This window comes from Pholis gunnellus, assembly GCF_910591455.1.
Source record: "Pholis gunnellus genome assembly, chromosome: 20".
Taxonomy (NCBI): domain Eukaryota; kingdom Metazoa; phylum Chordata; class Actinopteri; order Perciformes; family Pholidae; genus Pholis; species Pholis gunnellus.
Window position 1 is genome coordinate 4,345,674 of NC_136547.1, and position 125,173 is coordinate 4,470,846.

The following is a 125,173-nucleotide window of genomic DNA, read 5'->3' on the forward strand; positions in this document are numbered from 1 at the left end:
TGCACTGCAGTACAATCCAAGCTTTTCTGACATCCAAAATTATACCCATTAGAGTACCTTATTTACCTTGCATAACGTCTCATTTAGCTATTCTGGGCACCCACTGTAATTAAAACAGAAGATATAGATTACAGTGGATTAGGATTCTCTTGCACTTGAATGGGACATTGTTGACAACTCTGCAATTTTCAGCAGGCAGATTCTTTCTCGCAGGTCATTTCCTGCTCTGAGGCCGATGGAGTCCATCATTAGGCGTGTGGGTGATGAAGAGCGTTCTTCTGTTTCTCTCACAGGGCCAGTATGAGCACTTGCTGGCACGCACAGCATCTTTCTCATCAGCAGGAACAAAAGAGAACGCTGCTCACGATCAATACCGATAATACAAAATGCAATTAAAGGCTCCGCAGAAACAAACAAGGTTACAAGGTCTGGTCTGTCCTGAGATATGAAGAACAATGGGATAAAAGAGGGCTTGTTAGTGTACGCAGAGCTGCCAGAGTCCGCTGCTAGTTTGACCTCATTACTTGGGCTCATGACGAGGGGCGGAGCGGCACAGTTTAATGCGCTCGACAGACACGACAACCCCATGCCAAGAATGGCATGCAGCAATGAGACAGACCCACGCAAACGTTTTCGCCTGAATCCTCAAAAATGTTCATGAAAGAAATGAAATATTACTTAATATTATGCAAGACAATAGCAGTGAGCTAGTATCTGCATTTCAGCAATGTTCAACTTGCTTGTTATAACTTTGTGTTTGACCATATTCCCTACCCGTAGCATGGTGTTGATTTGTGCACATGAAATAGAGACCTTCTGAAAAAGAGAGGCTTTACACAGGGTTGATGTAACCTCTGCAACACGTGATATTAGTTTTTGCATAACAGGGTTCATTTCAAATGTTGCGTAAAAGTTATGACATTACTTTTTCTTTCCAGCATTTTTGTCAAATGAGTCAGATATGTTAAAAGCCAGAGATGTTGGAGACACTGGGTGGAAAATGAAACTTTGGAAATAAAGCACATTGTGAACTTTTTAAATGCCACCAAATAGTTTGGACGTTGACATGTTTCTTGGAGGACTTTCAGTGCACCTTACGTAAGAACTGAATGAAATAGTTTATGTAACTGAAATAATCTAAACTGAAGCTCCGGCTACTGGCTTAAAACTCTCTTGGTCTTCATTCAGCAAAGGGCGTTGGCTAAGGTGTCATCAGGTGACCTAAGTGTGGAATGTTGGTAACATGATAAAAGGAGATCTGCAGTATGTGCAGCTCAGTATTAAGTCCTTGTTGGACGATTCCACACCTCACAATTTATGTCCAATGCCAATGTTCATAGCCAATGCAGTGCCCTTTAAGTAGCAAGGCATAAAGTAAGGGGTCTACAGCACGTCTGACTTTTGTCAACAATCAGCTTTTTATTAACTGTAACGGCAGTCTTTCGCCAACCTAAATCCAATGTTTTAGTTGACTTACTTTAACCATATCTTAGCCATAGTTTATTTCCCATAACCACAATATTCCATTAACCTGAACCGTACCACAATTTACATTAACAGATACTATAGTACAGAGGTCTTCAACAGGGGGTCCGCAACATTTTTGGTTGATTAGACAATTTTTAAAATATATATATATATTTTTTTCCAAACATGATTCTGTCCATTATTCTAATAGTTCAGTATTGTATGCAAGATAACAGGTATGTTTATGCATGGCAGTGGCACTAATAGGCTATCACTCTTTTTCGTTTCCACATTTATGTTTTTAAAATGAAAACGTCAATTTGAATAGCTTGTATGCATGATTATCATGCAATTGACAGACAATGTTGATATTGGCATTGGTATCAGTTGACAAGGTATGTTTCTAAATGTCAGTGGCACGGCCCCCCTACTCACTGTACCGTAACATGTTTAAAATAAAAACATGAATATATCAACCTGTGTATTATTTGAATAGCTTAGTATTGAATGCACAATAAAGAGGTATGTTTATACATGGCACTAGGCCCAGTTTAAAATAAAACACAATTTTATACAATATATATAGTCGGGGGTCCCTGCTCCATCTCTCTATCAGTTTGCGGGTCCTTGGCCTGAAAAACGTTGAAGACCCCTGCTGTAGTAAGCTAAATGTTTTAAAAACGTTGGCATTGACAGTAATCTGGAGTTTTTCCAGAATTGTCCAATTACATTGTCAGGTCTGGTCACATGGTTAGTGCACCTTTGAGCTAACCTTGTTTCTCTCTTGATTTATTACCTCAGTAAACATTGTAAACATGAGTTTATGGTCTCAATCTCTAGTTTCAAGTCTTCTTCAATACAGCATGATGTTCATTTAGTACATTTTTGGTCACCCAAAAATGTCTAATTCAGTTGTACTTAGCACCCCGTCAACTTCTGGTTGCAAAAAGCTAAGATGACGATGGCTAAAAACCGAGAAGATGACGACCAAGTTGCAGCACTCAAGGCTTCAAAACAGTCGTCCACAAAGCAACGGGTGACCTCTCGCTGACTATGTCCACCTCCTAAACACAGTCTATGATAAACAGAGCTGCTAGCATGGCTGTGGATTCATAGTCTTGGTTATACCTTCTTACCTTTAAGGCCACAATTTTCACTTGGATACCAGAAATGTCAAAATATTATGGGTATATGGAAATTAAACCTAATTTGGACACTCCATGTGCTCTCCTCTAGTACCACCTTCAGGCCAAAATGACAGACGGTATAATCACATAACTACATTGGTAGGTTGCCATGAAACTTTTGACTTTTATGACCCACTGGTATTTCCTCTGGAGACACCCTCAGGAAAAACGTGATATTTTTAGCCCCCCTGCCAGTAAGGCTCTAAGAATAGAAAAAAATCATTGTTCATTGCATCCGTTCATAACCCCACATCCCATTGTAGGAAGTAATAAAATGGCACCATTTAGGGGCCACAATAGAGCTTTTACATTTTCTGTATCTTTGAATATTTACACTCAAGTGGAGATCTTTGATGGAGGCGTTACCATCACAGACTGTCTATTAATTGATGATGTGATGATCTATTTCAGATGGCTCTCACTCAGCCTGCCTCGGTTTTATGTGATGTTATGAGAACCTCGTGGTCGCCTGAGTTGTTCAGCGCATGCCAAACCAATGTGTGCCACAACGTCGCAACCTCAAAGGCCTGCGACGGAGCCACATGTGTTTCTTGTGCGTCGAGTGCCAAATGGAATTCGCCATCAAACTGTTTAGAGAGCATAACAGACTGTATTTCAGTCAGACTGAAGGGGCTGCAGTCAACAACATGGATCTCATGATACGCTTTCCCAGAGTCAAGTAAGTGAAATTAGAAATGCTGGCCTTCATGTTGCTCCAAGTAAGCATTATGGGATATCTGTCCAACAGCTGACCTGGTAGTCATGCAAGCAAGTGCACACACACACACACACACACACACGCACACACACACACACACACACACACACACACACACACACACACACACACACACACACACACACACATCTGATGGATTAAAATATAATATGCCACAAGGGGAAATTGAAAAGAAAATGTACTGAATCCTCATATGACCTGCTGTAATAATATTTTGTGAATACTGCTTCAAAGCTTGTTGTGAGCCTGCTGGTACATTCTGTCTGTCAAGTTAAGTAAAAATGGTTTTAATCACATAGCCCAATATCACATATATATCCAAAATTTGCCTCGGGAGGCTTTACAACATGTATAACATGTAAAATGATCTGATGGCCCTTGATGTGAAAGGAAAAAGCAAAACGAAATAAAACATTTCAAAGAAAAACACGTAATGCTTCTATAATCAACATTTGCATACCAACAACAGTTAAAATGACGACATGTGATGTGGAAGGCGTGATTTAAGCTGGACGCAAAAGTTTCCTCGTCACGAGTCGGCTCATGTCTGTGCGACCGTTCTTGCGGAAAGTATAACCGAGGCGTAAAGCCTTTAAAAACGTCTGGATGTTTTAGACTCTGTGCGAGTTTCTCTTCGATGCAAACCAACATTCTCAAAGCTCCTGAAAGTTCTCTGGCCATCCGAGCAGTTAGAACATTTAGAGTTAGAACACGGACAATTGGAAACGGCACGGAACCTCCAGTCTTACGGTGTGACATCTCTTCGGCCTTGGAACACTCGCGACTATCAATGCGCGAAGCATAAATCGCACTGTAACACTTCCATGCCCCTCAGCGCTGCGGCGTGTTTTATCATCGTTCATCTCATTGTTTTGGTTTTATGGCCCAAATCTTTTTGTGCAGGTTCACTCTCATCCCTCGCATCTAGCTAATGTCAACAAGCTGACTAACCTTATAACATAATTAAAAAAAAAATTGCTTTTTGTTTGTGCGTTTGTGTGATGCGGTGTGTAGTATTTGGCGGCATCTAGCGGTGAGGTTGCAGATTGCCACAAACAAAAGTTTGCCAAGTGTGCCAAGTGTGTTGGAGAACTACTGGGCCGAAAACGTGAAAACGCAAATGGTGAATGGTTATGTGGAGCCAGTGTTTGGTTTGTCCGTTCTGGGCTACTGTAGAAACATGACAGTCCAACGTGGCGGCCTCCGTGTCGATTCTAAGGCAATGAAAAAAAAACTATTCTTGTGTTCAGGTGATTATAAACTAAAGAAAAAGCCTTTTTAATAGGACATTCCATTTTTGCCAATAGATCCCCATAAATGCTACACACTGTTCCTTTAAGGTCAGTATAATCTAAACTGTGTGAGTCGCTTGCTCCTGTTAGCCAGCTAACATTGGTGGACCATTTCTCCTGTTTTCAGGTTTGCTTTAAGCACTCGCAAACCTTTCATCTTCATTTTTGTATGTTTAAGAATCAACATCCTGTCTACAGCCAGCAGCACATCTTATCTGATCAAATTACACCTCACCTTGGTGGGGATCAATTTTCAATAGATTTAAACAGGTACCAATGTAAAACAAATATACTGCATTTCTTATAGGTAAGCAAATCTTTTTTTTATGACAATGTCTAATGTCTTATGTTCCAGTCTTCTCTGATAAATGCAAATCAGTGTTCACTGGTTGAACTGTTCAGTTGTACAGTTGTAGAGAAGAGCGACAAATCTTCTGTAACAGAAGGTCACTGGACAGACTGTGGTCCGCCTGTCTGCCTTCTGGGTGTCTGATTTAAAACTTTCATATTGTAATTACTGGCATTCATGGAATGCACTACCCAACACTGCAACGGTCCTCCTTTGCATCATCGTCAAAGGTATTTGGTAGCAGCTCAGCAGCAACAAGAGCATTGTGTATGAGACTCCACTCTTGTAAACAAAGAGGACTTTATCTTTCACGGTTAACTCTTGATCAAGATACCGAGATATAGGGCATACATTTGCAAACGACAATGCCGCATAACTTAGAATATCATCAGGTCGAAGAAGGGACGGACCGAAATGTGTGGGCCTTTGGTATCAACCCACAGGTCCAGCCAATTAACTCCTCCTTTGTGTTTTCCATATGGCTGATGGTGAGTTTCATGTTCACTGCAGTCTCATCAACTATTCTGACTGCAGCTGGGGATCATTTGTTTGCCGTTGGCCTGTTTCCCTTGGCAACACGCCTCTGAAGTGCGGAGACTATTCAAAGGAGGAGAAGTGGACGAAGAGCGGAGGCGACAAGTCAGTCAAACAAAGTCACATGGTCACCTCTCCACCTCAGCGACTCACGTCTGATAGAAGACTGTGGCCCCAAACCTTCAAATAATGAAGCCTCTCTTCTCAAAAGGGGTGGATAGCAGCAGAGAGCGATCTATCTACCTCCAGCATTTTGCATTTTACAAGCCTGTTAAGTGCTGGAGTCGCAGAGATAGGAGCAAGCTCCAACTGTGGTCTAATCGAATGTTTATCCGGGCTTGTTTCTAATGGACAGGATATGTGGAAGGACTGTAAACTCTGCCATTAGAACGGACTGAGAATTGATTGTCCGTTGCACTGAGGCTGACCCCATAGGTCACAGCAGAAAAAACAAAAAGAGAGATGACCAGAGAATATTTAATAGACAAATAAGGAGAAAAGGACTTTTCAAATATCCATGTGCAGCAGAGAAAGGGGACGTGCAGTACACAATACACATGGTTGGTTTATTATAAAGAAGACAGTAAAGGTTTAGCAGAGACATGCTGCTGGCTCAGGCTCGTTTGACCACAGGTGAAAAACAACAGAAAGGATTCCAGAAGATTGAGATCAATGTTATTGGGATTTGCCTTCAAAATAAAAGCCATAAATGAGTAGCTTCTGAAAATAGGCAACATTGCGTACAGAGTATATTAGAAACTGTATAAGATGAATACTCACATACTGCCTGCAATTATTTGCATGATAGTACTTTTCAATGTTTTGTCTTTTTTTTGGTTTAAAGCTGCAACATAAGTTTAGATAATGTGCAGCTTGTCTTCAGCCTACACCCTTTCCTTCACTATGGTCTCCTTCGACATTAATTCATGACTCTGTGGATGTCTAAACACTAGGCAGTGACGTGCGGTGAGGTTCATGGCAGGTGAGGCACTGACTCTTTCAGAGTCAGATTTACAAATATCTGAACCCAATAGAGTAGCTTAAATCACCATTCAATTGGCAGCTTGCACATTGACTCCTGGTTGTTTTTCATATGAGCATTATTTACACACACATAGGTAAGGTACATATTTGATTGCACCAGGAGCGTCTGCTCCGCGTTTGAACAGGACATGCAGAAATTTAAGCGATTTTGACTATAAAAATGCTTGAAATGCTTGAAATCATACAGAAATTACATTTGTAGCACAGATCAGTAGAGAAATATTATTTGTTTTATTTGATCATTATTTGTTTTTTACTTTTCATGATGGCAGGTGAGGCAGACCCTGACACTAGGGTATACACCTCTGTTTACAGTTTTTTAAAATGTCATTACTTATAGACTGCAATAATGATCGATCAGTCAATACGATAACATGAGGTGGGATGGGATACTGCCGGTAGGAAAAAATAGAGAGCAGAATACAAGGAAAGGCAAGTACAGTATTGCATATGGGTCGATCAGCATTATAACCTATACTGAGCAAAATCCACTAGAAAAGAGATCTATTTCGTCCTCAAAAACAAGTCAATTTTAGCAGATGTCAGTACAGTTGTTCCGCAAGAAAGTCTACCCAACGTTCAAATTCAATTCGGCTTTTATTTTGAAATTTCCAGTCGGTAACTCGTTGTTTTAGTCTACAGTAGTTGACTTGACAGAAGAAGAAGTTTTACAGCAGGCGGGTCTGCTCCATCTACACATCCATGTGTGAATGACAGTCGGGTGTGCGTGCGTGCGTGTGTCCGCGGGATAATACAAGAGCGTTCGTGTTTGGGGGTGGTGAAAGAAAGTTGTTTCCTGCGGGACAGCGTCGGTAAGTTCATGAGCCGGAATGTTTGTGCATGTAACTTAAGTTCCATGTTGTCTTCTTACGCGAGGAAGCATCTTAACATGTTGGGAACTCACACATGGGTTTTCACACAGCGGCAGAAAAAGAGAAGAAAAGTTTGAAGTCTCGCAACGCGACAGCACAACGTGTTGCTACCAACGGCATCACCTCTTTGCGGCGATCAGGTGGTGCTTTTACGGACGTATTGTCTGGTATGGGATTTTTTTTTAAATAGTAAGAAAGTGTCCATCCGAGTAAGCCCATCCTCCGGCAGGTGGAGACTATTCATATCAGGCGACACCGTGCACACGTACATCACCTTAATTAGAAAAGTAAAGGGTGGAGTAACGCGTCTGCGCGTAACGTTAGACAACTTATGAAAACTCGAGACCCGAGGTTATTTTGTTTTATTTCCGAAGTCTGAACGTGGGTCACGCTGCCAGATGTATATTATGTTACGCTATGCATGACACCCAATACTGCAGCGGAGAGGAGACGACATTTGTCTGCGTTGCTACGTGCGCACCTAGTTCAGGAGAGAACGCGACGCCAAACTGCGTTGAAAATTTTGCTCATTTAAAGTTGCCAAGCACGTCGGCGAAGATGCATAGCAAAATAATGAAGACTTAAGGCCTTGCATATTTCACGACAATATTGTCTTCATTTCGGCATGTACATCACATACCATGCAGCGTTTATTGAAGTGACATTTAGACTTTTACAAGTGTCACGTTATCCTCAGGGGTTTGTCTAATAGAAAACTCAGGAATGGCCTCCCACCAGCAGCTAACTAAATGCTAAAATTGACAATATTATTGTAAAGTTTCCCATGGAGAATTATTGTTTACCTTGCCGAATTTACCGTAGCATGTTGGCGGCTCATTAAAAGTCTTACATTTCCTGTTCGTAATGTAACGTTACCCTTGGTGAGCAAATCAACTTAAACTTGTAGTTTTTCAAGCTGTGTTTGGCGTGGTGAATGCAAACACCCTGCCAAGTGTCTGTCTTTATCTAGCAAGCAAACTGCACACTGCCATTATTAGCTGCAGTGTGTGTGACAAACGCATCTCACGTTTACAGCTGAAGTTGAGTAAATAAACATGTTGTCACGTTGTATCACACCCCCAAACAGGGAACTGTCCACTGCTCCCCCCCCCCCCCCCCCCCTTTCCTTCTTTTTTTGCAAGTTGTCCTGTGCTTTCTAATCTGCCAAAATAAATAACCTGTCGGTAATGAGGAAGGCTACTTCATGTGTTTTTGCTCCACACTTGGAAGTGACGGCTAATTAGTGGCTGTTCCCCTCTCCACCAAACCTTCAAGATGTGAGGTCAGTGAACCCAGAGGGTTTGTAACAACACTGCTTGATCATTCTAATGGACAGAGAGTGGAATGACTTGGATTGATCTTTTTTTTCTTTTTCTTAGATTTGTGGCTCTAAGCGGCTACTTTTGAACTGAATCAGTTCCTCAGTTCCTTTCGCCAACTATCGGTACATTGTCTTTGTTTTCCCCGATCAGGAATGATATTATCTGCTGAAGATACTGCTGCGTTAGACCGACTGTCTGGTGTCCTCACGGGTATGAAAAGGAAATGTTTCCCTTTTGTTCATGTTCCTCCTCTTGGATGCTTTGGTCTCACTCAAGTTCTATCCACATCGAGTCAGAATATGGAACAGTTTTTTGACAGATGCTTGAACGTTTTTGTCCTCACACGTTGTGCGTTCATGGTATTTGCCCGTTCTTGCATGCGATACGGCTGCCTTTGCCTCAGTTTTAATAAAAAAACGCACATTTCCTTTTCCAACTTGAAGTTGGACTTATCAGCCTGACCTTAAGGCTCACATAGCATGAGCTTGCAAAACAAGGAACAACATTCTCAAACTTTCCTCTTCAAGGGAAAAAAAACACTATTCATTGTCTTTTCTTTTTTTTTTGATGGCAGCATCCGGTAATGTCTGTGCTGATGGTGATTAGTGTCGGTGTTGTTTTGGATAAAGAAATAACAAAGGGTGAACCCCAGTGGGGTTGGATCAAAGTGACTCTTCGCCCTCCAACCTGTCTGCTGACTTTCTAATAGTCTGTGGTGATTATTTGTGTATAGCGATGGCACTCCAGCAAACTGCCAGCCCACGAAGCCTGCCTGGCAATGAGATGTCATATCTTCTGGGGAAGTTTACTAAACAACCCTGCTACAGTATAATACAATGGCTAACTTGCTCTACCTGCATTAACATCAGTTATTTAAAAAAATCTGCCTGACTGGTAGCAATTGGAAGAGTCGTTTTTCATGTAAGATATTTGAACATGTCATAGCCGAAAAAAAGAACAGAGATAATTTAGTCTTTGTTGTGTCCCGCCCCTCAAACGCAAATTGGCCAATCATAGCGTAGGGTCGTCCAGGTACGACCTGGGTCCCACAACTATCCAGCTGTGCTCCGTAGACTCTATGCAGTTGTTTTCAGGCTGGTTTAGTGGTTTTGGAGCTAGTCATGGTTGAACGTGGTGTAAAGTGATACTCCTAACCTGAAGAGGTTGGGTTGGTGGGAGATGTTTCTGCGTTTAAACCTGCAGAGCTAACATTAGCATTATTAGTATGCTGGCATATCAACAACCCAGTGGCGGGCCGTCAGGGCCTGCAAAGCCTTCTCTGCTGGCCTAAACAGAATCACAAAGTTATAGCTATTTTATAATTTAATATTTTTTCTTATATGTATTATAATTTATAAAAATATTTTTCCCATTATCTTATTTTCTCATTGCACAGTTACTGTGCTCCTCAGTTGCTCTGCTTCCAGTGCAGCTTGTTTTAAGTAGAGCTTTTATCCAATCAGATTTCACCTCTGTGTCTCTAGGTAGAAGAGAGGCCCCAGCCTGCAGACTCACCCAGTGCTGCCATGTGCCGTTTAAATTGAATGGGGACGATATTGTTGATTCAACCAATCAGATCTTTAGTTTGGGATTCATGGCCCCACCAGAGCAGTTTGCAGGCCTAGTTACGTCAGCTCAGAGTCCAGATGCCTCTCTGCCAGCAAGGTGCAGAGTGTGCTGTGATTGGTCAGTGGGCGGGCACGTGACTATGTGCCCGCGAAACATGATTGCTAGCAGAGCTTTGTAGCAGACAGAGTTCAAGTGGAAATATTTGAAAGACATTTTACCTAGCTTTGTTTTTTTAATATGAAATGGCGGAAGGAGGAGAAACGGATTTAGTGGCGGAGTTACTGGGAACGCTTTTCTCAAGAAGGACATTTCTGAACAAACTGGACAGTAAGAAACGACCCCACAGCTAGCAGCCCTGACCCAGCCAGGAAAATGATTTGTATGCAGCGTCAGAAGCGTTGCACATGTTATGGCTGGGAATGTGTTTCATTTTAACTGAGCGTCGGTACTTTTGGAGAGACTCGAGTGGATCTACAACTCACAACCGCGGCCCGCCCTTCGCCGGTCCACGGCCGAAGACGACCACCGAACGCGGTCGAAGGCGACCACCGAACTGCGGCGGAAAACGGACAAGCGACCGGCCGCGGAAGACGGACAAGCGACCGGCAGCGGAAGACAACCGAACGAACGACGACGACCGAACAGCGGCGGACCACGGACAACCGACCGGCGGCGGATCCGGTTGGACTTCTTACTGGAACTGATGTACTGGGATTAAACTCTTTGTCAGCATAGACAGCATTTGGTAAGTGAACTAAGCTTCGTTTGTTTACCTCTACTGTTCATTTGTCTATCGTGGCGTTTTTATGAATAGTATTTGAATGGCTCGTGCTCGTGTGGTGGAATGCGTGGATCCGCTGCAGGTCTGCTGGATTGATTTGTTGCTTTGTTGTCATACGAATATATGCGACTGCTCTTGTGAGTTTGTCATTGTGTTACATTGATTTGGACTATATTGTCCGTTTTGGACACAGCGTCCCGTCATGCTCGTATTCATGTATCTGCACATTTTATTTCATTTGTCAAATGTTGCAGTGTTATGTGAATATGCGGCTTTTACACGAAACAAATAATAACCCCCGTATGTGACGTCATAATGAGGTTATTAGAAGTGGAGAACAGCACTGAAGGCCCAGGTATAAAATCCACGGCCCGCCACTGCAACAACCACTGTTCACACTACGCTACGTTAGCTGCTGAAGGTATAATGAATGTTTACGCATGCTGCTTTTGATTTTTAGTGATTGTAACCATGAATAAAGACCTACCCAGCTTTACGGGAACAGTCTTGTTCCATAAATACATTCTCTGTCAGCGTAGGTCACCAGGTGGTTCACTTATACATTGTGATCTGTAGGCTTTAGCTTCTATCTTTATCTTTTCAACCTGTTCCTGCTGCTAAATCAGTTTGACATCCTAAATATATCCTTCAAATGCATATTGTAGACCCTTCTGTTTGCTTATCTCTGAAATCCCTTTTGTGTTTGTCCAAAATTAGATCATGTTTATTCAGGGAGTGCAGTTAGTGACAGTGTGGGCTCCATGGTTGCTCTGTTTTATTTGGGTATGCTAGTCCAAGGCTCCTGGTATTGTGCATGCTGGCTCACAAAAATAGCACAGTGGGCACTCGATGGAATTGTGGCATCGTTATTGTTAATATCAACACTTGTGCTTGTCCCGCTTTGGCAAGTCAAAATGTGTGCTGTATAAAAGGCCCATAGGACAGCAAGGAGGACACAACAAATATGTTGTCGGGCTCAAGGTCAGAGGTCTGAATCTTCTTGCTTCAGTCCCAGTTTGTGGTTTAGGCAGAGAAGGATTTTCTATTGGATACAAATTCATGAGGAAAAACATTGTGACTCATGAGCCTTACACTGAAACGCTGTGTGATTTTTGGCTGGCCCAGATGAAAGTTGACAGTCTTGAGAGAAACATGGCCTCACACACACTTCAAGTCAGTTGGGGTTGCTGGGAGAAAGTCCGTCTACACAATGATGTCATACTAAATGCTGTGCAACGTTCATGTTTTTGCTTTAATTTGAATGACTAGGACCATTTATGTTTAATAGTTATTAACTACATTATACACAAATGTTCACCCCCCCCCCCCCTGAAGTTTAAGAGGACTTAGGTTCTGTGCAGCCATCTGGGTTTGGATATCCTATTCATATTGTATAAATCAGAAGAGAGGATTCAGAAAACTGTACTTGGATGATTCGCTCTGATCTGTGATGTTTGTGCTGGACGTGAACATTGTATCGATAAATGACCTCACCCCCTCCCTCATCCTCATGTCTCTTCCTCACCATTTATCCTTGACCTCGATGGCAGTGGTCATGAGGTTGAGGAAAGATGTGAGGGGGAATTCATGGAGACTTAGGAAAAGACAACCGCGCTGCTAAGAGAATCCGACCGCATTAACGGCAGATTTTTTTTTTTTAACCAGCTTGATTTGTAATCCATAGAAAAGGAGTACAGGGACAAACAGAATCACACCTCCTCAGAGGGATGTTTTTAGTTTATCCATTGTGTACTGCCGCAAAGTATTGTGGGGCGGCATTTCCTCCTTTCCTTTCATAAAGGATGGTCCAGTGTTCCTTATGCTAAAGGAGATAAGAAAGGAAGCATTGAAGCACCTTTCCTTGGCATTTAGAGAATTCAACCTGCTCTTATCATAGATACGTCCGGGTCAGTTAGCAAACTAACTGATTGCGGCCACTTTGAGATGTTTGCTGTCTATCCAACATGTTGGTCCCTGATCTCAATGGGAGACATGTCCACTGTGGTGTAGAGTTTTAAGTGACATCTACAAACCAACCAATGGGTATATTGTCTGAAAAGCAACGTTGTAAACACCCATATCATTATGCACATAGGTGTCCTATGAGCAGGTCCTATGTCGGTAAGTTAGAACAAACAGCACCACGGCCAAAGTTAGATATTTTCTCTGAGCGCTGCTCCTCACCAGGCGTCTCATCAGCACATAACATAAACACAGAGTCACCGATCAGTGCACTTGTCTTGTGAGTGTTCCCAGGGTCTCCACCATGTGTGTTTCGGTGGGAGAAACCGCCAGCAGAGATTAGTTACATAAGCCTGCCGGGGCGTTACATCATTGTTTTGGGGGGGCCTGGGGCTCATGGGCTTCAGATGGGTCTGATGGGTCCGCTGCCTCCCACAGAGGAGGAGGAGGAGGAGGAACGGGGGGGGGGGGGGGGGGCTGGGAATCTATTGGAAGCAGATGCTCAGTGAGTGAGTGAGTCGTGGCTCAGTGCTGCGCATGAAACCAGAGTCCACCTGTAACATGCATGTGGCTTTTGTCTCTCAGCGTTTGCTGATTAGCTGACGGATGTTGGAAGTATGGCTTGGCTGGCATGACATCAAAACGGGGGGGGGGGGGGGGGGGACCATGTAAAACAGGAATGATTTATAGGTCTATAATCCTTAAAACAACCCCGCCTCTTGTGTGTACCGCCAGTAAGTCAATTCAAAAGAAAAAAACACTTTGCGGCCAAGAGTCGATTTGAAGTTAAACTCTGTATATTTTAAAGAAAACAAAAGGAAAATCTCTGATTTGGAGCAACGGAGACAGTGAAGATATAAAGCCTGTTAGCCTGGAACAGCGTGCCGTTTAGTGGCTGTGTGACCTTTTGGCTCTGCGGCCCCCATATTGTGTGTTCCAGCTCACTAGTTTGTGAAAACAAGCCCCTTCTTTAAGACCTCCCAAAATGCTTTTTTAAGAGCATGTGTGAGGCTCAGATGGTCTACATCAGTCTGGATTTGAATCTGATTCAGCATCTTTTGTTAGTGATTTAAATCCTCTCATCGGCCTCTATTGGCAGATAGAAGGAACTGCGCCGAGATTCAGATTCACTCTGTTGAGCGAGTGAAAGAGCTCGGGGATTTGAGAATTACGCATATGTCAACATTTAGTGAAGTGATCACCAACTCACTGCTGGTATCGATATATGCAAACCCGGTTCTAATTATTACGTGCAATGTAAGAGTGAAAATTATTGCTTGTTGCCACTTTATTATCATTCTTGATACTATTGGGCAATATGGATAAAGTTCCTCTATCATAGTACACAGAGTTTTGTGATATGGATATACTATCAGGACACATTCCTGTGTCCAGGGACCCGTTGACTCATGGCTATGTGGAGAAACAAATGATATTGTATCATATTTGATACTCTAATATTTACAGTTGTTTATGTGGCATTTATTCATTACAGCAAATAAACAATGTAACTATTGATAATGTACAGTTTATTATTGGCAAGAACTTGGGCTTTAAATATGAGTTGTAACGCATTTTACTCATTTTAAATCATAAAGATTTTTTGTGTGTGCATAATCCATTTAATTAAATACACACAAATTAAGGTGCAAAAATCTAACAAAAAATCGAATAAATCGCACAAGCTGGAGCACCCAGAAATATTAAAAGGGGATAGCTGCTGTGGTATGAATGGTATATATTTTCATATCGCCCACCCATACATTTTCAGAAGGGGGGGGGGGGGCATTCTCCTCACAACTTTATTGCTACAGGGCCACTAGGTTGTGTATGGTGGGTATAGTTGCTGATCTAGGTCACAGAGACAATGCTGCGCTGTTGTCCAGTAATTCACAGGCAGTTGATGTGCGAATCACTCTTGTAAAGGTTTGCTTCACTCATTCAGTTCTTTTTTGTTTTATGTGAAAATAATCAGCAGTAGATGTCGACTCACTTCTCTCCACCCAGTCAGAAAGTATCAGAGTTTTGCTGATTGATTCCTTAAGAAAATAAACCAGTGGACTGGTGTGACTCCCTGACACGCTGTGCTGACTACGTCCATCATCTTTTTTGTTTTCAGGACCAGGTGGCATTCAGGGACCCTGGAACGTCTCAATTCTTCCGTCTTAATGGTCATCTTGTAAGTACATCAGCTGAGTGCCTTTGCTCCTCTCATAAAAACACATTCTTCTCTTTGAGTTTCTTGGGACACAAAGACGCATTACCTGCAGCCAAGAGGACACGGTGTGCATTACTGAGCAGCGTGGCCCCTGATCCCAGTAGGAAGGGAGGGAACGGACTTTTCCTGTCCTGGGGTCAGCCAGACATGAGCCGACCTCTCTGTTCCACTGGTTCACTTCCACCAGTCACTGGTAACCATTTGTCAGTGACATCATGTGTTGCTATGATGAGGTGAATCAACAGTCCCTGCTTGTATTGACAATGCAAAACTCCTCGCCATGGTAACCGCTTATGTTCAGTGCGTGTTTTTTGCGTTTTATAGATATTATGGTTTTTGATTCGACATCAGTTATTTATTTTAGTAGTTTTGGACTTCTTAGTCTGGTTTTGGTAGTATTACTTTAAGCAAATGTTTACTTAAAGTTAAGGCTCCATTCTACTTTTAGTATTTTTAAGAGAGGTCGTATATTTTTATGATATAATAAAGAAACCTCTGATCATAAAGTCTTTTTAGAAATAGTTTTATCCACTTTCAGTGCTTTGTAAAATAGCCAGCAATGTCCTATCAAGAAACAGTCAATAGTCGTACAAAGATACTTTATCTATATTTTATTTGTTTACAACAGTTTTTAGAAACTCACCGGGTTTATTCATTAGTTCCCTGAACTTGCCAGGTTGCACATTTAATAACAAAAGCCGCTGCTCAAAGCTGTTATTGGTGTCCGACGGTGCTCCAATGGGGCTGCCCAATGCATGTTAATGTTCTTTGGGTGAAATTATAGAAGTACGATGCTCAAAATACCGTTTTGTGTTGTCTTTAAAGGAACAGTTTGACATTTTTGGATATACACATAATCCTAAGAGTTGGTTGAGAAGATCAAAACCCGTCAATAACTACAGCGGTGAAAGAAGTTCTGAAATCCTTTCAGTAAAAGTACCAATATGACAATGTACAGATGATATTACAAATCATAGATACACATTTAAAATCCTACTGAAGTAAATGTACAGAAGGCGTTAAATAAAAAATATCAAAAGTATCTTTAACTGTGTAATGTAACTAGTAACCATAGCTGTCAAATACATCTAGAGGAATAAACGGTATCAAGTTGCACGTTCTGTGCATTGACTGTATATAAGAAGGTTCTTTATTGTCATGTGCACAACAATTACAGAGAAGCAGTGGTGGGCGATGAAAATCATCTCAGGCTCCCTCCACCAATGCTCATTAATTATGTATAAAAAGAACATCACTCAAGCAAAAAAAAGAGAATCTTAAAACATAAAATAGTGTAGCGCTTAAAATATACAGTGAAATATACATACATGAAATATAAAATGAAATGCAGTGGAGTAGACGCCATAATGTAGCATAGAATGTAAAGTGCAAGTACGTCAAAATGTACTCTTTAAATGCAGTTTACTTTTCCATCAATAGTTACCAAGAGAGCTAGAACTAGGTGTCGCTTGGCTTTGGCTTAGCTTAGCTTAGCCTAAAGTCTGCAAACAGGAGGGCACAGCTAGCCTGGCTCTGTCCTAAGTTCTGAAATATACCTACAAGCACCTCAGATGAACATATTCATGCCAAAACCAAAAGGTCAGCTTCAGTAGCTACTACAACAGCCAGGCTAGCCGTTTCCTCCTGCCTCCTGTCTTTATGCTGAGCTAAGCTATGCTAACTAGCGCTCTGCTCTGGCGCCCTAATTAATGCGCAGCTATGAGAGTGGTATCAATGTACCCATTCAGCTCTCAACAAGAAAAGCCAATAGACATATTCCCAAACTGCCAATCTCTTTCTTTAACAATGGAGTGGCCTCTCAGCATTGAAGCATCAACGTTTCCCCACAAAGCCCCCCGTCAGATGTTTCTATAGCGCGTTATGTCATCATGCCGCCGGCATCGTGGACGGGCTTTTCTCAGATTTGGTGCGGGTATATATCGAGCATCGATGATGTGGGCTGCAGTCCACACTGATAACACAGTCCTCTAATATTAATAATCCAACACCCTCACTGGCACGGATGCACACACCTTCCGCTGTGTGTGATGTATGTCTTTCTAGATGCTAGAAAGATTAGACCTCAGCAGCTGTTGTGTTGACACAATAAGCAGTGTGTTGCCAAGTACACACACACACACACACACACACACACACACACACACACACACACACACACACACACACACACACACACACACACACACACACACACACACACACACACACACACACACACACACACACAAAGGCTTGAGTGGCCCAATTGTGTCAGGAAGTGAGTGGTAGAGTGCATTGCGTGCTTTAGCTGAGACCCTGATGGATTTGATCCACTCACCGACATGTTTATTCCTACTTCACAAACTAATATTGTCACAGCAAGAAGCCAGATTCTGGTCCAGGTCGGCCTGTATTATTATTATTTTTTTTTAGTATTTATAATCATAATAATATTGGCATTTCTGAAAGAAAGGAGGGGTGGGTTAGACCCTGGACAACCAAAGTAAACCCACTCGGGTGACTCTTTTTTTTGGGTCGTTCAGAGCTCTTTTGTGACGTGTGTTTGATTGACATCCCCCTCGCTTTCTTGTTGGTTTTGGCGGGACTAATCACACCTTTATTGTCCTAACCATTATCATATTGTTGTGAATAGGAAAAGGAATACCGTTGGCATGGGACGTAAAGTAACATGTTCCAGGGTTTTGCAGTATTTAATGTAATCTCAGCTTTCTGGTGATAGAGCTTTTTTAACAAAACCCCAGCTCAGTCACACTTCTTCTTCGGAGAAAACAAATGTGTAAACAGTAAAAATGTTCCCCCATTCACACACATTAAATATCCATCACATGTGTGACCTCTCAAACTGAAGTTGTAGAACACTTCCACCAAAGCGATTCTTTTTCCCTTTGGCCCCAAAAAGGAAAAAACTCAGACTAAAACTGTTTTGTGTAACATAAATTGAGGCTTTTTTCATATCCCTCCAATCATCCTCAACCATCCAGCCAAACTGTTGTCTGTTTCTTACCAATGGACTGCTTTTTATTTTTTTTAACAATGTTGTCATGTTCCCCAATCACAGCAAAGGGAGTCATTTCAAACTGGTAATCCTATTTCTGTTCCCACAACTTTCACAGTTTCACTTCGATTTACGTATTTAAATATCTAAACTGTACCCTTCTACTTTCAAACCACCATGAAGGCTCTGTTGATTATAAGATGCTCGTTGTGTTATCTTCAACAGATTTATTGTGCCAGAGAGTGAGTACATCGTTACCATAACGATATGAAATGATGACCAAAACTACAAAAAGCTTCCCGCTCTTTGCCCAAACTGTAATTTACTCCTGAACCCCTCTGAACCCCTCATGACTCAAGACATCACCGAATCCACTCACATTGTTCCTTCCACAAATAAGAGTCATATGTGTGCTGCGTGTCTGCTGCACATACTTATAAGCTAACAATTGTCGACAGTTACCCATCGATCTAACTGTGAAGTGCGTTTTTCCTACGTCCCGCCTTGCATGCGTCAGTGAAGGATTCACAGTCGGGGGTCTCGGAATGAGTTGGACGTGACTCATGCTGAAACAGGATAGTTCACAATGACTCAAACAGGGGTTGCTAATAGGCTGTAGTGTCATCTGATCGGCAGCACTCATGCTATCAGTCGCACTGGGTTTAATCATCCAGTAGAAAAGTATCTGTTTCGCCCGTGTCTAATCTCAATAACAGACCCTGACGCAGCCCAGCGTGTGAGGTCATCCTGGAGTGCAAAAGTCTGACTATGTGAACACACACACACACACACACACACACACACACACACACACACACACACACACACACACACACACACACACACACACACACACACACACACACACACACACACACACACACACACACACACACACACACACACACACACACACCTACACCTGGTGCTGCTTGTCATTGTCCCTGGTCCGATGCCACGCTGGAGCTAAGAGCCTGCTGCCTTTTATGGTCAAGCATGCGGACAGAACGGCCGGGGATGGTAGGAGTTGCGCGGCTGTGGGTGTGTACACAATATTTGCATACACACCCACGGCCGCATAATCCTACCATGTGCAAGAGGAGTACACAAGGAGCACTTTTACGCTTCAGGGGACCATGTCAAAGCCTGATTTAGGCTACATATGGTCTGTAAACATGGCAATATTAATCCGTCACGGAGCTGAAAGAGCCCCGTATTGTATCTTTAGTTGGTCTTTGGCCCTTTTTTCGGCAACATATTTGTGCCACATATACTCACTCTGTTCCTGGAGGGTTACCTTGGGCCTCGCTCTACTCAGGACCGTTGTCGGGCTTGACGCGATAAACCGCTTCGTTTGCATGTTTTCCAACACAATAATGACTGAAATGCTCTTGAAAGTGTTCTTATGGTCCTTCACTGCTACATCTGATATGTCACTGTTCTTCTACAGCACTGTATTAAAGGTTTCTCCCTGACCACAACTATTGACCTTCAGCCTTTCACCAACAAGGAAGTCCTCTAACTTCCTGTCTACACTGGCAGTGGGAATGTGTCGCGTTGTGTAGATGGCTTGTGATCACCTTTTCCTGCATTTCACTTCTGTTAGTAGCCAGCAATAGCATCAATCTGTAAAAGCTTACAGTGAATTTAGGTTTTTCAGGATGTCCTGAAAGCTGCACTCATCAACATTTTATTTTTGTCTCAACAATGAATCAAATAAGTGTGCAATGCAAAAGGGTTATCTCGGAAATACCTGAGTCATGGATAGTTAAACTTCCCCCTCAGCACTACACAACTACACATTGTTTTGGTAGCTCCTCATCAACCCTGTTCACAGCAGTAGCTGGGTCCAGCAAATAAAAAAAGCTCTGGGAAAACCTGCTATGTGGCAACATTCTGCCTTCCCTGTGAGTTATGTAAACAAATGCATCGTTGACAGAAAAACTAAAGTTTGTAGGCTGCAGAATCGACTGCAGCATGTCATGTGACAGAAGACTCCATAGTCTTAACTACTCCTATTAGCAACCACCTGCACTATCATGCTCTCAGGAACACAACACCAAGTTCATGCTGTTGTTGCCACTATGTGTTTTAATGCAGCTTCAGTGTGTTTTGTAAATTACGCGTATATTTGAAAGCAGACTTTAGGAGCCACGAACTTTCATTTATCTGCTAGTAGTTTCAGTAGAGCGCTCTAGCGGTCCATTGGGTAATGGCTCCTCTCTATTTATTTTTTTCTCCCAGGTTGATAAATAACCATGGAGCCTTGGAAGTATGTGGTCAAAAAAAGTTTGAACTTTCAGGATACAGATTAGTATAGGTCATGCTCCATCGCCTTTTATCTCAGCATTTAGAATATTGCTTGCAGACACTTTAAATTAGACCGACTTGACGGCTGACTATGAGAAACTGAAGACAGATATATATCGCAGCGCCAGCTCGGTCTGTTTGACCTCCGACCTGGAGGAAAACTATCCCTCAAACTCTCAGAGTGATGCAGCACCGCCGCTCATCTGCCGCGGGAACTGGAATAATGTTTGTGTTGTATGTTCGGCCATGTGGGAGAGTTGTTCCCCTTTTGCCTTCCGAGCCGTTGCTTCTTCTGGTTTACTGTCCCTCTGTTGGACTCATCAGGGCCGCTGGAAAGAATAAAAAGGAATCCCCCCCCCCCCCCTCCTATCTCTGCTGGGTGACTCGGCCCAACTCTCCCCCCCCCTGCCCTCCCACTACTTCGTCCTCATTAGGACAAATTCCCATCGTCATAATGTCCGTCAGTGCTGTCAGACACACTCCAGGTGTACGTCTCCCCCTCGTGATAAATCCTTGGCTGGGATCCCGGTTGACCCTCCCCCAGATGCCAGGCCGACTCCCTCCGACTGCCTTAACGGGCCAACGCCAGTGTCGCCCACAAAACCCACCCCTGTGGTTTTGTGGGCCGTGGCTACTGGTGAGCCCTCCAGTCTGGTCATGTGACTCCTAGTCCTTTCCAGTCCTAACCCTCTGGCTGTCTCACTCGTCCTCTCTACTATGTCCTCGGCATCTCCTCCCCCTGCTGCTGCTGCTTCTCCAGTTGTTCCGACCGTGGTTACTGACTTGGACTGGAGATAATCTGCTCTAGAAGTAACGTCGGGAAGCTATGAAAGGTACGGTCCCTTCCTCATCTTCAATTTGCTGTCTCTGCTCTCTACAGCGGATGTGTCCGCTCATTAATGCGCTCTGAAAGCCTATTCATCCGCCCGCAGTCTGGGTGGCAGGATTTGGCGGAAGAAAAGGGGGTTCTGGTTTGTGTAACGGCAAGTGGTAGACGAGAGGTGGAATAATGTGAGGAGACTGGAAAAGCACCTGCACCTCTACTCCCTCCTACCTGTTTTATTGTCTCATGTTCCCCTCTCTTGTTGTTCCTGGCTTCAATCACACCCGTGCACCCTCTTCTACTCCCCATCGCTTTTCTACTTTCCCTCACCCGCTGACCTCTTTGTCTGCCCTCTCCGAAGCTCTTATCTGCTCTATTTGTGGCTGCAGAACGACACCTCGACCGTGTGTGTTTTCTAAAAAAGGTGCTTGTGGGTGACCCTTCCTCTCGGTGTGTGTGTGTGTGTGTGTGTGTGTGTGTGTGTGTGTGTGTGTGTGTGTGTGTGTGTGTGTGTGTGTGTGTGTGTGTGTGTGTGTGTGTGTGTGTGTGTGTGTGTGTGTGTGTGTGTGTGTGTGTGTGTGTGTGTGTGTGTGGTGCTGATGTGCCCCCTGCATCACAGGTGGAAAGAGGTTATGTTTGGCAAGAGGAAGAGGCTTTGATCCGAACCGCCGTGGCACATCTGGATGCTTACGGTGCAGTCTGGGAGAGCACAGCTTTGGTGAATGTTTTTTTTTGGGGGGCTTTTGCTGCTTAGCTAAAGCTCGCCCATTTCCCTTTTTTTATTTGATTAATTTAAGGGTTGCAGGAGAACATATAGTGTCTGCTGCTTTGAATGCTTTTTTGCAAAAGGATTAAGCAGTTATTTTACTTCGGTTGCATTGCTTGTACTTTTTTTAATAAGCAATGCAACCATTAATTACTTTTTATTCATGGGTTATTTTGAATCCACTATTGGTGTCCTCTCTTTTCCCCCGTCTGTTTGAAGTGTCGCGAAAAACCAATAACAGACTTTTATTGCGTCTCCGTTTAATTGGCGCCGTCGGTTCATCGTGCTCAGGGCGCCGTGTCACGGAACGGTCCCGGTCGGGTCTGAATCCGTTCTCTCTCTCAGAGACTCCTCCATGCCCTGCGTTCATGGGTGTACAGAATAATCCTTTCAACCAAAAGCTGCTGAGTGTGAGCTCCGCCTGCATGGCCGACTCATCAAAGTGAGGCAGTGAAGGAGCGGGGAGAGGGGTTTTAATAGTACGCATATTTCCAGTTTTTCCTGTTGTGGTCCGTCTGCAACTGTTTATGGAAAAACAGGAGGCGAACTCTTTCGCCCTCAGTTGTCTTGTGCTGTGCTGACAGCTCAGTGTGGTCGGGAGGCATGTTGGCAATCAACATCCAGCTCTTGCCAAACGACGGGGCTAAATTTAAATCACGTTCACTCCGACCTTTCCCCGCTGGCTTTGGGGTAGAACTAATGTTTCTCCTCTGCTAATTGGCCCGGGAGCGGCTGAACCCCGTTGCTTTCAAAAGCCTAATTCAAAGCACAAAGGCCCTGCTGAAGAACCTCACGGGCCCGGCCCCCGTGGCCAGGCCTGCTCTCACAAACCAGCTCAAATGAATCATTTTTAAAGGCTTTACCTATTTACACAGCCATAAACAAATCTGTTGGTGTGAACTCTTGAAGAATAAGGTGGTGTTAGGACTTACGAAGCCAACAAAGCGGATCAGAGGCCACTGAGGTGAACATTAGGGTTGTGCCTGGTTGCCGACACTAGATGGTGCTCTTTGCTGTGATGCTCAAAAGCACAGTAGAAGTCAGTGTTTATCTCTGACAGTGAGTTAGTGCCAGTTAATATGAGTCTGTAGACTAATATCCGTAAGAAAACCCCCAAACATTAAAAGAGAAATCTCTGCCTCGTCCTTTATGTCCCTCTCTTCCCTTGTCCCTCTGCTTGGCAGTGTCCCAGTGTCCTCTTCTTTGCCCAGTGTGTCCTTTTGTTAGGTGGCCAGCTGAAACAGAGCCCCGTCCTTATCTTTGGGCCTTTTGTTTGTTTGTGTGTGTGTGTGTGTGTGTGTGTGTGAGATTCCCTTCCTTCCTCTCCATCTGTCCGGTGTCCCTCACTGTGCTTTTGAACCCCAAATGTGTAGTGCAGCATGATGAATGAGATGTTTGTCTGCCTGTTGAACTAAGTACCTTCATGTCACTGTTTAGCACTAGTAGACTTTGTCTGCTTTGATGTCCACAGAGAAAGGATTACACCCTGCATGCCTCAAGTCAGACTGAGCCATTGTTTTTAGTTTTTTTTACTACGATGCTCTAGTGTCTCTGCTGCTACTTCCTTTTGGTGGACCTTGTCCCATGGGCTACGAGTCCCCAGCTAGTAACAGGTCTAACATTTCATTTAATACACCAAACGCTGGTGGAATAAAAGACCTCATATGGTGGAAGCAACATAAACTGGGTGTTTACTGTTGGCAATTTGTTTTTGGGTTGTCCATCCATCCAGTCCATTCTTGTGAACAAGATATTTCAGGAATGCCTTCAGGGACTTTCTTTAAATTCAGCACAAAACGTCCACCAGGACTCAAGGACCAAGTGATACGATTTTGATGGAAGGTTAAAGGTCAAGGTCACTGTGATCTCATGTCAGTCCCGTTCTTGTGATACCTCTGGAAGGCCTTGAACAAATTTCTTCAAATGTGGCACAAGCGTCCACCTGGACCCGAGGACAAACTGATTTATATTATGGTGCTCAAAGGTCACCCTGACCTCACAAAACACGTTTTGGCCATAACTAAAAAAATGTTATGCTACAATTTCACACTGTCTAATGGGATGAAGTGGTGACATTTTTGGACGGACGTGGACGTACACTGCAACGTGACTGCTTGGTAGACAACCGCAAGGTCTCGATTCTAGTTCAGATTATGAAACTGACAGTTCATAGCAAATGTTAGAACTGACTCAATAAAGGAAATATGACAAACACTTCACAGTTATTGTTTGTCAAATGTCAAAGGGTCTGTCTGTGATTGGATCACAGTTTGTTTATGTTGGGTTGTTATGAGGGATTACTGGGTTTCCGGCTGATTTGACCCCAGAGACCGGTAGACGTCTAGTTCGGAGAGATTGAGTGCTATCGAAACCTTTAATATGGAGGCCCTTAAATGGGTTTTCCCACTGGATTCAATTTCCATGTAAACAAGTTGTATTACAACTTAACCATGTAAGGGACACTCCACGTATTTCACACAGCTTACTGATCATGCAGAGTCTTATGTCTGTGTTTCTCAGGGGGGGAGCTTTCTTACGTTTTAGAAAACAACCCGAGCGATGTCGTCATAGGTATTTCAGTTAGCGCTTGGAGACTGCAAATTGTTAACTTACAGCCTGCGTTACAAACTGGGCATGTGGGGTGTGAAAAATCGTGGGTGGAGGAAGTCCAACGAAAGCTGTCATTTCTAATGTAGGGTTGCAACTCATTGTAACCTTCCATGAATAGTTATTTATGTATTTAAATAACGTAACAAGTAGCCCAGGTTTTATTTTGAGATTTGCTCTGTAGTTTTATTTACATCCAAACACGTTTTGTACTTGAAACAAGCAAACAACTGTCATTATAGGACAGATTATCACATTTTTAATTGACCAACTCTTTGATGATAGACTTTGTGACCATATCTGTTGAATTAGGACAGATCTAAAATAGCCGTGGTTGTCTGTACCTAAAGGCCAGAATATTCAGGAGAACTTGGACTGTTCAATGACCGTTAACTTCACCAAACCTTTTTGTTGATATACATCCATCAATTACAGCGTTTGAAGATGACAACATTTTTAAGGCCATCTTCCTTCAGCTCTGTCTTCCCCCTGCCCCCAGTTTGATTGACCTCATGAGACCACTTGTCACTGTCGTCATTTGAGTGATTTGGCCCCCGACGCAGTGGGAAAGCACCATTCTAAATTTACCAACCGCCCACCCCGCCCCTCGGGTTCATGCCTGCCGTGGACCTAGCCACAACACATGCGCCCCCCAAAGGAAGGTTGTAGATAGAAAGTGGGTGGGGGGTGGTGGGTGTGAGCTGGCCGGGGCCCGTGGACCAGTCTATCTTTATGTCCCAGTAGTCCTGTCCCATAAGCCTCCAGAGCTCTGACCTTCCCAGGGACTGTGGAACCAGTAAGACTCTGACTTTAAGCTGACTTTCTAACTGTAACCACCTGAAACACTCGAGACTCCATGGCTCTCTGAGAAGACACCCAACGTGAAGAAGGTATGTGGCTTTCATGTGATGACCAATTGAATGACTTTGGTGGTGAAACATTTTTCTTTTATGGTCATCACAGATATTTGCTGGTTTTAGGATCGATGCCAATACAGGGAGATTCCTAATGTTTAGGATATATACGGTTTACCTTTTTCTTTAATTGTGCGTTTGCAAGAAAATCCATTCTGTCTTGCACATTTAACCGTTTCTGATGCGACGATGAGATCCATGCTGGATTCTGCGTTTTTGACCTAGAAGCAGCTCTGCAACAAATCCCAGCAAACCTTCCCTGTGTCAGTAATTCATTACATGTTCAGATTCTGTTAAATATGTGAAACTTCCGATCTCACTGGAAGTGATCCTCTGGATATCCGTACCGCCATGAAGAGTATTTATCTGTGTAAATGTGAGTCGAGGAAATGATCGGTCCGCTGTGAGATTTCGACTCGACTGAGCTCCGCCATGTGTGACTCATTCAGCGGTGAGTGACTGGCTGGTGAGACTACAGTTGTTCATTGTGCTGCACCTGCTCTCACTCTGTCAGGGCATGCAGACAGAAATAGTGCTGCCCAACGGGGCAACACACACCAAACAAGTTTTTCCATTTATATAGCCCTATCTTTACTCATGTCTTTATTTGAGCACTATGCTCAACACCCAACAATCAAAACCTATGTTGTGATATAGCTACCGCCTCCAATTAATGGGAGAAAACTTCTTTTTCTTCTTCTTCTTCTTTTTTTTAAAAATGTTTTAAACCTGTGATTGATTGTCAAGAAATGTAATTCTGATATCCTTGTATGCATCATTTAAATCGTGATCCCTGAGCGATCAGGTTTATTTTTGCCATCCGCTCCAAATATACACGAGCCCTAGTTCACAGTGACTTAATTGGCTGAGGTCTGATCTGATTTCCAGCGTGGGAGGAGATGTTGTCTGCCGTCTCTGGCTGCGTCACTGTCTCTTTCCTCAGCTGTCGGTGGTGCTGTCAGACTATCGTGGGGGGTGGTTGAGAGGAAGTGCGCTGTGTTGTGTCTGGGTCCGGGTAATCATTTTGAGCGTTTCATTTTCCTTTTGGGGCCTCTAATGGCTTATTCGCCTGTCAAGATGGGAGAGTTTGTTCCTGTTACTTTAACAGGAACTGCTCCATCAAAGGACACACACGCATACAGAAAGACCTACAGCAGTGTGTTTGGGGACGACGGGGACAAACAGTTCAGCCTGTATGCGGATTAATGTCTCACTGACAGAAGCACCATGACTGAACATGTCTCATACGGCTGTTAAGAGCCTTATTTTAGCCGGCAGCCCCCCCCTTGTCAACAGCCATGGATTACCAAACAGGCTGGACAATAGGGCCTGGGCTGACCCAAGACCTTTTTTGTTTACTGTTCTGTCGCCATAGCTGGACTTGCAGTGTGTCTCAGCTCCGTTTGCTCTGTAGTAGACTCCACTTCCTGTTCATTTGATCCTTTTTGTCAGACTCAACTGGCACTATAGTTCAAGATGTGATGTGGGGTTTTTTTTGGTTACATTTTGACCTAGAACGTTAGAAAATGTTGTGAATGCCCATCACAATTTTTCGGAATCAAAGATTGCGTCTTCGAATTGACTGTGTTCTCCAATCAGCAATGCCCAAGGCTTGTCTGGTTGCGGTCATTTTATTGATTGATTAAAATATATCAGGGCTTCAGCCTCACACACCCAAGTGTCACCATACGAATATGAGTCCAGCTCTCCTTTTAGCTCTGTATGTTGGATGATATTGATTAGCGCTGCTTGAAATCAAGTAACCATATACTAACTGATTAGTATGCTAGCATAGGAGAACTGGTTTGGTTTTGGGGCCTCTGGGCTGACCAACAGCTGAAAACCAAAGATATTCAATTCACAGTGATACTGTATCAAACAAAAGAAAATGGTCACAATGGAGAAGGTGTAACCAGCAAATGATTGACACGAGTTACAGTTAGGGTAGTGACTTCTGTCTACTGTAACTCGATCCTTGTCCACCAGTCTGCCTCCTCCAGATGAGGTCAAAGTGTCACTATCTAGGGACCCTCACGGACCCTCTCTAGGCTTTATGTAGCAGCCAAAGTCTCGCAGGAGGCTTAGTCCCGGTGGTCTCACATGGTGGGTCTTAAGTGCATATTTACACCTCCATGACTGCTTTTTCCTTTTTTATTTTAAACCCACCAGCCAGCCCCAGTTTGAAATCTAATTAGTGGTGATTCATGATGAGCTACTAATAGCACGTGGGACTTTGAGCTGAGGTCTCTGCCCTTGGCGTTAACCTCAGACTTGATCTCTGACACAAGCTGCTGTGGCAGAGGTGCATCACAGACCGCAAGCATTCATGATTTTGTTACAGTTTAACACCCATGAAAGATACAAAGAAAGTGACGCAAATACATGCATTAAAAAAAAATTGCAATCATTTCTCTCATCATTGGAGACGCCATATGCTTTACACTCTCAGAATCCGTTGGTATTGACCACATGTCATGTTGTCTTCATACCAATATTAAAATAATAAGCATTTTCTCCAAACACAGATGTGGCATTGGAACACAGCAGCCACTGTGGATTGCTGAATTTTGCATGGAGTCTGGCTGAGGTGCTGGATTGGTTTTTAGAAGATGATGAATCCGCTGGAAGAAGAGGACAATTAGTGAGAGAGAACAGATCGTCTCTGGCGAAGTAATGCGACCGCACAGTACCGCCAGCCGTGTGTTGACAATCTGTCAGCAAGTCTTTGCTGTGAGAAGCTGTGGAAAGGAGGGATCATTTGGTGAAAAAGATATCATGGGAAAATCTGCAAATTTTAGCTGGCACCATAAATGATCGTGAAACACTAGTCTTTATGTAACTGGTGCTAAGTCACCCTTAGTTTTATGTAAATCTGTCAAATTCAGTCAACATGTAGTTAATCTTGAATGCACTATGTGCAGTGGTAAAGCCATATTCTACTTTATTTAAAAAAAATTCACCATGGGCCATTTAAATAACAGCAAGCCGTAGTTTTGGCCACCCTATAGCTACGCCATTGATTGAGCATGTAGCAGACCTGCACAGAGCTCATAGTTCACTGAGTTCCCAGGCTCTTACTCAGGAGAAAGGTGTATCCTGCCAGGCACCGATCACTGCAGCTCAATTTGGTTCAGCCCGCCAATGGCGGCGTCCACTCGGCTGGCTCACCTCGCACTGCGACGACTCTGGAGGGGAAACGAGAGATACAAGCTTTCCAGCACTGACTCGCGCTCTCTCTCTCTCCATCCTCTCAAGTTTTTCCCATCCTCCAGGATGACAGTTCTTGGGAAGGTGTCCTCTGCGCTCAGGGATGGAAACAAATTCCCTGGCAAGTGCGATCGACGAAGATGTCTGGTGCCGTAGCTCTGTCTTACCGACCAGATGTGCTGTGTGTCTCACTGAAGCTCGCACATGTGTTTATTCAACAGCTGAAGACTGACTTGTGCGTGTGTTTCCCAGGGCACCGTTTGAATTGGATAGTGTCGACGCATGTCTCGGTATCTCAGGTGCACCATGCGCCTCAAGGGTGTCGTCGTTAAGAAACAGATGGCGCTTTATGGATTTAAATAGTAACAAATTAATCGTGTAATTACGGGTGTAGAAAGTGTACAGCCCACTCACTTTAGTATCGTACTTATTTAGGGGCAGGAAAGTTTTTTTTTTTTTTTTTATTCCCATGGATAATTGGCCAGAAGTGGACAACTTGACTTCAGCTGTACTGCAGTGACCTGCAATGTTCTAGCAGGAAGCAAATGGCAGGTTTTGGTGTCTGCTTCCTAGAGTTCAAAAGGTGTCAAGTACGAAATTCATGATTGCATTGATCGTCACAGATCGGTGATCCATAACAGTGTAGGAATATCTGTGGGTGGAATTTAGAGCTGATGGATTTTGATTTAGCAATTATTTCTGAAGTGATATTGCTATTGCGACATGATGTGTGATATTGATCATTTTTACATCATTATTCTCATTTTCATATTAAAATGGTTTAGGTTTGATTTTTGTGGTGGTCTGAAATAATAAATGTTTTATTAACTGTACAATACGTACGGCAGGATGTTTTTTGCAGCACCACAATATTTAAATGACCCTTTCATTTGTCCTTTAACAAAGACTCTGCCTTCTGCTATTTGAAAATTGCGCCATAGGCCACCACCTTAATCCTTCCATTAATCTAACGGAGGTATAGCTGATGGCCAGGGCCAAATTTAAGCTCTCTGATAGGCCTCGAGGCACACATTGCTGGACCTCTTGGCGCTCTTCACTTAAAGTCAGTCTCCTACTTAAGTGTGTGTGTGTGTGTGTGTGTGTGTGTGTGTGTGTGTGTGTGTGTGTGTGTGTGTGTGTGTGTGTGTGTGTGTGTGTGTGTGTGTGTGTGTGTGTGTGTGTGTGTGTGTGTGTGTGTGTGTGTGTGTGTGTGTGTGTGTATTTCTGTGTGTATTTCTGTGTGTGTGTGTATTTCTGGGTGTTAATACACCGTACTATTGCCAGAGAAGGTCATCGTTGTTGCTGTGTATCTATTTGCAGTGCGACTGTAAAGTTTCAAAGACTTAAGACAAGGAAGTTGATAATGAGGTTGGAGACTCTGGTTCAGGAGTGTCTCTTGAAGTTTAAGGATTTTCATATCTGACCTAAGAGGCCCTGCAGCTTACAGGGTGCCACTAAAGGAACATATGCACAGTGATATGTAAGGTAGCAGGACAGATTGGCAGGAAGAATCATTCTGATAAATGGTTCCATTTTGTGTCCTGGTTGCAAGATTGTAAAATATCTGAATTTGTTTAACATTTCATTTTTTCCCAATTATTACAGTTATTGATATTTTCACATAACATGAAAACGTATATGTATATTTGTATACAACAACATTGTTGCCTTTTAAGTTGTGGTCCATTTCGTGGTCACGCTTTTTACCAACGAACCAAGAGGACTAAATATGGAGGCATATGGGCTGATGGGTACCTCATTCATTGGACAGTTTTGATGACATCATGGACCCATGTGGGGAGGGCCAATCCCGGGGATTGACAGCAGGTCATACAGCACTTTACTGTCCCACTTGTATTGATTTATCTTCTGTGGCGGTCAGCAATATCAATCAATAGTGAGAAGAAGACATGTTCGTTTAAAGAAATACATTTATTTTTTGATTTTGGGGTTAATTAACTGTCCCTTTTTAAACGAGTTTGACCGCTCTCATATTTCATCAGTTCCTCAATTTGGAATGAGGAACTTCCAAAGTTCATGGAGTAGAACACACGCTGGACCCACCTTTGGTTTAACCACTTACCAAATCAACATTCAACAGCTGCCAATAGTTGCATATCAACAAACACTTCGACTACCCTCAACACTTCAACTGACTTTTCAACTGCTTTTACCGATCAGTCTTCATAACTATACAGGACATCACTTTCTCAACAGTTTCCTTGACAAGTATATGGCTTCTGTAAATACAACTGTATTCATGCTGAAATCTCATAACCGCTGTCACACACAACCCTGCAGTTGGTCTGCTTCGGGTTTGCGCCACAAACAGCCGGATCAAAACCCACCTGTCAAGCGGTGGTTTAGATGACAGTGATCACTAAATGCCTTTTTAATGCAAGCGACCCAAACAGGTCACACTAGAGTTCCTTTTAACCTCTAAGCCTATTTTCAGGCCTCTGCTCGAAAATGTCATACCCATACTTAAAGGGGCTTATCTCTCTAACTACAAGGTCTATTTGAATAATTTCAATGGAATTATAACACTAACACTTGTGATAGTTTGTTAATATGTTTACATATCAGTGTATATGTTACTGGTTAATGCTGAATGAATATAACACACAGCTCAAATTGAAAATGTTCAGGTTCGCCTGGAAAATAATGCAGCAGTAAACTCTCCACAATCATAGCACAACATGTCAGCAGTCCTAATTAAAAAATAATTGGCTTTGACAAAGTGAAGCAGGCCAAGTTGATAGAGGTTGGAGTACAGAGTTCATGCCAGGTCAAGCCAAAATTCATAATTTTGGAACCAGGTTTCCAGCTGTTCTATTCTAATTTTATATAACTATATATTTCACTTGTGTTATCACTAATATGGTTCAATATATCTAATACAGCAGTTTGGCATCATTTCGAAAAAATGTTGACCCCTCAGGGGCCTGATTTATGTGATTCTTTTCGTCGCTCCCTGTGTGTGTATTGACAGTTTTCGAAGCCTATGATTGGTTGATTTGCACATGTGATACGTCTTAGAATGCGGAAATGAGTTTAGATTGCAGTGGGCCGGTCAGTCAGGTGATTGACAGACTTTTTAGCCACTAAAACTCCAAAAGAGTTGCGCAACAGACGTCGAAATGATTTGCTGAAAAGTAAAAGGAGGACTATCTATGCATAAATGCCTGGATTATCTCTATTTTACTCTCAAACGAAAGAGAGGGACCGGCGCATATGTAGTGAAAGGATTTAAGTGGATTTACAGAGTTTTTCGCCCAGAAAATCAGCTCAAGGTACGATGCGTTTCAAGTTTTTAGCTCTGTGGTTTGGTTGTGCTTGTGTGTGTTCCACGGTGTAACGTTTGAATGGTTTGAAGGAGAGAAATATGGAAGATATCTGCGGATTCAGGGTGGAATTCTCCTGCTTGTTAAGCTATCGTTCGGCCATGACGGTCTCTTTTTTTGTGATGATATCTGCATTCGGAGTGGGTAGCTCGCTGTAGCTCGCCGAAAAATGCGTGGTATTGTGCTAGAACTTGGTAGTTTATATATTACTTTGTGTATAATTGTGTTTTGAGTGAGTAAAATGACTTTTTTTGTATTTTGTCTCAGAATCTCGTCGTTAAGTAGGTATATAGCATGTGGGTAAAATTCATTATATTCGTTTCGGAAAAGTGATTTATATGACGTTCTTCTTCGCAAAATACTCTCGTGACGCCCAATTGGGCTTTGGTTCAGTAAGTGAATTTGATGCCGGATTCAAATTCAATGTCGAACCACTTTTCATGTGACATGTTGCAAAGAACATTTTATTTCTTAACGTGGCATACTTAACAAGGGGCACATAGAGGAATCTGTTTGCTTCATACTGAAATCCCATCATGCCTAGTACTAAGACATCAAACAGCTTTGCAAATGGGGTTTTAGCCTCAGCTTTCCTCCCTCTAACTCCCTTTATGTGTGCATATAAATATCTTTACCTTTCCCTCTCTGCCCCCCGTCCACCATCTGAATTTATGGCCATGCTGCTGAGGCTCAGGCTCCGTTATGTGCCTGCAGAGACGGCAGGGCCGTGCGCGCTGGATCCCTTCCGCCACTCTTCTCACCAGACAGGACGGATATCTTTCCTAGGGGACGACATAAATCTGTACTTTATTTCTAAGATGGCTGTGAAAGCGCCCGGAGCAGGAGACGAGCCCTGGTATTGCTTATTTCTCTCCTCGCCCTGTCTCTCGCTCTTAATGTTCACTCTCATCTGAAAGATTTTCCGAGCGCGAAGGTGATGCGGCCATTAAGCACTTCACTTCTCTCAGAGCAGACCTGTCGGGATGCCTCCGCGCGCTTGAGGTCACTCCAAGTGCAAACACGGACTGTCTGGAAGTGTTTATCTAATAATGACCCACTGACTGGCTACACATGTGAGCTTGTCCAGGCCGAAATGGCGTCCATTCTGAAAGAGCAGCCGACTGAACATCTGGGGGGATGATTAGTGGAGAGGTTCTGTTATTATGACGTTAAACATAACCGAGGCTGTTTAATTTCAAAAACCTGAAGTGGCTTTCTTGTAGTGTCGGTTTACCAATACATCAGCCTGATACTGACATTGTAATCATAATTAACATTTTATCAACAAATTAACATTTCAACTGACGTGATTGCGGTAACCTCTGTCAAGTTCGGCAGTCTTTTTAGAGGCTAGATCTATAAAGAACTTTGTGTTCTCGTAAACAATTTAATCATAAACACATTGGTTTTATAGATATAAGTGGTCATGACGAGACAAAAAGTCACACCCACAGAGACGGGGTCCGTGTTTAAAGTCGGGTTGGTTGGGTTGCTGACACGCACTGGAGGACAGAGCGCCCTGGTCGCCACCTACACCCCTAGCATTTCAGTGCTTATATACAAACTGACAATTCAACTGTCTACAGGGCTTAAAAAGTGAAAGAAAAATGTTAAATGGCTTTGAGAGATTCCACTTGAACTGCCTTCAGTGCTTGTGTGTCAACTGACATTTCAGTTGCTTTCAGGGCTTAGGCATCGACTGACATTTGAATTGCTTGCGTCCCTTGTACTTGTGCTAAAAGTTCAACTCTTTTCAGCTCTTGCTCTTCAGTTGGTGACTTTCTGTACAAACTGACAACTCAACTGCCTTGAACTTTAAGGTCAAACCTCAACTCCTTTTTAACGCTTACACTTGATTGACACTAAGACAGGAAAACACTAGAGGGTTAGGTAGATAAGAAAGACCTGTGATGCCTAGAGTTAATTGATTTCTCTTTTATTTGAGTATATTGTTATCTTACATTTATTCAACTTCTTTATAGTGTTTACACCTGCCAATTTTCTGCATAGACATGCACTAGATAGGCACTCCCTTCTTCAGAAAATTGAGCTTTTTCTAGTTGTCCGAATGTCTTGTCTGGAGAGTCCTGACCCTCAGGGGTTTGTAAACCATCAAATCAACTGAATCTGACAAGAATGCACACATTTGTTGCTGTTGTCCTGGTTTCATTGTTGGAGTAACATGGTATTTCAGACAGAAAGAACAAAACAAAAGCTTGGGGCTAGCACTGAATGCCTCCATGTTTTGGCATGAAAATGTCACCACGAAGGCCTTTTGAACATCAGCACAAATTATTGTCAACTGTCTGTTTCAATTAAAAACATATTGTTAGTCCTATGTTCTTCAAAACCTGTAAGGGTCACAGTGTAGCTTAAATGGCTATATAGGTTTCCTGGGAGATATCTGTTTCACTACTTTGTCAAGTTTTGCAGTGCGGCAGTAGAGATCGCTAAAATGTTCATTCTCACTGACCTTTGATCCAGTTTCTGGTCTCCTCGCTGTCATTCCTCAAACCATTCTGCACCGGTTTATGGTCGCTGTGTGAGCATTTGAAGAAGCAAACTTAAATCAGTTCCCACAGAGTTTTCTAAACAAAGCAGATAGGCCACTTACGGGAAGGTTTGTCCCTGAATAAGATTGATTGGATTTAAAGGGTTATGAATTGATAATATTTTTTTTAAACTCTTCATCACAGCCAAACTCTGCCGTTTTTACTAAACTTCCACCATTTAAGTTTATTTGCATGATGAAAATCCGAGCATGCTCTTGACGTCGACACTGGTCTTCCTTGGTATGTTTTAAGTGCAACTTGCTGTTTCACTTTTTGGCTGTGATGGGGAGCAAAAGTAAGTCCTCTTAATGCAGGACTGCATACGCTCACATTCCTCACACCTGCAGCAGCGTACTTACTAATCAGCACTCAATGTGAACGGCGAGTAAATACCATTTCCTCTAAGTCCTCCTGTGCACTTTTTAGCTTCCGTACACGCGTCTTTGTTTATGTGCCTGTTTTACTATCTGAATAAATCCCATAATCCCCCACAAAGATTAGAGAACAAGAGGAGTGTTGCATCATGGCGGCGACCTGTAAGGTCTTGCCCGTCCTTGCTAATAACAGGGTGGAAGCTGTCGGGCGGTTTTGTAGGTCTGATGTCATCCCTGAAGCGGATGAGTCAAAGAAACAAACATTACATGCAAGTCAGACGGCCAGATGGTGGTAGGAGCAGCGGTGATGATGATGGCTTTACATCATCGGTGATTTGTATTTGATGCCGTTAAAGGTGCTTCGCAGAGCAGTTTGGCATTGTGAAACAGTCACCGCACTCTGGTGTAGTTGGAATAGAAGTCACATGTTCATGGACTCTTTCTCTTGAAAACTGCAAAATGGTAGCTGCTTGAGGGCAGATAATAAAAAAAATAGTATTATATTACAAATGTGTCACGTAATGAACAGAATTACTGTTACAAGTAACCGAAGATGGAGTCCAGGCCCCGAGTATACTTTTTTAGTTGCACGTTTAAGCTCTATAAACAGTTGAGTCATCATATAGCACCCTAAACGAAGAGATGTGCACTCTAAATAGTCAGTTGTTTTGTACCCTAAGCTGTGGCAGCAAAATGTTCATTTTGATTAAAGGAAAATGCGGCTCTATTGGGAAACGTGTTCTGAGTTTAAACCTTTAGTTGAATTGTCCGTTTGAATGTGAACGCTCAAACTAGTTGAATTGAGTTGAACAGTCGAAACTGAAAGCAGTTAAACTGTCGCCTGAAGTGTGAGATGTTAAAAGCAGTGACGTGTCAGTTGGTAATGGAAGCGCTGAAAGCAGCTGAGTTTGTTCAAAGTTGAATGCTAGTTGAACTACGTTGAGTGATGATTGAGGTTAAGATGACACCGAAGCACTTTGTTCCGTTTGACGCTAATCTCATTAGTTTACTTGTTTCCGTTGAAAACTACTCCGACTTGCATTCACCCCCAGATCAATTCCAAATGATGATTAACAGATGCTCTTTACTGTATTATTTCATTACTTTATGGAACACCTGCTGGCAGTACGTTTGATGAATTACAGTCCGTCTTACCCCTGAAGACCTGTGCTGAAAATACCAGTTTAATAGTTGCGTGCAGGTAACTTCCCCCCCCCCCAACCCCAGTGTGAATTGACATGTTTGTGATGAGTGTGTGTCACAAGCTGAGCCAGATGAGCTCATCTCAGAGAACGGTCCAAACGGTTTCGACACACCTGTGTGGCCCTTTTTTTGGCCCATTTGCGTGGTTTCGACGAACGTTACGATGTGAAAAGCCTGGTCTGTGACGGTGTGACAGCCTGGATTACATTTACAAGAAGTTTCGAAGAAATGCACAGAGATCCGTGCTTACCTGAGAATCTCATCACGGGGGGGGGGGGGGGGGGGGAATAGCATTCTCAGGCTTCCCTGTCCATGCTGTCTAGCTCTGCTTTGTGTGGATGCCCCGCATGCTCGGCGGTGACAGCTTTCTGCCCTGTGTGCTGCAGAAAGATAAGACGCCTCTCACTGTTATTCACCAAGCAGCGTCTGTAAAGCGGCGTTTGGCTCAGCCCCCCCCCTGCCATGCCTCCCTCGGCACATCGATAAGCACGTCATCGTCACATTGATGCATAGGTGTTGAGTGCCTTTGTCTTGGCGTTGACTCACAGCCTAATCACACTAAAACAAACGCACACTGTGACTTGCGGGGAGTACGAGTTTGTGTGTGCTTTGAGACACTTCTGATGAGAGCGTTAAAAGGAGAATCTTTGGACTGTCAATAAATCAACCTAACCGTCGCCCCTTGGGCCTCTTTTCAGCTGCTCTAGGAAGAACCGCGGCGTTAAGCGCAATGATGGCATTACACCAAGTGGACGTATAGCACGTTCTCTGTCTCTCCGTCTTCCTCTTCCCTAACTCTTGTCTCACCATTTCTCTATCTGTCTGCCTGGGTGCTGTTCCTTTTATTTTGTCCCCGCTGAGAGATGACTGGAATGTCTCATCTGGCTGAGAGGGTCATTTTAACTTTCTGCTCTTCCCCTGCTCACTTCTTTTTTTTTTTTCACTCCCATCCACCCTTGCCTGTGCGCTCTCTTCTCCCCCCCTCCTCCTCTGACGCTATGCACCGGTTTCTTTGGCATCCCGCTCGTGTGCGTGAGCCAAGAGCAAGGCAGCACTCTTCCCGGGACACTCTTCCTAACCGTCTCTTTCTCTTTCTCTCTCACACTCACACACACAAATACTCCTCTTCTCTGTGCTTGTGAGGCTCATTCTAAAGCGCGCAGGGACCCTTTGCTCCAATCTGTAGCGAGGGGATGGGGCCTAATTTGCTTGCCTCAGCTAATGAGCTTAGCCCGCGCTGAGCAGCTTTCAGCCCCAGGTTGTGGTAGTGGGCACTTGGTTAGCCCTTAGCGGCTAGTTAGAGGAACCGGAGCGGTGGTGGGTGGGGGGTGGGGGGTGGCGGCATCGCAGAAGAGCTGCAGCCACAGCTTCACCACTCCTCCGTTTTTCTGCCAGGACCACCTTTACTTGCACCGACACTGCGGCTGGGACGCCTCTCTCTGCTCTCTCCACTCCCTCCCTCCCTCCTATGCCTCTATCTCTAACTCTACCTGACTCCCCTCTGTCTGTCCCAGAGCACTGACAAACTGCTTTTGTAGCTGCATCACCTCTTAGGCAGCTGACCCTCTCCCTTTCTCTCTCTCTCTCTCTCTTTCCATCGCTTTTCCTTCTTTTTTGGTCTTTCCCTCTCCCCTGACTTTGTTGCCAACATGTATCGGAACCCGTGGATCTCGAATTACCTGACTCATGTCAAGTTTTGCAGCCAAGGTAAGAGAAGAGACTCGGGGCTCTGCAACTTCGGTGCATGTGCGAGCTCAGGCTGAGAGCTCGGGGACAGGGTTACTCCGGTTGCGGAGCTGGGAATCTGGGCTCTGAGAAGTTGGCAGGCAACAAACTGCAGACTCCCTTCCTCTCTGCTCACTGTCCTGCCTTCTAGCCAGCTGTCCTTTGCACTGCAGCTGTAGCCTCCAAGGACACTACGTAGCAGAGATAAGGGACTCTAACGGTGCAGGGGGCTGTTCTAGGGAAGAAGCTATTTCTATAGGCTTCACAGCCAATTGGACTCGCATGACGTATTATTAGGCTTTACCATTGTGGCTGGATAACAAACATTTACATTCTGAATCTCTTATCAACCTATATTTACTCTCATCACTATTATAAAATACATGAATTGTCTGAATGTCAAATAACTAAACCTCCAATGATATCTAAAGTTTTAACCAGCCAGTCAGCCCAAAGTTAAAGGACCAAGTGTCACCGGCATTTTAAATGGCAACATTTAGCATTTTATTGATTTAAATGAAATTGCGAGGTCAAAGTAAATCTGTATTTGTTTTCTTCTCCTTTTGGCATAGAGTTTAACTTTGGGGAACTTTGACATTCAAATTTGCGCACTTGACCAGTAGCAAGCCTTCTTGACTGAGCACTGACCTTCTGAGGGAGCAGAGGGTCCAAAACATAGAACTTATTGTAGCTTATTAGCTGTGTTGCACCATCCACTTCTAATGAACCTACTCTGAGTACAAGCTGCTGTGCAGTTTAAGGAGCGTTTAAGACTGGAATGAGAATAATTTGTAGAACAAATGTGTCTCTTGAATATATTGTGTGAACATAAATTGACATTGGCTAACAAGCTGTTAACGAGCAGTTAGAAAGCTAGCTAGTTTGCAGCAATTCTGGTTAGAGAACAGCTCAGTGCAGAGAATATCAAAAGAAGGTTGGAAGTCTCTAGTTTCTGACAAGCGTTAATATGTTCTGTGCTAGCATGTTGCTAGCTAGCAGTTCGCCAACTACAGTAGCACTGTGTAGTCACTTGGGCTGTCCACTAACACTCGTACGATTTTGTTGGCTAATTGATTCGTTGAGTTAGTCGACAGATCTGTAAAACTGAGTTTCTCGCCATCTTGGTTTTTGGCCGTTGCCATAGTGATTTTTTGCGATCAGTGAAGGGAAGTGACCATGTTTGGAGTGACATCGTATACGACTGGTAGCGAAAGCGACCTGTTATTTACAAAGTAGCCCCACCCTAAAGCATACTCTGCTTTATGGTCTGTTTGACTCTAAATGGACCATAATTTACTAAATGAACATCATGCTGTATTGAAGAAGACTTGAAACTAGACCTTGAAACTATAAACTCATGTTTACAATGTTTACTGAGGTAATAAATCAAGAGAGAAGTAGTCATTTTCTCATAGACTTCTATACAACCAGAGGAGTCGCCCCCTGGTGGACATTAGAGAGAATGCAAGTTAAAGGCACTTCCAGATTGGCTTTACTTTTCAGAACCACCTAGTTTCTCCCCAAAGAATCCCAACGGAACACCACTTTAAATATGTTTTATAAGTTTCTTGGAAATAAGTCATTCAGCATGAAAAAACACAATTTGACAAAAGAAATCTTACTCGACTGAGACCAAGAATTGACCAGTTGGTCGACTTCGAGGGGGCAGCCCTAGTTACTACGTCACCAAGCTTCTAGGACCACATATTACGTGAAAACGTGCAGATTAATTTTGCTATGCCATTTTGTGTTGTGACTGGGCATCAACACAGAAGTCCTGTCAGACTGTAATCAGAACAAAGTCTGCTTAAGACAGGAAGTATCATGTACATGTTATGTTTACATTTTAGGTACTTTATCACATTATCCAGCCCCATTGTGCAATAGCCACGGTGCCTCTCATTCTCTCTAATATTTTCGGAGTGAGAACAGAGTGCTGAGATCTGGCCTCCAAACCGTCTTGGAATCCACAACAGGTGGTCCACAGTTTGAAGCTTTCAGACGAGCAGAGAGGCTGGCGTGCGTTAAAGTTTGTTTGAGGGTTTAGTCGTGTCAGTGTAGCTGTCATGTGCTCAGTTTCCTCCCCAGAATTAAACGTGAGACCGAGCTGCTTGTGTGGCCAACTCGTTGTTATTAACCCTTTGTTAAACCTACTGTTTGCAGCCACAGCCTCTCCTAATTTCGGATTCTCCATCTGTTTTTTTTTTTTTTTTTTTTTTAATGCCTTACTTCTTAAGCCTCCCTCAGTGAGGCTTTAGCTCAACATGGTGAAGGCAGAGTAGGTGGGCAACCTTTGGGGATCAGGCGGGAGGGTGTGTAACGTCTTCATCAAACTTTTTTCTACAAAATGTACCAAACACTGACAATGAGGAAGATCTTGGGTCGATAATAGTTATTTGATTGTTAAGACAGAAACATACCCATGCAGTGTGATGCAATGCAGACAGTTTTAAAGTGTGACACATTTCCTTCGGGGCTCACTGTAATCCCAGGAATCCAAGTTAATCCCGCCTCTCAATTTGGACACATGCTCAGCCCCCCGATGCCTCTTTGGTTACCACACTGGGTGTTTTTGGCGTGGATGATGGAGTGAGCACTTCTCGTTTTCTTTTGCGCTCTCACACCTTTTGATACCTTCACATAAACCTCTCCACACCTCAGAACCTGACTGACACTCACTGAATTGTGAAACCTTTTTTATTCCCCATGCTTTATCAGTGTCTCGCTGCTTTTTACGGCCCCATCAACACGCGCGGGGGGCGCTGTGCGGAGGAATTCCTGCCGCACTCCCTCCCGGCTATAGCAGCCCATAGTGTTTCTGTAGATTACAGCCACCATCAAAGGCCCTGCCACATGTGTGATCATTGTGGAGGTTTTTTTTGTTGCCTGCGTCTGGAATGACGAATGCTTTGAGGCTCTCCAAGGGGGGGGGGGGCGCGATTGTATATAGGCTATATGAGGTGTAAAAAGAATACAGGTCTGGGTTGCGGGGAACTCTATATGTTCGTAGTGACAATAGCCCCGGAGGGACAAATTATTTTCTTATTTTCACACTAGCAGTTCATTAACCTTCACTGTGGCATCTGGTTTTGTTTCACACTGTAACTTAAAGGGACATTCTGGTGTTTGTCAACCAAAGTTTTTGACCTTTATGACTATCGGTCAACATTGTGCCAACACCTGCCTTGTAGAGAGCTGGGAAACATATTTCAGTCGGGGCAGAGAGTGTGAGCCTCCTGCAGGGTTTTCAAAGATCTTCAATTTAACAGAAATCTTTTTAAACGTGCGCCTTTAAGTCAGAGCAGAAGTAAACAGAGAAAGTAATCCCATGGGTAGTACTGTAGCTGCAAACTGAGTAGGAATTGCAGCACAATTCGTCCACAACTGGAGACTTCATTTATCATAGTGTGGGAACTCAATCATTTTATTTTTGCAACTTGGATTACAAGAATCATCTCATTATGTTTGCTACTACGTCACTTGAGAGGGCGAATCAAATGACATCATGATTAATAATCATAATGGACAAAAATATGAAAAATCCTTTTACTTGAACCAGACTGACACAACTTCAAAAATGTGCACCAAACTGCCAGAATCAGCACGACATATGCTTTCCAGTGATTTTATATAAGATGTCAATATAAGATGAATGTCCTAAAAAAAGTATGCTCCTTATATAACTAAGATCTTGCTTTGTAATCATGTTAAGATTGTATCTGTATCAAAAGTAACCCATTCAGTTGTTTTCTGTACGTCCAAGGTGACAGTGCAAAAAGTGACAGCTAGGACTTTTCAATGCTTTACCGAAATGTGAATTTCATCAACCTAATCTTTGGACCATTTTCAAAAGAAAACACAAACGGCTCAGATAACCATGATCACCATTCAAGGCTTGCGAGGAATGAGTCGTGTTTTCAGCCCCCCCCCCCCCCCAGCTGAAACAATACAGGACCCTCCCAGAACACAAACACAGGGCACACCGCCCTCTCCAAATAAGCCGTCGTTCTTCTCAAATGATGTTTTGCTTAAGTAGGAGGGATTTAAGGCATCAACCCAAACATCCTTAATGGGGACTAACAGAGCTGGAGAGGTTAGAGGTTTTCTGGGTGGAGCGGTGGGAGAGTCAGGCGGCCCTGAGGTGAACTCGGAGGAGATGGAAGTGGGACCACATATTTGTCCCGAAATTACGCGGCTCTGGCTACTCCGAGGTCCGAGGGCAGCCAAAACCACACGTTTTGAGGTCTGAAGTCAATAACTGAAGCAGACATTCCTTTAAGGGATGTTCTGCAGAACTCAAATCACTCACAAGGCTTTTGTGTTTATGATTAAAACCAACTAATGCCCCTTTTTTGTAATGAGGCTCTATTTCTCTGTAGGCAGGTGGACTTTGGGCAATTTTTCCAATAGACAACAGACTTTTAGGGGAATTGGACAATATGGTTCTCACCGCCTCTTCCTGCTGTCCCCCATCTGTATTCACGTCGGGTATGAAAGTGGCGCCCAGTGACATTGATGCGCTCGGCCCCTCCTGGCATCGTCCCAGCGGCACTGCAACCTTGACGTGTGATCAGACTTTCCAGCGCCTGTCTGTCTCAAGTCACCTCTCTATCAACATAGGCCGATACTTGAAATGGAGACAGTCACTGTCTCTGGTTGTTAAGCGATGATTTGCGGTGCTTTGTTGCTGTTTGTGGGGGGGGGGCGGTCTTTTAACTACACAGTTCACTTATTATTTGATGTATTCAGTCAGGCAGGCATCACTTGTTTTCTCCGGAAGTCCACTTACTTACTGTGGTTTTGTGCCAAGGGACCTGGGGACTGGTTCACCTTGCAACGTGTTTGTGCTCATTAAAAGCTAAAACCGGAGCTTTTGCTGTTCAGAATTGAAATGAATGAGCATTGTGACATTACTAAATGCTGCACTCTTCTCTTCTGTCCACAGGACTCGGGAGTGAGACCCCCATTAAACTCAGCAACCCCAGATTGCTGCAGAAAAGAGCTTTGAGGTAAGATATGCGAACATTTGTTGTGTTAACCAGTCTCATCAGGTTTTCATTTCGGTTGTGTTAGATCACCTTATTTAAGACCAAGTGAATAAACACCGTGGTCTGCATAAGATGTTTGATATCAATAATCACTATTCCATTAAAGCATTAACCCTCAGATCCCCAAAACCCGCTGGTGGGATTGAAAAGCATGTTGTCTTTAAACAATCGCCAAAACTACACCGTTAATCGTAGCCAGAAGCTGTAAAAATCATCATCTTTCAGACAGTCCTTGAACACATCATGTGTGACGATCACTAAAATTGTGATATTTCATCAAAAACATTTAATTCTACATGTCTCATTTAGAACCTTACCTCAAATAAACTGCTTGCATACTGCAAAAAACACAAAACTCAGGATTGTTCAGCATCATGTCGTAGGCTGGGTATCCGGTACACCACCAGGGCTACACGTTAGCCTCCTTTTACAGTAGAGAGTTTCCTTTACGGCAGCGAGGAGGGCACGGTGGCACCAAGTTGGCGCCAAAACTGTGTGTGGGTGTGCCTGTGACTTGGAAACATTGTGCCTGTAGGAATGAGATGTTGGAAGATTTCAGTCAAGAAAACAGATGCTGTTATGATAGAAAATGATCTATGATGTCTATGTTTACCAGTGTGTTCACAACTCTGTGGTCCCTGGAACGGACAGAACCGCAAAGTCATGTTTTCCCCAATTCTTGGCGGTCTCCTCACATAAGCGATCCACTGCCGGTTCTGTTACAGCTGCATTGTGACTTTGCGGTTTTGAATCAAATCCATAAATGTCTTGAGTGTGTTACTGGTAGATGCTTTGGCAGTGTGTATATATATTTGATGAGGGTCAAACCTTAGAATTAGTTAAATATTTGGGGATTTTGTGACTTGATGAAATGTACAGGTTAAAATCCAAATTTTATTTAGATTGTGTTTGTTTTTGTAGCTTTATCCGTAACCCATTGTCTGATCGACTCGACTCTTGAAACTCATTCAAACAGGCCCTGCTTCCAACAACATGTTTTTTTTAATGATTTGGATGTACTGTTCTGATCCAATTCAGATTCCTGCAGTTGAGCCCCTCACAACTGCTTCCACTGTCGGTCTATAAACAAACCCCGCCGTTTCCCACAGCTCAGCCCTGTTTCAATAACAAGTTGGTATTTGTCCTGCACCCCTCAGCTTCCAGAAAGAATTCTCCCTCGACGAAAAAGACGACCCGGCAAAAAGCACCAAGGATATAGATGTTAGTCTCTTGGTCAATCTCCCCAAAGGCGAGTAGGGATTTTTACTATTTCTGCCTGCTTGCAAATTGCCCTCACAGTGTCAACTTTCCCAGGGTTTTTGAAAATCACTGTTGTGCAACAGTAGCCTCTTTGCCAGGTGGAGTTATAACAAGATTTGTCTAGAACCAGTTTTTCTACATGTACAGTCCTCACATATTGTACAATATAGAACGCTGCACTTGCATGGCCCCATTTCCTCCCAATGAAGAAAGATGGTCCAATAAAAGTTTGTGCGTTAAGTCCTCCTGAATATATTAGTTTGATGAGCTGTTTCGATTCACTTTTTACAAGTCTTGATTTGGGCAATAAAAAAAGAGACTGTGGATGTGAAATTGTAAAGAAGACCAATTTCTATGGAACGTGAAACTTCTATTGTTTTTAACTTTTAAAGGAAGACTTCACATAAAAGGGGTTTGGTTCCAAAAGCTGGTTTTGTTTTATCATTATTAATACTAGAATTCACTTAACTCTCAAATCAAACTTGCTTTTTTCTTCATATCAAAGACAAATATACAAATCATTCAGGTAACATCAGCAGCTTCTCATTCTTAGCCGGTGCAGGCTCGGGCTTGCCCTGGTTTAGATGACATGCATCACTGTATTAGCAGTAGCTTATTACCATTAATGCCATAAGTAATTTGACCCCAGGTCACAATGAAACTCTGTCTAGTAAACTCCCTACACATGGTTTTCTACTCTGTAAACGATTTGATCAATTATTAACATGAACATATTAAGTACAGCCACTTAAAGCTTTTCAAGGTAATAGTTGTGGATCATGACCTCCACTATTTATTTTATGTAGCTCAAGGAATTTTTAGATAGCTGTCATGTGTCAGATACTTTTAATAAGCATTGCAAATTGTATTTTCTGCTGCTCATATAATGTTCAGATTAAGTGGGTTAACACTCCAAATTGTTGTTTCTGACATCTAAATAATAACGATAAGCTGACTACAGACTAAAACATAGTCTCTATTAGGAACGTTGCAAACAAAACATCTGCAATCCAAATGTAACCTGTAAATACCCGGAGCTGTCTTCAGGAACAGTTTGGTTTGGATAGCACTGCTAAGACAGATGTTTTCTCTGTTATTGAGCCATATCAGTATTGTTTGTTTATTCTCTCTTTAGTCTCTGAATTGAGGAAACGATTTGAAGGCATTACCACGAGCACAAGTGACTGGGAAATGAACAGGTGAGAAGGTGGTGACGAGTGTATAAAATGGCTGCAAGAGTTTCTGATAATGACAATGTTGTGGGGGATAATAACACGTCTCAGGTTGACTACTACTGCATCCTCATCTGTGTGTGTGTGTGTGTGTGTGTGTGTGTGCAGAAAGGAACGTATAGCTCGGCGGTTGGAGGGCATCGAGGGTGAGGTGAATCCGTCTCTTCTGCCGAGTTTGGTGGCCAACCGGCTTCTGGAGGAGGACACACCACGATACACAAGGGCCTCTGATCCCTGTGAGCCCTTTGGTGGTGAGACAAGTGCAGCATCTTGACTCTTTTGTTTGTGCTTCATTGGGGATTGCTGACTTGTGTTCTCGTCGTGCCTCCTAGTTACAGTCCATCGGTATGGCATAGAGGGATTCGAATGCCCAGAAATGCAGCTGGTGGCTCCGGAGCGACAGTCCAGAGATCCCATCAGACCTGACCCTCAGTCCTCCATCCACACAGAGCCTGTCTACACTTCGGCCTCCACCACCGGTGCCCCTGAGCTTGAGTCCAAGGCCGAACGCATCGCCCGCTATAAGGCGGAGCGGCGTAGGCAGCTGGCCGAGCGCTACGGCATCTCTCTAGATCAGGAGCCGGACTCGGACCAACCCCTACGCCGTGCCCGGAAGGATTCGGAAGGCTCAGAGAGGCGAATCCGAGGGGAGTCGGTGGGGGAGGACGGGCGGGACAACGCCCTGAGTTCTTACACCGGCACCTCCGCCACCAGCCCGAGGACGGGACGCTCTGCACCACAGCACAGCCACCCTGACCCGGGTCACGGGGTGGGTCGGACCAGGGTGGACTCCATTACAGAGAGGGAAAGGCTGATGAACCTAGAGAATCAACGCAGAGCTGCTCCGCCCGAGCCTCCATCCTCTTCCTCATACATGGACGTGACATCGTTGTCCTCGGCTGCCAGGGTTCCCGCCAAGGACTACTCTGTCACAGGGATGCCACCCAGTTCACCCAAGCTGAGCAGGCACCTTTCCCTCTCCTCACCTAAGCATGGGGTGTCTCCTGGGGACCTATTCATCGAGCAGCAGGCCCACAACATCCTCAGCAGACAGGGGTGAGTGGTCTGATCACTTTTTGTCCTCATCGTCTTTGATTTCTATTTCTATCCATAGTAGTTTCTTTTCCTCCTTTCACAATGTATGAACCAGAGTAGATATTATTCTGTGAATTGGCCTGTTTGCTATCTCATTAGCAGACCATTCCCCCCTCTAGGGTCCAGAACCCAGCTCCCCTTCAAATCCACATGCACAGGGTTCAATGTTTTCCATGTGGGCCAGAACTCTGCTGTATCATTCTCTTTAATAGATAGACGCTCTGTGACAGCGTTATCTGTCAACTGACTTTCCCTCCTCTCTCTCCAACGTCGTCCTGTGGTTTCATACCGGGGTCAGGCAACCTGAGCTTGTTCTGGAACGATCTTTGAGACCCACAGCTGGCCTTGTAAAATATACCAGGCAGACTGATACAAGATATTTGTTTGTGTTGTGTTTCTATTCCAGACATTTCAAGTGTATCTTGTAGAGAAAAGCCAATTAATTCCCAAAGGAACCCTCATTAGCCAGCATGTTGCTGTTTTGTTAGGAAGAGCCATTTTCGAGGCTGTTCGGATAAAGTAAACCTCTGGCTCTGTGCACCAATGCTGATAAAAGCACCAGCTGCTTCCTTAAAGGATAGTTCCAGTTTATCACAACTTGAGATGAATGAATGGTTACTATCAGTCTGTTGTTAATATCAATCACAGTTTTCAGACCGATTTTTGTGGTTCAACTTGTTACACTGTGCCGTACTTGCAGTAGTTGTGCTCGCACCAAGGCTGGATTACCTAGCGGGCAAGCTGCCCTGAGCCCCGAGACCCTCAGGGGCCCCCAAGGGCTCAAGATTGTCTTCATGGTAACTTGATTGCCTGCATTTGTTTGGTGATATACCAGTAAAACTGAAATGGTAAATGCCTACTATGGCTCTTGCTTTTTGACTTGTCTTGTAGAGGGGCTCTGTTTTAATATGTTTAATATTTCAGTGTTTGACTTACAAGGTTTAATCTATAGACTAACTGATTTACAGCAAATCTGGGACAGGTTTAACTTCCACCTTTAGAAAAACAGTTCAGTTTTTAGGTTCTGGGCAACATAGATTGGGGAAACATGTCAGGGGTGACTCATGGGGCCTCACAGTTCAGGGATGCACAGCGGCCCATAGTTCAGTTTCTGCCCGGGGACACACTATTTGGCCTAATCCAGCCCTGACACACACACAGTTTCCTTTGCAATGAGAGATTAAACCCAAATGATGCTTTCCACATCTGCGTGGCCAAGAGGAACAATCCTGCAATACTGGGAGCCAAGCAACCGACCCGTTTGGTATGGACTTGCCCTCCAAACAGCACTACTAATTAATGATTATTATTTAGTAATATTACAAAAAAGTAATAAACTGGAATTATCCTTTAATTGTGTTAGTCAATACTGATTAGCAGCTCCAGTGCTCACTAAATCAGGCATTTATTAAATACATGACTGTGAAAAACTGGGTTTATTCTTCTAGCGTTGGCTTTTCCCAACAGAACAGCACTCATCATGACTTTATCATCTGCTTTTAAGACACCAAGGGACAGCCAGTGGTCCTTTTCCTAGAGGTTTTAATCTGCAGCAGATGGATTCATTGCTGCTGCAGTGGATGAGCGCTAAGTAGTGTTGTGATAGTGTACAGATAGTATCAGCACACTTCTCATCTGTGATGCAAGAACCAGCTGGCCCAGCCCAGGTTTGACCCTTCAGTTCATGTTGCTAACAAAGAGATGAAGATGATTCTGCACCCGACTATACGCGGTCATTCCCTATCCCATCGCTTCCTCTCGCTGCTCCTAAATCCCTCTCTCAGGTTTCAACACTTGGCCGGCGTGTGTGTGTGTGTGTGTATACGTGTGTTTGTTGGCGATGCAGGGAGGGTGTTGAGTTACTGGGCGACACAGTGTGACTCCACGGTCAGAACTGTGACCCACAGCTGGGCTTGATCAAGACATGGGAGGCCTGATGGGAAAGAAGCACATATGAGAGCGTCTCCTCTACCTTTTCCCAGGGAATCTGTGGGTCAAAATGAATGGTTACATTTTAGGACCTAGCAGTAAAATGTTATGAACAAAGGTCATCCTTTTTTAAACCATGTAGTGACCTTTAGTTCCTTCTCCCCCTTGGAGACCTCTGTTTTACTGGGCACAGTTAAACTGGTGTTTTAAGATCCTGCCAATCATCAATGTTGCCCATTTCTCCTGGCGGTGTCTGTACAGTTTCTGTATAGTTACAGATCCTACAGCAAAAGCCATTTGGGGCCTTTTAATCTTTATGGTAATTGTCCCTGAACCAAGATGTTTTTACAAAAACAAAACCGAGCTCCACCAGGACACTTACTTGATTAAGGGCCCCTTTCATACCGATCTTGTTTAGTCAGTTTAGTCACTTTTTAGTTTGGTTTGAACCAAAATTACAGGTGTGAAACCTCCAACTGCACACTGTCCGGGCCAGACAGCCAAACTTTGGGCCGACAAAAAGAGGTGGTCTCGGTCCATTTCGAACCAAACCACGATTCGGTTCGTTTGTAGTGTAAAAGCATTTTTTGGATAGCTCAGACTTTTCGGACCAGTTACAGGAAGTTCTGGCTGGCTGTCTCCAGAGTCTGCAAAGAAAAACAATGGAACAAAACAAAATGAGCCGCCGTAACACATGGGGAGAGGAGACTGAATAGATAATAGACATTCGAGCCAATGAGTTTATAAAGAGTCAGTTTAAAAAAAACACAAGTTGCGAGAGAGAGAGTATACGAGAGGACGGAACAGCACGTCCACAAACCAATCAGTGTCTGAAAAGCCTATGAATGTAGCATTAAATCCAGGACATTGCAGTCCCAGTATTTGGTATGCTTCTCAACCATCTGGCAACCAGGACACCCTGTCCTGCAGCAGTTATGGGGTACCACGTGAAGCAGAGCTGGTACTCGGTACGCTCTGAGACATACTGCCACACAGACCCGTGGCAGTATTAGTAAGTAAATCTAACTCTACCTGACTTGATTAGACTGGGTATAATTTGTAAGATTACCAACTCGGGTTCAGGTCTCAGTTCCTCAGAACTAAGCGGACCCTCGAAGGCCTCTGCAATAGGCATTTTTCTACTCTATTTAATTACACTCCCATCAGACATAATGTTTTGTCTTGTTCTGATTCTTCTGTTTTTCTACTTAAATTCCGGTCCTAGTAGTATTATAAGGAAACGTTTAGTTTATTTTCCTCTGAATAGCTGCTTCAATTACACAGTCCTTCTCTCCTGATAAGGCGATGCATTGATAACATGGATTTTTCCACATAACATAGATGCAGTCTGTGGCCAAATCTGATCTAATATAAGCAAAGTGTGTTTCTCTTTCCTGGTCATTTAACAAACATTAAATAAGAGATTTATTGGTCATATTATGTGGCGTGTAAGGCCCTACCCAAAACCACAGTACCAATGAAACGTCTCACTGGGGAACTGGACTTGTATTCTTAGCAGGTTCCTGCTAAGAATCCTGTGTCCAAACCCATTCTCCCTCTGGTTACGCTCAACAGGAAATCAGTGGTGTGTGTAATGTGGTGGAGTGTCTGTGTATGTGCACGCTCCAAGAAAAAAAAAAGGCTGAATACTGAACCGAGACTTTTACCCACCCACTCATTCACTTGTCTCCCACCGGGTTTCCATTCGGAACAGTGCGAGGGCGAAACTGAGCACTGATTGGTTCCTCCAGACTGATGCTGAGGGCGACACCCATTCCCTCATCAACTGGCCCTCGAGGTATTCCCAGGCCGGTCATGTCTCACCCCAATATCGCCTGCCATGTTGCCGTGTTCCCATTCTGCTGGACTTACCAAAACCCATCAACCCTTGCTGTACGAGCAGTGGTTCTTAAACCGTGGGTCAGGACAGAACCCAGCGCTGTTTCCTACAAGACTATACCCTTTGTTTTCTCTTCTCGTAGGGTTAAATCTCATTAACTCAGTGTGGGTCCTGGGCTGATCAGAAGACACTAATGTTTAAGAACCTCTGCTTTGAGCTCTGTCATCGTCATCCCCATTGCCACAAACTCCTGATCCCTCTGCTTCGGAACATAACTTCATCTCCCGTGCACATGTTGCTGTGTTCAGTTTAATCCACAAGTGAAAACAAATGTATGTTCAACATATTAATGAAGGATAAAACATTGGGTAGTGATGTTGCTGTATTGTTATTTTTCCTGGAGTATTACTGACTGCTCATCAGTGACTATCTGTTGGGGGCTGTGTTTACAGCTAGCATCTCTCAGTTCTCTTCTCTTATCAAGAATCAGGTGAGGTAGGTGCTGTGCCAAATAGGGCTGGGTATCATTTAACATTTCTGAGCAGTACAGATCCTAGAATGAACTTCAAAAAAATCACACACATACATGAAATTCATCCACTGCGTTGAACCCAACCTAAGCATCAGGACCAGTGGGTCAACTTGGTGTTCAGTGTCTCGCTCAATGACGCTGCAAACTCTTAATTAGAGGACGACCTGCTCTAACATCTGAGCCACAGCCGCCATTTCAATTAGAGCTGTGACATTTATTGTCGCCTAGAAATCATAAATTCAGATCTTGCACACGATCACATTTGTCATCTGTGCTGTACCCATGGATGTACAAATAGGAATTGCTAATAGCTAGATTCAAATTGTTAATCAACAATAGAAAACTCCTTACTTTTTAGGAATAGGAACAATTTCTGTAAATCTACCAAAACACAACTTCTCAGTGCGTAAGCATTTCATGTTGCCAGAAAATAAATTCGGCTAAATAAAGCAAAGTAGTTTGACAAAACAAATCTGACCAAGCTTTGAATGTGTATTTTTGGGAACTGATTCTAAGGACACGTTGTGTGTGTGTGTGTGTGGAGTTTTGTGTTTGCTCCTTCTATCAGACCAAGTCCTCTTTATGTCTTTAGGAGGCACATGCTGTGTCTCAACATGTAGTACAAATGTTAACCGGCCCTTTGTTTCCCTGAAGAATCAGAGTTAGGGAGAGACTTGCCAGGGAGGAGGGCCGCCAGAGGAGCCCAGAGCTGGAAAAAGTTACAGAAGCGCCAGTGTACCGCAGACCCCAGACCCAAACCTCTACACACCACCACGCAGATCCACCAGGGCCCCATCACGTCTACCCCCATCCCCAGCATCACCCCCAGGCTCAGCTCAACCGACCTGGGCCACCGGGAAGTCAAGAAGTTGGCGGTTACCCCAGTTACCTGTCCATGGCTTCCGGTCCCACATCCGGTTCCGTGCAGCAAGAGCCACTGGAAGATGATACTGAGGAGTCGGAGGACGTCAAGACAGAAGGCCTCCTGAGGAGCAGGAAAGCAGTGCTGCCCTCAGAGATCCGCCGCAGGGAGAGGAGCACTGAGGACCCACGGAGAGGAAGGGGGGAAGAGGAGCAAGGGATGACGAGGGCTCAGAGTCTGGCAAGGGAGGCAGAGGTGGAGGAACCGGTAAGAGGAAGACAAAGAAGCAGAGCCAGGTGGGACGAAGCGGAGCATACTTCCCGAGGTCTGCAAGCGTCAGAGAGCAGGGCCAGAGAGCGGGAGAATGCCATCTATATCCACAAAGGGGTGGCCGCCACCCACGTCCAGCCCAGAGACGCGCATGAAGGCGCAGCCCGGAGCCGCTCAGTATCAGATGCTGGGGATCCACGAGGGTTCAGTCAGAGGAACCCGCAGCAGCACACCGGCGACCCCCGAGAGGTCAGGGAGGGCGACGGTGTCGGTAACCGAGAGAGTCACCAGGACAGCCGGGTGTCTGTGGCCCAGCTCAGGCACTCCTACATGGAGAGCACCACCACCCCTCCGACCGGCCGCAGGAACGAGCTGTAGGTGGCAAAGTAAAACGCCGCACCGCCGCTACTCACCGGCCGGCTTCTGTAGAACTCACACTGATGCTTGTTAACCAACCTTCGCCCGGCTGCTGAATGACTAACGGGCAACTAAGGCTGGTGTGAAGTCAACATCAAAGCGTAGAGTTCTAATCTGTAGAAATGGCATTCATGCATTAATCGCCTCACACTAAGCTTCCCATGATGAATGTTTTCTTTTGTGGTCTTTTTGGCTGTTTGACTTGTTTGGTTACTGACCGGGGCCAATGAACGTGTGCATGCATTAACCGCTAATAAATCTGCATGTTATTGCATCCCATATTTAATAACCAGGGGTGTGGCTGAATATTCTAACTTACACCTCTGCTTTTGAAAAGCTACCAGTCCCTCTCTATCTCTCCCTCACCATGCTGTATTTTTCTCTTTCCTTTTGGTACTCTTATCTGTTGGTCCCTGTCCTCGGGCGGCCCCTACAGCGAGGTTACGGGGGCTCTCGCAGTCAATGGGGCCCCGTGGAGAGGGCAGAGGGACAGGGGGCGCAGGCCCCGGCAGTATGTCTATCCCGGGGAGAGTAGAAAGACCTCGGAGAGGTTTAGGACGCAGCCCATCACTTCTGCAGAGCGCCAGGAGACCGATAGGTACTGCTCTGGACTGCTGCATGGCTGAGAGTGAAGAATGCTGGGAAATATCCCTATCATCATGCATGTCAAAGAATCTGAACATAATGCTGATTTGTATCATATTTAATGCACAGACGTGTTGATTCCTATCAGGTTTTGGTGCACTATACTAATCATCAAGTACATGCGGTTTACAATATGTGTGTACAATAAGTCATTCTATAGTATGTAGCAAATCAATAATCAGATTAATACCATGAGCTGGATCAACAGTACACACTCGCGTTCCCTTCGGTTTTACCCCTCTAACAACATTAGCAAGTTGGGAAGCTTAAAGGCCAAAGGTCCCTCTGATCGGACCTTGGCAGTGGTCATCACATGTGACTGTACCAAGGAAGCATGAATTGGCCTTTTGTTGGTAATCACTCCCTGAGACCATGGAACCAAGCAGACTTCAGTAATGCCGTCTAATTCTCCCGTTCTTAGTCTGCTCTACTTGTTCCCCTTTCTTCATTTCTTCTCCCAACACTCGCCGTCCTATTTCCAGCAGCAACCAGGACCGACTCTTCCTCTCTCCTGGTTCTAACCACTCACCACCCGTTCATATTACCGGCTTCTGCATCGTTTCATGGAAACGACTACTTTTTGCTGATTGTCTTTTTCTTTGTGCACTTTTTTCGAAGGTCCTGTTCCAGTTCAGATTTTGCTGCCACTGAAGGTAAGACGTTACTCCCCCCCCCCCCCCCCGCAACTTGTCTTAGCAAAGATTTGACTGTTTTTAGAATAGAATGTGATTTTCCGAACACATCTGTAGCAGTAAGTAGAAATCTAATACATACACATTTACATGTCAGAATGCATGCATGCACGTTTGTTTAGGTTATAGAGGGTTTATTGCTCCCAACCTATTTTTTTAAATGCATATGGTAAAACCCGTGAGCTGCTGTAGCCTCTGTACACAAGTGTTGGTGAGGTAATTGGTTAAGCGTGGCTAGCTTTAGTGGAATTACCATCATAGCTGTACGGGTTTGACCAATTAGATTACTTGGCAGGACTAACGGTTGCATAATGTAGTAGAAGAGATGCCGTTTTGTTTGTCTTTATGAATCAAATGTTTTGAGTGTCATGGTTTAATTTAGACTTTTGAGGTGATGCTACCAAAAGCAAACCTTTACACTGTATTTAGTGTTCTTCAGAGGGTTAGAATGCCAACAAAAACTACCTCCACAGTTCTCTGAGTGAATTGAATTCCATCTGCGTTTTGTCTTTGGATGGGCTCAGTTGATGAGATCATGGTGATGCAAAAAAGCATCTAATCAAGTTTCGGTTGAGTTGCTTTCCGTTTCAGTTCTAATCGGCTCTGAGTCATACTTGCTGTGGTTTCCGTGTGGGACGGGCACTGTTACCTTTCATAACAATATCTAGTCCACGTATACAGCTGCCAATGATACATGACTACATGATTATCTGGGGCTTCACAGTTAACGCCGGCGGCCACGAATGAATAAAATCTAATTTTCCAAAGGCTTTATGTCAAAGCTTCAAGAATAGACATGAGGGTGGAGGCCAAATAACTTAAATCTCTTGATTTTTTTTTTTTTTTTTTTAACAAGCCCAACATCTAGAAGTGGGGTTTATTGAGTCGTTACTGGTGCTCACAGTAGCAGAACAGCTCAGCAGAAAGCAGCTCATCTGCTTCCTATAAGCACAACACACTGGGACGTTTGCTCCGTGGAGAATCAGAGGGAGCAGAGTGCAGCTCGGCACGGCGGCGTCAGTCAAAGGGAATAGTTGTGTGGTGATGTCATATGTCTTGCAGAGAGAGTATGTCAGAGTGTGTGTGTGTGTGTGTGTGTGTGCGTGTGCAGCCTTGCGTCTCACACCTGTCCAGCTCTGCAAAGTCTCCTCAATGACACCAGTCACAGGTTTATCTTTGCTCCCAGCTATAAAGCCAGATGGTGCTGTTGCTGACTAGCGATGAAGGTGAACATTATAACACATTACACTTACAAATGTGTTGCTTAGAAAAGGACTTTTGCACCTCAACAGTAAGTTCGCTGTTAAGTAAGTTTGTAAAAGATTGTAAAAAAGTTGCCTCAAAAGAAGATGCCATTAAAACTCCAATATGAATGTTAAATATTCATATCTTCTACAACAATCTTAATTGTTTTTCAGTCAAGAAGCACTTAAAGATGGAGAATATAACAAGCCCCCCCCCCCCCCCATTTATATCCCTTGGAATAATTTGACGTAGACAAGGCAAGTTTATTTATAGCACATTTCAACAACAAGCTAATTCAAAGTGCTTCACATAAAACCATTAAAAGCATCAAAACATAAGGCAACAGAAAAGGAGAACAATCATTAAAACACTAAAAAGCAGTGTAAGAATTAAAATACAGTAGTAAAATGCAGGAGATTGATTGATATCCTTGAAAATGGTTCAATTAAAGGCAGCAGAACAGTCTTCAATCTTGATTTAAACGTAGCCTATTTTTACACTTTTATAGTCTTCAATATGTGCAAGAACAACACAAGAAAAATGTATGAGAAAGCTATTCTAACCCTATGTTCACGCTACGAGCGACACAGCGATATTCTATTGGTCCCTTTCAATGGAAGCCGGAGACATGGAGCTACAGACTGGCGGCCATTTTGTTGCTTTCGGCGCTCGTAGTGTGAACAAAGCATAAGAGTGATACATTTGTTAGATGACAACATAATCTACGAGCTATTATCGTTTAGAAAAAGGTATTATATTTGGTTGACTTTTTTTTAAATATCATAATTTAAATGAATGAATCTGAAAAACTCTTCCCCCGTGGGGAGCCCCACTTTGAGAATCCCTGATCTATGCCTTAATAAATGTGACGCAATTGATTTTCCACCATTTTTAAGTTTATTGAAAATCAGGTTTTATTCATAAAAACTTAAAAAATGTGGCATGTCCTTCGTTACTGGTGCTATGCCTGTCAAGCTTTCCCTTCTCACACAGTATAGATTATATGATGATGGTAGTAGATTTACCACTTAAAATTCTAAGTCATATTTAATAAAATGGCTCCTTGTTTTCAGTCCGACGTAGACTCAAGCAGGCGTTTCATTTCTAGCTGCTAGGTAGCTTATCAAGCTAACGTTAGCTCTGAGAATTAGTTAAAAATGCAGTCTCCGCCGTCTTTATAATGTTACAAACCGACTCATTTTAAAATGAATACCATGGAGAAGGTTTTTCAGTGTTCTACTGTTCGCTACATACTGTAGTATAACCAAAGTGTGTAATGTCTTTATGTCCTCTCTCTCTCTCCGTAGCTGATGAAGAGAAGCTAGATGAGCGGGCCAAGCTGAGCGTAGCGGCCAAGCGCTCTCTCTTCAGGGTGAGCTTCAACTATCTCCTGTTTGTCCTCTCATTTCTACGAATTACACGCTGGTTCCACACGCCAAGCACGGAGAAATGAGTTTCCAATCGTGGACACAAACATTGACACTTTTTTTTAAAATCTTCCATCCTCCCTTTACTGTGGGGATTTAGAGAAGAACACCTGGAAATAAGATTTGGTTTCGGCACAGGCGTTCCACCGAGAACAAGCATTTCATTGGCGCACATTTCGCTCTATATCTGTGCAATAGATATCATCTTAATGTACTCAATCTGTCTTTAATGACGGCTTATTTGATGTCCTTCAGTAGCCAATTCAGTCATCAAACCCACTGTCGCTTTCACAGCAAATACTTCTATGTCAAAGAGTTTGAAGCCAATGTTTGTTTTCTCTTCAATCAAATGAATTCTTCTCCGAGATCATCCTACTAGAGTTTAAGTTTGGTAAAATATTCCAATGATTTTTCGCATTTACTCCCAACGTCTCCATTCAGGAGTTGGAGAAGAGCATTGATGGCGGAGCTTCCAAACAGCGGTCCAGGAACGCAGCGGTGGACAGGAGACTAAGGCGGACACAAGACCGGTCCAGAACTCAGCCGATCACCACCGAGGAAGTAGTCATAGCCGCCACGTGAGTCTTAACGAGTTACTTTGCTTACTGCTAAATCGAAGGAATAGTTTGACATGTTTGGAATGAAGGGAATGGCAAACTATTCCTTTGAATGAAGCACATCTTGGTAGTAGTTTAAAGGGTCCATTTTAAAAACACCCCTCAGGGTTTCTTGCCATGTTTTAGAGTTCTGATATTTCTACCTCCACCCTCAAAACAGCGGAGATGAACGGGATTTTGTTTGGGTACTCGCGACATAAAAAATAACAGCAAAATAGAGAGAGCAACAACTCTTTCATTTAAAGGCTCTCTATCCGTAATTCAGAGCATTTCTATTGCCCCCATACGGCTCTCAACAAGCCGGCAGCTTGCAGCTAACGGTGCTAACAGTGCAAACAATGGCCAGTGTTACCAAAGCTAAACGTGTTTTCATGAGGGGTGAACCAGAGGGTGGGCGCTACGCTTAAACTAGCTAGTGGGGCATGCTAACATGCGCGGATTACAACAAGCGCAAAGAGAGTGACCTCGTTCTCTGCACAGGTAGACATTACTCCGCTGTCCTTACAGAGCAAAATAGTTGTTTGCTGCTATATTAATGCTCTGAATATCGAATAGAGAACCTTTAATAATGCTCCCATTGCTCTAGATTATCTGCAGACCATAAACACAGTACAAAAAGTCCCAATGAAACTGGTCAACAATGGGTTCACGAGGGTCACTGATTCTGTGTAGACTTGTGTACATTATGTAATGTAATATTCCAGTGCAGTGAGTCAACAAAGTTCCATCCAGACTCTGATATCTCTATGAAACCCAAACTATCCGCAAGGCAAGACTTTAGCCGGGGTAAGTGAGACGGTATGTTTTTTTTCTGTAATTTGGGTGAACCTACTTCTTCAAGCTCTCCGATGCAGCAACATTTTTTGATCTAGGCGCGTTTCAAAATTGTGAAACTCGTGATCTGGTTCCTCTCGTTTCATTTGTGTTTTCTCTGTCTCTCTCTCTCTCTCTCTGTCGCTCTCTCGCTCTCTCCCTGTCTGTGTGACTTTGTCCCCTTAGCATCCCCACTCACGTGCCACACACAGTGACCGTTCACAATGCTGTAGCACGCGTCCCTAGCCCCACCCTAGTTTGCAGCACCGTCCCGCCGTACAGGTACATGGCACGGATGTGAACGCCCACGCCGACCCACAGTGTGCGACTAACACGATGACTGTGTGCTGCTTATACACCAAGTGTTCTTTTTCAGAGTGGTATTCACCCCACAGGATGGGAATGATGTGGTCTGACGCAGAATGTTTTTTTGAGCTTTGGTGCCCTCTTGTGTGATGGGAGGAAACTACATGGTTTCCTTATTACAATATTATAACACTAAAAAGACTAGATTTTATTTTAATAGTTGTTTGTGGTTGGCATGACTCACTATGCGTCTGTGAAAAACACCTTTTTAAAAAAAAATGTTTAGCTTTGTTTATTGGATGTAATTGTCATCGGGTGCACACGGCCCCACACTGCTGCCTGCCATGTAGCATGCCACCAGCTAGCTTGCATGAGCTCCTTCCATGCTCACCAGAAGTGTCCCCTTTCTACTTCCTCTTTGTCTCTCTGGTGTCACCCTGCCCTCAGCCTGCAGGCGTCATCGCAGCAGAGCGCTGCCGCCGCCCGGGAGCAGAGCGCCGCCGCCCGGGAGCAGAGCGCCGCCGCCCGGGAGCAGAGAGCCGCCGCCCGGGAGCAGGCACGGGAGGCCCGGCAGATGCAGGATACCCAGGAGGTCCAGGTCTCTAAGCCGGTGTCCACAGTGGAGGGAAAGGACCAGGGCCAGGGTCAGGATGAGCCCGACCTCAGCACTCTCACCCTGGCGGAAAAGATGGCGCTGTTTAACCGGCTGGCTCAGCCTCCCATCAGGGTCACCCGCACCAGAGGGGACACGCGCCAGCGCAGGGCCAACGCCCGCTACCAGACGCAACCCATCACGCTGGGAGATATGGAGCAGGTGGGCGAGCAGCAGGATCATTCAGTCTTTTCTGCCCATATTTCACTGGAAGTCTGCATTTAAACCAAAGTCATTCTAACTCTTTACCTTTTTTATTCTAATGAGAACATGTTCATGTTTCCTTAGATTGTAAGCTTTTAGGAAACAGAGGTGTTCTTTCAACACATGACCATATTTATGTTGGCTGTAAAGTGTCATTTTTATGTTGTACACACTTAAAAATATGTTGTTTTTAAAGGAACAGCTGACATTTGTTTAATCTGTACACTGTCGGTCAGTGTGAGAATGTCAGGCAACCAGCGGAGACTTGAGGAGGCAGCTGCAGAAATAGTTTCTTCCTCTTAACTCCCCGTAAAACCACTGTTTTTACATTTCAGCATTTAACAAAGTATTTTATTTAGTTAGCAAGAAAGTGAGTGAGCGTATTTCCCAAGGATGCTGGTTAAAAAATAGTGCATGAATTTCATTTATTTAGCTCAAAATCACATATTTTCTTCGAGGACTTTACAATCTGTACAACACATGAACCCTGCAGCATGTGCGTGTTTCTGCTCCAGGAGCTTTCAGACATAGACGTGGGGGGAGAACAGGAGCTGTACGACAGCCCCGTAGAGCCTCTACAAGTAAGCTCCCTCTGAACCGTCACCGCGCCGAGGCTGACTCGGCTTCTCAGAAATGACCGCGCATGTCTCCCCGTGTGGCGCGTCCCGTATCCGTGTTGTGTGATGTCACTGTGAACGTGCAGCGAGTTGCCCGGCTTCTGAGTGAGTTGTGACTCAGCGATGCTCCAGGGCTTGTTAAAGATGCCTCCGTGGTGGAAGAGAGGAGAAGGAGAGCACTTTGACTCTCGCTCACCACCGCATGGGCCGCTATCTTTCATCTGCCCCGGTCCAAGCTGGAGGAAATTGATTAAGAAAAAAAGATTAAGAAGTTTAAAGGACTCTCTTTTGCAAGGTTTTGTTCCGAGGTTTCCATGGATGTTTACTGCTGCTTGTCATTCATTACTCAGCAGAAATGTCAGGTTAGTTCACTAACTTCTGGATTTGGAAAGTGTGTCTTCTGGCTCCGGCTGGCATGGCTTTGTGATGCAGGCTGCAAATTGCCCTTTGATGCTCAGGAGGTGCCGAGAGTCAGACAGGTCAACGTGATTCTCTTGATTTTTGCGTGTGTCCAGTTTTCCCGACCTATTTCTAAGCCTTGTTTACAAAGGCTTCTTTCTCTCTAACTCTTTCTTCCTCCCCGTCGCACAGCTTCAAAACGGTCCAGGCTCTCGTTTCGGACACCTCCCCGCCTCACCGTCGTCCTCCTCCCCTCTGAGAGGAGGCACCGTCTCCACGGACCACGCCGGAGACCTCCACATAACCCGAGTGCCGCCACCGGCGGCGGGGCCCCGGGTTGAGCCCCTCCCCCCCAGCTTTGAGGGCCTCTCTCGGAGTTCCCGGGACTCTGCGGACCAGCAGAGGTGCCAAATGTTGCCACGGGGAGAAAATGGAGCTGATCTGGGAGGAGGGAAGAGGAAGCTGCCCTCTCCGGAGAAGGCGGTCAAGCAGGCCGCTCTGCCCCAGCCCCAGACTGGAAGAGAGAGGAGGAGGAGGAGGGAGGAGGAGATGGAGGAAGGGGGGGAGGACGAGGAGTGGCTGGCAAGAGGGTGGGGAGACAGAGCCGTGCAGAGCTCAGAGAGTCACATGCTCCAGGAGAGGCAGGAGGCGCACGCACACTACGCAGACAGCCAGAGGAGCCGGGCCATCAGTGGAGGTAAGAGCAGCAGGACCACTTCTTTACTTATTGAGCTTTTACACAACTTATTCTATATCCGGCTTTGATGCCGAAGAAAACAACAAATATAGTAGGTAGTAAATAATGTTCTGGTTTTAATAAGTGGCTTTTGGTTATTAGTGTTCTTTCACAGAAAGAATAAATAAAAAGGAAAACAAAGTGATGCTGAATAGACGAATGAAGTGGGTTAAAGAGTCGGCTCTCTGACTCAAATGAATGCAACTGACAGTTTTAGACTGTGTGCTAAATCTTAGCATGCTAACACGTAAATGGCGAAACATGGTGCAAACTGTGAGACTAAATTAAATAAACCTCGGTTTCTCGTTCAGTTGCACTTCCTGGGACTGCAAATGTGTTTCATTCAGATTGTGGTGTTCAGGCTTCCTCTGTGTCCGAGCAGCAACTCGTCGCCTGGTTCTGCATCAGTTTTGCACGTTAGACCGAGCACAGGAACCAGCGTGGGTTATTTGATTACAGCGCTGGCAGGGCGGTTTAAAGCTGAGAAGACGTTTGCTCCCCCGCTGCTTTGTGCTGCTGAGTTCGTGCTGTGAGAGCCGTGACTGTACTTTTCATGCAAAAGCCTGTAGTAGTAGTAGTAATGTGTTATTTAGTGAGGTGTTTCCCAGATAGGGCTGCACAAGTATTCACTGTATCGAGGTTGCAACACGGCCTACTGCAATTTTCAAATGGCAGGATGAGCAATATTTATTTTATTATGATTTTACCATTTTAAATGAAATGTTGTGGTGTTGCAGAAATGCCCTGACCTACACGTCATATCTACAGATCCCCACAATAATCACACCATAAGCATTTGTTGGTATGTTTTTCAATGAAAATGACAAAAAGGATGTTAGAATTCTCTTTCCCTCATCAGTATAGGGAGTTTGATACATGGATGAACTTGCAGAATGTATTTTAAATCCTGTTTCACACCTCGTTTTGCCTCACATGGGTCTTTCTTGAGCAGAAAAATTATGCCATTTACAATCAAATCCGCCATGTGAACATTCATGTAGTCGCTGTCAAGTTATTGATTTTGCTCTCTCCATTGTGTGTGTGTGTGTGTGTGTGCGTGCTTGTCTGCTTGTGCTCAGAGCTGCCAGAGTACACTGTGGTCACATCCAGGCTAGGATCCGGTTCTCCCGGCAGCGGTGCTCAGCCTCCAGCGGCAGACGCACTCACGGACGGCCCGCTTCAGCCTGAGGAGGGAGAGGAGCTGAGCGCCATGATGATGGCCAGACAGATGTCCATCAGAGAGAGGTGAGCCCGGCCGTGTGGTCGTTCCATAATCTTGCTTTACTCCACGTTTGACCAAGTGCAGGTACTGTTCAACTTTTCACTCAAGCTTATTTCTGTTTACATGATCTTAGCCTAAAATATAATCCCTTTTGGATCAGTTGGTCAGTAAATACGGCCAGCAAGGGTATGACGGAAAGAGAAGATTCCTTTTTTTTGTTTTAAATGTGGGTTAGACGGAGATCATGAAGACGAGACCGAGCCGCTGCTAGAACAACAACACCACCACATTGGATATGGAAGTGATGGAATGGACATTCATGCTGAAGCTCTTCAATGCCACGAAACGTAACTCGTGAATCTAATTTAATAAGATAAGGAGATATCGTCAATATGGAGTTTGCTGGCAATCGTGGCAAGCTGCTCATTTCATAGCAATGATGTAACTTTTGTAACATCACAAATCAGGCTTCTTCTTATAATGCCGGCACGTCGGGTCGATAGATGAGCGATGGTCAATTCCATATTTTTTTTAATTGTTTCTGACCTTAATGGACACTGTAGTTTTTAACCGCATTACTCAAACAGGAGGAACGATTTGACACTATTTTCTGAATGTATATATTTCTTTCTTTATTTTTGGCATATTTCTACTCAAGCACACACCGTGCTTTCACGTCGTCCGTCCTTTTGTATGATTTTAAATACTGTACATTTGAACTGAAGCTCCGTATCGGATTTCCCACAAATGAAACGATGACGTAAGTCGAGTTATGTCACGTTGCGTTAGCTGCCGGTTTGACCGGTACACACACGCCGGCCGCGCTCCGAATTGATTGATGACATAATGGAAGTGAACTGGCGTCCCAGCGTGTTCCGGTCCGCCGGCTCACGCTCTCTCTCACCGCGTCGGGCCATCTTTGAGTCTCTCCCCTTTTTCAAAAGGATTTCTTACTGAAGGCAGGATCCGTATCCCAGATGCAGCTGGCGACAGCTAGTCAGAGTTAACTTTCATCCTGTTTGTGGCGTTGTCGTGGAGCCCCTCGGGGCAGAACAGGACGTCCCCCGCGCTGGGTCACAGAGGGCTGGTTGTTAGAGGTGGGGGGGGCAGCAGAGGGCACTGCCCAACACCCTGACCCCTCCATTATGGCTCCAGTCTGCTCCCCACTCAGAGATGACAGCTCCATAATTGAACCTCTGTTCTTCTCTCACTATACCTCACTTTGTGTCCCATGTGCTTTATACGGAGTCCCAGCTTTTCTTCCAACTCATTGAGAAGAATACATGTTCACATTTTAAGTGAGCACTTGACATAGAGCCCACATGCTTGTATTTACTTTTGCCGAAATAAATCCCACCACCTGTTTTATTGCTTTGAGAAAAGCTCCTGTTACACTCACCGACATCTCCAAGTGATGTTTGTGTCTAATTCTCCTTTAGCTGTCGGCGGTCTGTTTATTAAGAACTGAACAGTATTTCTCACAGTGGCTGTTAACTGGCATGCTGTGTGTCTCTGCTTAGCCTCTGCTGTCTTCACTGCAGACCGTCCCGTAGATGAGACTAAAGGGCCGCGTGGCAGCGTGCCTGTTTTCTGTTGGGACAGTAACAAAATGTAGTTACTGTAGTAACTGTGTTCAGTGTGTGTAGTCTGTCTTCATATCATGTCCTGTTATGTTAGCTCCACACTTAAGTATCTGTGTGCGATGATGGTATGGATTGGTTACTCCACCTATTTTTATATTTGTATTATGTGCCCCTCATCTCTCATTGGCTAAATTCAGTCCAATGCAAGCAATTGATCTGAATGAATAGTTTGACATGTTGGGAAATATGCTTATGCTAATCTGCTGAGAGTTGGAGGAGTTGCATGTCCGAGTCTCTACTCTATTTATCAGAGGTTTTAATAATAATTTGGCAAATTTTAAAAGTTAGTACAATTTATTTATTTATTGTATCGTGTTTAATGGTTTTCATTTTTAACAGACAGATGTTTAATGCAAATAACATTTTTGAAACATCCACAAAAGAGTGAAAAGCACAAAAATGAAACAAACACACACAGAAAATAATAGGGAATAAAAAAAAAAAAAATACCAAATGGAAGTGCTGTATGACATCTCTTAGCCATAAATAAAGTATAATTTATTTTAAATCAATAATAATATCTTAATTTTATATCGCGCTTTTCTAAGTACCCAAAGACGCTTTACATAGGAAAAAAAAGAAAAGAAAAAGAGGAGCAAACAAAACAAACATTTTTGGTAAAAAGAAGAATTGGGGAATGGGTCATGTAGTGGAGGGTGCAGGGGTTAACAGGTGAAGGCGAGTTTGAAGAGGTGGGTTTTGAGGGCTTATTTAAATGATGATATGGAGGGAGCCTCATGGATGTGGATGGGGAGGGCGTTCCAGAGGGGGGGGGGGGGTGCAGCAGCTGAGAAGGCCCTGTCACCCCAGGTCCGGTGCTTGGTCCTGATGGTCTTCAGAGCGTTTGCACCGGCGGACCTGAGGCAACGGGTTGGGGCGTGGAGGGGGAGGAGGTCTGAGAGGTAGGGAGGGGCCATGTTGTTTAGGGCTTTGTAGGTGGTGAGTAATATTTTAAAGTCTACTCTGTATTTGACCGGGAGCCAGTGGAGGTTACGAAGGACCGGGGTGATGTGCTCATAGCGGCGGGTGGAGGTGAGCAGTCGAGCGGCAGAGTTCTGAACATATCGGAGTTTATTGAGGATTCTTTTGGGAGAGCCATAGAGGATGCTGTTGCAGTAGTCGAGTCTGGAGGTTATGAGGGCATGGATGAGAATTTCGGTGTTGGCAGAGGACAGGGAGGGCCGGAGGGGTGCGATGTTCCTGAGGTGAAAGAAGGCAGTTTTGGTGATGTGGTTGGCGTGGGGTCGAGGATGACACTGAGGTTGCGGACCTGGGTGGAGGGGGTGACCATGGAGCCATCAATGTTGAGAGAGAAGGGCTGGGCTGAGCGGGTGAGGGAGTTTGGGCCGATGATGAGTATTTCAGATTTATTGCAGTTGAGTTTGAGAAAGTTCTGTTGCATCCATGATTTTATATCAGTGAGACAGGTGGTGAGAGTGGAGCGGGTGACTGAGGTGATGGTCTTGGAGGAGAGGTAGAGTTGTTGTGTCGTCAGCGTAGCAGTGGAAATCGAGACCATGACGACGGATGATTTGTCCAAGGGGAAGGATGTAAATGATGAAGAGAAGGGGACCAAGCACAGAACCTTGGGGGACACCGTGGGTGACTGGGGAGGTAAAGGATTTACAGTTTATTGCAATGAATTGATGTCGGTCTGAGAGATATGAGGTGAACCAGGAGAGAGGGCAGTGCCAGTTATGCCAAGAGAGCACTGGAGACGTGGGAGGAGGATGGAGTGGTTGATAGTGTCGAAGGCGGCGCTGAGGTCAAGGAGGATGAGGATGGTGAGGAAGCCAGAGTCAGCTGAGAGAAGTATGTCATTTGTGATTTTCAGTAGGGAGGTTTCTGTGCTGTGTTTTGAGCGGAAGCCGGATTGAAAGGGTTCGTAGAGATTATGGAGATTGAGGTGGAACTTGAGTTGTGACGCAACAGCTCTCTCGAGGGCTTTGGACAGGTGGGGGAGGTTGGAGATGGGCAATAGATATACATTTTACATTTAAGCCGCCCACGTCTTCTCCCCTCGTATGAACTGCGTTGTAACTTTTCCCTTCCTGCTTTCTCCCCGTCTCAGAGTGGCCTTGTTGAAGAAGAGCGGCGAGGACGACTGGAGGAGCAGGATCCACAGGAAGGAGGATGCGCTGCAGGCGGCTGCTGGCGAACAGCACGCTCAGCTCTGGGAGGCGGAGCAGAGCTTCAAGAAGAAGGTAACCACCTGAACCGGCACACTCAGACGGGCGGCGTCCACTCATGTCTGTCGCGTCAGGTTTTTTCCACGGTGCCCCATTCGTGTTTTAAAAGGGTGTGCGGTGTCCTGTTTGAGCTAAGCGCTACATCCAAACTGTGGTTCAGATTCCAATCGCAACACATGAACACTTCACGGGGTTGCGTTAGCTGTGTCGGCCTCCGAAGTCAGCGTCTCGGAGATGTCTTTGATCGTTTTCTGCTGACATGTAACTCTAGAATCACGGGGACGTCAGCATCAAACAGTCGGAGTAGAAACGTGGTAATAGTTTTTGATATCTCCAAACAGAGAGGTTGTGTATTGTCCATGTCTGTGTCCTTTCATCGCTTTGTCTCTTTCCTCTGTTCCGTCTCACACACGGCTGTTGCATGCTTTGGACTGTATCAAGAGTCAGCATGTATCTGCATGCGTTGGTGCATGCCGGAAGTGTATGGCTGCCAATATTATAACGAAATCGTCTTAATTCAATTGAAATGTATTTTTTCATTTGTGCATGCAAGATGCATGACGAATACATAAGAATAATAGGAAACGCTTTATATTAAGGTCCCTATAATTCTATAGTCCTGTGCTCATTAACATTTTGTTTATAAAACTATTAATGTTAACAATGGCAACATACACGCGTGCTGTTAGATTATAAGACTTTTATAAGCACTTATAAGAAACTTGTCCACAGTTTGTAGACTGCTTAAGAACGTTAATATCAGCCTTATAATTGGTATATTAACTAAATATAAAAAATGTGTTAATGCTTTTCTGAACGATTATCAGAAACTCCTATCATTGTTAAACCCTTACTAAGCTCTTTTGCTGCTTTATAAATATGAAGACATACTGTATTATGCATTTATTAGCAGTGTGCTATGCACTTATGAACAGTTATCTGAGCAGCTTTTTGATATAAAGCGAGAACCGTCTTTATTTAGTTGAGGTTGCACATTGTCTGTATTTGAGACTGTCCATTAGTCATGTAACTTAATCACACCAAAAACATCTTTCACTTGCATTTCATTTAAATACAAATGTTAATAGTTATGTTTTAACCAATTATTAAAAACAAAATTGGATTTTAAAATTCATAAATGATTTGTACACACGAGGATAATAAAATTTAAATTTGTTCAAATAATTTCATTTTATTTGCAGCCATAGACCTACAGAGCACTTCCATTTCTCTCTAGATTATCTTTTATCTTTGTTGTTCTATCGCAGGGCATTAAGAGGAATTTGAAGGCCTAATTTTGTCCAAATTAGACACATCGTATTTGTACTAAAAATTCCTAACTTTGTGTAGACTTTAAAAAACAACGGACAGTTACTGACAGCAATGACTGTATTTCTACCTTTCCTTCCGCTGAGCTGCATGTTACAACCTTTCATTCTTCTCTTTGTCTCTGTTTGCATGTCCTTTTTACCTTTTTTGAAAAGGAAAAAAAGTGAAATAAACCTCATTTCATCCTCTGCATGTTGAGTGCGTGTCTCTGTGTTGGCATCCTCTTGCTTGTTTTTAAAGGGCGGGTTAGGGTGGGACGCCACACGCACCTCTCTGTTTAGACACATTCAAACCGTCACCGTCCACACCAGCCTCTGTTCTTCTTTCCTGCTGCTTATCAGGGTTTGTTCAGCTTCGCTGCACATATTCAGATTTTATGTTTTCAGCCTGTTCAAGGTCAGGAAGCGTTTTGCTTTCCATGCTCTGATGCCTCTGTGAATGAGCTGATGTTTTCTGGACAAAAAAAACTTTTTTTTAATCGCGTTCAAGTGATCTCTAAGTAGAGGTCGAGGGGAAGGACAATTGATGTTTTCAACCTCGCGACCAGTGCACACAGTTCAGTCAATTTCCTGTTTTAGATCAGAGAAGAGCAACATATACATTTTTATTACACCACACATACTGTAGTCTGTGTTTTCCAAAAAAGTCAGTATGTAGCTCCTTAACCCTCTGAAAGCCAAGCAGTTTTGTGGCGTTTTTTTCTGCTCCTGTCCCATTTTACTCTGTGGCCTCATGTTTTACTGCAATATAAAAGTCCTGCACCTCTATGGAAACGGCACAGTCATGGCTAAAAGTAGTAGGAATTCAAAAGTATCTTAAATGCATTATAACACAGTTATAATGCAATATAACAGTTATAATGCCATAACTCTTCAAATACAAAAAAAAGTTTTTGATAAAATTAGTATAAAATAAAGTATAAAATAATTTCTTTGATAACCTATTTTACAACAATTTGGAATCTGGAACACCGGAATCTATCTATCCATCATTTTTCCAAGTGTCCACAAATGTTACCAATGTTGGAAAGAAAAAATGGAGGCTCTGCGTGCTGTATATGTTGAACTATTTACATTTTCACAACTTCTACTCACAACCTCTCCCCTCTGCTCCGTGTTCAGAAGCTGGCAGTTGGGTTGAAATTTCACAGAATTTGTCACGTGACTGTTGGTCTCAGACAAATCAATCAAGGCTTCCTAGTTGAGATGAGAGGTGCAAAATGTAGTCTTTTTTTTTTTACAGAATGTGGTTTATTTGGGGACAGATTTTAAATGAGACATGTAGAATACAATGTTTTTGATGCAATATCACAATTTTAAGCTTTGTTTTTGGCTGTTCCTTTTTTTGTGGAAGCAAGCGTCACACATGATGTGTTCGACTATTGTCGGAAAGATGAAAATCCGACGATAATGACGTTTTTCACAGCTTCTGGCTGTGAAAAACTGTGTTGGATTGGCCATTGTTTAAAGAAAACGTGCTTTTCCATCTCGCCGGTGGGTTTTGGGGTTCAGAGGGCCTTAAAATGAACAGTTCTTAAAGTCTTTTAAGACTTTTAGGGAGTCTGTTGTGTGATTTGGCCTTGACGTTATCCCCGGGACAACAGAGCCCTTTCAGCAAACAATGTCCCTCCCTTCTCTCCTGTGGCCGCTTGTCTGTAGGACGACGAAGCGCTGATGATGATGATGATCGATGATTTTGCCGTGTCCGACGAGCTATGGGTAAGGCCAGTGTGCGAGCCCCAAATCCCACACACACACACACACACACACACGCACACACACTGCAGTGGTATTTATCAAGTGCATTTCAATTGGATTAGTGATCAAAACGTATACATCCTCAACTGTATCTCCTGGCTGCTAACACGCTCTCTTGATGAATACATCCTGAGTGTAACACACATTCAGCTGTGTGTGTGTGTGTGTGTGTGTGTGTGTGTACATGTGGTGTTGGTAGTGGTGCTGTATTTGGGTGTTTCCCTTAAAACCATGGTGACGGTGTTCTCTAAGTCATCACAGCTTCTGCTCGTTGGGTTTCAGAATGATGTCATGGATGTCTCTCACACACTGTGGATGTGCAGTCTGTGTCTAAAGTGTATTTGTCTCTAATCGTCCTAACTTTTCCAGAGATAATTCGTTGCTAATGTGAGCTGTGTATGAGGGCCAGACTGTAATCCTTATCCCCGTTCCCAAACCTCCAAAGGCCGGACCTGTTGGCACACTTGTCCGCTCTCCATGCCAGCTGCTCAGGGCATGTCCTCGTAATATTTCTGTGAATGCAGTTGTTTAATGACACAAAGAAGAGTTTATTTTCCTATAACACAAATATTACGCATGAGGGATTTTTTGGTGTGTTTATTGTCTTATGGTGATATCGCACAGTACACAAACCTCTACACACACACAAGCCCACATGTGTAAAGACAAAGTATAATAATAATCATAACTATACAAACGTAAAATAGCAAACAAATATATGAATATAAATTAAAAAAATGTAAATAGATAAGATAACACAAAGGCCATAGTACCTGTTTATATAGAATATAAACTGAAATAAAATGCGATTTTAATGATCAAATTCCAGTTTCCTTAGTTTGCCTCTATAATGTTTGTAGTTGTCTTTTGTTTTTAATATGTCATATATTCTGTAAAAGGTATAATCAATATAGATATTACTAAAAGCACATTACGTTGCAGACGTTATAATCCTCTTATTAGTAATATTTGAGATTGCATCATCGATTTTTTTTTTTAAGGCCGATTATAATGTTCAAGCTGACTAAATCTGACTGAGGAAAAAATACAAACTTTAAGCTGGACTGATGAATATTTTATATGAACAATGGATGAAGTGACGTGGTGTATTATGTGACGGTTTCCCTCTGACAGACTATGCTGGACTGAAACAACACACAGAGTTAGCGACGAGCTGGTGATCATAGTGGAGCATCGAGCAGCTTAGAACTGTTTTTAATAATTACACACCCGACATATGGAATATAAGGAAATCATTAAGAAGACTTTTAGTTCCTGGCCTGGGTAAAGCTCTAAGAACACTGCATCCTACACTTCCCAGAATGCATTGCCCACCTCTTTCTAACCTTACACTGCTTGCTTATTACACTGGCCTCCTGTTTATAAATGTGTGGTCTCCAAGCTCAAGCCGAGATAACGCTGACGTCATCACTGTGACATCACCGGAGGTTATTAGAATCTTTTTAAATACTGCGTCCTCTCTCCATGGCTGTGTCTCTATAGGAGACTTTCTCTCCTCCTCCTGAGCCTCCTCCCCGCTCTCCATCCCTCGATGACTCGGCCAGCCAGGTAGGAAGCCGCATCAGCTCCTGCTGCACGCAATGCTCGCCCTCCGCTTTGCTCTCCCCCCCCGGCTACCTAACTAAGCTCTGAAATGCAAACCCCCTTTGTTTTAACACGCATCTTCCCTGAAACAGAGTGAGGCTTTGCAGAAAAGCTCTTCAGCCATAAGTGTGTGTGTGGTCCTTTTTTTTGCTCCCTCAGCTGCAACCATGCTGGCATGGCGAGTGCACATTATGCTCGCAGTCCTTTCACAGCCACCCTGCTCCTCCGCACCTCTAAAACATCCCCTTCCTGAAGCTTCGGCACTTTTGCCCGCAGAGTCAGCATGGTGGCGTCCGGTGCTTGTGCAGGGCTTGGACATTTTCTACCATCTCTTCATCCTCCATTCTCTAAACCCCCTCATCCTTTCTTACCTTCCTCATCCCACGCCTCTGGTTTTGTGAAGACCATCAGATCGCCCAGACCCACGCGGGTGGACGAGAGACACCCCTGGAGGCGGAAGGTGACCCCTGTCAATGCCGTATGAAGTGCTCTCGCAACATAAATCAGTATTTAGACCAAATGGGTTAATTTGCAATTGAAGGACGCTTTCTGCTATTGTTCTTTGTCTTCACTTTGTTAACTAACATTTCTTTTATTTGAACTTTAATGAGAAAACATTTCTAAAGTCACCCAGCGGAAAAGAAAGACGGGGATTAAGGTGCTTCCTGTGTGTTAATCTCCCCCCTTTGGTGTCCTCGTTCTGCTCGGCTACTGTCTGTTTGTGAATGTGGCCTGCTGCTAAAGGAATTTATCCACATTTAAACGCTTTTCACAAACAACTAATGGCAACGTAAGATGGTTCCATTGTGTTGGCAGATGGTGTATTTCTTTTACGGTGATAGCCGTGGCCGTAATGTCTTCATGTCTGTCTGTCCGTCCATCGTGAAAGGGATGCCTCAGGAACACCCTGAGGGAATTTCTATCGATTTGGAGGATCTGATTCAATTTTGGTGGTCAAAGGTCAAGATTACTGTGACCTCACAAAATATGCTTTTAGGCCATAACGCAAGAATTCAGATTCTAATTATGACTAAGGGACGACATTTGGGAAGGACTTGGATGTAAACTGCAGCATGACTGGTTGGCGGAGGCACGCGACCACAAGGCGGTCATTCTAGTTTCCTTTTGCTGTAGCTTAGTGTGATGGCGGACAGAAGGAGTACATCCTTGGAAGTATAAGTCCCAAGTCATTCCAGGAAGAGTAACACAAAGCACTGTTGTGGATATCTACTCCCGAAATGCTTCCTGGAATGCATGGGACACCACAAACTGAAGCGTCGTAACCTGAGGTGGATTAGTCCTTTAACTTTCAGGCCATCGGGAGTGTTTTTATTGTCACTGACGGAGACTTCTCTCCCTTCTCAGAGACTAGCTGAGGCAGAGATGGAGTGCCAGGGGATCGAGGCTCAGATGTCCATCCAGGAGAGGATGCGGCTGATCGTAGCCCAAGAGGAGGCCTGGAAGACGAAAGGCCACGGGGCTGCCAACGACTCCACCCAGTTCACTGTAGCCGCTCGCATGGTGAAGAAAGGTCAGAGGGGAAACTGAACACACACACACATATCCTCTACAGTCCCTCTCCATCTCTCTCAGAGGTGTATGCAGACATGCCCGTCTGCAGTTCAGAGTCTGCTTTCTGCCCGGAATCCTGCAAAGACCCCGTCCCAGTTATCGGCTGGGGGGAATAAAACACTGTCCATGAGAAATGAACCCGACTCTGTATAGACCATTTCATAGTCGATGTTAATATTCCAAATGTGTCTGTGTATTTCTCAATGCAGTGTATGTGAATGACACAAGCAGACAGGAAGTAAACATAACAAAACCTAGCAATGCGATTCCATCGGTAAAGCTCATTTAGCAACAGGCTGTTTCTTTATTCATTCACCTCTAGTCGGTTTTGACAAATTGTCATTAAAATAATCCAAAAAGTTGCAAACGTGAAGTCGAGAGAAACAAACTTTAAAATAAATAAATAGCAACTTCAGTCCAAATATGACATTATACCATCATGCAACAGTGGTCAACTCGCACTAAATGTGCTAACAGATTAGCCCGCTAGCTCAGCTAGCCCCTTCAGTCACCTGCCCCTCACCTTGCAGGACGTAGCGGTCCTTCGAGACTCTTACATCATGACGCCTCCTGATGTTCTGTAAATGAAAGCTGCTACATTTGATCAATGGTACTAATCCAGGGGTCCATCCCACCTGTGTTTAGCTGCGTTTATTAGCGTTATTAGTTAACACTGAGCAAAGTGCTAGCACCTTTAAGTACGACCTGTTCTTTGGTGTACATCAAACCAATGTTCTCATGACATCGCAATCTTTGTCTTATAAGATCAAACTGGACCACAAATAATATCAGATTGTTTTTTCACAAACTGTACAACCATATCATGCATTTTCGGATGTTCATACCTGTCTGTGTTCATTCAGGGTTGGCTTCCCCATCAGCCCTCCAGTCTCCTGTGTCCCCCAAACCCAAGAACAGCAGCCTTGCCATCTCCAAACCTCAAGAAGGTCAGTTTGGCACCAAACACACTGTCCAAAACCAATTCTACACACGGTTAAGTAGCTGAATTGTTGACTTGAACTAAGATGGATAGATTCTGAGCTGACCAATGCACAGTTTTGAAAATGATACTGGGTCACATCTTATTTGTCTTTGCTTCTCTTTCACAAGACATGGAGGAGATGTCTGATATGGAAGGTCTATTGCTTTTCTATTTTTTTATTTCGATGTTGCACTGAATGCAATGTTCATCATCATCACCAGAACTACAGAAAATCACCATTTCTATTAGGTTATCAAAGCCTAATAGGATATAAACCATTGGATACTGTTACCATCCACATGCATGAGTCTGGAGTGCAGAAAGGATTCATATTCAGTGGCTGTTTATTGTTGTTAAAATGCTTGTGACGTGCAATAAATATGTTCAGATCACTTCATAGTGACCGTGTGCAACTGTTCATTCATGCTCAGTCATTGTTCCAAATCAATGAACAACAAAAGCTCAGACTTCCTGCCTGTTTAGAGATGCATTTGGATCTGTGCTACAATCAGAGTCAATTTATGGCTCTAACAGCTGTGTGTGCGTGTGTGCGTGTGCGTGTGTGTGTGTGTGCAGAGATCAAGGCCGTGCCAGATCTGAACCTGGAGTCGGACATGAAGCTGGATAAACTGGAGTCATTCCTCGGCAAGCTCAACAGCAAAGGTCAGTCTCGTTTGGCACGCTGTCTACAAGTTCATCACGCATCTGCTCACTCACTGAGAGAAAAAAAAATGTTCCCACGTTATAACATGCAATCGATTATAGATTCTTACAAAGAGTTAAATCTCCTGATGGATATCAGTTGTGTTACCGAGACCAAACGTAATGAATTAAACGCGGTATTCTCCGTCTAGTTCACTGTAATTCATTTGAGAAGAGAGAATCCATTTTTCCTTGGTATGGCATGCTTTTATTATATCCCAGAAATAACCTGTAACCGTTCAGTACTGTGGCTACTGCTGGTTACGGCAAGCACATTTTAACAGGGCCTTTTTTTACACATGCACCTTGTTACATAAATGTTCTGGCAATTTAACATGTCGGCCTCGAGAAGCACCAGAGTCCGTTTTACATAAACGTCAGAACAGCAGTACATCTCACTAGGTCTGCCTTCATTCATTAATGGAAGATTAGATATGTGCAACGAGAGTGATGTAATACAAAAATAAGATGTATAATGTATATTATTAATTAATATATTTGTATTGTGTACTTTTTTTTATGCTTTGGCAACATTTTTAAAAAAATCTTTTTTACTTTCATGCCATTCAATTAAATTAAAGAATCATTGATTCAATCCACTGTAATAAAATGATCTAAGTATCGTCACGTATGTGCAAATACAATAAATCAGCTAAATTAACCGTGAAACGCTGTGAACCACTTTTAAGTTGCCGAGGATATTGTTCTCGTCTGAAATCTAGTCATGTTGTCTATAAAACATTTTTTACCCTCGAAGTGTAAGAACAACTTTTCTACAACCATAACAAACCCGACTTATGTTTAAGATGTTCATGGATGAATGAATATGTAGCAGAACACACTAGCATGTGAGCACATACAGTATGGATTAAGTAACTTCAATGAATGTAACATGATCCTGACCCGGCCTCATCTTGTCCTCCCTCAGTGTCTGGACTGCCAGAAGCCACCATCACAGTCACACAGAAGAAGGTGAAGGAGGTGATGACCCTCGAGGACGAAACTTTTGCCAAGTTCTACCGCCAAGCGGAGGAGCTCCCCGCCACCACCAACAAGGTGGAGATGGACTTTGACGACTTCGATGCCATCTTCGGCCCCCAGGTGCCAAAGTAAGCTCTCGCCCGCGAGAGGTCATTTTTTCAAGTAAGAAGCCCGACATCATTGTGAGACGCCCCTCCCCCTCTGACACCCTCCCCAGGCTGACCTCGGAGATGGAGCAGCACAAGCGGGCGGTGCGCCCGGCGCGTAACGTCCAGTCGTCTAGGAACCCTCTGAAGATGCTGGCCGCCAGGGAGGACATCAGACACGAGTACACGGAGCAGAGGCTCAACATCGGCCTGCTGGAGAGCAAGAGGATGAAGGCTGAGAAGGGTGAGTGAGGGTGGACGAGGGGCTGGGACAATGCACGAGACCAAACCCGGGCAGGGACGCAACATGTGACCGGCTCCTTTTTTTTTTTTCAAAATTTGCACAATAAAACCATCAATATCAATTTTGACGTTGCAATATTAAACCTTGAATGTCCATTGATTTGGCCCGGTGTGAAAATACATTACTGTTTTTTCTTGTCTTTATAATATTGACAAAAATATTTGTTCCTCCAGTGTTTCAAACAATACAAGAGAGAACTTAACTTGCATCTAAATCACGCGTCACTGATATTACGCAGGCTGTTAATGATCCGTTCATTTGAATGAAGCGAATGATCTACATCTAGAGTCAGTTTCCTGTCATTGTGCAGAGTCGTCCTCAAAAGCTGGACGAGGTCTGTTGCTTGTTTTGAGAGTAACGTTAGATAAGCCACAAAGTCAATGTCATGCTACTCCCATAACCTCCTCCTCTGACAGCAATAAAAATACACTTAAACTGTCTCTGGAGTGTTCTGTATCTGTTCCAGTCGTATAGAGACCGTGTTAGTCTGGCATGAAAAAGGTCATTTACTCTCCAGCCGTTGTCTCATCTGTATAAAGGACGGTAAATGAAACGACTTGAATGTATTCTTCCGCCTCATGTCCCCTCTCTGTGTGTCTCTGTTGTGCTCACTGCAGTGAACAAGAACTCCGGTTTCTCCGACGTGGCTCTGGCCGGTCTGGCCAGCAAGGAGAACTTCAGCAACGTCAACCTGCGCAGCGTGAACATCTCCGAGCAGATGTCTAACAACAGCGCCGTGCCTTACAAGAAACTGATGCTGTTACAGGTCAAAGGTCAGTAGAGTGAGCAGGTGGCTCAGACCATACACAGACAGATGCACCCACAACGGGGTCTTTTCTTTTTCTTTCTGTACCCTACTTTTAGTTTACTGCTTTATAGTTCCAGTGATGACTCAGAAAAACATGTTGTGGAAAGTCCAGACTCTATTAAATGCAGTTGTAATGAAATCCCCTAGGGTTATAATACCAATTGCCATCTTGCCCACATTTTCATAGGCCTGTCTTTTCATAAATGTAAACCAATAGTATTTAGTAAAAACGGTGGTTCCCAACGGTGGTTCCCAACGGTGGTTCCCAACGGTGGTTCCCAACAGTGGTTCCCAACAGTGGTTCCCAACAGGTCTACATCCAAGTTCACATTTTAACTTAACTCCCCTTTAGTTTCATTTCCTTCCACTCTCTGAGGGAAGGGTGCTAACCTCTGTGCTGCCTGTTTCGATATTACCTCACAAAATAAAAACAAAGTAATAATAAGAATTACAACTAGAGAGTGAAATTAGGGCAATAACAACCGCGCGAATTTGCCATCCATGGGCTAGGTGAGCCTGAAAGTTGCATGTAGTAGCACCTGCTACTCGAGTGACATCTTGTGCATTGCCGTTACCAGAGCGACACCACTAGCGTTAGCTTGGCTGATGAACATAACAGCACTGTTCAGAATTTGGAGTTCAAATTCAACACACTTCAAAATTAAATTGGACTAACTGTTGTTTTTTTTTAAAGCGACTCAGCCAGAATGCACCCTACTAAATTTGTGGACGCTAACCCAACACCAGTTGAGAACCAGGGGCCAATGGTATAACTAATAGAGTGGTGTAGGAATAAGTCCTTTAACCCAGAAATGAGTTAACAAGTTCCGGCTCCCTCGTCTCATAGTAAGTGGGTTTGTTAAATGGGTTTTTGGTTAAACGCCTGAAATAAGGTTTGTTCTTCGATATAAAATACGTCAGTGACTGTGGTGTTATAGCCTCGCGTTAAGTTTTTAACTTCTGCCGATTGCGTTTACGCTTCAACTATCATAAAGGTGGTGTTCATTTAAGATTATCCTGTTGAACAACATACTTAAGTATCTTGTTTTAAAACTTGTTTACAAAGGAGATTTCTTTTTTTCCAAGAATCCAAAATCCATTGTAAAAACCCCATTGGCTTTTTGACCAAGGAACTACTGCGATGCTAACTTCCGAGGTTGGCCCACAAAAATCCGTCTTCCTTGCACCACTCTATAAGGATTTGTCCTGAGGGGGCACAGAGGCCATCGTGTCACACCAAGAAATATCTGTCTTCTGTTGAAAGCACAACCCTTACAAAAGTCATATTGAGGGCAGTCTCTTTAAATAGACATACTTGAGGATGCAACATGTTTACTGAACCAACAAGCCAGCCAAGCAGAAAGGGATCCAAAACATCTGCCTACACTTTCCTGATCTTTGAGGTTGTTTGTTTCGCTAGGCATCAGTTTGACCAGTGATTACATTCGAGGATAGAAAAACAAATGGCTGCTGTCTTACACAAAGCTTTTGGAGGATGCTGCTTCGAGAGCGTCCTTTCAAGAGGATGTCTAAAATAGGAGTCGGGTCTATTTTGGTGTCTTTGCACCTCCTCCTCACGTCTGCCGGTGACAGCTGTGGCTTTAAATCTCCCCCCCCCCCCCCCCCCCAGGTCCCCCCACACTATCCTGGGCTGATCCGCTCCTTAAAACACCACTGTCTGTAATCCAGAGCAAATGTATGGGGGGCGGGGGGGACCCACTTTGTTAGAAGACTAGCCGTCCTGACCTGACGGTGTTGAGTGGTGCTTTTAGAATAGCTGCTGCTTAGATCACCTGGAGAGCCAATGGGATTGTGAGTCACTGAGGCCCCTAAAAAACCCTTAGAGTTTATAAGAAACATTTATGATTTAATGTAGTCCACAAACTGTCCTGGCTACATTAATTAGCTGGAAGGAGAATTCATAGAGATGGGTGCTTGACATGGCAGATACATGTACAGGGCCAAGTGTCCCCTGTACATGTTCCCTCCGACACCCCCAGTATGATAATCCAGGCATGCTGAATCAGAGCTGTCACCGATAAGCCACCTGTCCTGTGTGTTGTTGTCGTCGTCGTCGTCTCCCCCCCCCCCCCCCCCTGCCCATGTTACACCAGGCCGACGGCACGTCCAGACCAGGCTGGTGGAACCCAGAGCGTCCTCCCTGAACAGCGGCGACTGCTTCCTACTTGTCACGCCACACCTCTGCTTCATCTGGACCGGGGAGTTCGCCAACGTCATCGAGAAGAACAAGGCGAGTCTGGCTCTGGAGCGCTGCCAACTGACAGGGAATACTAACTCGGATAGACGCGGGTTTCGTTCACATGGACACAGGTGGAGTGAGGGCGGGGGGTTATGTGGGGCGGACATAACGTGCAGGAAGCAACGGTGGCGCAGCAGCAGCAGCAGCAGCAGAAGAAGAAGTGTGTGTTGACTGAAAGGAAATGTCTGTGTGTCTGTCTGTGTGTGTCTGCGAGTTGTTGCAGGAAACAGACTCAAAACAAGGCTATTGTTCATAGACTGCTCTGCTGACCTGTGATTGGCTGACCAGAACGCTGACCTCAATTGTACGTAGAAGGACCTACATTTCTATGAGGGGTTGTTTGAGTTTAGGTCATTAAAGTTTGTAGACTCGTCTTCCTGAGCAGTGAACTCCAAATGATAGAGCTCAAATTGATATAAAAAAAGTTTATTAAAAAGCAAAGAACCTCTGTTTTTGGAATCAACCAAACTCATCCGTATAATTTAATACCAGCTGTTCTTTTTTTTGTCAGGCTTCAGAGTTAGCAAACTTCATCCAGAGAAAGAGAGACTTGGGTTGCCGAGCCAACTATGTCCAGGACATCGAGGAGGGCGTCAGCACGCAGAGCCACGCTGCCAAGGACTTCTGGAAGATTCTGGGGGGGCAGTCGAGTTATCAGTGTAAGGATTTGGATCTGGCGTAATAAACCCAACCTCGAGGAAAACGGTCCCCAGAGCAATGGAACTCAAGCTGATGTCTCTTTCTTCTTGCAGCTGCAGGAACACCAGATGAAGACGAGCTGTACGAGGGGGCCATTGTGGAGACGAACTGTATCTACCGCCTGATGGATGACAAACTGGTCCCAGATGACGATTTTTGGGCCAAGGTGCCTCGCTGTTCCCTGCTCAACCCCAAGGAGGTCAGATCACCTGACTGGAGGCTAAATGCATGTTAAATGTGTACAACTGTAAATCATCCAGGGATCTAAAGGCCTCTATGTGTAGGATTTGAATATGTTGTACTTTGATGCCACCCAATGGTGATTTAAAAAGATACACTGTAGGAGAGAGCTAAGCCTGCTGCTACTGTTGCATTGGAAAAATAAGGAAGACTATCTCTGTCTGTGTTTCTGCGCAGGTTTTGGTGTTTGACTTTGGCAGCGAGATGTACATATGGCACGGAAAGGAAGTGACGCTGGCACAGAGGAAGGTGGCCTTCCAGCTGGCAAAGCACCTGTGGAACGGCACCTTCGACTACACAAACTGTGACATCAACCCGCTCGACCCGGGGGAGTGCAACCCTCTCATACCCAAGTACGGAAACATATACTTCAGCATTGTGTGTTTACACCGTTGTCTGTGGCGGAGGAGATTTCACAAACTTTAAAAGGATAGTTAGTAAGAGTAGGATCTCTTGATGTGGGGTTGTATGAGATACTACTCCATAGTCAGTGTTTTATCTACTGTAGATGGAGTTTGGAGAAACATACAGGAGGACCAGCACGGGAGCAAAGCAATGTACTGCTGTGGACGGGGGCAGCATGAAGACGGATTTTAGATTCGATATCAGTCTAAGTGTTCTAAACTATATTTAGAACATTTTCACTGCTTTACCTTTGCCGTCAGACAGCGCTTTCCACCAGGGAGCTGAAGCAGTGACTTCTATCTTTCTAAGCTCTCTTCAAAGCCAGAGACTCCTTTGACAAAAACAGTCATTTGAACTCACAGAACACATGAGTTGCTGGTCTGCCGCTGCCTCTATCGGTTAGTTTGTTTGTGTTATTGAGTGATTTTGGTGATTCCGAACTAACCCTTCTGAAATAATAATAATAACTAACAGATCCAGGAAGCGGTAGACCAGGTGCTGCTGTGTTCTGAGAGGTCAAATGACTGTTTTTGTCAAAGGAGTCTGGTGGCTTGAGAGCCTAGATAGATGGATAGTCACAGCTTCAGTACAAGTGAATGCCACAGCTACTGCTACAACAGTGTATAGAGAGCCTTTGATTGAAGCACTGGCATTGTGTCCCTGACGGACTGCATCCTCCTCACCCAAAAGGAAAGGTCAGGGCCGACCTGACTGGGCCGTGTTCGGCAGGCTGACTCAGCACAACGAAACCACCCTGTTCAAAGAGAAGTTCCTGGACTGGAGCGACTCCAGGAAAACACCGAGCCCCGCAAAAAACAACGACCACATCGCCGATCAGAAGGTATCAAAAAAGTACTTCAGTATCGTCAAAGTCCTGTGACTTTAACCAATGTGGCGCAGACCACGCAGAGTATGAAATGCCCTTTCCGTCCGTCCTTTTACCCCCAGGAGCAGTCCACCTCCGATCAGCCCCGTGCGTACGACGCCTCCCGGATGCTGCCCCTCCATCAGGTGCCCGTCTGCACCAGACTGGACGGGTTCGACGTGGGGCGGGGCTACGGCCTGGTGGAGGCCGAGGACTGGCGCAGCTACGAGATCAGCACGCTGGCGGTGGAGGTGTGGCACATCCTGGAGTTTGACTACAGCCGCCTGCCGCGCCAGAGCATCGGCCAGTTTCACGAGGGCGACACATACGTGATGAAGTGGAAGTACATGGTCAGCGCTGCGGGTCAGTGTCTTCTACTTTCACTTTTACACACACGCGCACCTGGGGAACTTGGGTTCCATTTCAATAGTCGATAGTATTTTTATTTATTTCATTTAAGTGCTACTTAATTAACTCTAACACGCAAAATAAGTCGGGTAGTTTCAACCCATCTGTAACTTCTAAGAAAATGTAATGTTACGCTACTGATGAGATCATTTGCTTTAGAAGCCACAACATCCTAGTTTTTAGTTCCAACTGCTCGTCATGTCCTTCTTATTATTGCACTGAATCTTGTGTTTGAGCAAATTCATCAAGGAGTCAGAGTTCTTTAGTTTCCCTGTTGAAAACAGGAATCCTTCCTCTGGCCCTTGAAGTTGGCCGATTTTAAAAGAACTTCCAGGAGGACGCGATTCATGTGCATTAGGAGAAGTTGAGAATGAATCAAATTTGCTCTTGTATCGTCCTTATTAAGATGATCTCAGTATATCTATATGAAACATAGCCGCCTGTTTCTATATTCTCTACTTTATTGAAGGCTTCTAAAGTGTCTGATTACCCAGGAAAGTAATAAATTGGATTATTTATCTCTTCCTTGTAAGAGGATGTTCTATCATTAGCTACAAAAACTTCCAAAAGCATAAATGTTTGCAAACCGTACAAAGGTTTATTGTGATAATATATGCAGCATTGAGACAAGCTAACACTCTCTTGCCGTCAGTGGGGAGGAGACAGAACCCGGAGCAGCAGAAGACGGCGGGGGCCGGGAAGGAGAAGTGCTGCTACTTCTTCTGGCAGGGCCGCAACTCCACCGTCAGCGAGAAGGGAACGTCGGCGCTGATGACGGTGGAGCTGGACGAGGAGCGGGGAGCACAGGTACGTGAACGAGTGTGCGTGGGTTCGTGTATGTGTGTGCCAGGAAAAATCAAAGTCACTTGATACGGATAATTGTGTGATCTTTACTCCACCTCCCGTTTCGTTTTCCTCTTCCTCCAGGTTCAGGTCCAGCAGGGTAAGGAGCCTCCGTGTTTCCTGCAGTGCTTCAAAGGAGGGATGGTGGTCCACTCGGGGAAGAGAGAAGAGGAGGAGGAGAACTCACAGAGTGAGCCTGCATTACTGACAAACACACTCTGCTGCTGCGCCATCATTTTCAAATAAGACTCACTAACAACTGAGCTTTTGTTCTTTAGGCTAGGAGCTACACTTCAGCCAAGAATTTTTCTTTAAAAAAATATATTTGACCTCCCCCTGTCCCCCCCAGGTGACTGGCGTCTGTACTGCGTGCGGGGGGAGGCGGAGGTGGAGGGCCACCTGCTGGAGGTGGCCTGTCACTGCAGCAGCCTGCGCTCCAGGGTCTCGATGGTGCTGCTGAGCGCGAGCCAGGCCCTCATCTACCTGTGGCACGGCTGCAAGTCTCAGACGCACACGCGGGAGGTGGCGCGCACCGCCGCCAACCAAATCAAACAGCAGTAAGTGGATCCTTGATTGCCTCCCTCCTTAAAGTGACGCCAGAGGTTAAATTCCAACTAGCGGGATCGGCTCAATTTGACTTCAGACTACAAATAACCAGAGCACTTCCCGACACCTTTGTTGCTGAGATGAATCCATTTCTGATTTGTTCTCGTGCTGTCGTTATCAGCCTGTGTGACGCGTTTGTCCTTGTGCAGTTGTCCTCTGGAAACCGGCCTCCACAGCAGCAGCAAGGTGACCATCCGGGAGTGCGACGAGGGAGCAGAGCCCGCGGGATTCTGGGAGCCCCTCGGGAGGAGGGACAGGAAAGCGTACGACTGCATGCTGCAAGGTGGGGGGAGCCAATGTGCACTGTAATAACCAATGTTCTCTCCCTACCATAAACAGCTGCGGTTGGTGTAATTAACTGCTTTGGTTGACCTTTGACCCTCAGACCCAGGGCGGTTTAACTTCTCACCACGTCTGTACCAGCTGAGCAGCAGCTCAGGGCAGTTTGCAGCAGTGGAGTTTCTTTACCCCGCCAGAGACCCCAAGGAGGTCAACTCCATGCCCTTCCTGCAGGAGGATCTTTACGCAGCATCCCAGCCAGGTACATGCGAGCATTCGTCCTGCTGTACATGTGAAGGTAATGACTGTACATTTTATTTAGAGGGTGCTTTTCAACATAATCATTTTCAGCTGACCGCAGCCATTTCTTCCACTCATTTTACTGGATGTCTGAGGCCGATTCTGACATCAACTTTTGAGATTTAAGATCTGAATAGAATTAGAATATCTGATAGAATTTGTATTTGATAAGGATCCCTTGAATTTGATTATTTAACAATTGTGAATAGAATATGTTCTGAGTGAGACATTTTACTCTTGATAAATGTACTTCTAAATGACGCCAACACTTTGTTTTACTTATCGACTAAGTTATACAGTGTGTGTGTGTGTGTGTGTGTGTGCGTGTGCGTGTGCGTGTGTGCTTTTTTTCTCTCCATCCTCAACTTGGGAACCTAAATCTAAAAAATGATGAGCGGCCACTTTATGAAATCGTCCTCACACTGAAAGTCTTCACCTTGTTTTCTTTCCCCGACGTTCAGCCCTGTTCCTGGTGGACAACCACCATGAGGTGTATCTGTGGCAGGGCTGGTGGCCGCAGGACAGCGAAAGCCCCGGCTCAGCCCGAATCCGCTGGGACTCGGACAGGAAGTGTGCCATGGAGACAGTGCTGCAGTACTGCAGAGGTACTTCATTCTATTATTAGACACAGGAAACTCTTTTGCCTAACTGCGTAGTGGGGCTATTGAAGGTGAAAGAAATACATAAATATGGAGCCGGGAAAGGGAGGTAATGTTCTGGGAAGAAACTCCCAAATTTTACAGAAAAAAAACTTGAATATTCTCTGAGATTCACAAATGTGCACGAACAATGGTGTGTTTTTGTCAAGGAACCACATCGTTTCACTTTGCAAGGGTGAATCAACCTCGTCACAACTTTGGTTCCGTCTAAAGTCGTGTTGTTGTGGTAAGGATGGCCTCTGAGGGAGGCAACGGTCCTGAAAGATGCAGATGCGCGTTTTCGTTCATGTTCTGTGCTATTTTACAAACATAACGCAGACATCAGTGTGCATTGCGCTTTGTCTTCATGTTAGACATGTTTCATTTCCACATGTCCTCTCTGATAAACAGCATATTGTTTCGTCTCCACAGAAAAGAATGAGAAGAAGCCTCCCAAAGCGTACCTGATCCACGCCGGTCTGGAGCCCCTCACCTTCACCAACATGTTCCCCAGCTGGGAGCACAGAGAAGACATCGCTGAGATCACTGAGAGGGTGTGAATCAAGTCACATCATCTGATATGAACCAGTGCTGCTCACAGTGTCTGCCTGTAGCCATTAGTGTATATACTGTACTGAACACACATGCACTTAGTGTACAAAGAGAGTTTTATGAATATAGGTCAGTCCAGGTGTAAGACATGATCCATCATTTGTGTTGAAAGGTAATATATTGTGTGTGTGTGTGTGTGTGTGTGTGTGTGTGTGTGTGTGTGTGTGTGTGTGTGTGTGTGTTGTCAGGAGGCTGAGGTGTGTAACCAGATTATCTTAGTGGAGGACGTGTTGGCCCGGCTGTGTAAGACCATGTACCCACTGGCAGATCTTCTGGCTCGGCCGCTGCCTGAGGGAGTTGACCCTCTTCGTCTGGAGGTCTATCTGTCTGAAGAGGACTTTGAGGTGAGGACCTGCAGTCTACAGACTGTCTCTGGTGTTACTTTAGAGGTGCCACATGTTTCTTGCCACCTAATTGCTTTGCCTCAGCAGGTGGCTGCGAAAAAGCTCTAATAAACTCACTGTACACCATCTGCCAAGCACCAAATGACAACCAGAAATAGTTGCCTACCTGCAGTTGAACAAAGTGGAGCCTTTAGCAGCTAAAGAGTCAAATATTTGTTGGTGGAGACCAAAAACGGAGAGAGTGAATGAAGGACTTCCGTCCATCAGATGGAACGAAACGCGACTTCAAATGAATGCTAACGTTGCTCTGTGTTTGCTGGATCTGCAAATAAGCAACTGTTGCTAACGCAGCAGCCTTATAACCTTTATACGCCCATAAGAGGTGTGATTTACAGATCGTCACGACCCCGACTGGCCACAAAAACTGATTAGTACTGCTTTAAAGTACAGAGTGATATACTGTTATGTAGTTAGCACCTTTAAATGATACGACTGGTGTTTAACATTTATCTTATTGCCAATAAATCCTCATAGGAACAGGAACAGAACAGAGGAATAAGACTTACCAAGCAGCTCATTCATCGTTGGGTTTGGTCTTATTATTGGATTTATTAACAATAAGGAGAATATGCAATAAGACGGGCTTTATCCTTTAACTTTGAGCTTTCATTGTGTTTACTCAAATATGACTTTCAGGAAGATTCTTGTTTAGAAATACTTGAAGTTATAGAAATATTATGGATCACTTTCTGGGAATATTTGATGTTCCTTGTGTATTATCTATGGCTATATGCATCATTCAGCTTTCACCTTATGTTCACGGCTCTCTTCCTCTTTCTTTTTCCAATCTCGTCTTTCATCATGTTCATCTTCTTGTCTTTCTGTAAACTTCTCTATTCATTCCTTCCACCCTCCAGGGTGTAGGGGCTTATGGGAAGGTGAGTCCTCTGGCTTGAGCATGGATGACCTGGACAAGTGCTCCTGTTGCACAGCATCCTCACTCAACTCAACCATGAACCATTTTCTATCCAACTCTTCCTCATTGCTGTTTTTTTTTTTTTTTTACATTTTCCTCTCTGATAAAATATCTAACTCCTAATTTGTTCATTAGCATGCTGCTCACTCACGTGTTGACGCCGTACTGAATCCTGGAGATATGAGATCTTTGACCGTGTTTTACTGAGGAATGAGTGCTGTGTTCTCCATCTCACTGACGCATGAGTGTGTTCTCAGATGTTACTCATTCGTCGCCGTGCGAGCTGCAGGATGTCTGCTCTTAGAGATGCACCGATCGATCGCCGCTCTGAACCGGCTGGTCGTCAGCTGATCTGTCATGACATCACATTTTCACACGTGTGCCACATGATGATTTCACTTAGTGTACACAGCGGCGCAGACAGTAACGTCTCACTCACACACACACACACACACACACACACACACACACACACATTATGTCGTAGGTGTGAAACTTCTTTTGAAATCAAGCTCGCAAATTGTCTCAAAATGGGCGGTAGAGAAACGGCCTTAAAACGTTTGAAAAACTATCAACATCAAAGTAAAAAGGATTATTTTCCTTTTTTTTGTATTATGTTTGCATATGTTGTTAAATAGATGTCCAATATGACTGGGGATGTGATTTAAAAGGACATTCCTGTGTCATCAAAAAAAAAAAAAAAAAAATCTGAAATCGGTGCATCTCTAGTTGGTTTTTAAATTGCGATCACTCCGTGGTTTGACTGCGATGTGTGCTCCCTCAGAAAGCCCTGGAGGCGACCAGAGAGGAGTACGGAGCTTTGCCCGGCTGGAAGCAAGTGAAGCTGAAGAAAGCCAAAGGACTTTTTTAAACAGGCTGAAAGCAAGAGAGCTGACCTGAAGACACCGGGAGACGTCCGGACACGACGGAGGCTTCGGGAGCTCCGGTTACAAAGAAGAAGAGGCGATCACGTTTCCCGCCAGCTTTGCGTTGGTGTTTCGGTCGTATAAGCAGGAGACAAACGCACCTTACGAGAAGTTTATTGAATTGAATGTTAATGTAAATATGTACCATACGCAGAACAGCCCAGTGCCCTTACACTGACAGCCATGCAGCAGTCTGTGAATAGTGGGAGCAGGCCTGTCAGCCTGTTCAGCAATGCTCTGCTATTCCTTTATGTCTGTTTGTCCATTACAAATCATTTATATTTATCAAATCCATATGGGATTTCTTTTTCTTTTTTTTCTTTTTTTTAGAGCTCCATTAATATTCACTGAGCTAGAAATCATGAATAATATTGAGGTCTGTGTCATATGTTGATAAATACTGGAAATCACAGAACTGTCTCTGTCGCTGTACAGCTCACCGCTTGCCATTTACAAGTCCAACAATGCAGCTTTGTTATTGCGTCTAGTGTCATTCTTGTGTCAGAAAGGATGCAGGCCAATGAGATGATGTACTGTGTTTGAATCCTTCAGTGTATAGTGCCTTGCTTTGTGTACAGTTTCTATAAAGATCCTAGTCTGCATTTTGGAGACTTTTTGTGATATAAAGAAATAAACTCTGAAAGTTAGAAAGTCTCAGCCTTTTTTCTGATGAATGATATTCTGCATAATATAAATATTCTGTTCTTCGATTCATAGCATGAATGCAACAGACAGTGTTTTGTATTTTCCAGTAGAGGGCAGTATAATACTAATGTCTGTGGATTGGAGACATGATCACATTGAAGTCATGTGATATTATTGCTTACATGTTCGTGCTATTAGTAACACTGAATACACTATTTCTGTCAGTATTCTACAGGCAATCATACCTGCTGTACATCAGCTTCTTTTTCTGTGGTAAACTGTTGATTATTGACTAAATGGAAATTATAGAACCCAGAAAGATGAGACGGGTTAGAATATAAATCTGAACATGATTATCAATATAGGAAAGCAGAAGGAAAAACACCAAATGAGGTTTTTATTTTCAACCTTTCCTCCTTATGGTGTTGGGTGAGTTTACCTCTGTAATTACCTCAATCTATAACTTATTCATGTCTCCTATTCAAATGAAAACATGCTCATCTAATGGAAAGAAAAGCTGAATGTGATTCACAGCAGACGTGTTGAAGAACAGGTGAAACTGAAGCAGCTAACATTCAATTCTGTTCACCTGTCACACAGGAAAGTAAGCTTCAGCAAACATGTCAAAGTCTTACAGTCAGTGTATTATATCTAAAACCAGTGGTAAATGTAAGTACATATACTCGCGTACATGTTTGAGGTTCCACTTCATACTTCCACTCTACAATTGAGGGGAAAATGAATTGTACCGTTTGATACAACCTGGTGTTCTGCTCAACTGCACACAAAGTAGTTAAAAGTGGCTTCATCTTCATCTACAACAGTAAAATAATACATTCATTTAACAATAACATGAATACATCAGCAGCATTCTAATAATTAAAGGGTCCATTTTTCTTTATTGATTGCACTCAGTTTTGATCATTTAAGTACATTTTGCTAATACTTGATAAACTTGTAATGAAGTATTCTTACTGTGGGGTTTTCCCCACAACTGCTATTTCATTTTTTCTTTTTTGCAACAGAAACAAGAAGAATGTGGATTTTGCAGCTTGCGTTTAATAATATTTCAATTATGTTCAACCTGGCTTATTTTGTTGCTAGTTTACCCACAAATCTCATGACCTACAGTATCACGGAGAGTGCTGGTCCTTCATTAGTATTTTTGTATTTGTTTCCAAAGAGGGAATGAGAAGTTTTAGAAAGCTGCGTTTGTGTTGCTTCCAGTGACTTTAGAACATGAGACCTATCTGTAGAAATAAAGCTATCACTGCATTAATGCTCGTACAGTAAATACTGAGAAAGTCACACATGGCAGCTTTATGGATTCTGTTAAAAGCTCGATTACCTACGCGGAGTCACAGGTGAAAGCTCCGATCGGCCTTCCAACCTGTCAAACCTCGCAGCCTCATTTTCCAGGCTGTCGTCCAACTCTCTTCTCCACACACAGAAACGCGCGCACGCACGCACACAAACACGCGCGTGCATGGAAAAGCTGTCAGATGTTCTCAATATCAGCCGTTTGGCCCGCGTTGAGGAACAAGAGCAATTAGAGGGGAATGTCATGCAATCACACTAGAACAATATACACAGCGGCTTTCTGTTCATCCAACTGTTGCCGGAGTGTTGCTCAACAGTTCCAACGGCCTGCACCGAGAACGGCAACACCAGAGAGAGAGAGAAGAGGAAGAAGAAGAAGCGTTTTCCAAAAACAATAAAATAGGTTGGCAAGGCGCTGCGCGGTTCTCGCTCTTCCTTGCGCGCTCGCCCTCTTCTCGCATGCTCAAGTTGTTGGACGCAGTGTGCAGGATTACTCCGTTGCGCGTGCCTCCTCCTGAACTCCTCTGGCCCGCGCGAGAGAGAGTTTGATGCGCGACACGGAGCGCATCCGCCCACCCGCTCCTCCACACCCACTCGGTGCAACATGCCCCCCCCCCCCCCCCCCCGCACACACACACACACACACACACACACACACACACACACACACACACACACTGCCCAGGTGTGTGGAGCATCTCTGAGCCCGTTTTGACTCCGAGCCCAGTTTTTCTTTTTGTGCTGAGCTCCAACCAGCTTTTTCTTTTCATACAATCCGTTTTACAGGATGTAGAAACACCACCACACACACACCTGTGCAGTCCAGTATGTGGACACGCACACACACCTACAACACTGCCTGGAAAGATGCAAAGTAAAGGGTTCATTGACAAGTAATCCATAGATCAATCAATAGTTTCCAAAGGGACTATTTCTATTGGTGAGGAACATTTCCATTTTGCCATCCGTTTCCTGCGAGATGTGACATTTTATTACTTGGTTCAAACGTTGTTCAGAATCCCCCCTTGTTAACTTTTTATGTGTCGCATAGAGCACAGTAAAACACTCCTGCAGTTCACTTCAGGGCTTCCTGTAACCTTTTATGACAAACCTCTAGTTCCCTTAACTTCTCCATTAATCTGACATCTATTTGCAAGGCAAAGAGGACGCATAGCATTACAAGTAAACTCGTGTGTGCAAGCAGCTACACTTTAGACATATAGATCCACATCCACCCCACAGGCTCACTAATAGCATCAGATCCTGAGACATAAACCTGGGGAAATAGAAACGTTTTGAATTGGAATGTGGACACAGTTGGTAGTCTGACTGGATTAAATGAGAAACATTAGAAACATACTGGAGAGCCAAACCATCAAGTGCTTGAACTAATATTATATTAAAACCTGCATTGTTTGCCTCCACGATTGCTTTCTAGCAGCCTTCTTCTTCACTGCCCTTTGTTGGCCCATCGCTTCGTTTTCTGGCGCTCTACTGCCACCGTCGACCGGTGGGACGGCGTACAAACTGATGGCAGGAAGCACGAAGATGATGCCTTCATGCGCAACAACTAACAGAACTGGGACCCTCTCCAGGGGGGTGAGCGGTGTCCTCCTTTACAGCAGCCCACTGCTCCTAAATGTTGAGGTTAAAATCAGAGGTTAGATTACATGTATGTACCTGTATGTTTATGAAAATTGTAATTAGGTTTATGTTTTTTTTAAATTGGCAGAGTGCACCTTTAAGAGTGCAAACTGATTCTACTTTTTCATCCAAAATCCACGATCATGTTCTAAAATATACTACGTTTTGCCTACCTAACAGCATATAATATGTATTCTACTTCAGCAGGTGCAATATGAAAATCCTGCTCAAACATTATCCAGTAATATAATACATATACTTCACTATACAAGGAGTGCATTTTGCACCATGACTACTAATGCAGGGCTTCATTTGTAATGTATAGTATGTGTATATTGTAGTATTGGCCTTCTTAATGGATCTGAATACTATACATCAAAAATAAATGGGGGTTGGACGTTAACCTCCGCGTCCTTGTTTAGTGTGTGACAGCTCTTCACACTGAGCCTCCACAGCAGCAGCAGCAGCAGCGCCGGGGAAAGGTGAAACTGTAATGTTTGTGATTAATTATTAGATTATGCAAAGGGTAATTAAAATATCAGTCAATATTTACCGGGCCATATGCCACGGGCGCTTTTGCCGCCACGGCTCGCCTTTGAATTTTAATATCCCAAACGGGGGTGAGAGGCGCCCTTTGGCAGGTATCTCCCTAATGCTCTTAACCATCTGTCGACGCTCAGCCCACTTCCACACCAACATAATGTTTTGTTGACGATAGCGGTGTTAATTCAACACGGGCTTAGGTGCAAAGTGGCACAGTTGAGCTTTAGCACCATTTATTCCACAATATTTGCATTTGGCGGCGTGCCTGCCCAGCGGCACTCCTCCCCTCTCCTCCTCTCCTCCTCTCCTCCTCTCCTCCTCTCCTCCATCCACAGGAGATGACGAGCGGCGAACAATGAGAGTCCAAATAAGGCTTAGCACGTATTCTTCTGCATGCTGTGTTCCCTTTCTGTTCACAGTTTCTATTTATGTGTGGATTATCAGTTGCTCTCGGCATCACAATGGGACTATGGGTTCCTCTCCTCTCCAGATTCCACCTCTCTCCTTTCCTCTCTCCTCCTCTTCTCTCCTAATGCCACCTCTCTCTCCTCCTCTCCTCTCCTGATTCCTCCTCTCTCCTCCTCTCCAGATTCCACCTCTCTCCTTTCCTCTCTCCTCCTCTTCTCTCCTAATGCCACCTCTCTCTCCTCTCCTCTCCTGATTCCTCTTCTCTCTCCTCTCCTGATTCCATCTCCCCTCTGTCCTCTCCTCTCTTCTCCTCTCCTGATTCACCTCTCTCCTTGTCCTCTCATCTCCTCTTATGATTCCATTTCTCTCCTTCCTTCTCCTCTTATCTCTTTTGTTCTTAGCTCCTATTCTGATCCCTTTCATTTCCTCTCCTCTCCTAACTCCCTCTCCTCCCTGCTTCTCCTCTCCTCTCTTCTCCTCGCCCTTCCTCTCCTCCCTGCTTCTCCTCTCCTCTCTTCTCCTCGCCCTTCCTCTCTTTTCCTCTCCTCTCCTCACTTCCCCTCCTCTCTTCTCCTCTCCTCTCTTCTCTCCTTGCCCTTCCTCTCCTCTCCTCTCCTCTCCTCTCCTCTCCTCTCCTCTCCTCTCCTCTCTCACTTTGGGTTGGAAAAAAGCTCTAATCCCCACACTTCCTGTCCAGAGTCTAAGAAAGCCACTTCAAAGACAGCAGCCTGAGATGATTTATGGGAAATGAATTTCAGAAAGAGGACTTTTCTTCTCTTTTCTGGTGCCCTGGGCTCTTAGTGGTAAGCTCTGCTTGTTAACCCAGATTTAGATCTCTACCCTGATGGAGCCCATAAAAGCTGTGGATTTATATAATGTGGAGCGCAGCCACGTGCCTCAGGTCCCCTCGCTCGCTGCGTCTCTCCTCCGTCTCTTGTCCAATTTAGACCTGGACGGTCACTTCGAGAGCTGGATGGAGGCTGTGCAGCACCTGGGGCCCATCATCTCCGGCAGACCACACACCACAGCATGAGCTCTACAGACGTTTAGGTTTTATTCCTCAGGCTTATGATGGAATTAACCTACAGATGGAAACAAAATAAAGTAAGAGTAATTTGGGGGCAGGGGCTGCGACTGAGGATTCTTTTTTGACAAAATAAACTCAAGGACCACTTTGTAGATTTTTCCGGAGCTTTCAAGTGCATCTCAACCTTTGCCAGCTTCTGCTAAATATATGCATTTTGCACAAAATCTTCTAAACGCGTCGTCTTCTCTATAGAAACACCGTCCTATGGCCTGTCAGCAGCGTTAACAGAAGGGGCAGTGTCGGTGTCCACCAGTGTAAACAGTGAAAGCCCATCTAACAGACATTGATGGTGTCATAGTGAGGTCCATTATTAAAGGCATGGAGTCAATATCAGCCACTTTAATGTTGACTGATAGATTCACTGCAGAAATAGAGACAAACTGCTTTATTTCACGGGTCTGTAATGTCCCAACTTTACCTTTTCTGAGAAAGCACTTTGTAAACTTGTACTAATGAAGGGGAAGACATCACTGCATGTACTGCTTCATTCCAACCCAAGTAAACACTCACGGTTCATTTATTATTGGAAACTTTGTTCTTCTTGTTGCTCTCATTTAGACACATGATCAGTTCACCAGCTGTGATTAAATACTCATTGTAAATAATGAACTGCAAGTTTACCAACTGAGTACTGAGATCGCTATTTTCACATATCATTTGTACCTTTTGAGATGAATTGTTAACAAAACTTGTCAATTAGGAATTTAGAAGTAACAAAACATTTGGTTGATCTCATAAATCACTTTTGATTATTTTCATTATTAATCTGGAAAAAAAGCAAAACTTTATGTGTTTTATAAATCCCATCAAAACCCTCAAATGTCTTATTTTATTTAACTGGTAGTCCAGTAGATATTCCAAAAAGATTTACATTTTTTGACTTAAAAGATTGTTTGACAAAGTTTAGTTTTCTAAATAAGCGATTCATTTGACTTTTACTCATTAACTTCTCATGTTGTGGTTCCCCTGTGAGCACACATCCTCTAAACATGGTTGGGATGAGTATTTGCTACGTCATGTGGATGGAAGTCACATTATTCCCTCCATCCAGGATGAAGAACCTTTAACTGCAGCTCTTGAACATTCTGCCAATCACTGAATCAGTCAAAAGTATCTTAGCCTTTTTTAGAGGAGCTCCCCTACTACGCACTTCACCATGTGTGACTCTGTGTGTGTGTGTGTGTGTGTGTGTGTGTGTGTGTGTGTGTGTGTGTGTGTGTGTGTGTGTGTGTGTGCGCGCACTTCCAATCGCGCACCGCGCCTTCAAATTGAAGCCTTTGGACCGGAGTCGAGAGACTGCCCTCCCACCGCCACCTGGCATCATTAGAGGCTCTGATCCTCTAATCAACGCCAACAAACACACCTCCTTCCTCCTGCTCCAGCATCCATCCATCCCAACCCCCCCCCCCCCCCCCCCCAATCCTGCGGCCCAGCCCCGGGTCTGGCAGCCTGCTGTGGAGAGCAGACTAGCGGATGGGTTTTTTCTGCTGCTAACCAGGTGGGTGATGATGAGAGGCGACCCAGTGGACAGCATGCTGCGCTGGGCGGTGGTGGAAGGATTTGAGAAGAAGATTTAGAGAATTGCAATGTAGTGCCTGTACGTGATACTCGTGGTTGTTTTCCGTTCGCCAGCTCAGCCTGGAAGTTATTTCCTGCCACACCAGTCGGCCAGAGGTGGTGGATTTTTGGATTTGTGGAGCAGGAAGAGGTTGCTTATGTCGTCTATAAAACACGCGCCGGTCGGAGCTTAAAGGAGCTCGACGTCAAACGTTTTTCGGTGTGTGTGTGTGTGTGTGTGTGTGTCCGGGGAAAAAGACGAGGGTCAGGTGTATAATTTGAGACGGGCAGGGATAGAAAACAAAAACACAAAAAGCCGTAACCAAGAGGAGAGAGTGACTCAGCCTCGGGACTCGCTGTTGTGCTCTCCAAACCCCCAAAAGCCAAAGGGAACCAAAACACCAGGCTGCTCTCTTTAGTTCGACTCCAAATGGCCGTGTTATCCTGTTCCAACTGCTCAACCTGGCTGTAGAGAGTGATGAGGAGACAACATGAGAACTCCGGGGCCCCCTAACAGCACATTTTCATCACTGTTATGGCAGTAGTTCACCCTCGGGTGACTAACAGGCTCATTTACACAACCCTCGCACATCAACATGCCCCTGATGCTAACTGGAGGGAAAAAGCTGCCACGTGCAAACAGCTGGCTGCTGTCTGAAGCATAATTAGCAGTTAATAAAAGAGGCTAATAAGGATTTACCTCCAATAGTCTGTAGCTAAATGAAATTAGTCAGAGAGGAGAAGAGGATCAGAGTCTGGCCGAATGATTGGACTGATAGAATGTGTGACCTACACCTGTCCTCCAACGGGGGGGGGGGGGGGCAAACTTTTTTTGTCGAGGGATTGGAAATAAGACAAGTCACACAGTTGATCTGTAATACATAGTTACACATAGTGATTTGGTTGGACCACCTCTTTGATTTTAGAATGGAATATCTCAGCAACTTTTGGATTGACCACCATTAACGTTATACGGATATTCGTGGTCGCAATCCTAATGACTTGGTAACCTGACTTTTCCTCTAGCACCACCTTGAGGTTGTGTGAGTGAAACAACAGCAACATGGTATTCCCATCAGCACCAAATTAAAGCTAGGATGGGTAATTTTGCTGTGGACCCAATAAAGTGCTTTACTTTCAATATTAATAAACTTTGAATTCACAGGCAAACAGTGCTGCGTTCCACAGCGGGGGCGGGGCTTCAAGGCTCTGCAGTCTTTAGCATGCCGTCTGCAGTGACGGCAGTTCCCTTTTGCTGTTGGATGCTGGATATGCTCAAGTTACAACCAAGCTCTTCTTCACTTCCCTACAGTACAACGGGACTGGGTGCCTCAGTAAACGTTGTAAACATGAGTTCATGGTCTCAATCTCTAGTTTCGAGTCTTCTTCAATACAACATGATGTTCATTTGGTAAATTATGATCCATTTAGAGTCAAACATGTTCTTTAATCATAGAGTATGCTTTAATAAAGCGGGGCTATCTTGTGATTGACAGGTCGCTGCCGCTACCAGAGTCATATACGCCGTCTCTATGTCACTCCTCCACCATCCGAACATGGTCCCTTCCCTTCACTGGTTGCAATAAAGCCAAGAATTCAAGGCTTCATAACGGCAGTCCACAAACCAATGGGTGATGTCACGATGACTACGTCCACTTCTTGTATACAGTCTATGATTGTAAGTACATAACACAGCTGTTACAAGCAGAAATATTACCTCAAAAACAGAACACTATTTACTTTTTACACATGCATAATTGCTTTCCAGTGTTTATTACATCATGCTCTGATTAGAATAACACTCATGGACTATATGCCATACCATAATGCCTGTCTATAAACAGTGACTGTTAAGATATCAAATGACATCTCATCTGCACCCATTGCAGTTCTCTGAAAGATACACTCACTTAAACCTGATCCTGTCCACTCCCAAGTTGTCCTCGGTGACCTCATCCTGACCACACCTCTTATTTACTCTGTGTTCTCCTCTGCATACACAACTACCCCCCCCCCCCCCCCCCCCCCCCCCCCCCCCCCCCCCCCACGGCCCGTTGCGCTCAGTGTAGCTCCCTGTGGCTTAATCAACTCCTGAATACTGCAGTGAAATACCCTCGGTACCTGAGTGCCAGCACACATAAATATATATTTACAATATGTTCACTCCTACAATCCATGAAGTCCCTGTTTCGGTTAAGCCTCTGTCCTCCCAAAACAACTGGGTTTGATTTGTCAGTGAAAACCAGATGCAGGTGATGTTCCGAGATGCAGTAAATCAAAACCAGGAAAGGACTGAATCTGATGAGCTATGCGACGAACCTGATACCTACTCAGGTCTTGGCCAGGACCTGTGGACATACCTACGGGCTTAGGGCTGTAGTTTCCCCAGGGGTCCCCCTCGCTGTGCTGTCTTCACCCTGAACTCAATGTTACAGCTCCCAGTTGTTTTATTACCACCTAGTAAGCACTAATTCAGCCAGCAAAATGATGCAAGCCAAAGCAATCCGCTGAGTGTGGGTAGCTTTCAGCGCATTTCCATTTACCAGATAGCTGTGATCCTGCGCTGTCAGCTTTAAAGAAGAAGAAGAAGAAAAAAAGAAAGCGTTTCAGCCGGGGGAGGCACGGAGCAGTGTTGGGCCTGTGACACGAAAAATGAAGATGTTACTCATAGCTCATTTTAATAGTGCCAAAGGGTCCTCCTGGGAGCAGATCATTTGCCTTTAGCAATCCTTACAGTCAAACTAGGCAGGGCAATGAACTGTTCAGCTGGAGAAAGTTTGTGACCCGGCCGCCATGTTGAAATCAGTCGAGCTAAAAACAAGCACCGCACAGTTTTTACGTAGTAAGCTACGGTTTTCCTTTGGAGGGAAAAAGTAAAAGGGAAATGTAAAACAGTCTGTAGGGGTCGTTCATATCAACAATGGAGGATAAGCTGGTAATAAGTGTCTAGTTATCCAATTCTTTATGATGCTTCTCTGAATGCATACCGAGAGAGACGGGGCATGGCGAGAAGTAGCAGCAATTGTTGGAGTTTCTGGTTAGTTTAATTTCAGTTAATAAATCACAATTTGTCCAAAAAAAGCTAAAATGTATTTAATAACTTTTCCTTTCTAGCAATTACTCAACATGATCCACACACAGTTGTGTAACTGAACGATCCCTTTGTAGTCCCAAATATGACACAGCAGTACAATATTAGGTACTTCTCATTATAGGTAAAGTTCACTCTACTTTGTATGTAAACCCACCAGCTACTAAATGAGCTGTGTGCTTGATCAGCTTTTACTGAATGTCGACATTCACAATGTCAAATTGCAAAGCTTTTGTGTTTTTGTGGAACGGCGTTGCCATGGCGAGGTTGGCAATTCACATTTTTCGCCATGACACAGGAAGCTGTTGTAACTTGACTTTACATTATTTAATTGACCCCAAATTTCACATGCTGTATGAGGGGCCGTTCACATGTCGCGTTGTTTGAGCCCTCAAATCAATTGTTGTCAATGTAGACAAGCGGAAGGTGCTCTCAAAAGCAAGAGCGACTCTGTCACCGGCAAGCAGGCGTAGCGGCAGGCAGGCGTAGCGACAAGCAGGCGTAGCGACAAGCAGGCGTAGCGACAAGCAGGCGTAGCGGCAGGCGTAGTGGCGGTTGCGTGCGACCAATAAACTGCAGGACTTGAATCACCCTTTCTGTCCCAGGACGTCACCACAACATCTGGTTAGAAGAGGTGGAAGAGGCTGATAATACTCACCCAGGGATACCCGGAGCTGTACTACCTCTCAGGTTCTCGTTATTTCGACACAAACAGAAAAAACAATGTCTGGAGATGCAACAGGCAAGCGCAGAACTTGGGATAAACTATTGTTTACAACAATGTACACAAAGCGACATGCATAACTTAACTACCGTTATTTCAATAACTGCATTGATTTTAACAGAGGACGAGAGAGAAGAAGCATTCAAATCTAGGAACTGCTAAGATCTTAGCTTTAAAGTCCCCCCTCCTCTCAAAAGTGTTTAGCTTATTGTTACCTCACTTGAATGTTCGACCTTATAAGCTGTTTTCACGTTCCTCTGCTGGAGGGGTACGTTTCTTATCTGAGTTTAAGACAAGCATGTTGTGCCATCACAACTTTTTTAGAAACCAATCATGATCCGATACGCAACTAATATAAATGTAGTTTGGAAAGTTATTTGAGTACACACACACACACACACACACACACACACATACCAGCACCATATCAGACAAATTATAATTTTTATGTCTTAATACATGTCTGGAGGGCATCTTTAATATGAGCTGCTCACCTTCCATTGTGAGTCAGTCTAAATGGAGACATCCTGTTTCACAGGAAGGTGTCACACGCAAATCATACTGCTCGCTGGAACCAGGGATTTGGCAACATTCAACATCCAACCTTTCTGATGATACAAAAAAATATTCTCTGTGAAAGGAAACCACAGTAGTTTATGTCTTTACTTTACACATTTTCCTAATTCACGCATTTGTTATCACAACCGTCTGCTAAGGTGTAATTAGAGAAAGATCTGATGATACATATACTGTAAATACTACGCTGTCACGTTAGGATGGGAATAAGTCACGGGAATACGTTTCCACAAACATGTCAGTCGGTAGAGAAACTGTTTATGAAAAGTGACAGAAAGAACTCCCCAGGCGATCGAAGCAATGGCGTACCCAAATTAACATTAAGCATCATTCCAGTTGTCAAGCACGTTCTCTACTTTATTAGTATTTTTTCAGGATAAACCTGAGGAATGGAACAACCATTAAAACAAACAATGATCCCCGTTTTCTCTGGCAGGGAAAAGAAAATGAGGGGGAAAGAAAACAACCGCGGCTGCTTTTCTGGCAGGCGGCGCGAGATGCGGCGGTAGGGAGCCGAGAGCGCTGCTCGTGCCAGCACATCCACATGTCATCTCTGTTTAGACACACCTTGGAGAATGTGACCTCTTTCCGAGCCCGGCCTGGCAAGGGGTCCTCAGTGGAGGGAGGGAAAAAAGCCCCGGATCGCGGCCAACCTGCGCCAGGAAGCTGCCTCCCACTGGGTGCATGCGCGCATATATGTGCGCTCATGACTCATGGATGGTGTGCATGCGTTTGCGTGCGGGTCCGCAGATTAATGACGTGGGCCTGTGGCACGCCAAGCGCTCGCTGGCACCGCTGCTTTACCGTGAGCTGTTGGTGGGCCTTGTCACAGCTTTGCTGCACAAAAATCCCCCCCCCATCCCTCCTTCTGCCAACTTAGACGTATGCTTTTCAGCGACTGTGACTGGGAGCAGAGGTGAGCCATGAGTGAACGCACCCTGCCGGTAACATTCCTGAGGGGAGACTGTGTCAGAAATTACCCATCACAATGGTGGATTGGAGATGGCAGCTTAGCAGCGAGGGTGACACACACACGGTGTTACTGAGGTAGTGGGAAGACAGTGGGGGATGAGGCGTGGAGTAGACAGGCACGAGAAAAAGGCATTCACCTGTGCACGAGAGGGGTAAGCGAACCGCCAGCCACACAAAGTACAAACACAGCAGAATCCTGCTCCCTGCCCGCCGTTTGGCCTCCGGCGGCGAGGGATAACTGAATTACAGCAGCAGCAAAAAAGCTAATCTCGCTTCCTCTGTGGGGGTCGCACGCGTGTGTGTGTACACTTGAGAGCCTGTCCGCGGGGCATTGTGAGTGTTGGTTCGCGAGGCCGTGAGCATTTGTTCAGGCTCAGCATGGATTTTGAAAAAGCATGTTGTCCTGGCGGTGAGAGTGTGTGTTTACTAGATGAAGATGAAGGCTCCCATCCAACTGTCCTGTGGAGTCCAGAAGGTGAGGAGTAAAAGAGGTTAGGAGCATGCAAGTCTCTGTGTGTGTGTGTCTGTGCAAAGAGAGTCAGAGAGTGTGTGCCGCTTGTTTACATATTCTGTGCATATGTCCACCTGTTAAAAACACACCCACTGCCGTCACTCAATTTGACGAGCTGTCATCCAACGTGAGGCTGGGTCATTTAGAATTTGTAAAGCCTCCGTAGATTTCCAAGAAACAGATGGAAAACACAGCCAAACTGCAAAGAAAAGCAATAAAATCCAGAAGATTCTGATTTTGAACGGGGGGTTATCTGCATGTTTAGTCTCGTTCTCTGTGTGTCTCTGTCATCGATCTGACTTTCGTACACAGTTTACCAGCCGCAACCGCGAACGCCGGCCTTGTCCACAGTGAATGGTGTCACATTTCATCACTGTCAAGTCCAGTGGCGTACACAATGTCAGGAAGGAGCAACAACCTTACGACTGAGTAAAAACACCTATATAACGCTCTGAAGCACCGGAGCTCTGGTAGATGACCAAAATCTGCAAATCCCACAAGAATGCCAATTGTTAATGTTCTGTTCATGTGCCAAAACAAGCCAGCGCCAACCAGCCGCTTTCACTGTTTAAATGCAGTTCAATTTGCAAAGGAGTTTGGGTTGAGATCCTGCTCTGAGCCTTTACACCTTGCTTACCTGGTTGGTTCAACGCTGTGATGATTGTGTTCTTTCTTTTTCAGTCTGGTTGTGAGAGTTCATCAATATAATCTTGCAGAAGAATTCATTCTCTTGCTACAGTCAAACACTTTTTCCTCCGTTTCGGTTGTCCAGTGCACTCTCAGGCCTTTTTGCTTGCCATTTCTCTCCTTTTGTTTACCTGACCCAGCCCGAGATGGTTGGACGAACGAATATTCGGTCCTTGACATGTTTTAGGTCGGTCACAGTCCGATCCCAATCGTTGTTTGTGGTGTTGTAGGATATGTGTGATACGGTAACATCATCAATCAGAAAGTGAAAGGGGTAAAATTGCTGTGTTGTGCTTGTCAGAATTCATGTTGTTCAGCAGTTCCTCAATAAACAGAAAGAAATGTAGCACCACACAATAACCATCCCCCGTAATATTACGGTAAGACCTCCTTTTAACATGGCCCTAAATGGTCCCTCTGGTGTCACATCAGGACTGGAAGTGTTTTAATTTGGCCAGAGGCATATCCTGGTTGAATAACAATTTCAGCATTTACCATTGTTGCAGCGATTAACTTGGAGGAAGTTGCATTTTTGAGCTGTAATAAACAAGCACACCTTTCATCACCCTCCCTGGACATCCAGTCTTACCTTGGAAGCCTGAGCCGGCGTTGCCGTTTCCCATCTGCTCTGGCAGCGTGGCCAGAACCGGCTGACTGGGTTAGGCCGGAGCCCAGGTTCTCTTCCAAACCTCTGCGAAGCGTCGAGTGAGTGTGTGTTGTTCCGCCACAGTCTCGCTGGCATTTCACCGTGGTTTCAGCGTGTGATGTGGTTCTGCTACAGAGGTAGTTCTCCCACACAGAGAACTTGGCTGTGTGAGATCCGAGTGTTTGTCTACGTGCGAACGCTTTCTTGTGTGTTTACATTTGTCTGAACGCTGTGAGCAGTGATGTTTGCCGCTAAATGTCAGCAGCTGGCAGTTGGCGGACGTGAGTGATCGGCAGTGAGCGCCTCCTGCATTCCAAACCATTTGGTTGGCAAAGATACAGTTGGCCACTGATTTGACCACCTGACTTCTGGAATGTTCAGATATGATTAGACGAGGGTGAAACACTAGAAATTACACTATTGTAGCAAACATTTGGCTAAAGCTGAAAGGAGGCCTACTAATAGATTATTTCAGACATTAAAAGAAGCATAAGCAAATGTCTTTTATAAATCTGGAGGAGCTTTGTCAAGTCTGAGAAAATGACTTGGGTGACACTCGAGTATCTGAGCTTGGGCTCGGAGACTGCAAATTTATAACACGACCCAGTTAGTAGCCAGTGTTACAACCTGGTGACGTGAGGTTTACCACCAGAGCCCGGTGAGCACCAACCCGGATTTCAACGTTGATTTCTGGTTGAAAACTGGTTGAAATTGGGTTTGAACGTCTAAAACCTAAAATGCGGTTACAACATCAATGTGTCACAAAACACCAATTTGTTTTCAAATATTTCTGGTTTGTTCACTTGGAGGTTGAAAGAGACACATTGAACGTATTTCTCCAAAGTCATATTACGCTGGCCAGTGAAATGTGGTCTACACGAAGACGTGATTTCAACGCATTTAATGTTTCATATGAAACGTCATCAATATGGAACTATAGACTGTGCTGCCAACAAGAAGCTCCCAGGACAGAGTACATTCTTTCTGTATGTTCATGTAAAATACGAGTGTGTGTTTACTGCTGGAACACGCGTGCGCAGGGACTTAGGCTCAGAGATCTTCTCCAACTTTGAAACATGCACCGTGTCTGGAAACACGGCACGGGACCTGCGGACTGAAGTGAACGAGCTGACGGAATAAACGTGAGGCTTCACGTTAACAACATACTTTGTAAGTACTTGAACTACTGAATTCCAATATTGCAAACCAAAATATGCACCATTGTAGAGGACAAAAAATTGTAATCTTGCAAATCCCGTTGAAATCTGGTCTAAGTGTGAACATTCAATCAACGTCTATAAATAGTCGGTGAAAAAACTTTCACTTTTGAACCAATTTTGAACGTCTTTTCAACGGTGGGCATAGATGTCTTTTCAACGGAAAAATGCTCGCTGGGTATCATTTTATGCTCACCATGCAGGCGAGGCTGCTAGCTTGTAGCGTTAGCATGTTAGCTTGTGGCTACAGCAGCATGGACGAACAGTAAACATGTGTTAGTTAATGTTTGAGACTCTTTATGGACTGTCGCTATAGCCCAACGTTATAAAATAGAGTATTTAGGACATTTCACATCTAAAATACACAACAAAATGCGAGTGGGGCTGTACACAGTTTAAATGTGGAGGAAGTGAGTAAAACAAAGTAATGTACTAATAAGAAGATGGTCAAAACATTGTTGTTTGGCTGATAGCAATATACAAACAATATAAAGTATTATACTGTGTAATATCCAAGTCAGCATCGTTCCATCATTCCGTTGAAAAGACATTTAAAAGACGACTATGGTCTCCGGTGAGAAGACGTTCAAAACTGGTCTAAAAGTGAATACGTTTTTCTAATACTTTATTTACAATATGGCAGATCTTCTGAAACCGGCTCCTGTGTGGCTTTGACAACAACATTTAAAGAAGGAAATGGAGATTATGGTTGTATATAAAGAACATTAGACTTGTAATATCACATACTTGCTATTTCAATTATCAAGAGTTTTTGTAAATTGTACAGTGAAAATGTCTGTAGTTCGGGGTGGACAAGTGGCACATATCATGTACATGGGCATTCTGCATGGCATCCCATGAGGGTTAGCATTTTTGGCTATAGCTACGAATAAACAGCATGATGTACTTAAAACTTTGCCAGAGGCAGCTGTAATTCAGTCAGGTCACAAAATCCAGCTTTAACACTAAACCCTTATGACGGATTATCTTACTAAAGCAGGCTGCAGTTGTATTGGGCTGCTCCAGGGTGGAAAAAATGCTAACGTGGCGTCAGCGCCGACGGCCTCTAAACAGCCATGTTCACTTACTGCAGACATGACGCTTTCTGTCCCTACGTGTTCAATGAAAACATTTTCTTTCACAGCTTTTCAAGCACAAATAATTTGACCTCCACTTTCCTCATCAGTGGGATCAGACTGTTTATCATATGGTCCTATCTGAGTCACACTTGTTTGCGCTGCTGGTCATGTTGGCTGCCGCAACAGAGATCCAATCTGTTCAGCCCGTTCTCAAGCCAGGAGGTGAACATTGTCTCCAGGTCAACATGTATTGCTCTAAAGGTACAACTCGTAAAATTTGGTGTCTCTCGAAACTAAGAGCTTCAGTATCAAATGATATTTGAGAAGCTATCCCGGGGGTGAGATAATGCAGTTCGACAATTTGGCAAACAATTAATGCAAATATATACATTAAATGAAAACAATTTCCCTAAAATCACCCAATAGTCATGACCTGTGACGCTTCCATTCCTTTCAACCATGCCACCAACTACAAACTCAAGGCGGATACGCTCCCTTTCATTCGCATCATAGAGAAAATTGGTTGCAGGAATAGTGAGAAAGTTCTTTGGTTTTCATGCCACATCTTTGTAATCTAATTTTATTCATTTATTTCTCTTTTGATTAAAACAGTTTATACGTTCATGGCTGCCTCCTCACAGGCTGATAGTGGGCAAAGAGTGCGGCTAAGAGAGGCCCTCTGTGTATTTCAAAACAGCCAGACTGAAGGCAAAGAAATCACCAGAGGAAGGAGAGAGCTAAACCCTGCACGATAACAAAAAAGGGAAAAAAAACGTCCTGTTAATCTTACCTTGAAAGCCACGACAGAGGGGAGCCTCCCCTCGGAAAGAGAAACAGGCAGATTATTTCCATTTGAAAGAACATGCCAAATTACACAAACGTGTTTTCAGACGCTCTTTTCAAAAGTGGCAACAGATGGAGGCCGGCCGGCGTTGTGAGCAGGTTGGAGTTGACGGTCCGCCGCCGCTGTGTTTCCTGTGTCTGCTGGTGTTTATCAGCACACACAGGTAGCCCAAGAATCCATTATACAGAGCACAGATCTTATTCAACCGTTCTCAAAGAGAGATGCCCGCCCAGGTGTGCGCTGTCTTTCACACATTCTTTTTTTGGGGGGGGGATTTTCCTGTTTTGAATACAGACTACGGACTTTAAACGTAGCAGCTGCTGCATAACTTATCTCCACAGGAGTTTGGAACCAATCGCGGCGAGTGATTAGGAAACGGAGAGAGGAAGTTGGGAGCTGAGTGAGTGTTGGTAGAGATAAATGAAGGCTGGAGGTTTATTTGAGTTGCTGTCAGATGGCCAAAACATGCATTTTACTGACTGAGAGGACTTTTTTGTTTAAACACGAATCCTCAATAACTTTTATCATACACATACATGTTCATTTGACACCTGGTTTAGTTTTAGTCCTTCGATTATCGTTAGTTTTAGCTGATAAAAAGTTGTTTTAGTCACATTCATGTGTTTTCATTTCTTCTAAGCTAATCTTTGGTGAGTTAAGTTACCATGGTCACAGGTATTGCAGAAAAGACACTTTTTACCTGGTTATATCTGACTGTCAAGGTACACACAGGATGTTTCCTTGTAGGCCTTACATGGCACGCTACCTACCACTGTCCTGCATGGGTTATCTCCCAGAATTTAGACGTTTCAGTCACAAATCAGCAATAACATTTGTGAGGAATGATCAAAATACAAACTGGTAGGAAATATGTTTTGGGATCTACAGGCTTTTATTTTGAAACCGAAGACCTTCCACCTTAATTTCTTAGTTTAGCTTGGGTTACCTTGAGACTGTGAAAGTAAACTTGCTTAAAACATTAACTTTATCATTTATTCTTGGTTGATTACTGAGACTTTGCTCACTCTGCTGGCTGCACAAACCTTCTGCATCCAGATACTACCTGGAAGACGATAATGACGTTGGGGGGCTTCTGCCCAGGCAGTGAAACAGTAGGGATGAGATCACGTTGCATCATCTGGAAACCCTGAAAACAACTGTTGCATTGAAATCACATGTTTGCTAAAGACTGAAAAACAAGTCAGATGGAAATCATATGCTCTGCTGAAACAACATGTGTCTACATTCGGTATGCTGCACGAATCAGATCTTGTTTCATGCAAAACTGTAAAATATGCATTTGCCTCTTCCCCTTACCTCTGGGTTTTGTCTTTCAGTTACTATTGTACAATAATCATTAGAATGTTCAACCCATCAGTGTTTTGTGCTTCATTTTATGAGTGTTTGAGTACTTGAAGACAATTTTCCATGACATGACCAGCAGCTAAAACATTGAATAATACTAATAATATATATATATATATATATATAATAATATAATAATTTTAGTTAACATGGAGAGGATAGCATATGAAAGATGGCCAACTGAAAGTAGTGTTCATCTTACCTCCACATCCACAGACATTAATAATGTTACATTAACAGGCATAGGCCATTGACTGTATATAAGAAGTCATATGTCACCAATTGGTTTGTGGACTGCCGTTTTGAAGCCTTGAGTTCAACAATTTCACCGTCGCCACCTTGGATTACGGACGTCGCAACCATTGAACGGAAGTGACCATATTTGGAATGCGGAGGAGTGCCGTAGAGACAGCGTATACAGCGCTGGTAGCGGCAACGACCTGTCAATCATAGAAAGCCCGCCCTAAAACTTACTCCACTTTATGGTCTGTTTGACTCTAAATGGACCATCATTTACTAAATGAACATCACGCTGTATTCAAGAACACTTGAAACTAGAGATTGAGACCATAAACTCATGTTTACTATGTTTACTGAGGTAATAAATCAAGTGAGTATATAATCAGACTTCTTTTCACAACCGGAGTCGCCGCCCCCTGATGGTCAGCAGAGAGATTTAAGAAATCGGCTTCACTTGGCTGAACCGTAGTTTGCCGCCTAGCATAGGCCTACCGTTAACAACCCTTTAAGCTAACGGTATGCCCGGTAGCGTAGCATCATCAACCTACCGTTAGCTTAAAGTCTTTTTTTTCAGTGGATAGTAGATGAATTTGGTCCATACATCTGTTACCTTTTCCTCCAAAGAATCTGCAACGTCAGCTAACTTTTGATGTTACTGCATGCAGGATGCGGCTTATTAGGAGAAGGGTTTAAGGGGGAATGATACCTACTACATTAAACACAGCTAAATTAAACCAGTAATTCATTTATTATTTTGTATCTGTTAATGACAATTGCAATACTCTTTCTCATTATTTTCATTTTTTAATATTACTTATTAATTTGTTTTCGCTGCTAATAAAAAAGGCTACCTAATATTTGTGGGTGTAGTTTTCATTGACTCCTGGCTTAGGGAGGCCAGTCATGAGGACTCTCTGCATCTCCTGGTTTGAATTAATCCAGAAAGACACCCTTTCCCTCTTCTTTGCCCTCCATCCATTCTCCTCACCGGCTCGGATGAAGAAGTAGTAATCAAGAGCTGGCAGCAGACAAGAGGCCATTTACTCAGGTGAGGAGCAGGGAGATGGGGGCCACTTCAGGAGATGCAAAGCCGAGCCCCGAGGGTGCCACTCAATCATCTCCAATCAGGACCCCCCCCTCCAAGAGGTCTCAGAGCAACATATTGCAGCCTAATATTTTCTCTGATATGATATGTTTCTTTTATTTTTCCCAGAAAAGGTGAACTGTGCCCTTTTCAGGTACAAGAATCTCATTCACGAAATGTAATATTCCCTGGCCTCACATGTAAAAAGCAGTAAGAATTGCCCAGAGCTGCAGCAGCACCACCAGCGGGCCGAGCTGATGAAGATACAATCCAGAAGAGGCTCCTCTTCTCCCTCCTCCTCTTGCTACTTCTCTCCCCCCTTTTCTCCTCACGTTGTGGCATTCGCCAGGAAAGGAAAGAAGAAGAAGAAGTTAAAGGAAAATAAGACGGGCATTGAAGTCGATCCCTCTGTGAATAAAGCAGCCTCTGAATCCAATTTCAGTGAAAAGAGACAGAGTCAGCACGAGGGTGCTGCCGTAAAAGGGGCAGGTACCGGCAGATGAATTAGGAACAGGAGAGGCCTTGGGTTGGAGAGATCAAAGATAGTGTGGAAAAGAGGAGAAGAAAAAGAAGGAGCGACTGCTGAATTATTTCAGAGGTGTTTGAGGGTTATTTTCCATCTAGCGTGTCTAACCTCAGAGGGGCAATGTTCTGCCAGTTCTCGGTGCATGCAAGCCGCACTCACACACGTTAACGGAGCAACACGCTCACACTGAAGGGCTTTAGCTTCTGAGGCTTATTCGCCTCGCTCTTCTAGGAGAGCTCTTTCTCTTTGCAGAAAGTCAAATTCCCTGGCGGGCAGGAACGAAGGCTTTTCGAGCCTCTATGAAAGCCATTTTGACATGCGCTCCTCCCCAGTTAGTCACTGATTGTTACAGTAAATAGTCAAATCAAAAGCAGGCTGTATATACTGTGGGGTATCAGGGTGCGCTGTGTGTGGTTAAATCCTGTTAAATGTGTCTAATCTAATGTCAATGAGAAATGAGGCACCTCTGAACCCCGAGTGGAGGTGGTGACCCAGAACGACCATATGGCTCCACAGCACCTATGGCCCTGGAGAGAATCCACCCAGCCGTCATGAGTTCCTGTGTGTGTGTGTGCGTGTGTGTGTGTGTGTATGCATGGACAGACTATCTGGAACAGCTGTCTCCTGCAGAGCTCTCTGGGGAATGACTGACCTTATGCCTCTCAGGTGATCTCAACTCAAGATTTTTTATTTATTTTTTCAAAGTCAACAAATGCAATATTTGTCATCAGTCCCCTATTAGATGTGAAATACTTGATTTAAACTATTGCACTGTCCAATTGTTGGCCTTCATTTTTTTTCTCTGCACCAGAACAATTTATTACAGAGGTTGCCACTGAAGCTCCATTTCTTTTCTTTAATGTTATTCCTTTTTTCTTTTCCATTTATTCACAGATTCATTTTATTATTATTAATATTATTATTATTATTAGTAGTAGTAGTAGTAATAGTAATAATAGTATTGAAAAGCAACAAATAAAAAATAGAACACCACAAAAATACAATTTAAAGGTAGAATAGATAAAATAGATATAAGACATATTTAAATTAAATAAAACACCGCTTGGGGCAAAACACTGTAGAAAGGCTTCTTTTAAAAAACAAAAGGACCATCTTTAAACCACTGAGTAGGTTTTCGGTTGCCTCTCCTACACATCTTGTGATCCTATAGTGTATGTTTTTCTCCCTGCTCTGTTTCACTGTGTGTTGTGTCTCCATATTTGCCAAATGCAAAAGTTCATCCTTTTTGTTTCAAACCACTGACTGCAGCTGTCTGAACGGCCTCCAGTCAACAAACACTAAGGAGGAGCTGGGCTTCTTCATTTACAACAAGTGTTCTCCATTTTCAAAGTATTGCTTGTATTGGTACTGAGTGTTTTTGTGTTTCTTTTTAGCAGCCTTCAGACCTGAATCATGATGTAGAAGAAGTCCAGTAAGGATATATGTATTATTTCTAAATATATACATACCTTGTTGTGCATACATGTTCATGTGCACATGCAGAAATCACTTGTGCGATTGAATTATTAAAAAAAAATATTTTCTAAGACAGGCACACTACATCTCTCCCAATATGTGTACATATGATTGTATGTATTGTTGTTGGTGTTCCTGCTGGGATCTGGTCTGTGATGTGCCACCACACGGTGTCTCTGCAGCGCAGCCCAGAGAGGTGTGTGGCTCGTCTGAGAGAACTGTAACTGTAACTTCCTTCATCGCCACTCGGAGGCTGTCTATCGAACGGAACACGAGGGGTTAACTGGATGAAAACTGCATGCTGCTTGTCTTCAGCTGTGACAAAAGAAAAGGCAGCGGACAGCGACGCGTTGGTTTTTTCACTCTCAAGTGTGATTTGGGAGCCGGTTCCAGTTTCCCAGCCTGGTAGAAAACAGGTGCTCTCGCCAGTTGTTCTTTTGTCCCATTACGCGAAAGTGGAGCCAGCACCTGTTAGCATTCCTCAGTGGTTGTGAAAGAAACAGAAATGCAGGAGAAAGGAGACCGAGCACTGTGGTGAAACACAAAAAAGGAAAAGTATTGTAAGAGTTCTTGTTTGCACACATATTACCTGATAACTGACGGATTGAGCTTACTGTTAATTAACTGTTAAGTTATTGCATTCTTTAAAATCTTAAACAAGCGGTTTCAAACTTTCATAACATTTGTAGTAGGGGAATTACGTTCAATTAAGTTTCAAGTGAAACATATTTTCTCACGAATACAATTGAATACAATACGTTTCTAATCAAAGTCAGTGGAAGTCTTTGAGGGGTGACTTTCACTCGGGATGCCGAAGTTCGTGTCCCATGTGAAAACAGAGGTCGACGTTATTTCAATTTACATCCGCAACTTGATTCAAGTAACAATTGTATGATGTTGTACCATGATGTTTTACTAAACCTGGCCAAGTCATTTTGTTGCCGAGACATATCCAAGTAATGTTTTGTGCTTTTGTTTTGTGCTGTTTCAATTCACGTTAACATGTGTGACTGTACAATCCGGGAGAAAACGTGTTTCCCTTTAGATGTAATTGAGAAGGCAGTTTAGTTTTATAGGAATGTAATTTTGTAAGAGACGGGGTTGTCCACTTTGGACAGATTGTTGATTTTCCACAGCATGGCATTGACTCAGTAGGATTAAACCATCCGGTTTGTCCACCAATTAAGATGCAGTATTGTGTCGTTTTAAAGTTTTTTCTCCTTAACAAGAATCTATTTGTTTAAGTGAAAAGTAAAATAAGAGTCTGAATGTCTCAGCTAAGCAAGAGTCCCAGTTGCCTGCTTGCATGTTTGAGGACATCCGAGGTGGGGTGGATCCTGGGTGTTGCTCAGCTCTGCTCTGCTCTGGCCACAGCTGTGCGAGGCTGTCGAGAGGCTCTGATGTCATGTATAATGGGAGTCCACAGGGATGCAGGGATGGAGGGGCCGAAACCAGATCCCTGCCCTGCGCTTTGCCGCGCTGCGCTGCTCAGACTGTGGGCGAAGGTTAATGTGGAGCCACCTGCTGCCCGCACACCGCACATCTGATGCTGACGCACAAACAGGAAGAGATAACAGACAGCGCTTCTCTGTAGATTTCTTTATATTTTGGAATCGTGTCGAAACAGATGAAGCGCACATGCCTGTGCGTTGGTACTTGAGCATGTTTGAGTGCAGCAGGAAGCGTGAGGAAGGAGGCCGACAGTTACGGTGACTTAATACCACTTGATATTTCACGGCTGGGGGAATGTGGCGGCACTCCCTGCTTTATGGAGCTGGCCTGGATTATTTAGTTGGATGGAGTCCTGCCCAGAGGAACCGCTGAATGATGTCATGCATCTTACACACACACACACACACACAAGTATTTTGTGTTCGTCCACGCAATCAAGCTGCAGACTCAAGAGTTGAAGTGTTGTGGTTGGCTCTGCAGCTTTTGAATTGTTTCAGGGTTGTTGTTGTTGTTTTATTCCGCAGCGCGAGATGTTGGGATAATTGGGGAAGGTGAGCGGAGAAGAGGTGGGTGGGGTTTTGCTAATAAGAGCCTGGGTTGGTTTCACAGAGGGTGGGGTGGGGTGGGGGAGTGGGGGGAGGCACGCTGGGGAGCAGATGTGTGTTCGGAGAGCGAGATGAGAGGCTGAGGTGGGTGTTTCCAGGGGGGGCTCTCGGTTTTGCCGGTAAGCTGACCTCTCGGGGCATATGGTTGCGCAGATGTGTGCGCACGCACGTGTGTGCGTTCCGTCTGCACAAATCAATGTCTGGCTTCACTCTTAATGGATAGAACCCCCCCCCCCCCGCTGCTGAGGACCGTGTTAGCATGCAAGGCCCTCTCCTCTCTCCTCCGTATAAGAACCTAAATATGGAAACAGTGATTGGAAATTGTTTAGACAACCTGAAATGCTTTATCCCGGGGCTGTGCACAGCTCGCAGATCAAAGCAGAGGAAACATGAATCACAGACAGTTTCTGTACGGAAACAAACCCCTTCGCCTCTCTTCCTTTTTTGACACGCACGCTGGCACAAATATGAAACGTCAAGGAAAACAAAGAGAAAGAGGCAAAGACATGAGAGGAGAGGCTGCCTCTGAGAGTTCAGTGGCTCTGACTTCCTTGTTTGATCATACTGTACCTGATGGCGTGTCGCCTGTGACTTCACTAAATTGTCTCGCATCGATAAAGAGTGCACAGTCACCCACCATCTGTAACAACCAGCAAGGGGGAAAAAAGTCTCAAGAGACAAAGCTCTTCAGAGATCACCTCCTTTCTTTTTAAACTCCTCACCTCTCGGCCTTCCCTTCCTCCCTCTCCCTCCCTCTCCCTCCCTCTCCATAATGATCAGCTCCACGGCTCTCCTGGGGAGCAGCATCTATCACAGGTTCTGCCCCCTCGGCTCAGCGATAACTGATCCACTGTCTAAAGAGCGTCGCTCTCCCCTCAGCCGTCTCCGCTTACCCTCTCCCGGGACGGGCCGGGAGAAATAGTGCACAGCTCAGATTGAAACTTGCCGAATGACAGCATCGAGCCCCTGCAGACAATCCTGCTGAATTTGAACCTTTCTTGTTCTGTCTGTAACAAAAACACCCAAATGCTCCATTTCCCTTTTCTGCTCACTAAAACTTTTAAAAGGGCTTTGATTAGGGTTTATAACCTCTCACTCCCACCGCAGTGTGGACCCATGCAGAGGCCCCTGCAGGACCAAGGTCAGTCTCTCTGATCTCCAGCTATCTCTCAGTTTGATCAACAGCAGTGTACACTAACCAAGAAAAAGGAGGAGGGCAATGAAATGAACTAACAAAAAGATCTGAAAGGTGTGTTTCCATCCATCTGTTTTTATGTGCAACATCACCCAACTGGAGAATTAGTATCTGATATTTGTAACAGTAGTGGGTGGAAATCCTCTCTAGTGTTTGTATTTAAAATGAGGGAAAAATGCTGAGTGTTAGGGTGAGGTGAAAGCCATCCACTATTGTCCGCTCATTGAGAACGCTCATACTCGACCTCCTCAGTTGTCAAGCCTTTCCAATGAGCGTGCAACGCTCATCCTTGTCATTTATATCCTTCTGCTTCTTCCACTTTTACTCTCCTCTGCCTCTTCTCTCCTCTCGTCAAACAGACAGGAGCGGCTGACTCAATCGTTTCAGGGAAGTGAAGCTGCGTTGATGTCATCTTGACAGACAGAGCAGTCCAGTAAACACAGCAGGGATGGCGTCAGACGGCGGACGCATCACTCTCGGCTGACAGAGGTGCGAGGTGATGTCAGCGTGTGATGAAATCATTATGCGGGCACATCTTCCAGAGTGTGATGTCAGCGAGGCCCCCGGTATGAGTGACTGAGCATTGTGCAACTGTTTCCCCTCCATTACTGAGAACGGTGTGAAACTTGGAAATGCAAGATGTAAATATATCGCTTGCATTTTACCCATTACACATGGTTAGTTCCATCAATTTGCCTTGTTCACGTATTTTAATTATACTCAAGGTGGGAAACACCATGGAGAAGCAAAGGAGACCTCAAATTTCATAAATGTTACGTGAATATTGGAAGTTCTTTCACCAGGTGGACGGAAAAAACAACGCTATTGTTGATCTGTGTCTGCTGGATGTTTTAAAATCTGCAACTTTAGAAGGCTTGTCGCACCTTCCTCAAGTGGCCAAAGAAATCCCAGCACCGAATCCCTGTCCAATGGGCGGATTGGGGAGATGTGGCATACGGAAGACCGCTTGCCTGGTGTCGAGGTCCTTCTGATCGAGGCTCAGCCTGTGGACGGTGTGAGGCCGGTAACGGCCCCCGTCGCACTGGGGTCCGGTCTTCTCGGAGTCGGGTTGTTTGGGAATGCAGCCCAAAGAGGGTGGTGAAACTGCTCAACTCTCTTCTCACAAAGGAGTGGATGTTGTTTTTGCAAGAGACACAGAGCCATCCGAGAAGGCTTCATTGGAAACTGTTGGAAAGGGGCAGGCACTTTGGAAAATCATGCGTCATCTTGTGACATCACCAATCTGCGCCGTTTAATAAGCCAAGCCAATTAATGCCCAAGGGGTACGTAGGAGTGCAAAAACTGAAGGGGAAAGTTTCAGATTGCTTTTATTGGCCGGGTTGGTTTGGGCGTGTTTGGGGATGACTTGACCAGTCAAAAGAGATGTGTGAGTTGTTAACTCTGTTCATAACAGATAATCAGACAAACTGGGATGTACTCTTTCCATATGTCCCTATGGGTTGCTGTAGCTGTGTTCAGGCAACTACATCATTCAGTCCGTACAAATTGCTGTTTGGGCAGTCTTTCCTTTTGAAATCTTGCTCAGTCTGGAGGGTAGGGAGAGTTTCTCCTCTGCTAGTGAATATGTGACAAGGTTGGCAGACTCTTTGTCTACAGTGGTAGAGGCAGTTAAAAGGCATTAAGTGAATGCCTCAGGTCAGAAGAAAATAGCTTCTGATTTTTGTGGCAAGTACCAGCAACATTCAGAGGGGGAGTTCGTATGGATGCATAATAGAGCCAGGAAACTAGGTATGCGCCCTAAGTTACAGAAGCAGTTTAGAGGACATTACAAGATTTTAGAAATGGTGACAGTTTATCGAATCAGGCTGGTTGAGGGAGGGATGGGAATTGTCCATTTCAACAGACTCAAACCTTTTCTCTGTTCCCTGCCTGAAGCATCAGTAGCTCGGGAGGGCGATGGTGTACCCCGACAATGACAAACCAACTCCAGACTTCCAGCTGAGGTCCCCTTTAGCTCGACCTGGGTCATCATGCACAGCTGGCTGAGAAGGAACCAGGGAGAAGAGGGTATATATATAGTATGTCAAAAAACGTACAAAAGAGTCAGTATAGTATGTCGAAAACAGCTCTCTGCTGTTTGAACTCAATCCTTCTTACGCTACTGAGCAGGCAAAAGTAGCCACAGTAATTACCCACTTGACTGGCAGAGCACAGGAGTGGGCCACGGCAGAGTGGGCTAGACAGGCATGCCAGCTCTCCAGAGGGTGGACCACGGCACACCAGGGCGGGAGGGAGCTAGGGGTCTCCTTAGCCTCACGCAAGGCAGAGCACACTCGTCTCTCACCAGAGGAGCGGCAACATCGGGTCAGAGAGGGGAGGTGCCTCTACTGTGGTCAACTCAGACATTTCCTGGCCCGTTGTCCACTAAAAGACAGGGCTCATCAGTAGGTAGGAGGTTACTGGTGAGTCAATCTCTTTCTGAACCTCCAGACTTCCGAACTTTAACACAGGCACAGTTGTTCACCTCCACCCAGTCCTTGACCCTATCCATCTTTATCGATTCTGGGGCTGATGCCAGCTTTATGGACTACAACCTGGCAAAAACAACTGCTGCTGGACACGGAGCCTCTTCCTCGCCCCCCTGGTGGTCAATGCGTTGGATGGTCGACTACTGTTCCGCGTCACTCATTGCACCAAGCCTGTGAGCCTTCTGTTGTCAGGTAACCACTCAGAACAAATCTCCTTCCATCTCTATTTCTGCTTAGTACGTGTTGTGGAAGTCCCAGATATCACGGAGAACTAAACGCTGTCATGTCTGGTTCATAACATAGCCCAGAGGAGCTCCATGGATTTCATCGAGCTCACTGTGTCTAGCAAGCCACACGTCGGCTGTTTACTACAGCTGTATGAACACAAAATAAACTGATTTGGCTGTGATTTAACGGCAATAAACCGACAAAAAGGGACTCCGAAATAACTATGTAATGATGCCGATTTGTACTTGTTTTCTCAATGGAGCTTGGATCGACCGGTGCTAGGCTATGCTAACATTGTAGCAGCTCCATCAACACTCACAATAACGTCATATAGACAGAAATACGGCAACGTCTATTCATTGTTTGCACCATATGGTTTACACACAAAGTTTGGTCTGGTCTACACAGACGGCTACGGTATTTGTTTCCTGATTCAACAACGGCAGGACGTCAGTGATGACAGGAGAAACATCTCAACGCTGATAGGCTATCGCGCCACAGTGTCACGTGATTTTTTCGTAGAAGTTGAAATATTTCAACTTCTGCGTTTGGGGCGAATTCGCGTCAAACGCGCCGTGCCAAACGCGCCGTGCCAAAACGCGCCGCGCCATCGCAAATTCGCCTCACTCCAGTTTCATCGCGTCTGTGCATAGACTTTTTATGTAATCTCGCCGCGTTCATCGCGTTTCGTGTGAACACGGCATGAGATCAATTACATGAAGAGGCAAATCCCCACCAAAAAGTGAAATAAATCAAATATGGCTTCAGTGTGAATAAGAAGAGTATGTGAACAGCCCGCCCTCTCTTTGTATTTTCCGCTGAAATCAGGTTGCACCTCTCAGACGAGCCCTCTCTGTGATCTGCACCTCAGACCATATCGCGTGACGCTTTAAATATACCTCTGCGGACGGTTAATTTCACAGTCACTTGAACATACAAGGCACGCAGGATTTAGCGCCTGATTGTGTCACTTCCTGTGCAGCTCAAGTGTAGCAGGTTGAGCTCCAACCGGCTCAGCCTGGAGAAGAATTTCTCCTTTGTGTCCCCACAGACAGCGGCTCGATGTGGCCGAGCCTCAAGGAGTCTGGGCCCTTACTCTGGGCAGGTGTGCAGACCCCCCTTCCCCACCCTGGCTCCCCCCACACACACACACACACACTGACACACACACCTACAACACACATATTGTACACACTCAGAGGTTCTAAGGTTCCCCTGAAATGAGAGACTGGCAAAAGATCTATCGTCAGAAAAATCAGGAGGTGATGACATACTTAACTCCCTAATGTGAGTGCATATGTGTTCACATTATGTGTGTGTCTGGCCACTTATGTTCGCATGTGCACAAAATGCAGCCAGGGCAGCCCCCCCCCCACTCCCAACTCTCCTCAGCCACTCGGCAACTTTTGCCTCGCCTCATTTGCTTCTCAGTGAAGGGACTGATTAAATATTTAAAGTATGGAGCACTTTCCCTTGGCATCAGGTGTAACTCACTCCTGTAATCTCAGATAGCCTGGTGCGCGCCGCGGTAATTACTGTAGCCGAGTGTTAACCGTGTGAGGCGGGAGAGGGTCTACGACAGGCAAGGCTTTGTTGTTTATGTCTGCTTACAAGTTTATGGGCCTGTTTTCGCATTTCACTTGCTCCGGTGTGCAGGCACGTGGCCTTTTTGCATCCGTTCTTGAAAGAATTATGATCCGTTTCGAGATGCAAGAGGGCATATACTGGTAGTGTGAACATTATGAAAAGATTGGATTCAGTGTATTTTTTTATTTCCCCATAACTGCTAATATGTGAAAAAACGGTTCCACTTTCTAAAAAAGCATGCTTTATTTTAAACCCCCCTAGGACGCTGGCGTCCTCGACCAACATTACTGTCTCTCAAAGGCTGTAGCGGGCTTAGTTTTATAGCTTCAGCAGAAGCGCTCGCTATTCAACCGGCCAAAAAGGCAATTATTGCAGAAATCTCCAAATGTCAAAAGCTTTTGGTATCATAGCATAGATTTTTCTACAGTGTCCTCAGGGTCTTGGTGTCTTGATGTGGTACTTCGGAGGGATAATTATCGGAGATAATCATGACACCAAACCATCAGAAATGTAATGTGTGGAAGCATTTTGGAGACATTTATTTATACATTTTAGAGATACAAAGTTATCACCTGACAATAACTACACGGTAGTTGTTGTTTTTTATTCTTTAGGAAATTAACTAATATAAAATATAAAAACTAACTGAGAAAAACCTATAATCCAGAAAGTATGACAAAATAAACTAGGCCCAGGTGACACACACCGTTACATAAAAGTTATTTCACAAAACTTGCACCCAGTGCTGTGAAGCCTCGTGGACAGCCTCCTTTAATCTTCAAAACAATGCAGTTCCAACTGTGAAGCACAACCTAAGAGCCTTTAGAAGAAGAACAATAGATGGCAGTGTTAGGCACCTCCAAATGTCTGAGCCAAAGCTCTGCTGAACAGACAATTCAGGAGCTGTAAGAAAGTCACAGTGGGCGGCTGGTTGAACATCAAAGCACACAGTCACAGAGATACAGTGAAGAGGATATATGCCTAAATGTCTGTATTGTACGTGGAGTGAATTGTGACTTTAATCCATTTAGGTGCGTACCTCCTCCAAAAAAGATCCCTTGAATGTAAGATGAGTAATAAAGCAAAAGGAGCCACATCCATGCTTTACCTTAATCCCTCACACTCTCATTTTTGTCACTAATCTGACAGATTTACACCCTTTTATTACCTGAATACGCCGCCCTCTACATATTCCACCTCACGGAGGATCCCTTTTGAAAAAATGTTTAAGTTGTAGGAGCGTTTCTTCACAGTTTCTGAGAACGCGTTATCTCAGACAACAGCTGAATAGAGTCTGTGGAAAAAGGTGAAACGCTACCTCAAGTAGCAGCAAAGGCCTTTTAACTTTCAGGTCCTGCCAGCTGTTGAGCTGATCCTAAATAAAGTTTCTTGGATGCAGTTATTATCCCATCAGGCCCTGGCCGTAATTATCCTTCAGAGGAGCTAATATTGTGAGTTAAGGAAGGATGACAGTAATAACCTGCTAATGCACACTGACTTTATACTCATGAGGAGCAGGATAAAAGAGAGTGACAAGCTGTGGTTATTCAAGTTGTGTTCATGAACCTATTCCTGCAGGCATTACATTTTGAAATATAGTTTTATTTCCATTACCAAATGTGGAAGGTTCCTCTCTCGTTCCCCGATGTTCTTGTTCTGCGAACTGCTTTGTTAATCTGTACCGTTGCCAAGGATATTTATGAGTTTTTGGCTTGTGATTCATTCAAATAAACAAACTCCCTCACTGTTTCCACAGCAGGGAGAGTGCGGCTCCGCTGCCTAATGATCAATGAGGGTTTCAGCATCTGACTAAAAGCAGGACCTCGTCATGTCGAGCAGCGCTGCGAGGCCCCTCCGACGCAATGTGGTCGCATTTGGAAACGGCCCTAATTTCTTACATGTGTCTGTGAGGGTGCGAATTCACAAGCTGTGAATTCTCGTTGGCTTGTCGGCCGCCGCTTTTATCATGCGAATTGATGATCTGATTTTAGGGGGGTGAATCTGCCGAGCGTCGGTGATGTAGACGTTTGACTCCGGTCCTCTCCAGCGGGAACAATGAAGAAGCTCTCCCGCAACGTCTCAGTTTCGCCCTCACTTTCTGCATCGCCTCGAATGCACTCAGAGGTGCTTTTTCTTTTTTTTTACATGTGCTTCAGAAGACGATAGAAAATCTCCCAGGTTGTGTTGAGTGGGCGGAGGTGAGTTTTCGTGAAACAGCGTGTGTGAGAGGTGCTTGTTTTCCCACAAGTCTTCAGGGGATTCCCCTCTCCTCTCTCTGCTGTAAACCAGCATCACCGCGCTGCTGATGGACGTCTCTGTTTGGCAGGTGCTCATATACTTGGCGCCTACTGTTGCCCACAGCGATGAGGCTGTCAGGGCAGAATGCCTTCCAAGAGTGCAGGGGAACATTATATTTCACATTATCTCAGAACAATAGGCCATTTCCTGCTCGCTGCAGGCCAGAGAGGCTGATCAGGGGCTGCCAAGCTCCAGGAAGGGAGCACAGACTGCTGGAGAGGTTGGCGTCTAAAGGGGGGGGGACTGTATGAAGTTGATGAATTGTTGTGTGGGTGGTTCCAGAGTGGGTGCAAACTAACCTGCCAGTTAGTGTGAGCAAGAACAGCCACAGAGTTTGTTTCAGGTAGGATTTGAACAGAAACACGTGTCCACAACTTTACAGCCAGATTGGGTTTTTATGGGTTACGATAGCCAACACTAGCTGGCAATGTCAGTCTGTCAGTCTACCACACTGAGGCTGAAGTGTCTTAATTATAAAGCAACTGAATAAATTAATTATATTTGGTACAGGCCTCTATGGTAACGAGGACGAACCCTAATCACTTTGGGGATCTCCTGACTCTTAGCGCCACCAACAGGTCAAAGACATCCATGTTTCCCTCAGGATAAACTGTAATCACTTGGGTGATCCCATCACTTTTCATCTAGCGCCATCATCAGGTGAACATTTTAATTTGTCCAATATTTCGACCAAAATACCAACAAAACTGAAGACATTCCCACCGGCCTCAGCTGCACTTTGTATTAAGTCTTAAGTAGCAAATGTTAGCATGCTAACATGCTGAAATAAGATGGTGAACATTACCTGCTCAAAATAACATGTTAATACCATCACCAAGCACCGCCACAGTACAGCCTCACAGAGCCGATAGCAGGCCTGTAGACTGCAGTAGTAAACCCTGTTGGCAAATCTCACAGATTTCAACACACTGTGGTTACATGGAAAACAACTGGGAGGTCAGCCGGGGTCACTGGCTCACCCTCCACTCCACCCGGATCCATCCAACCATTTAGCGCCGGCGCCAAATACTTTGCAACCTCTGGAAATACCTTTGTCACTGAGTGCTCGCGCTCTCTCTCTCTCTGTCTCCCCCCCCCCCCTTTCTTTGGGTTGCGTAATTGCTCTTGTGTTGTATTATTGAAACGTTTGGCTCTGATTAGTGCATCAGATGAAACGGCTAAATGCTAATGTGTGATTTCCCAGGGGGCTGCCTGGCTTCGTTGGCTGCAGGTGTTTGGGGGGGGGGGGGGCTTTTAAAGCGCATCGATGCCAATTACGCCCTGCATTGTTTGTATTTTCTGTTACTCATCGGGGCAGGTAAACACTCCAGGTCGGCTCCCTAAGTATTTCCGCGGTGCCTGCGGATGCCCGGTACAGTGGGTATCGAACCCCCTCCTCCTGTGAGTCGTTAGGTTCAGTCAGGCATTAAATATGAGAAATGTTGGGAGCACCAGGACCTCTCCTTGGCTGTGCTCTGGCAAGTAACATGGTATTGATTATCTTGATGGACACAAACCCTCCCACATATCAGCCCTAGGTCATCTATTGTTTGCTTCTCAATAAGATCTATGATACCTGAGCACATTTCAACAGCTTAGAATCGCAGGCCTGAGCCCATTCTGCTCTGCATTTATGTTGAAAGATGTTTTTACAGCTCTGGCTCAGGAGGAGAGCTGAAGGCTTCCAGCTGTACGATATCCTGTGAGCAAACTCAGCTGCCTTCAGCATCCAGGGTCCAAGGTGAGTAACTCTCTTTTACTGTCCCGTTTCACCCTGTCACTCCTCTTTTTAATCCCCCCATCTCCATCCTCCTGGGGTGGACTGTGCTTTTTTTCTGCTGTGCTGAGCAGGAAGGCTGTGCCTCGCAGGCTTCGCTTCTCTTCTCCTTCATTTCATTTTTTTTCTACAGTACATCGCCGCAGATTTATCACCTCGCGTCGCTTTCCTCCCGAAAGCGCCGGAAAAGGAGGGGAATTATTCCTGGGTCCTGACAGTGGGAGGGGGGGGGCTCAGGGCGGTGTGCAAAGGGTTGGGGGGGGGGGGGGGGGGGTTGTTGTTGTGAACGAATGGAGGGAAGGAGGGAAGGAAAGAATGAAGGAAAGAGGATGCTTGAGACAGGGTCTGAAAAATGTGACTCATGTAAACGCTGCCGAGGAGAAAAAGGAGGATGAGTATAATCGATTCTGACGACCCGAGTCGGATGGCGGTCTTCCCCGGGGGGGAGACGGTGAGCGGATCCCAGCCGGAGTCGCCTCTGAGGGGGAAGGGACAGGAGACGAAATGAGGGTGGAGGTGGAGGTGTGGAGCATATCTCTCTCTGTTTTACACACACACACACACACACACACACACACACACACACACACACACACACACACACACTCAACTCACTTACCATGTAATACAACACATCCCCTTCCCATCATGCCTTGGACAAAATGCACTGAATCCAGGCCGCCCTCTCCTCGATCAGTAGTTAACTGCATAAGACATTACATATGCATGAGCTAATTGACCTATCAAATCAGTGACGGGAATTTCCCCACTTGTCTCTTTCTTGTCTTAATTGCAGGTGGGAGGGAAAAGAAACAATGGGCGGATGATGGGCTCCGGCTCTCAAATCAAAACCTCACTTTCTCTCTCACACACACACACACACACACACGAACACACACACACGCACACACACACACACGCACACAATTCTGTGCAGAGGAACCTTCTTCCACTTATTAGTCCACGCCCACGGCTCCTTGGAGCCAGACTAAATAAATAAATTACCCATTCAGATGCCTGCTTACTTGCTAACCTTGTTAGCGTTTGCGCTACAGCAAACAGAAAGCTCCTTGTTTGTGTGTATGTGTGAGTGTGTGCGTGTGCGTGTGCGTGTGCGCGTGTGTGCGTGTCTGGTATGATTGCATTGCCGATTGTTATATCTGTGTGTGTATGCTGATGTGAAGGGTCCATTCGTCTTCCAGCAGGCCTGATTCATTAACCTTATGTGTAAGACTGCTCGGTAGATGTAGGTTACTGCTCAGGCAGACGTAATTCCCCAAAGGCGAAGGGCGGCATTAGCATCCCGTTATCTCGCCACATTCCCCGGAGCTAAGATGACTCCAGAAAGATGCTCTCTGCCTCGTTAGAATTATGCCGGACACCCACACACACACACACAAGCACACACACACACACACACACACACACACACACACACAAGCACACACACACACACACACACACACACACACACAAGCACACACACACACACACACACACACACACACACACACACAAGCACACACACGCATACACACACACACACACACACACACATACACACACACACACACACACACACACACATACACACACACACACACACAGGTAGCAGAAATAGAAGCTGATAGAAAAGGAATGAGGACAGGACAGAGGTAAAATAGACCCATCATGACAGAATAAAGACGGCCGCATTTTTTCATCAGCTCCTGGTGCCGATGTTTAGATCTCGAGGTGAGCTGATTTTATTCGCTCACGGAATGGGGCAGAATCAGACCTTCATCCCGAAGGATCCGGAGCCTTTTACATCGAGCGGATTGAGGCTCAGAGAGTTATCTGAGAAGAGAGGAGAGGATTGGAACAGATGGCAGGAGTCCCCCTTGGGGCAAACGGCGCCTACCCCGCTGAACACTGGGAGCTCTTGACCATCTGGACCCACAAGGCAATGAGCAGCACCCCGGAGCGGATTCCCCACCAAAGCGACATGGAAGTGAAGAGGCGGGCACACTAGGACCAACGTCACCAACATGCTGTCCAGCAGCTCCACATCACAATAAGGTGTCCAACATACACAGTGTAGGGTTGAGCGACGTGTTCTGTTGCTCTTCCTGTACAGGAATGAAGCGCGTGGTGAGTTGGAAGTTAAAACCCTTTCAACCTTCAGCTGCTTACTTTCCCTGACATTGCACACACTGATTAAGCTTGTCTTGTAGGCCATGTAGTCTCAGTGCTAACATGGCTGATCTTGGAAAGAAAAATCTTTTATTTCTAAATCAGGACAGATGCAACAAGATCCCATCTCGATCTCATTGTTCCATGTGAGCACTTGCTGGAAGGTAGGAAGTTGGAGCGGTTGTCTAAGCTTGCTCCTTTGGCAGAAAAAAAGTCTTCTACAAATGAAAAGCATATTTTTGATTTGGCGCAGTTGGCTGTACTGTCACCTCTCATGCTGAAGAGACTATTGGATCCAGTATGGGAATGGAACAGGAGAGAAAGATGTGTGTTTAGTTAAGGTACTTAATATGAACCAGCGACTGAGTGGCTCTCTGCACATAAAATCTGATCTTTATTTGGAGGTTTTTTGTCCTAAAGGGTCTTACTTCACCATCCAACCCTTCATGTTATATAGGCTGACATTGGCCGTGATGACTGTTGCTAGGAGGTATTGTCAGACGGACTTTTAGGAGTTTGTCATGTTGCGTCATCCAAGACTTCAGTAGTATTAGATTCCAAATGTTACATGTTATGATTAATAAAAAACAGGTAGAATGAGGACAAAAAAAGCGGAAAGTTTTGCAGAGAAATGGCAAGCAAGTTATTTCTGTGTGACTGTTTGACCTGATCTGTCCCCTTGTGGATATTCTTCTTCATTGTGTCCTCATACAACAATTTGTATGATAAAAGTTACTCCTCATTTTTCGTGTGTTTCTATTCGCATGTCCAGAAAAACTGCTCGTTACATGCGTACAGTCTTCAAAATAAACTTTGGTCTTAGGTTAGGCAACAACACAACTTGGTTGGTTTAGGAGAAGATCGTGGTTTGGGTTCTAATAACTACAGAAGAGTTAAGTACAGAAGTTAAATCAACTTTGACTTGTTTAATGCGCGGCACAAACAACGGTTTCCTGGGTGAAAGACTAGTGATTTTTGGACCCACTTCTGCCCTATGTGGGATGTTGTAGTCTTTATATTTCCTGGTTCCTAAATACTTGGATAACATCTATGAATTACAGCTACAAACGCTGTGTTAGAGAAGCCTGACGCCTTCAAGTCACAGGGAAACAGCACTTAGGACGTCTTCAGCTCCTTAATGTTTTTGAGCCAAATATATGGGCGAGGTTTCATTTTGAGAGTTATTCAAATCAAATTGTTCTGCGGATTTGATTGGGTAGCTCAAAGGTGGGCGTGGTTTAGCAATACAGAGAAGTAGAGGACTGTTCGCACACCCCTCACTCACGTCCAATCGGGTGATCATCCACTTATAGGTTCATCAAAATGAGTGACACTGTCACAGTTTTCACATTGTCATTTGATAAATTATCGTCATAAAAATATTGATAATGGCCACTTTAACGGTTGACACTGGGACATGCTATTTTCACTTTTTCACGTCTTTTATGAACAATGCTACTGCATCACATACCTAATGATTCTCACACTTTGCTCCCATTGAAGGTTCTGGACCATTATAATCAATCACTGCACGACTATCCCCACATTGCCCAATCTAAACATAACTTAGCAGAACTGTATAAGCAACAAACATTGTTCCATAATGTGGAGGTTGAGTTTCATTAAACGGTGATCTCATGCATGTTTTTGAGAGGCCCGTGTCCTCCAGAGGCGTCTCTTAATGCGTATCCCCTTCATGAATCTGAATCCCAATCAGCCCACACAGTGATGTACCTGCGCCTGCTCATCCTCCTGAGGTGTCTCCATCCCTGCTCCATTTAGAGCCACAGCCCGGCTCGGATCGATACCTTTCTCTAGCCGCCTGTCATCAATTATTCACCTGATCAGCCCTGCTGCTCATTAGATGACTAATCTGGGAGGGTGAGGAGAGACGGGACGCTTTGAAACCTGAGACCGAGAGGCAGCAGGGAAGGGAAGGGCGGATCACATCTCTAGATCGAGAGAGAGAGAGAGATGGAGGGAGAGTTCATAGATGTGGGATTACCGATTTGTACATCTAAGTCCTGACATCCAGGAGAGTTGATAAATCTTTGATGAAACCGTAGAATCACTTTGATGAATGTGCTCACGTATCACCAACATATCACACGTGCAGACAGAGGCTTCACGGATGTTAGTGTGTTGAGGCAGACCGGCAACAGAGCATGAACAGTGAGAAGGTGGGAGTGGAGCTTCCGTCGGCCAAAAGATTGCATGTTGCACTCACATTACACCCCACCTAAGTTGTTCTCGAGAACATCTGTGGTCAGTGTGGGTCACATTTTTACTGTCCTATAAATCTCCCCCTGGCATTCTCCCAGTGACGGCAGTTTTGTTATTTTCCGTCCCCCTGCTTGTTGTTTCGCGGCCTTGTTTCCTCGCTGCTCGATCAGTGCGCCAGGGTCAAAACTACAGAGCTAAACTAGTACACACACTAAGCAAGCACATTTCTGTTTATACATACCGTTTGTC

At 44.5% G+C, this 125,173-nt stretch overlaps 1 protein-coding gene across 19 annotated transcripts; it reads left to right on the top strand.

The window, feature by feature from the left end:
- Positions 1–7,321: 7,321 nt before the first annotated feature.
- svila (supervillin a) lies at positions 7,322–87,294 on the top strand. 19 transcript variants are annotated; one of them, XM_079181923.1, is made up of 44 exons: positions 7,322–7,424; positions 15,238–15,297; positions 43,123–43,186; positions 44,383–44,474; positions 45,621–45,684; positions 45,826–45,968; positions 46,050–46,773; positions 50,456–50,539; positions 51,768–52,619; positions 53,099–53,260; positions 53,926–53,960; positions 56,552–56,616; positions 57,113–57,249; positions 58,288–58,383; positions 58,855–59,221; positions 59,779–59,844; positions 60,472–60,976; positions 62,095–62,260; positions 65,952–66,084; positions 69,057–69,116; positions 70,659–70,724; positions 71,164–71,220; positions 72,126–72,291; positions 73,196–73,279; positions 73,891–73,977; positions 74,945–75,125; positions 75,215–75,387; positions 76,065–76,220; positions 78,370–78,506; positions 79,027–79,174; positions 79,268–79,413; positions 79,632–79,807; positions 80,550–80,700; positions 80,808–81,087; positions 81,785–81,939; positions 82,060–82,165; positions 82,325–82,532; positions 82,731–82,864; positions 82,967–83,122; positions 83,622–83,765; positions 84,231–84,352; positions 84,599–84,754; positions 85,672–85,692; positions 86,515–87,294. In XM_079181923.1, exons 5-44 carry the CDS (start codon positions 45,677–45,679, stop codon positions 86,599–86,601), a joined length of 6,900 nt encoding a protein of 2,299 aa, XP_079038049.1. In that variant the 5' UTR covers positions 7,322–7,424; positions 15,238–15,297; positions 43,123–43,186; positions 44,383–44,474; positions 45,621–45,676; the 3' UTR covers positions 86,602–87,294. The 19 variants fall into 19 exon arrangements, with proteins under 19 accessions (XP_079038049.1, XP_079038051.1, XP_079038056.1 ...); XM_079181925.1 differs by lacking the exon at positions 44,383–44,474; XM_079181930.1 differs by lacking the exons at positions 7,322–7,424; positions 15,238–15,297 and adding an exon at positions 21,365–21,495.
- Positions 87,295–125,173: the final 37,879 nt, after the last annotated feature.

Bases quoted from the DNA above. Each gene is read 5' to 3' on its own strand.
- svila (XM_079181918.1), top strand. From the start codon at position 38,102: ATGTATCGGAACCCGTGGATCTCGAATTACCTGACTCATGTCAAGTTT. The intron at 69,117-70,658 runs GTAAGGCCAGTG...GTGTCTCTATAG, and splicing joins CCGTGTCCGACGAGCTATGG to GAGACTTTCTCTCCTCCTCC. The intron at 83,123-83,621 runs GTACATGCGAGC...CCCGACGTTCAG, and splicing joins TTACGCAGCATCCCAGCCAG to CCCTGTTCCTGGTGGACAAC.